The following is a 144,179-nucleotide window of genomic DNA, read 5'->3' as shown; positions in this document are numbered from 1 at the left end:
CATTTATCATTGTTTATGTTCATGTGTTCATGTCTTTAGTCTCTTTGATTGTTACCTGACTCACAAACTTGTCGATTGTTCTGTTTTCTGATTCTGATTCTGTTGTTCACGTGTTGTCATTTTAAAAATGGCATCTTTTGAATCTTGCTCCTGATAAATACTCTGTGATTACAAAAACAAACAAACACTAAAACGAATAAAAACTCGCTGTAAAAACGAATTAAAACAAAGTCATTTTAACTGCAGTTTTGGCTCATTTTGAAATTCAGTATTTAGTGAAAAACAAAGGGATTTTATTGTGTATAAATGTTGTCGTGACTAGAAACGAGATACTAAGTTAGTTAAATGACGCTCGGGGGGAAAATGCTCGTCTTTGATTCTCCTGCTGAGATTTTGAACTCCAACAATGAGACGATGATGTTTCGCCTCGGGAGTTCCTCTGCGTCTGCTGCTGCTGACTGACACACACACCACCCCCCCCCCCCCCCCACACACACACACAGAGTGATGTATATTTCATGCCGAATACAACATTCATACAGCAGCAGCAGCAGCTCACATTTACATCGCTCGGCTAAATTTGTTTCCTCTCAGTCTTTCGTCTCCTTGTTTGACAGAATAATCTGTGGTCTAATCTAAGTCTCTGCATTTTAAAAACACCCGAGCACAAACTCTGTCTGACACTGAGCGGAAATTTTGTGATGGACCACGTTCGGTGGGAGTCTGGCGGATTTAATACACCAGACTCCTCTGTGAAATATTGACATTTTACACAGTTCCTTTGCTAATTGTTGGAGATTAACACTTAATGCTTTCATGGAATTTTTTAACTCTTTTTAACTGATCGACAGATTGTGTCTGACATCGCGTGCTCATGACTCTTCCAGTGACGACTTTAATTTCAGAATTCTGACTAAAAATCTCAGACGCCTGACTTTAAATCATGGAATTCTGACTTTAATCTCAAAAGTCTGACTAAATATCTTGGGATTCTGGCTTTAATCTCAAAATTCCAATTTAAAATCTCAGACACCTCACTTAAAATATTGAAATGCTGTTTTATCTCAAAATCCTGACAAAAATAAATAAATCTCAGAATTCTGATTTCAAAATCTCATTTAAAAAACACGGAATTCTGACTTTAATCTCAAAATTCCAATTTTGAATCTCAGACGCCTCACATAAAATTATAATCTCAAAATCTTGACAAAAAAAATCTCAATTCAAAAACTTTCAAAAAATTCTAAGATTAATCTAAAAAGTCTGATTTAAAATCTCAGATGCCTCACTTAAAATCTCATAAATTAATCTCAAGATTCCACTTTTGAATCTGAAAAGCCCGATGGAAAGGTGGAGTTTTATCTCAAAATTCTTTCATCTCAAAATCCTGACAAAGAAATCTCTGAATTCTGATCTCAAAATCTCAATTTAAAATCTCAGAATTCTGAGTTTAATCTCAAAATTCCAACTTTGAATCACAAAAGCCCAACGAAAAATTGGAATTCTGAGTTTAATCTCAAAATTCTTTCATTTCAAAATACTGACAAAAAAATGAATAAATCTCAGATTTCTGATTTCAAAATCTCGATTTAAAATCTCAAATGCCGGATTCAAAATCTTGAAATTCTGAGTTTAATCTCCGAATTCTGAATCTGAATTCTGACTTAAATGTGAGGATTCATAATTCAATCTTTTTGGTTAAATATTGACATTTTCGACATTAGGAGCTGTCAGTCACGCTAGCGTCTGCTCTTATTTGTTGATTCGATGAAAAGCTGAAAAATCATGTTTGAGACCATTAACTGGTTGTTTTATAGACGTTAACTGATGTTATTAAACAAGTGAATCCTATTTGTATTCTTTTTTTTGTCACCCCTGGTGGCTATCCGGTTTACTCTTACTTCCTTGTTAGCTTCTTTGGCAAGCCGGTCAACTGTCGTCCTCTCCATGTTGGAGATTACGTCTGTCACTGATGGACAAGTAAGGAAAAAACCTACCGATCTGTGTCCTGACCTCAGAGTTTGACCTCAGAGTTTGACCTGATTCTAATGAACGTGTCGTCGTCAGGTTTCCTGATGTTAAGCAGATTATTTGACTCAGGTGCGTCAGAGCAGCAGAAAACACCAGAAACATGCAGCGACTCACTGAGGACCAGGATTATGAGGCCGTACCTGCTTCTTAATCCCACGGGATCTTTTCCCACAGACACAAACGTTAATAACCTATATTTTAATATTCTTTTCGCAGACGTAGACTTGTTAACGACTGCTGACACAGATATGGACTTGGCTCTCGACTGATTTAACAGGCACTTGTTGGCTGCAGGGGGCGCTGTTACACAGCTCTAAATCCAGAGAAAGAGTGTGTTTTACAGGATTCTGGGAGTTTACAGTGAAATAGGGAAAACGTCTCTGCAGTATTATGGAAATCAACAGGAAAAACACTTTTTTTATTTCTGCTTTTTGCATAATTGTGCCTTATTTTTTTTATTTTTATTAATGTTATTTTTTTTTAACGTTAATTTGGATGCCTCTACCTCTGCCTTATGCTTGGATTTTTATATGTGATGATGGTGATGATGCACCACTTCCCACACACACACACACACACACACACACACACACACACACACACACACACACACACACACACACACACACACACACACACACACACACACACACTGAATTCTGCTTAACCTGCAGAGCCCACAGCAAACAAGAAGCTGCCAGGAATAGGAATAAGGTTGTGTGTCAGTCTGTATATATACATATATATATATATATATGTATATATATATACATACATATATATATATATACACATATATATATGTTTATTGTGAGTGGAAACTGAAGTTTGCGTTGTTTTGTAAACCTGCTATCTTTTCCACACCAAACCCCATAGAGTAAAGCAGCAATTTTAACATCACAGCACACAGGAGTTCACAGGAGTTGTTGATCCACTGCTGCCTCCGTCTCCGAGTTCAAATGTCTTATTTTGCGAATTAGGCTTTTAAAAATCTTCGTTCAGATTTACCTCAGTGACACAAAGTGACCACAGGAGGCAGCAGAAGACCAGCAGCTCCTGTGTCCATGCGGGCACATAAAATCGCCGCTTTTCTCTCTGGGGTTTGGTGTGTGTGGGGAAAAAGTCCACTCAGGAAAGTCTTTCTATGAACGAACATATTCTTAAACCTTTTTTCCTCGAGTAAAAAAAAAGAGAAATGTGATGATTAAGACATAAAAAGAAGCGATGTGGAGCCGAGTTAAATTAAAACTCTAAATCTTTACAGTAAAAATGTATTTTTCATGACTCTGTGTGTGTGTGTGTGTGTGTGTGTGTGTGTAGCTGCAGGGTTTCATTCCTCCACATCTGTACCTGAGGAGGAGGAGGATTTGTATTTATTCCTCCCCCGTCAGCCCTCGCTCAGCCTGTATCCCTCATTCATTTCACCATCCATACCTCCGAGGCTGCTGCCATCTGTATTCCCACACACTCGTCCGTACCTCAGAGGCTGACAGCTCCATGTAGTTTTTTTTTTTTTTTTTTTTTTTCTTACCTCTTTACACCTCAAAGGCTTCAGATGGATGGATTTCCCTTTGCTCGGGTGTAAATCTTTCATGTGTGAAATTGTCTGTGCTTAAAGAAGCCATTGGTCGGGGCTGAGGGAGCTGTCAGCGCCACCATCACCACCACAGTCTGGTGTCTGCCGGAGCCGCCGCGTCAGCAGCTTTTATTCACTAAGAGGATTATGGGAGATTTTTGAAGACGGCACGTTCCGCCGTAGAGCGCGGATACCTGGACGTGAACATGTCGGGAGAACATGTATAGATTTATTTCATCAAGTAGTTCTTATACGGTTTATGTGGTATAACGTGCGTAAAAAAACCCATCTCCGGTCTTGAAATATCGCATTAAAGGTTTTTACATTTGAGCGAAGTGGAAAAGTCGTATCAATCAAAGTTAAACGCGATAGAGAGCAGCGACAGAATTGTCGCATCATGCTAAATAACGGGCGAGATGAGGTTTGTGTGGAAAACGCAGCATTTTTTGACTGAAAAAAAGAATAATAACCTAAAAACACTGCTACTTTTGGCCAATTTGCGATTTTATTAGTGCTGGGCGTTAGCGCGTGATGTGTTTCGCAAAAGACGCTCATTGTTTACGTGACTCCCGTTAAAACGAGTAATGCAGTTTTTTGTGCCGTGACAGCAGAGTCCAGGCACCCTTTAGCTCCATTAGCTCCTTTAGCGCCGTTAGCAGTCTGTTTATTAAACGGCGTCATTTTCCGGTCAGTCGTCATGGAAACGCGCCATGCGTTAGCGTCATCGCATTAAAGTTTTTTACACCAATTTGAGATTTTACTAGTGCTGGGCATTAGCGCGTGATGTGTTTCCAAAAGATGTGTGTTAGCGCATGTTTACGTGACTCCCGATGTGTCAAAATGAGTCTCTAAAGTAACACAGTTTTTTGTGCCACGGCAGGTTTAGCTCCGTTAGCTGCGTTAGCTCCTTTAGCGCTGTTAGCGGTCTGTTTATTAAGCGAAAAGAGCAGTACTACAAATAACCACTGCCTCCGTTTTGAAATTTTAGCTTTACTTTAGAGACTCGTTTTGACAATCGTGTAAATATGTTGCCACACGCGGCATAATTTTTCGGTAAGTCGTCATGGAAACGTGCCATGCATTAGCGTTAGCGTTGAAATATCGCATTAAAGGTTTTTACACTTGAGTGGAACTGGAAAAGTCGTATCAATCAAAGTTAAATGCGATAAAGGGCAAGGGAAAACACGTGACAGAAATGTCGCATTATGCTAAATAATGGGCGAACAAAGAAATACTGCTATTTTTGCCTTTTTTTTTTGACATTTACAATTTTACTAGTGCGTGATGCGTTAGCTTGTGATGACTGACTGGAACAAGACAAGCATTAGCGTATGTTTACGTGACTCCCGATTGTTAAAAACAAGTCTCTAAAGTAATGCCGTTTTCTGCATTTAGCTCCATTAGCTCCTTTAGCGCTGTTAGCAGTCTGTTTATTATACAAAAAGAGCAGTACTACAAATAACCAGTGCCTCTGTTTTTAAAGTTTAGCGTTACGGTAATGCATCATGCGTTAGCGCTGGCGCCGTTAACGTGCCCAGCACTAGATTTGATATTTTAATGGAAACCTAGCGGGAGTTGGCGCACGTGTCAAAATGTGGGGAGAAAACAAGCGGTAACCGTGGTATTTCAGTTCAGTTCAATGGGATTTGCGAACTTAGTTGTGGTTTTTGCGACATGGGTCGCGAGAATAGCATTGCTAGGCGATGATAACTCTACGTAGCATAGAGACGACACATAAAAGTGGACGTAGTTGACCGGCTTGCCAAAGAAGCTAACAAGGAAGTAAGAGTAAACCGGATAGCCACCAGGGGTGACAAAAAAAAGAATACAAATAGGATTCACTTGTTTAATAACATCAGTTAACGTCTATAAAACAACCAGTTAATGGTCTCAAACACGATTTTTCAGCTTTTCATCGAATCAACAAATAAGAGCAGACGCTAGAGTGACTGACAGCTCCTATCGTCCAATAGGAGCCTGGTTTGAATCTTAGACGACCTGTTGCCAACTTGGGGGTCGCTGTAACTCCAGTTAAGACAAATGAAAGGATTTCTAACACGAGCTGAGCTTCAGATTAACAATTTTTTCACAAAATCTTGGCACGAATTAATGCAAATAATGTGTTGATGTGGAGTTGAAGCATCAGAGCAAACACTGCAGCTTCTCTTTGTCGTTCAGCAGCAGCGGTGACAAATACAGGAGCCGGCCGAGAAGCTGACGGCACTTTGTCTGCGTCAAAGCGGGCGACTGATCCAGTCAATGATAGGGCAGGTGTGATAAATGAGGGGGAGCCCAGCGCCGAGCTCGTCTCCATCAATCCTGAACCTGCCTCGCATCACCTCCTCTGGCAGTCGGCCATTTAGACGCAGAGGAACCATAATACAAAATACAGAGAATAATATCTCAAAATTCAGCTTTAAAATCTCTAAAACATCACTCAAAATCTTGGAATTCTGAGTTTAATCTAAAAATTCCAATTTTGAATCTCAAAATTCCAATTTTGAATCTCAAAATTCCAATTTTGAATCTCAAAATTCCAATTTTGAATCTCAAAATCCTGACTGAAAATCACGGAATTCTGACTTTAATTTCAAAATTCCAACTTTCAATCTCAAAAACCTTACTAAAAGTCTTAGAATTCTGACTTTAATCTCAAAATTCCAAGTTTGAATCTGAAAATCTGACAGAAAATCACAGAATTCTGAGTTTAATCTCAAAATTCTGACTAAAAATCTCAGATTCCTGCCCTGAATTAAAATCATGGAATTATGAGTTTAATCTCAAAATCAGACAAATATTCTCGTTAGTATTCAAAAAATACGCCATTTTAGTGACTGTATGGCTGTGGATTTGTCAAAAAAATGTTCCATGAGTGACTTCTTCTCACCCTTTTTTTTTTTTTTTTTACAAGATAACTTTCACTTTTAACAGTTAACTTTAACTTTTCCATATCTAGGAGTTATTTATTCAACCTTTTAAGAATTCCGGTGCTGAGAAACCAAGGAAGTCCTGTGGTTCTACCGTAATGACAAGTCCAGCTAAACCTCTCTAAAACAGAATTGCTGGTCCTTCCAGCCAAACCTACAATACATCGTGACATCAACATCAAAATCTCAAGATGCTACCCAACTCCTGGTACAGGCAGTAGTCATCTCTTGACTTGACTACTGTAATGCCCTCCTGACAGGTCTCCCAGCCCGCGCTGTAAAACCCCTTCAAATGATCCAGAATGCAGCAGCACGCCTGGTCTACAACCAGCCCAGAAGGGCGCATGTCACCCCACTGCTCATCCAGCTACACTGGCTACCGCTGGCCGCCCGCATCAAATTCAAGACTCTAACGCTTGCCTACAAAGGACTCTCCGGCTCTGCTCCCACCTATTTGAATGCCCTCATACAGGCATATGCTACCACACGACCGCTGCGCTCCTAAGCTGAGCGACGTCTAGCTCTTCCGCCAGCACGCTCAGGTCAATCCAAACTTTTCACATCTGTCGTCCCTCGTTGGTGGATCTGTTCCTACTAGAGCAAGGACATCCTTAGCCATCTTCAAAAAATGTCTGAAAACCCAGCTCTTCAAAGAACATCTCCTCTCATAGCACTACTACAGACAATTGCACTCATTGATGCACTTATTACACTCATTGATGCACTTATTGTGTTTTTTTAATTGTTGTTAGAAGTGCTCTTAAAAGCTTAAATGTTTTATCATGTTCCAAGTCGCTTTGGTTAAAAAGCATCAGCTAAATGTAATGTAATGTAATGTATATTGGTGCAAGTAAAGCTCTATTTCTTAAAAAAAATAAAAAAAATTGATGATTAAATTTTATATCACATTTTTACTCTGTCCTATAAAGTAGCAATAATTGTGCAGAAGTCACAAAATTAGAGCGTTTTTTTCCCACAAATTCAACCCGATTTTTAACATTTTGAGTACTTTTTTAGCTCAGGTGTGTTTAAAAAAAAGGATAAAAGTCACTCTATGTTCCACAAATACGATGTATTTTCCGACGTACTTCCTCTCCTGGAACCTGGAAGAACGTCTCACCTCAGAAAACCCTGCTCTAACTGGCTGAATGTGAGCGGTGAGAACATCTAACATCATTAACGTTGACTTTTAATCACAATAATAACAGTAATAACATGATGTCACACACAAAAGGAACATTTCAGAGCTCTGGTGACGAAACACCTGTGAATGACTGACTGTGGCTTTGCTCCACAGCTGAGAAGTCCATCACTGCTCAAACTGGCACCTAAATGGCTCGGAACTTATGAGGTAATTACCCAGGTGGACTCTGTGGACTGTGACCATGAGGAAGGCGGTCAGTGTCTCTTTAGCTAACGCTGAGTGAGCGAGTGTGAGGCACAGCGAGTCCTGGACCACTTCTATCAGCGAGGAGAGTTATTAGAAGGAAGGAAGAAGAGAGGAAAAATGTACTACAACAGCACCTGAACCATTGTCTTATCCAGGAAGTGAAACCTCTGTCCTGTCATGAATAGTCAAGTCTGGTTCTAAACAAAAACACTCAATCTCAAAATTCATATTTAAAATCTCAAAAACCTCTATTAAAAGCACGGAATTGTGAGTTTAATCTCAAGTTTCCGACTTTTAATCTCAAAAGCCTGACTAAAAATTTTGGAATTCTGACTTAAAAATCTCAGACACCTGACTTAAAATCACGGAATTGTGAGTTTAATCTCAAATTTTCTGACTTTAATCTCAAAAGCCTGACTAAAAATTGGAATTCTGAAAAAAAAAAAAACTGGATTCACTCAACGTGCAAACAAATGGATCCCAGGCTGGGAGAAATTGGACATATGCATTATATTGACGTTACATCGGCGCTGAACAGTGGACGTGGACGTGGACGTGGATCCATGGCATCAGCTCAGTCCACCATGGAGGACCCTTAATGGCTGGTGGGTGCACTCAGAATCCACACAGGGTAATTTCACTGGACAACAATCATGGGATCCTATCAAGGCAATGACACCGTAAATGCCTCTGCAGAGATTGGGCAATTTTCTGTGCTGCAGATCTTCCTGTAATGGGCCTGAAATAGATTTTTTTTTTGAGGTGAGTGTTAGCAGCGGCCCAAACCTTCCCAGAGAGAGCCGCGTTTGTTTGATTACGATATGAAGTGCTGAAGATCAAGCAAAATAAGTATGAGATGATACGGCTCTGTGGCCACCAGGGGGCTCCCTACAGCATTTTAACTGTTTGTGGGTGATGATAACATTACTATGGAAGCCCATTCTTATAAGATTACAACTTTATTCTCATTATGACTTTGTTCTCATCAAATTACGACTTAATTCTCATAAAAATATAACTTTATTCTCGTGAGATTACGACTTCATTCTCATGAGATTACAACTTTATTCAAACAAGATTACGACTTTATTCTGATAAGACTATGACTTAATTCTCATAAGATTAGGACGTTATTCTCATGAGATGACGACTTTATTCTGATAAAATTACAACTTTATTCTCATAAAAGTACGACTTTATTCTCATAAAAGTACGACTTTATTCTCATAAAACTACAACTATTTGGATTATGACTTTTTCCGCCAGAAAAAATATGGAAAGGGGTCAAATTTAGCCTTGATAATAAAAATATCCTCAAAGTAAGTCAAAATTATGAGATAAAAAGTAAAAATTATGAGATAAAAAGTAAAAATTATGAGATAAAAAGTAAAAATTATGAGATTAAAAGTCATAATTTTGCTTTAACTCAACATTAGAGAGACTTTTCTGACTGTAGAGTGAAGTCAATGTCTCTTCGTAAACCACTCACTCTCCCACACCAAACCCCATTGAGAAAATCAACGTTTTTAGCTCTTGGGGACACAGGAGCTGCTGGTCTACTGCTGCCTCGTGTGGTCACTTTGTGTCACTGGGGTGAATCTGAACAAAGGATTTCAAAGACAGAGTTCACAGAAATAAGACATTTGAACTTAGTGACGGAAGCAGCAGTGGATCAACGACTCCTGTGAACTCCTGTGTGCTGTGATGTTAAAATCACTGGTTTTCTCTATGGGCTTTGGTGTGGGAGAGTGAGTGACTTTGGTGTGGGAGGACGCAAAAGTGTTGCCTGTAATGACAGATATTATTATTTTGCCGACATACTCTTATGTTTGCTGTCGATTCATGCGTTCACCCGTGTGAGAGCAAAGTGAATCTTTCTCATGTTGCTTCTTCATCCGTTTTTAAAAGCAGAATTCCAGCAGCAGCAGCAGCAGCAGCAGCACAGCTCTGACAGCTGTGGCTCCAGAGTGTTGGATTAAGCTGTAATTGCCACATTAGAGCTCTCGTGTCCTATAATTTATGTTGTTTTGTTTTTTAATTGAAAACGTACACGAAGGATGGAAGTTAAAAATGAAGCAGCTCTTTCAGCAACAACAGTCCTGTACGCTGCATTTTACAGAAAGAGAGAGTTTGTTATGATTTACAAAAAGGGTGAACCCGAAAGCAGACGGAGACGGAAGTATGTGTAAAAAAATAACATTTATTTACAAGAAGGTAACATAAAGCGACTTCGCTAAAATAGGAAGCGAAGGGGGGAGAACGAGGGAGTCATGCCGATGCAGCTGTGTCAGGTTTTGGCGTGGATTGGAGATCCAGCGACAGAGGTTGGCCTGGACGGACGGAACGACTATCTCCTCCTCTTGAAACTCGAAGAAGGGGGGGTTGGTAACCGAGGGAGGCCATGAATGCAGAGATGCCAGTAGATGCAGAGGTGAGCGAGTTGTGTGCGTATTCGACCCAAGGCAACATGGAACTCCAGGAGGCGGGATGACGTGCTGCCACACACACCGTAGGGGGCGCTCTCCATGCTCTGGTTGGCACGTTCCGTTTGGCCGTTAGACTGAGGACGGTATCCGGAGGAGAGACTGATGGATGCGCCCAGGGCGCAGCAAAAAGCCTTCCATACTTGGGGGGTGAAGTAGGGACCTCGATGGGAGACAATGTCCACTGGAAAACCATGGAGGCGAAAGACGTGGTTGACCAACAGATCTCCAGTCTCAGTGGCGGATGATGGCAGCTTGGTGAGAGCGATGTAGTGGACAGCTTTGGAGAAACGATTGACCTTCGGTTATCGAGTCGAATTGTTGATTCAATGAGAGAGTCGAGATCTACTGAATCGTTGCGCTCTGTTTTCCTTCAACAGACTTCTGTTGGGTTTTTAGCAACACTGATGTAAAACCTGGTAACATTATTTATACATTAATTTATATATGTATTTATTTTGCCTCAAACAGGGAGAGATTAATGTTGAAGCCTCTTTCTGCCGCATCATATGATGATCTTGTTATTACGACTTAGCATTTCATTATTACCACTTAGTATGTCATAATTACGACTTAGTATCTTGTTATTACGACTTAGTATCTCGTTATTATGACTTAGTATTTTTAATAATTCCGACTTAGTATTTCATAATTCCGACTTAGTAGCTCCTTATAACGACTTAGTATTTCCTAATTACGACTTAGTATTTCCTAATTGAGATTTAGTATCTCATAATTACGACTTAGTATCTTGTTGCTACAGCTTAGTATTTCCTTATTGCGACTTACTATTTCCTAATTACGGCTTAGTATTTCCTAATTAAGACTTAGTATCTCATAATTACGACTTAGTATTTCCTAATTACGACTTAGTATCTCATAATTACCACTTAGTATGTCACAATTACCACTTAGTATCTTGTTATTATGACTTAGTATTGTGTTATTACGACTTAGTATCTTGTTATTACGACTTAGTATCTCGTTATTATGACTTAGTATTTCATAATTACGACCTAGCATTTCCTATCAGTTTGAGTGTTTTTTAAAGAATTAAAACAAGTTTCTCAGAATGTTTTGCTCCTGATTGGAGAAACACTGATCATCAACATATTCTGACATTTTATGGACCAAACAATATCTCGACTAAACGAGGAAATAATCGACAGATTTAGTACAGAGTAAATCCTGCAGCACCATGTAAGACGTACAACTAAGTACAAATCCTCACGCTGCCACATCATTAGCGCCTCAGCGTTCACACATCACTGCAGAGTCGTGTTCACTCTGACCATGAATCTGCACCAGCAGATGGACTTTTCCAGGTGAGCAGCAGCACAAACATCAGTAACATCAGTAACATCAGTAACACCAGTAACAGCAGCAGCAGAATGATGGACTCCAGATGGAGGAATCTGTCCTTGGTGAGGACGGTTCCACACGACCTGTTCTCCATCACTGATTTTCTGCCTCACGCACACAAACACAGACGTTCATCTTAATTCTCTGGATAATTGAATTTCGCGTCACCATCGCAGTACAGCTGTGTGACGGAAACGGCCGAGCGTGAGTTGTTGTTTGTTGGTCTCACCAGCAGATGGCGCTAATTCTTACATAGGTACAGTGGCGGCTCCTGAAGAAAATTTCAGGGGGGGCAATTTTTTCTGATAATGATAAGGTGACCCATTCAATAGGTGCATAAAGCAAGACAGTATCAATTTATTTGTTGTTAGGTGATTAACAGTCCTCCTTGTGTCCACTAGATGGCAACTTGATAAACAAATATTATTTACATGAATCTAATGTATGATGTAAAACAGCTAAACAGGACACAAGATCGGTGGACAATGACAGATAATATGTCTAGAACACTGATAATAACTACCTTTGCTGGCAGAGACGACTGAAAGCAATATTATTACTAAGGATCTTTGGAATTGCTGAGGAAAAAAAATTCTCTTTCTCCTCCTAGTTGGGTTAGGGCGTCTCCCAAATCGTCCATATACACCGGCCGTCCCTGCATAGGTACATGATGTAAGAAATGAATGTGATGCACATCAGGAGCAGGTCTGGAAAGTCTTAAAAAGTCTGGAATTTTGAAAACGCTGTTTTCCTTGAAAATTTCTGGAATTATGTTTGAAAGTCTTGACTTTGGTTGTGGACCAGAACCTGGGACAACCCTGAGGACACGGGTTCAGTTTCTTTACTGTTTTCTTCATTTAGAAACTTCAGATTCTGACGAGGTTAAAGTGATTCCACGACATGTTTGAACGTCTCAGAGCATTCTCAAAAATTCTAAACCCTGGACGAGAAACTTTGGAACACCAAGAAATTCAGAGTGAGATCATCAGGACAAATTGCCCAATCAGAAGAGGACTTCTATCTCTGAGGTTCTGAGTTCAACTCTTACAATCAACTGAAGGTCCTACAACTTTAGAACTTCAGACCAAATTTAGAAAAAGAAAAGAAAACCATTTAGTCAGTTAATTAACAAACATCAGTTATAAACTCACTGATATGTGGCGGCGGTGGCGAGGTGTTCCATCGTCCACAGAGCTGAGATTGGACAGATACTGAGACAAACGTCCTCCTGCTCCTCCTCCAGCTCCACTGATGCAAATAAATGGGTCTTTATCTTCAGCTTCTCCAGTTCTTGCTGACGAGCTGATTTGAATCAGGTGTTGAAACATGCAGGGCAGTGAAGTCCAAAAAGGTTGGGCAAGGGTTTGGAACGTAATCTGCCCCCTTGTGGACTCCACCGCGCCACCAGTGCAGGACTTTTGGTCTCCTCTCAATCTTCACTTTGGACAATGACCTTCAAAAAGAAGGTCCTGGTCACTGGTCCTCTTCAGGTTCTCTTAGAGATTTTTTTTTTCCAACATTGCACTCAAATAGTTCACCATAAGGTTCAAACTCGCAGCCTCAGAGATACAAGTCTTATTGCTGGTATTGATGCTGGTATTTTAAAAGTTCTAAAGTTGTAGGACCTTCGGCTGATTGTAAGATTTGAACTCAGAACCTCAGATATCCAAACTTTCTTCTGACCTTTTGAGCCATTTGTCCAGATGACCTCCCCCAGACTTTCTCTGTGTTCTTAAGGTCAAAACTTTGAGAATTCTCAGAGTTGCTCAGGAGAACCGCTTTGACAACCTCATCAGGATCTGAAGCTGTGTTCTTCAAGGTGTGAAAAAGTTGTCAGACTCCAGTTGGGGTTGTTTGGGTCCATTTCAATCCTCACTTTGGATGTTGACCTTTAAGAAGGTCCTGGTTCCGCAGCTGTTTTAGCCACTGGGCTAAACCTGCTATAGCTACAGCGCGCGAGGTTCTCTGAGAGCTTTTGCCCGTTTATGTCAAACATTCACCTCCAAAATGTCAAGGTTTGAACTAACAAAGTGAGACAAACTCCACTCAAAAGTCTTCTTTCCTTCATTTCCTCACTTTTATTTATTTTAAGAACATTTCCAGTGACACATTTTCATCACTTTGAGCAAACCGAATGCACAAAGTGTGGCATTGTTGTGCTTATTTTCTAACATACATAATGTTGTGGAGGAGGAGAGTCTGATGAAAGCCTGACTCTAACTGTCCTGGTTTCTCTTTGTGCGTGTGATCAAATTTCCTTTATCTACTTTTCATTTGCAGCTCCTCCAGAATCACTGAGCTGTAATTCATCAGCGCTGAGTCGCTGTCAGCCAGGCCACGTTTTCCTGCTCGCTGCTTGTTATTATTGTATTGACTGCTGTGTTTATGTTTGCCATCAGAAATGAAGGGAAGGTCATATTTTGTTATTACTTCTTTGTGAATTATCCATCTCCGCCGCAGCAGAGAGTGTCGATTCTCGGCGATGTGTCGGAACGGAGAGAGTGGAAATTATTTTTATGCCGTGCGGGCGGACCTCAGATTGGCTAATGACAAATATCACAGGATGTATCTGTGGCAGCATCCAGACATGAAATATGACCCCGGTCCTATGAATTAAACCTGTCCGTCTGTCTGCGGCAACAACAAGTGGCGTTTCATAAATAACGGAGACGGAGCGATTCGCAATAAATCCGAGCTTATTAAAAAAACGGACGGACTGCTAAGTTTTCACAAAAGCAGACCTGCCTCAAATCTTCACCGTGTCACACACAGAGGCGGTTCTAGAGTCTGTAGGGGCCCTAAGCAATAATCTCCAGGGGGCCCTTCCTTCCAACCAGTGTTCATCACCATTATGTTATAAATAATCTGAAACCCAACGAAAAATGTATGACTTCAAAATATTTTTTTTCTCGAAATGAATGAACTAACATGGAAAAACCTTGTAATTAAAAAGTATGTGAAAATATAAATGTAAAGAACAATAAAATACTGTGAATAGCTTTTAAAAAACATATATCAACTGAGTAAAAACGATATGCATTACACTGTAAATAATCCTCTGCATTTTCCAACTTGCAGAACGATAACTTCACACAGGTTAAAGTGAGGTGGGGCCCCTTTAGGGGGGGTTTCCTACTGAGATGTCATTGCAAATCGCCCATTGTTGTTTAAGGAGGACGGGGAGGTGACTGCTCACTGCACATTTCAGTAAGAACAGCCCTCAGGCTCAGAGTGTCGGGGGGCCCCCTATCAGCTCGGGGCCCCAAGCAGTTGCCCCGCCTTGCTCGTAAAAGAGCAGACAAAGTGAGGACCAGCATTCCCACTTTATAAATCAACACAATTACAAATATCTACTTATATATAAAATTTGACCCAAAATGTTTGGTCCAAAATTTGAAAAAAAAAATTGACCCAAAATTTGACAAAAACGTCATACTATACTGTCATCCAAAATTTGAAAAAAAATTTGACCCAAAATTTTTGGTCCAAAATTTGAAAAAAAAAATTGATGCAAAATTTTTGGTCCAAAATTTGAAACATAAAAAATTGGACCCAAAATGTTTGGTTGAAATTTGAAAAAAAATTTGACGCAAAATTTTTGGTCGAAAATTTGAAAACAAAAATTGGACCCAAAATGTTTGGTCCAAAATTTGAAAAAAATATGACGCAAAATGTTTGGTCCAAAATTTGACAAAAAAAGTTATACTATATACTATGCCGTCCCAATTTTTTTTTTTTTTTTTTTTTTGACAAACAGTATAGCATGTTATAGCAACCTAAGGAAGTGATTTCAATGAAAACAAAGTGAGGACCGACCAAAATGTCCTCACTCCGTAAAAATGTCCTCACTTTGTTGGTTAAAAACCCTCACTGGTTCTCAGTATGCCGCAAGTACAAGAGCACACACACACACACACACACACACACACACACAAAGTTACTTCTTCTTCTCTGGGGTTTAATGGCAGTTTACAGCCATGACGTTGCACTACCGCCATCTTCTGGAGTTAGAAAACGCATATCCTCATATCCTGTCCAGTCTGTTGTATTTGGTCTTCTCGTGTCTGGTCGTTATCCTCATCTTTGTCCCATCTTTGCTTTCCTAATCCCCGTTAACTTCCTGCCCGTTCATCTTTAACAACGTGTATCTCGTCGAAAGTGAACTTGAAATCTAAGCCTAGCAGACAGATTAAAGGCACAGGTCGGAGTTATCAGCGTCCTCGGACAGACAGTATTTGTCTTGCCGAGGTCAGGGTGAAAAGGGCGAGAGGCCTCGTGGTCCACGACTCGTGATAAAGCGTGTCAGATTCACTCACCCACAGCTGGACACGCCTTGTTTTCTTATCGATTCCCTCGCTCTGCTAGCGCCAACTATTAACCCCGCGAACTGTCTCCCGGTGAAATCTGTGAAATTCCTCGCAGAAGTCGACCGAGGGAAAGAGGGAGGAAGGACGAGGAAAGAAAGATTTCCAGGAAAGAAGAAGAAGAAGAACTCTACCATGTGCAGTGTCTGCCTAGGCAGGTAGCGGTGAAAGGAAAACTGACGTTTGTGTTTAGAAAGAAAGATTTTGTTTGCTAACTTTTATATTAAAGCTAAGCTCATTTCAAACAAATGAATAAAGTGTTTTCCTGAGCAGAGAATCAAACCCTTCACTTCTTCAGCGTCTCATCTTTGAACTCCGTGTGCGACGTCATTATCCTTCCTGCTCCCACACGACGCCACATCGGCCGTAATTGAGACCTTGATCGTCCTACACACAAGAACGAGGCCTTGATGAAAGTCGGCAGAAGACAAAGTCCAATTAGCATCTGAGCAGCAGCAGCAGCGACTCCCTGGAGTCTCAGGTGATCCTCGCACAGGGATCTAATTTGAGGAGGAAGTCAAAAAAGTTACCGCTGTCGGATTATTGCAGAACATCCGCGAGTTTCCACACGTTATTACAGCAGCTGCCAATCATCCATGTGGATATTACAGTGGAAGACGCCACTTAGAGCAGAATGATTCATTTTCCTCATCCTCTACTCTCTGCTTTTTTTTTTTTTTCCAGAGGAAGTGATTTAGTTTATTTAACCCTTTAACCCAGACTGAGAAATAGGGCTCTAGGGCTGAGGATCTACCTGGAAAGGGTTTTTCAAGGGTTCTTGGTAACACTAATGGTTCCGGTAAGAACCATTTTGATCTAGAGAACCCTTTAAAACCCCTGTCCTGAATAAAGAGTTTTGAAAGTGTTCTTGGTGGAACCCTCCAAAAGGGTTCTCCTATGAGGACAAGCCGAATAACATTATATGGTTCTACTTAGCACTTTTATTTCTAAGAGTGCACAACTCCTTATATGGACGTCCTGGGGCTGTGTGTGTGTTTATAGGTCACTCCTTCGTGTGTTTTTTAGACTTTTTACGTGTTGTCGAGTCAAAGTTATGATTCATTTGATATCACTTGTTTAAAAAAGTGGTGAAAATTCACAACATACATGAAAAAGCGAATTGAACTCTTTCCAAATGTTCACGATTTCAATCCGATTCTAAACATTTTGAGCACTTTTTGTTTCTCGGGTGCGTTTGCGTCATTATAAATAAAGTTAAGGAAAAGAAAAAAACAACAGTTTGGACAAAGAAAACAGATCAAGCCCCTCCCTCTTTCCATCCACCATTTTCCCCTTTCATCACAACCTACCTAGGCAGATGCCGTGTTTTTATCTTGTGTCTAAAGCAGGTTAGTTTTATCTTTATCTGAACTATCGAACCTGACTGACGCTGAACTCCTGACTCATCAAATTATGAGTGGAAAGAAAACAAAAAATTAGCTTTTAGCTCAAGGTGAAAGAGAGGTGAGTCATTTCAGGCTTCTCAGGGAAAAAAACTATAAAGTAATTAAAAAGTGAAAGTCAGAGTATGATGAGGTTCTGTTGTCATGGAGAAGGCGTTTGCAGAATAATAAGATCCATGATGAGGAGGAGGATGAAGGTCGTGGCGAGACGTGAAAAGGTCGAGGTGCGACCTCTCGCTTTGATCTGAAGTAAGACGCGAGTCGTTGAGCTGACACACGTCGAAGCTAACGGTGTGAGACCAGACGAGAGGGTGAACCCACCAAGCTTTCTCTACTGAGACCAGCTCCCCATTTCGAAAAAATGCCAAGACGAGGGCTGAGAGCTGAGTAAGATTAAAGATAATAGATCAAAGTGAGAATTCTGTGATTTTAAGTCAGGCTTTTGAGAAGTCAGAATTTGGAGGTTAAAGTCGGAATTGTGAGAGTTTAAATCAGAATTAGGAGATTTGAAGTCAGAATTCTTCTGACACCAACTCTCTATTAAGAAAAAATGCCAAGAAGTGGGCTGAGAGCTGACTAAGCGGGGGCGTGGTCTAGAGATTAAAGTCAGGCTTCTGAGATTCAAAGTTGGAACTTTGAGATCAAAGTCAGAATTCCATAATTTTAAATCAGGCTTCTGAGATTTTAAATCAGAATTCTGATGAGACCAACTCCCGATTTAGAAAAAATGCAGAGAGCTGACTAAGCGAGGGCGTGGTCTAGAGATTAAAGTCAGAATTCTGTGATTTTAAGTCAGGCTTTTGAGATTCAAAGTTTAAATTTTGAGATCAAGGTCAGAATTCTGTGATTTTGATTCAGGCTTTTGAGATTCAAAGTTGGAATTTTGAGATCAAAGTCAGAATTCAGTGATTGTAAATCAGGCTTCTGAGATTTTAAGTCGGAATTTTGAGATCAAAGTCAGAATTCTGTGATTTTAAGTCAGGCTTTTGAGATTCAAAGTTAGACTGGGTTTTAGTTGATGCTAATTCCTTTGTTTCTTTTTCAGCTAGCTTTCAGCAACACCTTGTGAACTTTAAAAAAAACCTTTTTCTAAATACATTAAACTTCTTATTTCCCCTCCTACATTGTTTTAAAAAAACACAACTTCACTCTCAAACTGAGAGGATGTGAATCAGGCGGAGAGCGGCAGCTGCCACGGTGAACCGAGCAGTTTAACATTGTGTAAAAACAACGGTAGCATACGGTGAGTGGGCGCCGTTCTTTGCCATTAACGGCAAAAAACCCTGCCGTAATTGAAACTGATTGGATCTCAAATAGGTTTGGGATTAGAGGGATTCACTCTGGTGTTTGTGTTTATTTGGCGTTTCCAGTTCACATGAGCTCCACGACTGAAACACCAGCTATGGAAATCAATAACGAGGCTGTTGTCGCTGCTGCTGCTGCTGAACGCTGACAACGTCTCTCTCTGTTTAATCTCACTCAGAGTTTGGCGGCTGCTTTGATCAGCATTTTCAAATCTCAACACAGACAAAACAATCTGGCGCTTCCGTTGGTGAAGTACAGTATTTGTGTGATTTGTGATGAATCGCTGCTCGTACAGACAAACACTCGACAACAGGAACAGAGTTCTTTTTTGTGGTTTGCTGATGTTAAAGCGAGCGAAAAAAACGTCGATTTCTAAAGCAGTTTTCACAGATTAAAAACAAAAGTGCTTCAAAGCAAATAACATGCACACATAAAACCAGATTATGAGAGCAGAAGTGAACTGGAATAAGAATAATCGTCATGTTTTTAAAGTCAAAGGAAGTCACCAAGACTGTGAAGACGTGAAGATCTCCAGAGTTCACAGATGTGAGGACGAGTGCTCCAGCTCTAAAAGTCAATACTGAAAAAAACGGAATAAAATGAATTCTAAAATCAATTTGCAGCCAGTGAAGAGCGACGTGATGCTTTTTCTTAGATTCACACAGAGATTGTTAAGGATTATCAAAGAGCGCTGAGTTCACGCCACCTTCATTTGGTTTGGTTCACTTTCACACTTTGGTGAGCGGGTGGTTTTTGAGATTAAAGTCAGAATTCTGAAATCTTAAGCCAGGCTTTTGAGATTCAAAGTCGGAATTGCAAGATTTTTTAATCAGGTTTCCGAGATTTGAAATCAGAATTTTGAAATTATAGTCAGAATTCCGAGATTTTAAGTCAGGCTTTTGAGATTCAGTCGGAATTTTGAGATTAAAGTCAGGATTCCGATATGTTTAATCAGGTTTCAGAGATAATGGGAATTGAGAAATCAAAGTCAGAATGTCAAGATTTTAAATCAGGCTTTTGCGATTCAAATTTGGAATTTTTGAAATTAAAGTCAGGCTTTTGAGATTCAAAGTTGGAGTTTTGAGATTAAAGTCATAATTGTGAGATTTATAATCAGGTTTCTGAGATTTTAAATCAGAATTTTGAAGTTAAAGTCAGAATTCCGAGTTTTTAAATCAGGCTTTTGACTTTCAATGTTGGAATTTTGAGATTAGTCAGGATTCCAAGATTTCTAATCAGGTTTCTGAGATTCTCAATCCAAATTTTGAAATTAAGGTCAGAATTCCGAGATTTTACATCAGGCTTTTGAGATTTTAAGTCAGGGTTTTGAGATTCAAAGTTGGAATTTTGAGATTAAAGTCAGGATTCCGTGATTTTTAATCAGGTTTCTGAGATTCTAAATCCAAATTTTGAAAGGACAGAGCTCTGGGAAGCACCTGTGGTGTCAAAGGCTGCACTCAGAGACATCTTTGTTGAATCGTCGCTCCTGATTTAAGTTTACTGAGCTAGTACAAAGGAAATGAATGATCCTGCTCTGTCGCTCTGCTCTGAATCACTTTATCGTGATGCGGTCGTCGTGGGCGTGAGACGTCGCTCGCGGAGGCTTTTCAGTCTCCACGAGCCTTTTTTGATCTGTGAAATTAATTCAAACTGAATGACGCGTGTGTGTGTGTGTGTGTGGGGTGAGATGAAGGCCGCGGCGTTGTGATTCACATTCACATCAAAAATCATCCTTGATCCCCGGATGAGGCGTCTTTGAATTCAATATTCCTCCACTCAATTATCCGCTCTTTTTGTTTTAGGCGTGTTGACACATTTTGGCTTTTTAAACACGGATAAATGGGTGAAACTTTCACACTGACGGCGAACAAAGAGCGCAGACGAGTGAACAAGCTCAAACATATTTGAATCACAGGCCAGAAATCACAACATTTGCTCAAGAAAGAGTTGAACAAAAGCAAAGTGAAATCTAGCACATAGAGACAGAGAGTTGTCGGTGAAGATTCATGAGCACAAGAATAAAGTCAACAGTCTCCAAGATTAAAGTTAAAAAGAATTCAAAATCCATGAAAACATTCTGCGTTTATCTCCAACATTTAGCAAAGCAAATGTCTAAAATCTCATCATTTAACAGAGGAGAATTTCCAAGATTCAATTCTGAATCCTCAAATTCAAGTCAGGCTTCCGAGACTTAATTCAGACTTCCTGATGTTAAAAGTTGGAATTTTTGTGATTAGAGACAGAATTCAGTGATTTGAAGTGAGGCGTGTGAGATTTTAAGTCAGGATTTTGAGATTAAAATTTGGAATTCCGAGATTTTTAATCAGGTTTATGAAATGTTAAATTGGAATTCTGAAATTAAAGACAGAATTCCAGGATTTTGAATTAGGCGTCTGAGATTTTAAGTTGGAATTTTGAGATTGAAAGTTGGAATTTTGAGTTTCAAATTAAAGTTGCAATTCTGAGATTAGTCAGAAATCTGGGATTTTAAATCAGGCTCCTGAAATTCAAAGTTGGAATTTTAAGAAAAAAGTCAGAATTTTGAGATTTTAAGTCAGGCTTTTGAGATTTAAAGTTGGAATTTAGAGATTAAAGTCAGAATTCTTAGAGTTTAAATCAGAATTAGGAGATTTTAAATCAGAATTAGGAGATTAAAGTCGTCACTAGAAGAAAAAATGAGAAAACAACGAGCAAAGTCATAATATAAAAATAATTAAATCTTGACGCAGGTCACTTGCGTGTTTTGCTTGAATATTAATTACAACGCACTAAACTCGAGCTGGTCTTAGTCGGACTAACGCACCTGGATAATGTGACTCATAGTCTGATTACTCCTGCATGTGTACACTTAGTCTGACTGAAGTCAGACTTCTCGTCGTTCTGCACAAACACCTGAGCACAGAGAGACTAAATCATTCCTGTTGATTGTTCTTTTTCTCTTTTTTTCTGGCACAGTTAAACCACAAATCTCTGATTTTGGTCCAGATGGCTGGATATTTATTTTGTTCTCCGTTCAGCTGCTTCAAACACAGCAGGTGTGAAAACACCTTCACTCTCCTGTGGACGAGGATTAAAACGAGTCGCACAAATAAAAGCTGTGTGTTTCACGGGGAGAAAAAAAGCCCTGCAGATTGTCTGGATTTCATCTCTCACCTGCTTCCTGTGACATTTTCCCGCCTGATTTAGAGGCTCAGGTGTTTTTGTTTGTTGACAAAAAATAAATCACTTTTAATATACGACGTTTGAGGAACAGTGGCGTGCACAGACTTTTCAGGGGCTCAATGGAACAAAAAGGGCACCACCATTGTTCACGGAAACATTAACTTTGACTGTTTTTGTTTTTATATCTAATGTTTACAACGTCGTTTTCTTCTGAGATATTAAATCGAAATTTGGAAATTAAAGTCAGAATTCCGAGATTTTAAGTCAGGCTTTTGAGAGTTAAGTCAGGTTTGAATTGCAATTTTGAGATTTAAAGTTGGAATTTTGAGATTAAATTCAGAAGTCAGGATCTTAAATCATGCTTTTGAGATTGAATTCAGAATTCTGTGATTTGAAGTCGGGCTTCTGAGATTTTAAATCAGAATTTTGAAATTCAAATTCGGAATTTTCAGATTCAAATATGGAATTCTGGGATATTAAATTGGGCTTTTGAGATACTGAGATTTTAAATCAAGCTTTTGAGATTCAAGTCAGAATTCTGTGATTTTAAGTCGGGCTTCTGTGATTATAAATCATAATTTTGAGATTCAAATTTGGAATATTCATATTCAAAGCTGGAACTGTGAGATTCAAATTTGGAATTTGGAAATTTGTCTTCTTGTGCTGTCTTTTTTTGGTGACAGCGCCACTTACAGCGCTGGCATATGTACTGCAGTGTCTTTATCAGGGAAACTTTTAGAAAACAGCAAAGAAAACGAGCCGTTTACCATCGACGGACGTGGCCTCACATACTTTAGTTTCGTTCACAATGTAAATTTAATCTGGATTGTTTTCACTTGTTTTGTGCTTGCGTTTTAACCGTGTGAATGTGTTTTATTATTTATTTTTATGTGAAGCAACTTGCAGATGTTGTACAGTTATATATAACGGCTGATTCTGGTATTTTTGCACCTTTAAACTCCATGTTTTCTCCTCGTTTCACCTTCTTCTTCTTCTTCCTCCCCTCGGGCTCCCACTTATCACTCGCTCGCTCTCGCTCACTCTAATCTCTGAGTCCAGGAGCAGCTTTGTTCTGAGTCCATGTGGCAGAGAGATGATGATGATGATGATGATGATGATGGCGGCGGCAGGAGCTGGAAATTCATCACAGCACAGGAACTGGCCAACACACAAACACAAACACACAGAATTAAAGTAATAAAGATAAAAACACACTCGTGTAAATAAAACAACCATAAAAAAAGGACACAAACAAACAAACGGTAAATTCTGATGAGGGAACGCCGTTGGACAACACACTAAATAAGTAACAGAAACTCAGTTTTTTCAGTTTTTAAACAATAAATACTGAGATTCTTTTGATGAGCAAAGGTTTTTGACATGGAAGTGACTTAATTATATGCAAAATAGGAGAATAAGTATGAAAAATTAGTTAGTTATTAACAGTGCTAACAGTATATTTCTTCAACATCTTTCAATCCTGTTTTCTAAAATAGGCAAAAATAAAATAGTTAGATGTCAAAAATTACACACAAAAACAAATAATCAGGCATCGAGAGACATAAAAATATCAAACGTGAAGTGTCTGCTGCGTTATAAGACTGTAAAATCATAGTATAGATAAAAAATATATCATGATGAAATGACAAAATAAACACTTCAGAGCGGGATAAGGATCACGCAGCTCCCCATGATGGTCAAAAATTGTACGTTTTTCCAATATATATATATTTTCAGCTGCGTCAAAAACAAACATTTCATAAAAATTCTGAGGGAACTTTGTTTTTTTCTTCCTTCGCAAAAACAACAATAAAGACAAGCAAATTCGAGGAGATGGTGAAGTTCTGTTGGTTTTCCTGAACAAAACCGGACAAAAGGAACGTTTTTTAAACATATATAAACATATAGAACATAAATAATTGCTTTACAGTGACTCTGATGTTGTTGACGCTGTAAAAAACCACAAGCAGGAAGTGAACTGGAGAGTTAGCCCCGCCCACACATAAACAAACAAGTTCAGCATCAAATACATCATTTAAATATACATTGTATTTAAAAATTCAATTACATTTTTTTTTAATAAAATGAATTAAATAATTAAAACATTTTAAAATTATTAATATTATTATTGTTCATGAAAAATAGCATCAAAAACATCATATTATTAAGTCTTGAAAAGCCGTGAAAAATTATATGATAAGATGTCAAAAATATTGTCATAAAATCACAATTTTATTATTATTATTCAAAAAACATAATCAAAATATCAAAAGTATGAGTTAAGTATTGCATATAAAGCTTATAGTAAGATACCAAACCATAACCTAAAAACCTAAAAAAGTAGGTTCCAAAATCACCAAAATGACTTTTGATTCTGACTGAAAGTGAAGATTTTCTAAGTGTTCCCACCAGGAGGGGGCGCTGGTTTAAGTTGGGATCAAGCAGGTGACCATGATTCCAAAGCAAAATGTAAAGAAAAGGAAAGAACAAAACATAAAAGTCTCTTGATATGCAGACGATGTGACGCTATAAAGAGAAAACCTCCAATTTTCATCATTATTATTGTTATCGTTATTATTATTATTAGTTAATTGACAGTGACGATGGTGATAGGATTTTTTTTTTATAGCTTTTTTGGTCTCAGTTTCTCTGTTTACGGCTCTGACGTTTGGAGGAAAAAAACATCACGCTATCGTTTCATGACATCTGTTTGTGTTTGTCTTTGATTTACTCTCCCACACACACACACACACAGAGTTAATTACGCCGCTTCCAAAGTTCAATATTTCTGCGGCTGTAACTACAAAGGGAAGAACCAAACGTATAAATTATGAATTTGCCGTTTGTGTGTGTGATTAAAGCTGAATATCAAACCAATCACACCATGGGATTAGAAGATGCTTCTCACCATTTCTTCAGATTATTATATTGAAAATGTGGAAGTAACAGGAATATAATGTGTGTGTATATATATATATATATACACACACATATATGAAATAGGAGAATAAGGATGGCAAACATTAGTTATTAACAGTATTGTTTCTCCTGCAAACGACATTTAATCTGTTTTATTCCCCGTGTTTTAAACTTTCAAACATTAATCCCATGTTCTGCTCAAATAAAAATGACCTTTATTCCACGAGAAAAAGAAGCAAATTTTGTTAATCTGTGTTTAAATGTCAACAGAGCGCTTCTTGTTCCTCGCTGTAGCTTCTCTTAATCCCCGTCACAGGGAAACGGGATTATTCTCCTCTCACGTGTAAACGTCAGGCCGGGTTTTCTCCAGACTTTGACGTGAAAAACCTGGTTGTCATCTCTGGAGCAGATGAGGAGGAGGAGGAGGAGGAGGAGGAGGAGGTGAATCGATGATCTCGCTCGTTCATCAATCAGAAGCAGAAACACAGAATTCTCTGCAGACGCCGACGATTCTGAAAATAAATGTTCTGACCTTTGATTTAATCCATAACTTCAGCTGAATGTTCTCACCTGGGAGCTGCAGCGTCGTCGACACCAGACACACACACACACACACACACACACACACACACACACACACACACACACACACACACACACACACACACACACACACACACACACACACACACACACACACACACACACACACACACACACACACACACACACAGTTGTGATTCAACTTGTAATTGGTCAGAAAATATTAATACAAATTATTAATTATTTTTAATAATAATAAAAAATAATAACTTTTTTTTCTGAGATTAAAGTCAGATTATTGACAATAGTTAGGATTCTGGACTTTTAATTATTTTTTGTTTCCCAAAAATAATGTTCACATTATTATTATTATTAGGCCGTTATCCTCTTTTGTACCTTTTTAAGGTTAAGGTTCTTATAAAGGTTAATTAGGATTAAAGTGGGATTAAATTCAGACTTGTGAGATTAAAGTTAGACTCATCAATCTCAAAATTCAGACTTTAACCCCCCCCCTTAATCCTGAATAATTGTTTATATACTTATTTTATTTTATTTATTTATTTTCATACATATTAAAGTCAGTATTCTGGGAAAATTCTAAGATTAAATTCAGAACTATGCTCTTTTTAATTATGTTTTTGTTATAATACATATATGTATATATATATACATATATGTATAAACACATATATACATTATATTCACATGTGGCCCTCATCGTCTTCCGTACAAAACAAAAAAGGCAGAAAACTAAAAAAAGGGGTTTATACGGATCAGAGTTAGATTAAAGTCCGACTTCTGAGATTAAAGTCAGATTCCAGAGAAACAAAAGTAAAAATCCTGACTTTTTCCCCCATAATCCTGAGTTTTTCACTGAGATTAAAGTCATTATTGTTTCCCCAAACATGTAAAATGTGTCCCTAATTGCGTTCCGGACATTTTTAACACAACAAAAAAGGCCGTAAACAACAACAACAACAACAACACAAACACATTTTCCAAAGTTATGTCGACGTTTCGTCAAAAACAAAAGTTTGAACTGATTTAATCCAAAGGCTTTGAAACGTTTCTCATTCATCGTCACAAACAAACAGATTTTCGTCCAAATATAGAAACCTCTTTATTTTTATTTTACAATTTCCAGAAGAGAAAAAAAACTAAATATGATAATAATCCAGTTCCACGGTTGAGGCTGAGGTTTAATCTCTAAATCCACTTTTACAGCTGCAACTTCAGTAGAAAAAAATATTCTCTTCTTTTCTTTTGAAACTATGATATAAAACATTTACACATTAATCTGTCGTCTCTACACAAACCACGTTTAATCCCTCTCAGAAAAAAAAAAAAGTGTTATTAAAACTGAATTTATCGTTCAAGTAAAGTGGGATTAAAGTCAAAAAATCAAACTTTTCCCTCGTGAAAAAAACAATTTTAACTTTTAACATTTTATTTTATTTCAGGCTGCAACTTTTAAATCAAGTTTATGAATGAACACAAACGAAAGAGTGAATTTATAACAGGTGTTGGGATTATAATCCCAACATTTTTCTATAAAATAAATGTAGTTATAGTGTTTTTATTTGTCGGGAAAATTCAAAAACAGACGTTTCCACACGGTTCAAACGTCTCGTCATGAGATGCATTCAGGGAACAAAAATATATTACCAATGCTGATGTTTGTCAGGTTTGGTGGAGGAGCAGTGCCCTTCTTAACCTCACCACTAGAGGGCAGGCTCTTGAGTTAAACCAAACTTTGGATATTAAAAAAAGATTGTCAGAAAAAAATTGTTTTGTTAAAAAAATGTCAGAATTTTGAGAAGAGAAATTGAAATTTCAGGATTATATATTTTTACATCCTCATAAATCTGAGATTAATCAAAATTCTTGGAAAAAAGTCAGATAAAAGTCAGATTTATGAGAAAAAAAAAAGGTGGAATTCTGATCTTTTTATCGTTGGTTTGCAAAATAAATTCCCATATGACCCTAATCCTCTTCTGTACGTTTTTAACGTTACAGCTAAAAAAGGATCCTGTTTAATCTGACGTCTGTGGGATTATGTAGTGCACAGATTAGAAGTTGTTGAGTTAACTCTTTCTATCAAGGTTTTCAGCTTCATAACAGTATATATTTCCTGGTTTCTTTGCTCTTTTTTTGGAGGAAAAAGTTAATTTAAAGACATTTTCTAAAAACCAACGTAAATCTATGATGGAAACAAACAAACATTCGTCGCAGCCCAAATGACCAAACACTTAAAAATGAATATACGTATGGAAAAAAACCATAATCTGAATCACGAGGTTAAAACCAAACATTAAAGGAGATGATTTTTTTTTAAAATAAAGTAGTTTCTCTAAAGTCTACGACTGCTTTTCCTTTACTTTCCCATAAAAACAACAACAAAACAAAACAAAAGAAAAAGACTGTGGAGAGAAAAAGTGGAGAGATTTTCAAAAAACAACAAAAACGTTTTCAAGGATTTTTCAAGGCAGGAGGAGAACAAACAAACAAACGTCTCTTTAGCTCAAATCACAGCCAGCAGTTACACACACCTGCGTGTGTGTGTGTGTGTGTTCGTGTCCTGCACCAGAGTCCACTTGAGTCCACTTGAGTCCACTTCAGTCCACTTGAGTCCACTTCAGGTCACGATGAGACTCGGTCGAAGGTTTTTAGTCGGAAAAAGATCCCATTTTTTTGTTGTTTTTATTACGAAAAAATCCCCTCTGGAATGGAGTGAATTGTTCCCACGCACACACACACACACACACACACACACACACACACACACACACACACACACACACACACACACACGCGCACACGCACACAGACACACACACACACACACACACACACACACACGCACACACGCACAAACACACACACACACACACACACACACACACACACACACACACACACGCACGCACACACACACACACCACACACACACACACACCTCCTCTTCCGGCAAGGCACTAAGATTTCATTCAAGTTTCTCGTTACACAAGTGCTTTATGCTTCTTCTTCTTTCTTTTAAAGCCTAAGCTCCACAGTTTTGTCGTGTCTCCACCTGTCGGCCAATCACGCGGCTCGGTTGCGAGTCGGCTGACCTCGCGGGGTCAAGAAGGAGTGGGCGTGGGTTTGCGTCGCCTCCTCAGTAACGTACGTGAGAAAACGTCGGTCGCGGCGGCGGAAAAAGAACGAACCAGAGAAGACGAAACATGAGGCAGCAAAAACAGGGTTAGAGCAACATCAGAGGACTCAAGGACTTTCCAGGACCAACTCAAGGACTTGAATGTGTCGACACAGCTTGTCTTTGTCCACGGCGTCCACTTTTTTTTTATTGACGGAATTTTGAGATTGAGTCAGAATTGCGTGATTCTAAATCGGCATATGAGATTAAAGTCGGAATTTTGAGATTAAAGACGGAATTTTGCGATTAAAGACGGAATTTCTGCGATTAAAGTCGGAATTGCGTGATTATATATCAGGCATATGAGATTAAAGTCAGAATATTGAGAATAAAGTTGGAATTTTGAGATTGAAGTTGGAATTTTGAGATCAAAGTCGGAATTTTGAGGTTACAGTCAGAATTGCATGATTATAGCATATGAGATTAAAGTCAGAATTTTGAGATTAAAGCCGGAAATTTTGAGATAAAAGACATAATTTTGCCATAAAAGACAGAATTTTGCGATTAAAGTCGGAATTGCATGATTATATATCAGGCAAATGTGATTAAAGTCGGAATATTGAGATCAAAATCCATGATTTGAAGTTAGGCGTCTGAGATTGTAAATCGGAATTTCGAAATTCAACTCATAATTCCGAGAATTGTAGTCAGGCTTTTGAGATTAAAGTCAGAATTCCATGATTTTTCTCTGACTAATCAAGGACTTGTATGTGCCGACACAGCTCGTCTTCGTCCACTTTTTTTTTTTTACTGATTGTTCTTGGTCAACGTCGGTGTCTTTTTAAAAAAAAAGTCTTTGGTGAGACAGAGGTCGTCATTCACTCTCTTTGCTTAGCTTTACTCGCTCGCTGTTCTGCAACAGAATCTTACGTCGACTGACGACGAGAGAGAAGGAAACTTTCCACACGGCAAGTAGCTATGACGATGACTCTGGTAGGTAAAATATCAACTTTAGGGTGATTCTCAAACACTTTCAAGGGCCTTGAAAACATCCATGGATTCCAAGGAGCTGTGAGAATCGTGCAAATGTAGCTTCAGTTGTGAAAAACAAAGTAATCCATCCAAAAATCCAGCTTTTTCCTGCTTTTAACTGATTGTGATCCTTCTTCAGACGTCAGATGTCAGGATTAGGTCGTTTTTTCCTCACTTGAAGACGTAAAAAAACAGCCACCGTTGCAGGACAAACGGCTCAGTTTTGGGGGTCAGATTCTGAGCGAGAAACAACAATAAATAAAAAAAACCAAAGTAGAACAAAGAGCGAGGACAGGAGAATGGAGACAAAGGGACTTCTCTCTCCGTCGTCTTCCAGCTGCAGCGACACAGGCTGAGGGTGAAGGATGAGGAACAGATGGTCGGATCAAGGCTGAAGAGGAGAAATCAATTCACCTGGTGATTTTCAGAGTGGTTCTGCTTGGCTTCACCCAGGTGTCAGGAAGACTCGGCCTCCTCCTCCTCCTCCTCCTCTGGGGAGGCTGTGGTGGAGCTGCACAGACATGAGGGGATTTGAGAGGCGACAGAGGAGGAGGTGGGCAAAGGTGCAGCCGTGCGGGATGAAGCAGATCAGCAGAGACAGAGGAGAGCGAGCGTTCTCAAAGAGAAGCAGCTGTCACTTTAAAAAGAGAGAGAGAAAATAATCCATCGTTTTTCCCAGCAGCATCAGTTCAGCGTCTCAGACGCCAGGTCGGCCTCAGTTGGCAGCGGCGCGGTTGAATTCCTCCAGCACGGTGCCGTTGGTCTTCTCGAACAACCAGCGCTGACTCGGCGACGAGGCGTCGCACGTGTTCATGAAGACTCGCCGCTCGCCGACGTTCGTGTCCACGCAGCTGTTGCTGACCGGGTGGAAGAGGCTCTTGTCCTGGAGGAGGAAGAGAAAACGGGAAACAAGACTTTATCAGGGATTAAGTCAGGTTTCCGAGACTTAATTCAGACTTCCTGACGTTCAAATTTAGAATTTTTGTGATTTAAGTCAAGCTTTTGAGATTTAAAATTGGAATTTTGAGATTAAAGTCAGAATTCCAGATTTTAAGTCAGGCGTCTCAGATTTAAAGTTGGAATTTTTAAATTAAAGTCGGAATTTTGAGATTAAAGTCAGAATTGCGTGATTTTAAATCAGGCATATTAGATTTTAAGTCAGAATTTTGAGATTAAAGGTGGAATTTTGAGATTAGTTGGAATTCCATGATTTTAAATCAGGCATATGAGATTCACAGTTGGAATTTTGAGATTAGCTGGAAGTTTGGGATTTAAGCCAGAATTCCATGATTTTAAATCAGGCATAATAGATTTTAAGTCAGAATTTTGAGATTTAAGGTGGAATTTTGAGATGAAAGTCAGAATTGCGTGATTTCAAATCAGGCATATTAGATTCACAGTTGGAATTCTGAGATTCAATTCAGAATACTGTGATTTTAAATCATCCATATGAGATATTAAGTCAGAATTTTGAGATTTAAGGTGGAATTTTGAGATTAAATTCAGAAATCTGTGATTTTAAGTCAAACATCTGAGATTTTGAGTGAAAAGCTGTTGAGGTTCCAAATTTGAATTTTGAGATCAATATCAGAATTCAGTGGCCAGCAATCTGTTGACGTCACATTTCTATTATCGGCTGTTTGCAAATTTCACAAATTCAATCCAATTTTAAAAAGTTTTAGTCCTTTTGTTGCTCAGGTATGTTTGTATAGTTGGTGAAAATGATTTTCATCACATTGCCGATATGTTGTGCTGGAAAAAAGGATAAAAGACACTTGGAAGCCGCCACTAATTCAGCGCCCAATAGCGTTTTACACTCCTGCTGAATCTCTGCCACACTCTCGTACTTTTCTGTAGCGCCACAGCTGGTTTCCCTTCATGCCGTGGCAGTCGTAGAGAGTGACCGGACTGTTGTGGGAGATGGCGTCGAAGCAGACCTTCTTGGTGTGCATGGGGTCGCCCACCCGGACGTCCTCTCTCCAGCCGAACGTAAACACCTGCAGGGAAGGAAACATCTCCACTTAAACGTCACAAAGATTCTCTTTCAAAGACAGAAAACATCAGCTCCTGCAGACTCTGACCCGTACGCTCTCTGGATATAAATACATTAAAAGTCCTTTCATATCCGCTTCTTTTCTTGAAGTTGTGAGAGAGAAAAACATTTTTCATTAGCTGCTGTGGCCTTTTCCACCTGTTATTGACTCAGTATTATTTTGGCTCCCGCTGTCGATAAAGAAAATCAAACCATTAACCGGAGATGTTGACGTTTCTCTCTCTGTGAAAGTGCATCCAAACACCACAGGTCAGTGGAGACGTGTGGATAATAAACGCCACTAATTTCTATCAATACCAGTGATTTTTCCACTGCTGAACAATATGAAGATTAATCTATCATTTTTCTTTTGACTTTTTGGATCCCTGACACTAAAAAATGGATTTTAGTAACTATAACAAAATATCTCAAATCTTACAAAATCTACACCAAACCCCATAGAGAAAATCAACGATTTTAACATCACAGCACACAGGAGTTCACAGGAGTTGTTGATCCACTGCTGCCTCCATTACTAAGTTCAAATGTCTTATTTTCTTTAATTCGGCTTTTAAAATCATATGTTTGGGTTTAAATCAGTCACACAAAGTGACCACACGAGGCAGCAGTAGAGCAGCAGCTCCTGTGTCCCCACAAGCTAAAATCACTGAGTTTCCAGCCAAAACACCTGAACTATTCCTTGGTTATGTTGCGGCTCACCTGTCCATGGCTCCAGCTGACCTCCCCTCGCCCCTTCACACAGTTCTCCAGGCGAACGGGCGTCCCGGACACAAAGTGTTTACTCTCCAAACACATGTCGCTGCCAACATTACGGATCTGCAATAATATTATATTGTTTTTTTTTTGGTTTTTGGTTTTTGTTTTAAAGTTCTGTGAAGCTGATGCCATGGTGTCGTTATAATAGCTGCTAATGTAGATGCTAACCATATACCAAACAGTTTATGTCTGAAAAACAGAGGCTGCTAACGTTAAACACCAATAACACCACATTTGGCTAAAATAGCAGCTAATGTCAATGGCGAATGCCACAATGTGTGGCTACAGTAAATGCTAACATCAAACTGCTAACATCAGTATGCATTAGCTGCTAACGTTAAACACCAATAAAAACTTGTTTGGCTAACGTTAGACATGAAAAACACATTATTTGGCTAACAGCTGCTAATGTTAGACACCAGTAACAACTTGTTGGCTAACGTTTAACACTAATAACACATTATTTAGCTAAAGTAGCTGCTAATGTTAGACACCAATAACTTGTTTGGCTAAAGTTAAACACCAAAAACAACTTGTTTGGCTAACGTTAAACACCAAAAACAACAAGTTTGGCTAACGTTAAACACCAATAACAACTTGTTTGGGTGACATTAAACACTAATAACACATTATTTGGCTCAAGTGGCTGCTAATGTTAGACCGGATAACTTGTTTGGCTAAAGTTAAACACCAATAACAACTTGTTTGGCTAACGTTAAACACCAATAACAACTTGTTTGGCTAACGTCAATTACAACTAATTGGCTAAAGTGTCAAGACCGTACCTCCCCCCACGCGGCAGCAGGGGGCTCCACCGGCGGATAGTGCTTGGGCAGGTCCCAGGCCACCTCGCTCATGAACCACTTGAAGTTCTTGCAGTTGAGCCGGCTCCTCAGCTCCTTCTGCGGAGCGACGTCGCCCGCCGACAGGTGGCGATACTCGGGTCGGCGCTGGTAGATGTACTCGGCGTACTCGTCCATCCACACCTCGGCCACGCGCTTCAGGTTCTGAAATCAGAAGAACCGACAACTTCACGGACCAATCCTTGAACTCGGATTTCCAACTTTACGTCATCTATTTTTCAAACCGTGTTCCACTCTCTGCGAGAACGTCTTCTTAGCGACGTTTGTCACATTTCTACAACCGGAAAAGTCAGAGTTTCCAGTTTGCCGACACAGTGAACGGCTGGGGTCGTCACGTCTTTGACAAAAACAGACAAAACTGTCTGTCGTTTCCCACTTCCCCGGCACCGCCGCCCGCGTTTGATCTGATCCGACTTGACAAACTGATCAAAGGCCGCCCGACGCCAACGACGACGACGACGACGACGACGACCGCCGCAGTCGTCGCGCACAAATCTGTCATCATTCCCCGAGAGGCGGCTGATGAAAAAGCCGAGAAAGAGTTTGTCTCAGATCATGAAAGCAGACACGACGCTGAACTCAATTATCTGCTGCTGCTTTACTGGGCGGCCTCTGTAGAGGAGGGAAACGCCTGAAATAACAATAAAATGAGACTCATTTCTTTTAAAATACTTTGATTTAATAGGAGAATTTGAGAGTAAACAGTCAAAGTTTAATTGACGGAAAACCATTTTCCAATGACAATAAAGTCTATTATTCCAGGATGTTTACAATGTATGCACCAAACAACTACATAATAAAAAACTTAATCAACCAATAATCACAAATAAAGTCTTTGAAATTGATTTAAATACCAACACTTTATCGATGTAACTGTATGTGATCGATTTTTTTTTAATTGCGGGGAATAAAATAAATTTTTGTTGCTATAATCAAGGATTAAATTGGTCTAAGCAACAGTTGAACATCTGAAAAAAGTAGAATACAATGATATTTAATGTCCGTCTGATATAAAAGGCAGATTTTTTTTAAAGAAGCACTTCTGTACAGTGCTGAGAAAAGTGTGTCAGTCGAGTCAAAGTCGAGCGTCAGAGACAGATTGTTTCAGCTCTCAGATAAAGGTGAGGTGAGATGAAAAAGCGTGTCCTCTTCACAACGTTCCCCAGGACAGGAATATCCGGACACCAGCCTTCTGTCTTCATACTGTATAATTCACCTGTTAGCGTGGCCTATATACTTCCTGGAAGTGAACTCGGAGAGCGAGTGTGAGAGATTGCAGTGGAACAGGAGACGATTCTGTGCTTCGACAAATATGATTTTCTTTTTTCTGGGTCAGATGTCCCTCCTTTATTTCTTCTTATTAAGTAGCTGCTAACGTTAAATACAAATCACACCGTGCTTGGCCAAAGTAGCTGCTAAACTCAAACGCTGATGTCATAACATTCAAAAACAGTAGCTGCTAATGTCAAACACCCGTAACAACTTGTATGGCTAAAGTAGCTGCTAGCGTTAATCACCACGTTTGGCTAAAGTAGCCGCTAACGTCATAACATTTGAAAACAGTAGCTGCTAATGTCAAACACCCGTAACAACTTATTTGGCTAAATTAGCTGCTAATGTCAAACACCCCTAACACCACGTTTGGCTAAAGTAGCTGCTAACATCAAACGCTGATGTCATTACATTCTAAAACAGTAGCTGCTAATGTCAAACACCCGTAACAACTTATTTGGCTAAATTAGCTGCTAACGTCAAACACCCCTAACACCACGTTTGGCTAAAGTAGCTGCTAACGTCAAACGCTGATGTCATTACATTCTAAAACAGTAGATGCTATTGTCAAACACCCGTAACAACTTGTATGGCTAAAGTAGCTGCTAATGTCAAACACCCATAACACCACGTTTGGCTAAAGTAGCTGCTAACGTCAAACACCCATAACACCACATTTGGCTAAAGTAGCCGCCAACGTCAAACGCTGATGTCATAACATTTGAAAACAGTAGTTGCTAATGTCAAACACCTGTAACAACTTATATGGCTAAAGTTGCTGCTACCGTTAAACACCATGTTTGGCTGAATTACCTGCTAACATCAAACACCCATATCAACATGTTTGGCTAAAGTAGCCACTAACATCAAACGCTGATGTCATAACATTTGAAAACAGTAGCTGCTAATGTCAAACAAACGTGGCTAAAGTTGCTGCTACGGTTAAACACCCATAACACCACATTTAGCTAAAGTAGCTGCTACCATTAAACACCCATAACACCATGTTTGGCTAAATTAGCTGCTGATGTCAGACACCCATAACACCACATTTGGCTAAAGTAGCCGCTAACGTCAAACGCTGATGTCATAACAGTTGAAAACAGGAGCTGCTAATGTCAAACACCCTTAAAACTTGCATGGCTAAAGTAGCTGCTACCGTGAAACACCACTTCTGGCTAAATTAGCTACTAACGTCAAACACCGTAACACCATGCTTGGCTAAATTAGCCGCTGACGTCAAACACTGATGTCATAACATTTGAAAACAGTAGCTGCTAATGTCAAACACCTGTAACAACTTGTGTGTCTAAAGTAGCTGCTAACGTTAAACACTGATGCCTCAGTAGCTGCTGTGAGTTTAGCGCCCCCTATCCCCTGCTCACAAAGATGTACGTTTTTTTTGTTTACGGCAGAATATCCCGTTTTTTTTGCAGACGATAAAAACAAACAAATAAATAAATGGGCTTCCTCTTTATCCCAGTGCTTATATCACATTTGCGGGCGTTTTCATTAGCGCGTAGAATAACTGTCCGCGTGGCGTCTTAACCATCTTGCAGTGCAGCCATAATGCGGCGCGAGATGCTTCCGCGGGAGACTTTAACGAGGGCAGCCTGGAATTAATAACGCAGAAATTATGGACGGGGCCGCGCTGCATTATTTAGCGAGCATTTAGGCCGCTAAATTATGCATTTAGTGGCTTTAATGCGTACAGAAAAGTAGCATCCATATGCTTCCACCACCCCGCATCAATCATTATGGAAGCTTCTAATTTCATCAAGAAATTTGCCTGAGTGGAAATAAGAAAAAATGAGTGAAACGAGCGTCCGTCCACTGCAGGTACTGTTAAGCTCAGACGATAGCTCAACATTAAAGATTTACACCGGAGCAAAGGGAAGTACATCCACCTTAAGTCTCTGACATGTGCACACACACACACACACACTTCCTGTGAGTCTGGAGGTGCAGACACGTGTCTTGAAACACAGATACAGAGCAGTCGTGCGGGAGCGCAGCGTGGAGTGAATGAGAATTCAGGGTTTGGATGAGCCTCGCAGGAGAGTGCAGATACAAATCCTCTCCTCCTGCTGATGCTGATGCTGCCGCTGATGCTGCTACTGATGCTCTCCGAGGGAAATAACCCTCCAGACACACACACACTCCAGTAGCATCGCTCTCTGCCTGCAGCTAAACTCAAACTCCAGGTGAAGCTGAGTTCAGTGGTTCCATCTCCCTCCATGGTGACTGGACTCCGCACGCACGCACGCACTCACGCACTCACGCACACAGACCCAGACTAAGTGCCTCACCTTAACCCTTAAACCAGGTCTCAACCCTGAAAAAAGCACTTTAAAGAAGTGAAGAACGGTCGAGAGACAAAATGTCCCCACAAAGACGGTATTTTCCATTCGTTTGGACCTCAAAAGATACAAATACAAGTACGCAGACACACGCACAAACTTGTTTTTATCTCTTAGTGAGGACATATAATTGATACAATGCACTCCCGAGCCCTTCCCTAGTCCCTTATCTTATCCATAACCCTTATCCTCACCCTAAAACCAGGTCTTAACACTGAACAAGCCCCTTAAAGAAGTGAGGACCAGACAAAATGTCCCCACAAAGACTAAATGTCCCAGCAGAAACATACACACTTGTTTTTATGTCTTAGTGAGGACACATAATTGATAACATGCATTCCCTAGCCCCTTACATTAACTTTAACCTAACCCTAGAACCAGGTCTTAACCCTGAAAAAGCTCCTTAAAGCCCTCTAAAGCAGTGAGGACCAGACAAAATGTCCCCACAAAGACAAAATGTCCCTGCAGAAACATACAAGCTTGTTTTTATGTCTTAGTGAGGACACATTATTGATATAATGCATTCTCTAGCCCCTTACACTAACCTTAACCTAACCCTAAAACCAGGTCTTAACTCTGAAAAAGCCCCTTAAAGCAGTGAGGACCAGACAAAATGTCTCCACAAAGAGAGGTTTGCAGGTTTTTTGGACCTCACAAAGACAGAAAGACGCTGCATTGACGATACAATAGCTGCCAATGCTAACCTGCAGAGCTGTGTTGATATTAGCATGCAGCGCAGCCTCAGTCCGGGGCTAATGGTCAGAGCGCGGGGACAAAAACACAGGCCAAGAGGTTTAATTACAAATTCAGCCCCAGCCCAAAAAAAAAAAAGTGCCAGGTGTCGACGCTGAGTCACGCTTTAATGAAGAGTGTTGAGCTACAGGCGGCAACTGTGTGGACAAATGTTTTAACACAAACACACAGCAAAATAAAGACTCACTAAAAAAGCTGCTTCTTTGTCGCCGTGTTATTGAAATTATTAAAATTTCAGGTTCATTTCACCCGCGATTACAAAGCCATTTGCCCATTTACACAGAGTTCAGTGTTATCTGAATACATGTTTACTATTGTTTCTTAAAAAAACAAACAAAACAACATTAAGGAGCTGGGGCCTCAAACTCAAAATGCCCTGGGGGCAGGTGAACTTCTAGGCTGGACATAAAAATAACTGTGATTACATCTTAATAATAACAATCCATCATGATATTGCAATTAAAAATGTAAAAGTTCATGTATAGACATATATATATATGTAACGGAGTAGATGTGTCCATATTAAATTATGGCAAAACAGTCGCAACACCGCCACCTACTGACATAGCGGGGGGCGTGGGAACAACACAGAGGAGAGAGGATCTTGCTATGGTAAGACGTGCTCTCGCACGGTCCGAGACAATTATTGATTTTCTGGAGTGTTTCATACTTTACACTTTACTGTGTACGACTTTAGTTATGTTTTATGCCAACTGGGTTGAGCATTTCTGTAATTTGTAACCCAAAACACATAGTTTGGAAACTTAGTTAGTGAAGCTAAGCTAGCTTGAATGTTGTTTTCATTTTACGTGTTCAGACTCTGATTGTCCCGACCGAGACTGACTCTAACCCATGCCGATGCTGTGTTGCCTGCTGTGTTGCAGGTAATGTATTATATATATTTTGGTGTTATTTTCAAGAGGGTTTTATTGAAAATTATACCTGTGTGAACTGTTCTTCTTCACATGCCCAGCTAAATGGCACATTCATTTACTAGCCTTGTATTTAGTGTGTATGCCACATCTGATTTGTGTTATTTGTCTCATATTGAATGTTGAATGTGTTCTTCAGTTTAAAGTCATATAATGGATTATGTGGGGGTTTAATGTATGTTTTATAGACCAAAATACACTATACGATCACTGTAATATATATTTATTTATTTTTGTTTCTGTTTTATATAACCAGAATTGGTTATTTTTTTGTTTGCTGAGCTGAGCACAGAGGAGAGAGGATCTTGCTATGACTCTGATTGTCCCGACCGAGACTGACTCTAACCCATGCCGATGCTGTGTTGCCTGCTGTGTTGCAGGAGAATAAACCCCTTATAATCCACCTGACTGTCGTCTGTCATGTATGAAGCCGCGGTAGCGTGGAGCTGCATTAACAGAGAAAAGTGACCCGTCACATATATATACACATATATATATATATATATATATATATAGAGAGAGAGACATATACATGTATATATGTAGTTCACAACCAAAAAGAAAACATATTTTTAAGCTAAATTAATCTATAAATAAGAGAAACAGGCAGAAAAATGACATTAAATCAAAAATAACGTAAAATTGTAGTAAAAGCTTACATATTTTTATTAAATATATTATTAATTATATATTAATGTGATCATTATAACCTAATGTATTACAAAATGTTTAAATATTGTTCACTTTGGGCCAGTTTCGTTATAATTTTAACCTCTTCTTCCCTGACCCTCTTTTTGAAGTCCCTGCTCGAAAAGGACATGCCCAAACTAAATAAAGTAAATCTCTGCAGTTACAAGCTCTATGTGGATTATCTTGCTATTAAAATAAAGATGACACTTGTGAGATTCCACCAGAGGTGTAAGTTTCACTGTAGATGCCACTGTGTCAGAGTAAATGTACATGGAACACAGCATAACTGAATGATTTTTTCTCTCACCTAAAACATTTTTGCATTTTAAAGCAAATATCACCTTTAAAATATGCAGTAGGAGCTTAAAAACACATGGAGGTCATTTAACAACATGTGGACATGAGCTGTGCAAAGTCTGATGCTGCTGAAATGAAGCAGAGTGAAATTACAGAGGTTTTAGTAAAGAGATGTCTAGGCATTTGTCTAGGCCTCTCTTTTGGCACAGCTTGGCACCATCTGTGCCATTTGAGATTTCTTAGGTACAAAATTATTAAAACCCATTTAATAGTATTTATATGTCACTACAGATCTAAAAAGAACTTGTTTTGAAAAAAAAAATAAAAAAAAATATGATAACTCGCTGTAAATGGATGCTCCCTGTGCGGTGCGTAATAACAACTATGTGACTCTGCAGCGTCTTCAGTTACGCAGCGCCATAGCTCTGGCTTACCTTAGTCAATTAGGGTGACCAAAATGCAAGAAAAAGTGGTAAATTGTGCCCCAAAAAACCGTATCAACTCTAAAACAACACTAAAACAAAGAGTCAAAAATTAACCTTTTAAAGTCATTTAAAGGCGCAAAAAATGTGCAGAGCATCACGACTCACCCTGGCCAGACTAACCCCACCGGGAACTTTGTAGGGGACGTACTTCCTGTAGATGTGTCCCACCCTGGAGCAAGGGATGTCCTCCATGCGTCCACCACACATCCACACCTACAGAGACACAGAAACCTTCTTCACATGTTGTAGACTTCAACTTATAGATTCACAAACAACCTGAATTAACCCTTCATATTTACATTTATCTCTCTCTCCAAGAGTCAGAACAACGTTTTAAAACGGTTCCACAGAAAATGCTCAAAAGTTCTGCGAGTTTCTCGACTGCACAGGGAGCAGAGAGGGTGACTGACATCAAAGAGAACACGCCAGTCAATCAGGCTTAGCTAAAATGATAAAGACGTGGAATTGGATTTGTTTTGCTACTCAGGGGGAAGAGGAGTCTGTAACGGAGTGGAAGTCTGAAATGTTGAAGATGTTTTCTTGTTCAGATCAATCGCAAAGACACGAGGTCACGGATCATAATGATAAAAAAAGATCTGTTTCATGCTATGAATTCATGTGATATTCATATTCAGTATTTGTATTGATGTTTTATACAGGCAGTATTTTTTATATACTCCGATTTTCACATTTTGTGTTTCTACTATCCAAGCAACAGGCTCCGCCCAGAGAGACACCACCCTCACCTTCCTCTGAACGTGGTAGTGGCCAAAATATATTTGCGGGAATTATTTTTGAATCTTAAATGCAAACGGTCACGTTTACGTTCTTTCTTGTACCATTTGCTTGTTCTACTTGTATTTTTTTGCATTTTTGTTGATTTTTTGTCACATATCGACCTCTGACCCCTTTGTACCGTTGTCACAAGTGTCTTTACCCAATGTGTGATGAAAAAAAGTATCATCTAATCTAATCTACAGCCGACAATGTTCAATACAAACAAGCTAAACTTGAAGAACCACAATCCACCACCCGTGTGTTTCTACTTTTGCTCCACACAGACTAACTGAGCGGTTAAAAGTGTAGAATTGTAGAGATGCGGTCAGTGTGTGTTTGTCTATTCTGCATCGTTCCTCCCCGTCCTGATTCTCCAGAGTGGACATCAGCTGGCGGCTGTTTTCTATTCAATTACTCCCTGTCAGGTCTGCTGCACCGCAGCGGCACGGACAGACCGAATCTGGGGAAATAACAGATTAAATCCACCCTTTTTTCCACATCTCAGTGTTGAGGATGAACGACCTGCTGCTCCTCCTCCCTCCTCTTCATCCCTGCACTGAAACACTTGAGTTTAATAATAACAGGAGCGCGTGGCTGCAGGGGGATCAAGAGCTGGAGTCAGCGGCAGTCACATTAAATTGAAAGTCTTATCACTCACCTCGAAAACACACACACACATACAACTTCTTTAATCTGCTCACCTCCAAACATGAACACATGAAACAGAGCGGCATCACCGTCTGACCTCGATATCGCTCAGTCAGAGACCTACAAACGATCATTCGGTGAGTATTCTAAACTGCAGTGCATGGGAGAGCGAGTGAAAGTAATGCAGGGCTTCGTTCTAACGAGATGCATTCAAAGATCCCGGTAAATTTAAAGCTAAAGCTTCGAAGGAGCAAGTGAAAGTAATGCAGGGCTTCGTTCTAACGAGACGCATTCAAAGATCCCGGTAAATTTAAAGCTAATGTTTCGAAGGAGCAAGTGAAAGTAATGCAGGGCTTCGTTCTAACGAGACGCATTCAAAGATCCCGGTAAATTTAAAGCTAATGTTTCGAAGGAGCATGTGAAAGTAATGCAGGGCTTCGTTCTAACGAGACGCATTCAAAGATCCCGGTAAATTTCAAGCTAATGTTTCGAAGGAGCAAGTGAAAGTAATGCAGTGCTTTGTTCTGACGAGACTCATTCAAAGATCCCGGTAAATTTAAAGCTAAAGCCTCGAAGGAACGGCTTTGAGATGCATTCAAGGCACTCCGTAAATGGCCTTACGTCTGCAAACACACAGGCATTCAAAGATCCCGGAAAATGTAAAGCTAAAGCTTCGCGGAGCAGCTTCGAGATGCATTCAAGGCACCTCTTAAATGTCCTCAAGGTTTGCTTTTAACGACTGCAATCACATTTGTTTTGTACCTTCGTTGTGAATTTTAATAATCAAGCGAATAATCAAATGCTCCTCCCTTCAAAAAAAACATAATCTTGGTAACATTTGGCAAGTATTCTAAACTAGTGCATGGGAGTGAGTGAAAGTAAAACAGGGCTTCGTTGTAACAAGATGCATTCAAAGATGCCGGTAAATTGAAAGTTAAAGCTTCGAGGAGCAGCTTTGAGATGCATTCAAGGCACCTCATAAATGTTACTGCATTAACTAGGTGCTTACTAACATAAATAAGTAGCATAGTAGCTCTTTATTCATAATCATTAAGCATGTATTTACACCTTATTCTACCTTTATTAGGACATGAATTAAGATTAGTCCAACATAAGTGTGCGGTGTAAGTGTGTTCACTTACATGCTTAATAAGTGTGTTCACTTACATGCTTAATATTTACTAATTAAGGGCTAGCATGCTACTTATATGCATGCTAGCACATGTTCCCTAATCTAAAGTGTTACAATAGCTCAGTATTTTCTCTGGTGAAAAGTTTGAGAACCACTCGTGTTAAGTCGTGTTTAGAAGCCGGAGAGAATCCTGTTATTATGGTCTGTAGATGTGTACGACACGGACAAAGAATAAAATATCGCAGGCTGCGAATTCTCAAAAAGTTCCCTGTGGAGCTTTTGAGGTCTACTGTGTGTGTGTGTGTGTGTGTGCGCGCGACTATATATACATTTGCTTTTCTTTCTCCGGTGCAGCAACAAAAACACCCCGCAGATGTTTTCAGGCTGTGTTCCAGTGATAAAGAGCTGCTGGTCATAACAAGGTAAAGAACACAGTGTGAGCTACGGCGGACTTTAACCAAAAATAAAGCACCTCTGAATAGAACTTACAAATACTTCTTGAAGATCTGCGAAGCGTTTGCGCTTAAAGGACAAAGAGTCAGGACAGAGAAAGAAGTGCAGACGCAAAAAAACGATGATTTTCCACCTGCCTTTTTATACACATCCTATTTAAAGGTAAAAGACAAGTGGAAAATGGAAACGTGGAGTCTTTTTGCACATTTGCAAGTACAATTTCTGTTAAAGAGGCGACCACAGCTTCATTTTCCTCTCCTCGGAAAACTTTTGTCACCTTCACGGTGACTTATTTGACTTTTGTGACCCAAATCACAAAGTAAATCTCGACGTATTCTGACATATAAGTGTTTAATTGCTGTAAACACAAACACATTAAACGCCGTCATCCCCCGTATCGAAGCCAACTCACCCCCTACGAAGGCTCAAAACGATTCTGACAGCAGAATTAGATTTTTGAATTCTTCAATCTCAACAGACAACAAAAAAAAAGCTACTACTGCTGTCAACTTGGAGTCAAAAATCGGGCGGCCGCCTTTGTCCGTTCACATCTAACGACCTTTGTGCTTAATTGAGTCGGACGTTAAAAGTCCTTACTAGTTCAAGGCAGAATTCAATTATTGTGACGGCGTTCTGCTGCATCTGTCCAGCGCTCATTGACGGAGGCAGCGAGGAGGAGCAGGAGCAGGTTCTTAACATGCCGGCCATGTCACGCGCACTTACGGCCACACTACAGAATAATTCATGCCGAACCATCAGACAAAAGCATAATCTAATATGGATTTCTGAGTATGATTAATGTGGAGAGTCGTCCGGGACGCGGCAGAGCGAGTTAGGCTCAGGATCGCCGAGACAAGAGCTTTCACGGCAACAGGAATCTCTCGTCTCATTTCCTCAAACAATCTCTTATCTGGTTAGCTAAAGAGCGGCGGGTAAACACCGTGAGTTATCGCAGAGGGCGAGGGAAACCAACGATATTCAGTCAAACTGTCATTATTTGATTTGTTCAGGGCAAATTGAGGGATTTTTAAATAAAATAATGTTATGTTATGTTCGTCGTTATTTAGAAGTAGTTACTATTAGGAAATTAAATGCAAGTTTTTTGTGCTATCTTTGGTTTAGCTAAGTGTAAACGAGTGTTTACGGTCACCTTTCATACCTTACATAACCACCACTTCCTTTTCAACCTGGCTTTCAAAATAAGAGCCACTGACATATATATATATTATATAAAATATAATACACATTTCCATTGTGTTGAGTTTACTTCTGCAAACGCACATTGAGTCCACTTTACTTTCTATTAATTCAGTTTTTCCAGTTTAGGCATAATGTAACACTGCCACCTGCTGGATTACCAGAAAAAGTGCATCTATGCTAAAAGGAGAATGATGTTGAACAGTAAAATAAACAAAAACTTGAGGCTAGAATCTCAGAAAGAAGCAATTTTTTTTGCGTCCATTGTTTTCAATGGGGACATTTTTGTCCTTAAGGGTCTAAGTGTTAGCATTCTTTTGACACAGTGTCTTTGTCAACATATGGGTCAAATGTTTTCACTATCAGGGTAATGTGTAATGCTGCTGCCACCTTGTGGTAAGAGATGTACGACAAATAAGGTATTCTAGCACATAAATCCTTTATAAAAAGTTGTTTACTTTTTATCTAAGATTTTCCAGAGAGCTTTTGTTGATGAATAACTCTATTTTTGTTGTTGTGCATTTTTTACCTTGAACGAGATCTCGTACTGCTCTCCTCCCCAGATCTCCAGGCCCGTGTCGTAGCCGCCCAGCTCCCAGAACCACTGCCTGTCCACGGCAAACAGTCCGCCCGCCATCACCGGAGACCTGCGAGACACAGTCAGACACATTTTAACAGGACAATTATCTGCTCGCTCACATCAGGTGATAACGAGTGACACGAGGACCAGAACCCTGACACCAAGACCCTGTTACCCTAACTGAACAGCTTCAGAGTCCATTGGGATGGTTGGGGGGGGGGGGGTTGGGGGGCCATCTACTGTTTGTTAGCAGAAATCAAGCCTTGTCAGGAGGTCTTCGGGTACTGGGTTCAACATTATATCGTTATTAGCGATGAAGCGAAACGACCGTCTGACTGAGCAAGGGTCAAGCCACACGCGAGCAAACATCTGAAAAAAAACAGACTTGGAAAGTCTGGATATGAGTTCCAGAAGAAAACTTTGGTTGGTTTCTCGACTATAGAAACATCTCTCCCACGGAACTTAATGGAATAGTGGACAACACAAATTTAACCTTGCAAACAGTTCTAAACACTGTTGCTCCTCTTAAGAGAAAGGTTATCACCCGGGATATGTCTGCCCCGTGGTACACTGCCCAAACTCGAGCGTTAAAGCTCAATACGCGGAGGTTAGAAAGAACTTGGCGTTCCACACATAATGACAGTCACTATGTTTAAGTGGAGCTCTAAACTGAGGCAGTAACACTTCAGTCCCCTGCACTACAGTAAGGAACCTAGGAGTTCTGTTTGACCAGGATTTATCCCTGGATGAACACATTAAGCAAATATGTAGAACAGCCTTCTTTCACCTTCGCAACATCAAGACAATTAGAAATATGATATCGCGACAGTACTCTGGGTTACAAGGGTTTTTTCCTAGTTTTTCCTTACCCTGGTCGAAGGTCTAAGGACATAGGATGTTGCCAACCCTGTGAAGTCCCGTGAGACAAACCATGTTTTTTAAACTGTGGGCGATACAGATTGATTGATTGATTGACTGATTCTCTGCAAATGAAGGAGAAGAAGTGCAGAACTTAAGGCGGTAAGACAAACCAAAACAGTTTTTCAGGTATTTCATCAAGTCATTGTTCTGCAGCCAAGTCGGATTTTATATCACTGCATCTGATCGTGAAAAAGCAGAGGCTCAGAGGCAGAGTGAAGAGTTCAGATATGTAGAGGGAGCTTGGCGAGCTGCTGCTGCTTATGCTGCTGCTGCTTATGCTGCTGCTGCATCCAAAGGAGCCAGTTGAGTCGATGGTTGCCGCATCTGATTAGGAGGCCCTCCTGGGTGCTTCTCCACTGGCAGTTTTCCCAGACACCGCCCCCAACTGGGGAAAAGACCCCAGGGCAAAGAGCTAGAACTCAGCGGAGGAATTATATTTCCCATCTGGTCTGGGAATGAATCGGGATCCCTCCGGAGGAGCTGTAAAAGCTTTGCCAGGGAGAGAGAGAGAGAGAGATACACCAGTCTCCCCAACAAGACCATCAGACAGCTACAGCTTCATTAGCTGCTGTTGCTGCAGTACTTTCAGAGCACTAACGCTGGGCATTACCTGTACACTTTTAAATGAGTTTTGACCAGATTTGGAGTCAGCGGAGTTGATTTTCTGCAGATTTCAGCTCTCAAACAACTGTCTGGGTGAATTTCTTGATGAGGATGTTTGCGCACAGATGAATCACAGCCATGACTCCGTTCCCCCAAGATTGAAATAATAAAACAAAACAGGAGAGCGTCTGAAAAAAAAAAACCATGGCAACATGATGCTGAGTGTAACGTGTGTTGTTCGAGCAACTTCTGCAAGCAAGCGTCGTTTAATCACGCGAGTCACGTCTGCTCGCGGGATTGCACGTCGTATTTCTGTGGCAGGAAACGAGGAAGAAATTCGGAAAAACCTAGAGAATCCGGTGAACCTAGAGAACCCAGAGAAGATGGAGAACCCAGAGACCATGGAGAACCTGGAGAACCTGGAGAACTTAGAGAACTAGGTGAACCTGGAGAACCCAGAGAATCTGGATAACCTGGAGAACCCAGAGAATCTGGATAACCTGGAGAACCTAGAGAAACAGGTGAACCTGGAGAACCCAGAGTATCTGGATAACCTGGAGAACCTAGTGAACACGGAAACCCTGGAGAACCCAAAGAACCTAGCTAACCCAGTGAACCTGGAGAACCCAGATAATCTGGATATCCCCAGAGAACCTGGAGAACCCAGATCACCTGGAGAACCAAAAGAATCCAGAGAACCTAGTGAACCTAGAAAACCCAGAGAACCTAGAGAACTTGGAGAACAAAGTCACGCTGCTGCTGCTGCTGCTGCTGCTGCTGCTGCTGCTGCTGCTCTGTTGCTTAGCAACTGCTTTGTTTTGCTGCTAAGGAACGACTCTCTGGTCTGGCGGATGATTTTAATTTGTGAAACAAAAAAACTAAAAGAGGCAAGAATTGTATTTTTTTCAGCAGAGGAAACGTCTGAAGAACTTAAAAACACACTGTTGGAGTTAAAAAAAGAGAAGAAAAAAATGGACTTAAGTCAATGGTCCATGAATATTCTGACTCACTGTTTAGATTAAATTTGAAACCCTCAGGTTGAAATCGTCCCCCTCTCTTTTTTTTAAGTCCACTGACCTTGGAGAAGACAGACGGGAGTTCAGGCCTGAGCTCACGGCTAAATGAAACATCCAGAGCCAAAGGGAGGACGACAGAAAGAGAGAGGGAGGAGAGGAGGAGAGGAGGAGAGGAGGAGAGGAGGAGAGGAGGAGGTGATGAAGCTGACAAAGACACAGTGACAGCACCATGAGATAAAATCACACACACACACCTCACATGAGATGGATTTTGCCACTCCGCCGCGCCTCGTCCCCGCACTGCAGCAATGTCAATCAGGATGAAAATGAAAATCTTTGCCACTCAAATTAGATTTGCACTGATGAAGGTCATTTCATTGGCCAAGAAGAGCCGACTAATTCACTCAAATGAGGATTGATTGGGACTCGTTTCTTCTTCAGCCGCCGCTCTCTCCATGATCCCTCACTGCATCTCCACCTCCTCTCACCTCAAACGGCCCTTTGGCATCGAAACGCAGAGACATGTTGTCAAACCAAATCCCCCCGACGCCCGCAAATGGAGCGCCTGGCATCACACGCAAGTGATTTGGCCTTAATAGCGGACGCTGTCTCGGTGAATAGTTGATTTATTCTGCCCTCCCATTACTTAAAGGTTACGTCTCGGTGTGCTGCGGCGTGCGCGGGAAGGTCACGGCGGTCAAAAGCTATCAGTCCTGTTTGCGCTGGAGTATCGCTACCAGGGGAGCTAATATTATACAGTAATGTTCTTCTGCCTTTATGATTGGTCTTTGTATAACTCGCATGTCCTCAGACGGGAGTGAAATAGAACATGTGGAGTGTAGAACGTAGGATAATTCACTTCAATTCCACTTGGACAAAGAAGAAGATGAAATAAATCAATTTTTTGAGAATAATGCAGGGTCTACAGCAGCTACGAGATGCATTCAATGACCAATGGGCGATGTCTTAATCTCTTAAGAGAAACAAGGTAAACAGGAAGTTGATTCTCTCCTCGCGTCAGAGCTTCAGGTTCTGCCTCTTCAAAATAAAACGCAGCCTTGGGAGTTTTCAAACAAAAGGAACGCCCCATTACCTTGGAGGAGCAGAACATGTTCCTACGTTGTTTGGGTTAGCTAAATACCGTGTAGAGGTTGTTATGGACTGCTATTAATAACAACCTCTCGCCTCGAATCCATGTTTTCTTTCTGACTTCTTTCTGCAACGTGGTGAATCCTGGAAAATATCCCCAGAAATCGAACACACCGGGCGTCGTACTCACTCAAAGGGTTCACTGGGGTCGTCGTTCTGCAACCGGGCGGGGATGGGGATGCGCTTGTAGTACATCTCCCAGTCGAAGGCGCCGCGCATGGCGTTGCCCGCCTGCGTCTCGTAGCCGAAGTTGTCGTGGTCGATGACGTCGATCATCGGGCACACGATGGTCTTCCTGTTCTGGGCGATTCGGTCTAAGAGACAGAGAGAGAGAGATGAGTTTGTGGAACAGTTCGTGAAGAAAAGTTGTTTCTGGAGAATTTTGGCTAAAAAGAAATATACTTAAAATTCCAAAATCAACGTATAGTTCCAAAATGTACTTATAATTCCAAAATGTACTGATAATTCCAAAATGTTATTATTGTTTCAAAATCTACTTATAATTCCAAAATCTACTAAAATGCCAAAATCTATTTATTGTTTCAAAATCTACTCATAATTACAAAATGTACTTACAATTCCAAAATGTACTTAAAGTTCCAAAATGCACTTAAAGTTCCAAAATGTACTGATAGTTCCAAAATGGTATTATTGTTTCAAAATCTACTTATAGTTCTAAAATCTACAAACATTTCCAAATCTACTTATAGTTCTAAATTGTACTTATAATTCTAAAATCAACTTATTGTTCCAAAATGTACTTAAAATTCCAAAATCTACTTCGAGTTCCAAACAGAAACTGTCTCACTTTCTCTTCTTTGTCCTGTGATACGTCAGAGTTTCTTCACATCAGGATTTTGTGGTTCAGACGTTTGTAAAAACGTCTAAAAACAAAACAAACTACTCGACAGATTTCCACAGAACTTTGTGGAAGTGTTGGGTTCAGGCCAAAGCGAGAACCCATTACATTTTGGCCCGGATCCTGGATTAGGGGGCAGACCCAGGAGTTGGCTTAAGCTGCGAGGCTTGATTGAATTTAGGTGAGTGTTGGGGGATTCTGACGGAGGCCTGATCTTCCTCTGTGAGACGCTCACATTATTTTATTTACTTTATTTTATCTGCTGAAACCTTCACTTAGACGCCATTAACCCAAATTACAAAACTGCACATCCATCGCTTTTGTGAATATTTGGTGGTTTTATTTCAGCTCCATTGACTGACTTTTTCATTTCTTTTAATGTAACTCCTCAAAAAAACCTCCCATATTTTAATTAAACTGCTTGCAGGAACAGTTAAAGGTAGGAGTGATGTGATTCATGGAGAAGATACTGCTTTAATGTGAGCTGTGGGTGTTTTATCGCACAAAGGAAGCCTGAGCAACTCACACTGAATTTATTTCATGGTGCTTATGTTTACTTAGGTTCATATGAAATACAAATATATATATATATATATATACATATATATGTAGATGATTTGGTTTCTACATTTATTTCTGGACCAAACAGAACTGCGTCATGATGGAAACACAGCAGAACTGAAAGTAGATGATGTGTTACAGGCGACTTATTGTGACTACTTATTGTTTCAAAATCTACGTATAGTTCCAAAATGTACTTATGGTTCCAAAATCTACTTAGAGATCTAAAATCTACATAAAATTTTAAAATCTACTTAGTGTTCCAAAATGTACTTATAATTCCAAAATTTACTTAAAGTTACAAAATCTATTTAGAGTTCCAAAATCTACCTAAAATTCCAAAATCTACCTAAAACTACTTAGAGTTCCCTTCAGGCGACAGAAACACAGTGTTTCCTGAGGTCTTTTTGAGACAAACGGCCAAAAAACATGGTGTGGAAACTCAACCCTGAACCAGGATTCTGGACCAAACAGAACTGCATCATGATGGAAACACAGCAGAACTGAAAGTAGATGATGTGTTACAGGCGATTTCCAGGCGACTTATTGTTTCAAAATCTACTTATAGCTCCAAAATTTACTTATAATTCCAAAATCTACTTATAGCTCCAAAATTTACTTATAATTCCAAAATCTACTTATAGTTCTAAAATCGACTTAAAGTTACAAAATCTACTTAATGTTTCAAAATCTACTTAAAACTCCAAAATCTACTTAATGTTTCAAAATCTACTTAAAATTCAAAAATCTACTTAAAATTCCAAAATCTACTTAATGTTTCAAAATCTACTTAATGTTTCAAAATCTACTTAATGTTTCAAAATCTACTTAAAATTCCAAAATCTACTTAATGTTTCAAAATCTACTTAAAATTCCAAAATCTACTTAATGTTTCAAAATCTACTTAAAATTCCAAAATCTACTTAATGTTTCAAAATCTACTTAAAATTCCAAAATCTACTTAATGTTTCAAAATCTACTTAAAATTCCAAAATCTATTTAAAATTCCAAAATCTACTTAATGTTTCAAAATCTACTTAAAATTCCAAAATCTACTTAAAATTCCAAAATCTACTTAATGTTTCAAAATCTACTTAAAATTCCAAAATCTACTTAGAGTTCCAAAATTTACTTATAATTCCAAAATCTACTTATAGTTCTAAAATCTACTTAAAGTTACAAAATCTACTTAATGTTTCAAAATCTACTTAAAACTCCAAAATCTACTTAATGTTTCAAAATCTACTTAAAATTCAAAAATCTACTTAAAATTCCAAAATCTACTTAATGTTTCAAAATCTACTTAATGTTTCAAAATCTACTTAATGTTTCAAAATCTACTTAAAATTCCAAAATCTACTTAAAATTCAAAAATCTACTTAAAATTCAAAAATCTACTTAATGTTTCAAAATCTACTTAATGTTTCAAAATCTACTTAATGTTTCAAAATCTACTTAAAATTCCAAAATCTACTTAATGTTTCAAAATCTACTTAAAATTCCAAAATCTACTTAATGTTTCAAAATCTACTTAATGTTTCAAAATCTACTTAATGTTTCAAAATCTACTTAAAATTCCAAAATCTACTTAATGTTTCAAAATCTACTTAAAATTCCAAAATCTATTTAAAATTCCAAAATCTACTTAATGTTTCAAAATCTACTTAAAATTCCAAAATCTACTTAAAATTCCAAAATCTACTTAATGTTTCAAAATCTACTTAAAATTCCAAAATCTACTTAATGTTTCAAAATCTACTTAAAATTCCAAAATCTATTTAAAATTCCAAAATCTACTTAATGTTTCAAAATCTACTTAAAATTCCAAAATCTACTTAAAATTCCAAAATCTACTTAATGTTTCAAAATCTACTTAAAATTCCAAAATCTACTTAGAGTTCCAAAATTTACTTATAATTCCAAAATCTACTTATAGTTCTAAAATCTACTTAAAGTTACAAAATCTACTTAATGTTTCAAAATCTACTTAAAACTCCAAAATCTACTTAATGTTTCAAAATCTACTTAAAATTCAAAAATCTACTTAAAATTCAAAAATCTACTTAATGTTTCAAAATCTACTTAATGTTTCAAAATCTACTTAATGTTTCAAAATCTACTTAAAATTCCAAAATCTACTTAAAATTCAAAAATCTACTTAAAATTCCAAAATCTACTTAATGTTTCAAAATCTACTTAATGTTTCAAAATCTACTTAATGTTTCAAAATCTACTTAAAATTCCAAAATCTACTTAATGTTTCAAAATCTACTTAAAATTCCAAAATCTACTTAATGTTTCAAAATCTACTTAATGTTTCAAAATCTACTTAATGTTTCAAAATCTACTTAAAATTCCAAAATCTACTTAATGTTTCAAAATCTACTTAAAATTCCAAAATCTATTTAAAATTCCAAAATCTACTTAATGTTTCAAAATCTACTTAAAATTCCAAAATCTACTTAAAATTCCAAAATCTACTTAATGTTTCAAAATCTACTTAAAATTCCAAAATCTACTTAGAGTTCCCATTGGGCGACAGACAGACAGTGTTTCCTGAGCTCACTTTGAGACAAACGGCCAAAAAACATGCTGTGGAAACTCAACCCTGACCCAGAACAGAACCAAACAGAACCAAACAGAACCGCATGATGATGGAAACACAGCAGAACTTAAAGTAGATGATGTGTAACAGGCCATTTCCTCACCCAGCAGCGGAGGCAGCCAGTTGACGTTGGCCTCGCAGTGAGAGTCCAGGAACGTGATGACCTCTCCCTTGGCTGCAGCCGCGCCCAGCAGGCGAGTCCTGATCAGCCCCTCCCGCTTCGTCGTCCGCAGGATACGGACCTTCAGCAGCCGCACCATGTACTCCTCCAGCGCCACCTTCAGGTGCTCTGAGGGGAAGAGCAGGCAGAAGTCAGAATTCAATCTACACATCAACAGAAAGAGGACGCAGAATTTAGAATTGAATGTAATTGAATTTAAACACGTAGATCAGTGTTAGTGCAGTTCACTAAAATCTACTTAAAATTCCAAAATCTACATATTACTCACGTATTGCAAACGCTGCAATAAAACAGAAAAAAACCAGAGGTTTCTCAATACGCTGATGACATAACCGTGTTTACACAAATACTGTTTTTGTTTTCCTTATGTATTTGAGAGCACAACAGTCCTCGGCCTTGACAGCAGACAGCTTTGTTGGAAATGAAAGTGTTTGTTTTCCACAGCTGAGTCATGTTTGTCTGGCAGAGACGAGCGTCGCATCACACTTTAGCTGCCTTATGCGTTTTTACCCCTTCATTTATTTATTTATGTATTTGTTTGTACAGGCATCTGCTGTTGTTCAGTCAAGGTGGAAAAACATCATATCTGGAAGCGTTCTGGGCCATATGGTCATTTATCAAGATGGCAGCACATATATGCAAATGAGCCTCAACGAGAGGCCGAGGATTGACAGAGGAGGTTTGAGGAGCGATGAGATCATACGTCTTTATTCAGGGGAGAAGAGATAGATAGATAGATAGATAGATAGATAGATAGATAGATAGATAGATAGATAGATAGATAGATAGATAGATAGATAGATAGATAGATAGATAGATAGATAGATAGATAGATAGATATTGTTGATAGTTACATATATATTTCGTAGACAGATAGATAGATAAATAAATAGATATTGTAGATAGTATAGTAGAAATCGTAGATAGATATTATAGTTATAGATAGATATTGCAAATATTGTAGTTATAGAAATCGTAGATAGATAGATATTATAGTTATAGATAGATGTTGTAGATAGTTACAGATATATATCTTAGACAGAGAGCTAGATATTGTAGATAGTTACAGATATATATCGTAGATAGTTATAGATATCGTAGATAGATAGATAGATAGATAGATAGATAGATAGATAGATATTATAGTTATAGATAGATATTGTAGATAGATAGATATTGTAGATAGTTACAGATATATATTGTCGATAGATAGATAGATAGATAGATAGATAGATAGATAGATAGATAGATAGATAGATAGATAGATAGATATCGCAGATAGATAGATATATCATAGATAGATAGATAACGTAGAGTAGTTAATATTGTTCTTATATTAATCACAGTGTTATTACAGTGATTATTATTCAAACTGTTGAAGGAAACACTCGCATTTAAAGGAAACCTGTCCTTGAGTCCAGCTCCTGTGATTTATACATCTATAAATATACATTATATTTATATTTATTTGACTGCACTGTCACCGCTGAGTCGCCGCGTGAGCAGGAAAAACAATATTTACGGTCTATATTTAGGGCAGGATTGATTCCTGTGAGGCAGCTATGGGGACAGATTGGTGAAAGCGTGTATGTGCGGCCGCCTCTTTTCCTGATTGATTGATGATTTTATTGTGGTTCCGTGGTTTTCGCCCTTGCTCCCTGCAGCTCCACATTGTTTCACCTTCCAGTAAATTTGCCATGGTCGTGGTCTGAACATCCCTCTGGAGATTTATGGATGCTGCTGCTGTGGCGACTCCCGACTTCTCTGAGAAGACTTTTAAATTGTTTATTTAAAACTCAGTGGTGGTGTAATTTAGTAGCTGACAGTAAACTGGACAGATTATTGGATGCAGCAGTTTTTCTTAAATTCCCTTGTTAGGCATTATGAATTTCTTTTCGGGTGAAATGTGGAGCATAATTACATTTATTTTTATTTTTTGGCCAATGGGCTTTTATGAGCACACTGATTTAATTTCCTTTTTTCACTCCTCACGGTTGAAGTCTTTCTCTTCTGGGTAACATTGTGTCTAATGACTGCAGCAGGGATGTGGACAGAAATAAGAAATGCAGATAAGTGAGTGAAAATAGTGTGAGCGAGGCTGTGTGTGGTGTTCTAGTGTGATCATGTGTTTGATTCTCGTTTTTGATGTTTTTGAGTGGAGGGAACATTTGTGTCTGTTCTTCTTTACGTTCTGTAAAGCTCATACTGGAAATTATGATTCCAAAATCTACTTAAAATTCCTAAATGTACTTATTGTTCCAAATTCTACTTATAATTCCATGATCTACTTATTGTTTTAAAATCTACTTATAATTCCAAAATTTACTTAAAATCCCAAACTCTACTTATAATTCCAAAATCTACTGATAATTCCAAATAAATTATAGTTCCAAATTCTACTTATAATTCCAAAATCTACTTATTGTTTTAAAATCTACTTATAATTCCAAAATCTACTTAAAATTCCAAAATCTACTTATTGTTTTAAAATCTACTTATAGTTCCAAATTCTACTTATAATTCCTAAATTGACTTCAAATTCCAAAATCTACTCATAATTCCAAAATCGACTTAAAATTCAAAAATCGACTTAAAATTCAAAAATTTACTTATTGTTCCAAATTCTACTTATAATTCCAAAATCTATTTATAGTTCCAAAATATACTTAAAATTCCAAAATATACTTATTGTGCCAAATTCTACTTATAATTCCAAGATCTACTTATTGTTTTAAAATCTACTTATAATTCCAAAATTTACTTAAAATCCCAAACTCTACTTATAATTCCAAAATCTACTGATAATTCCAAATAAATTATAGTTCCAAATTCTACTTATAATTCCAAAATCTACTTATTGTTTTAAAATCTACTTATAATTCCAAAATCTACTTAAAATTCCAAAATCTACTTATTGTTTTAAAATCTACTTATAGTTCCAAAATCTACTTAAAATTCCAAAATCTACTTATAGTTCCAAATTCTACTTATAATTCCTAAATTGACTTCAAATTCCAAAATCTACTCATAATTCCAAAATCGACTTAAAATTCAAAAATCGACTTAAAATTCAAAAATTTACTTATTGTTCCAAATTCTACTTATAATTCCAAAATCTATTTATAGTTCCAAAATATACTTAAAATTCCAAAATATACTTATTGTGCCAAATTCTACTTATAATTCCAAGATCTACTTATTGTTTTAAAATCAACTTATAGTTACAAATCTACTTAAAATTCCAAAATATACTTATAATTCCAAAATCTACTTATAGTTCCAAAATCAATCAATCAATTCAAATCCCACTGATTAGTCTCTAAAGAAGGTCACAAAACATGGAAATGTTATCATACGGACGTTCAAGGTCGACCGTTTTGAAGCTTTTTTTTTCCACACTCTTCTTTTTTTTGCCGAGTCGTGCTGCGGTATATGTTTTTGATATTCTTCTTGACCAACACGCGTGATTGCACACATATATTCCCGCTGACAGCGACCATACTGAGGAACGCCGCGGAAACTCTGCGACGCCGTCAATCAGAATTACGACGCGGCGTTCTTTACGACGGGTCGTACGTCGTCTTGTGACGTCTTGTCCAGAAAAGTGGATTTTTCTTTTCCTCACCTTTTATTTTGTGCCTGTCGCTAAACTTCAACACAAGACAAGAAGAAAGAAGAGAAGAGGCATTATTTAGGGAATGGGTTATTATTTAGGGAATGGCGGCAGTCAGGCCTGACATTAGTGAAATATGACTTGTGTCTGTTCTCCTCATTGATAAGACTTCTTACAAATGGGGCTCTGTCACTGAGGAACCTGCTCTAACACAGACACTAATTGGATTCTGAACATCACAGGAGAAGGTGGAGGAAAAAGGAAGCACTTCTTTGGTTTTTATCTCTGCACTCTCTTCACTCTTTAGTCTTTCCTGTTTCATTCAGCGTGTTTTTTCCCTGGTTTGATTCTGTTTGGCAGCAGATGGACGTAGAGACCGGACAGGACCGGCCAAAGCCACGCTCTCCGTCCGTCCATACTTCTTAGCCTTTTCACAGAGCTTCAATAAATGACCACACATCCCGGAGTGACGGCATCACATGACGTTCCGGGGAAAACCGTCGTGTCGAGGCACGAGAAGATCTGACTTGACGACGTTAACCCATAAGAGTTGTTTGGATGTTTTATTGACTGAAGATGATCAGGTCCACTTTAAAAAGTTAGAATTCTGAGAATGTCAGAATTCCCAGGGGAAATTTGAGGGAAATAGGTTTGAATTCTGAAGATAAAAAAAATCAGTATTCCGAGAACAAAGTCAGAATTCCCATGAAAAAAAGGCAGAATTCTTAGGGGAAAAATAAGAGAAAATTCCAAGAGCAAAGTCAGAATTGTGAGAACAGTCGGAATTTTGAGGGGAAAAAAGAGAGAATTCCGAGAAAAAAGTCTGAATTTGATGAAAACCGTTAGAATTTTGAGGAAAAAATAGTAAAAATTCCCCAGGGGAAAGTCAGAATTTGAGGGAAACAGGTTTGAATTCTGGGAACAAAGTGAGAATTCTCAGGGGGAAAACATTAAGAATTCCCAGGGGGAAAAACAGTTTTCTGAGAACAAAGTCAGAAGTTGAGGGGAAAGGATTTGAATTTTGCGAAAAATAAGTCAGAATTCCGAGAAAGTCAGAATTCCCAGGAAAAAAATCATTTTATATCAATGTTTTAAATTTTCTGCACAGTTTAATGTGGAGTTAACTTCAGACAACTTGACCACGTCTTCAGGACACATCTTGAATAAATGGACGTAGAGTCAAGAGCGTTGAGTTTTCTGCTGCCACAACAACAACGATGTTAATCATGAAGCTGTGTGTGATGAACAGAGGTGAAAAATGAAGTCATTCTCTTATTAATGATTATATTGCAGTGAGTTTTTATGCAGCTAAGATAACAAACGCTGCAGGGCTTAGACCCTCCACACAGACACAGTCTCCATAGGTTCGGTTCCAAACCTGAGAGGAAAACATGGAGCCGTCACCTTCACATCGCGGTAATAAATCAGCCCATTAGCTATTAACGGTTAGGAGATTGATTCAGGCTGAACTGTTGACCCCCCAGCCTTGATTCTTACATAACCTCCCTAATGACCCAGATTAAACAACCCAGCATTAGCATCACACGTACGGAGCCCGGAAAAGGTTGCGGCGCCAAATTATGAAAGGTTAATTTGACCTGAATAAATTGGAACGCGGCTCCGTTCTTGGTTTTTGCCGGGAAAAATATGAAGGGGGGGGACGATAAATCAGACTAATGAGAGCGGGTTAACGTTGGCAAACACATTAGTCATGATTAGAATGTGACGTCCAGGACACGACGAGGGCTCAGGCTTCTGCACACGACAAGAAATCAACACTTTAAAGACAAATCCTTCATGGAAGGTTCATATTTCTATTGTCTACATGATCGAACATGGAAGGAAAAACCTGGGTCCTGAATTGTGACCTGGTCGGCTTTCCGTACATAGTTCCAGTACGCTAATGAAAAATATTTAAATCCAGGTTTTCCACTGCTGAATAAGGTCACATGACTGATGCTGCAAACGTAAGCCTTGTTAGCTCTAGATATTGCTAAAGAGACAGTTTGAAAAGATCGTGAGGACATTTCCATCAGGTAATATTTTCAGAAAGAGGACATTACCATAAGGTAAGGACAGAGAGTGAGGACATATCCGGAAAGTGAGGACATTTCCGGAAAGCGAGGACATTTCCAGAAAGTGAGACATTTCCATAAGGTGAGGACATTTCCAGAAAGTGAGGACATTTCCATAAGGTAATATTTCCAGAAAGAGGACATTTCCAGAAAGTGAGGACATTTCCATAAGGTGAGGACATTTCCAGAAAGTGAGGACATTTCTATAAGGTGAGGACATTTCCATAAGGTAAGGACATTTCCAGAAAGTGAGGACATTTCCATCAGGTAATATTTTCAGAAAGAGGACATTACCATAAGGTAAGGACAGAGAGTGAGGACATTTCCGGAAAGTGAGGACATTTCCGGAAAGCGAGGACATTTCCAGAAAGTGAGACATTTCCATAAGGTGAGGACATTTCCAGAAAGTGAGGACATTTCCATAAGGTAATATTTCCAGAAAGAGGACATTTCCATAAGGTGAGGACATTTCAATAAGGTGAGGACATTTCCATAAGGTGAGGACATTTCCAGAAAGTGAGGACATTTCCGGAAAGCGAGGACATTTCCATAAGGTGAGGACATTTCCAGAAAGTGAGGACATTTCTATAAGGTGAGGACATTTCCAGGAAGTGAGGACATTTCTATAAGGTGAGGACATTTCCATAAGGTGAGGATATTTCCACAAGGTGAGGACATTTACAGAAAGTGAGGACATTTCCATAAAGTGAGGACATTTCTATAAGGTGAAGATATTTCCAGAAAGTGAGGACATTTCCATAAGGTGAGGACATTTCCATAAGGTGAGGACATTTCCATAAAGTGAGGACATTTCCATAAGGTGAGGACATTTCCATAAAGTGAGGACATTTCCATAAGGTGAGGACATTTCAATAAGGTGAGGACATTTCCATAAGGTGAGGACATTTACAGAAAGTGAGGACATTTCTATAAGGTGAAGATATTTCCAGAAAGTGAGGGAATTTCCATCAGGTGAGGACATTTCCAGAAAGTGAGGACATTTCCATAAGGTGAGGACATTTCCATAAAGTGAGGACATTTCCATAAGCGGAGGTCATTTCTAGAAGATGTGGACATTTCCATAAGGTGAGGGCATATCCAGAAAGTGAGGACAGATCCTGAAAGTGAGGACATTTCCATAAGGTGAGGACATTTCCAGAAAGTGAGACATTTCCATAAGGTGAGGACATTTCCAGAAATTGGGGACATTTCCAGAAGGTTAGGACATTTTAAGAACGCGAGAACATTTTTAACAAATTGAGGACATTTTAAGAAGGTGAGGACATTTCAATGAAGTGGGAGGGATTTCGATTTCCTTCGATCGCCCATGTCAGCTGCAGCAGTCGCCGTGGTTACTATGAGTGAGCAGCAGCTTCAGGTTAGTGGGAGGAGCTAACGTGTCGTCATAGCTACTAAGACAACTCCTCTGGCTCGTGTGCAGCGCGTCACACCTGGTGGAGGGGGCGTGGTCAAATCCTTGAGATCGTGTTGTGGTAACTTATAATATATTATAAGTATATTTGATTGACAGTGGAGATTGAGCACGCCCTCTAATTAAAGGGACGTCAGTCGCTCACACAAACACTTTAAACACTTTGCACAGAAACCAGCGACAACATTTTCCTTCTCCTTCATATTTGCGTCCACAGCAGAGGAGGAGTGAGGAGGGGGAGGAGGGAATGTTCAATTCAATTAACCTCAAATTACAGCAGATCCGATTATGACTCTTCCCCATCTCCGTCTTTTCCAAGGTGCTGGATGACTTCCCAGAAGTCTTGGCGCGTCACCAAAGAGCCAAGCTGCTAATTTATTCCTCCGAAACGTTTCGTCGTCTGTGAACTCCGACATCGAACATCCTCCGTTTTCTCACCGAGAGCCAGACGGGAAAAAACATGTGAAGCTGCTTTTTCTGCTGCCGTCCAAAAAAAAGAAGAAGAGGAAGAGGAAGCTGTGATGATATAAGACGGTCTTAGGGGGATTTTAAAAACAGCACACACACACACACACACACACACACACACACACACACACACACACACACACACACACACACACACACACACACACACACACACACACACACACACACACACAGATGCAGCTGCTCAGCAAAACCCCCACGACGCTAACGTCTCCTTCAAAGCTGCTCCATTTTATTATTTATTTTAGTTCTTTTAATGTGCATGAATTTTGGATCAAAATGTTTAAATGATATTAAAAACACAACAACACGTATTTACGTCCATGAGCCATCACATTTGATCAAACCTCAATCATCAGGCCGTCTGGATTTATTTAGATTTATGTTCAATGAGTGAGTTTTTCTGCCCCATTTTTCCCGAAGATAACTTTTAACTTATCATATCTGGCTATGGTTTTTGAACTGTTTAGGAATTCTAGGATTATTAGGATATTATATAGGATATTATATATGTTTTCTGAGAACGGTCAGAATTCCAAAAAAAGACAAAATTCCACAAAAAGTCAAAGTTCCAAAGAAGAAAGCCAGAATTCCAAAAATGCCAGAATTCCAAAAAAGGTCAAAATTCCAAAGTAAAAAGCAAGAATTCAAAATGAAAAGCCAGAATTCCAAAATAGTCAAAATTTCAATGAAAAAAGGACAGAATTCCAAAAAAAGTCACAATTCCAAAGTAAATAGCAAGAATTCCAAAAAGTCAAAACTCCAAAGAGAAGAGCCAGAATTTCAAAAAAAGGTCGATTCCAAAGGGGAAAAAGCCAGAATTCCAAAGAAAAAAGTCAAATTGCACAGAAAAGCAAGAATTTTAAGGAAAATAACTCATAATTCTGAGGAAAAAAGTCAGAATTCTGAGAAATAAAGTCAGTAATCACGACAGCCTGGGTTCGTACTGTATCATTGTATCGTACCAAATCATTCCACCCGGGGAAACTGTCAAAAGTAAAGACTCCAGGGACACTTGTGTTTCCGTTCGGATGAAGACACTAAATGTCGTTAATTTGAGTTTTTGTGACAAGAAGACAGTGATTGGTTCATGTACGTATTTATATACATATATACATATATATATATATATATATGTATATATGTATATAAACAACATATGGCCGAGCTAAAGCAGAGCGACACCGCAGAACTTAGTTGTGGCAGAAACGTCATGTACAGTATCGTCTGATGCAGCTGTCGGGAACGCTGACACACAGCTGTACGAGGAGGAGGAGGAGGAGGAAGAGGAGGAAGAGGAGGAAGAGGAGGAGGAGGAGGAGGAAGCCATGACAACAACAGAGTCGCTGTTAGTCAGTGTTAACGACGACACGGTGTCCACTCTGTCTCTGCACATGAATCTGGTACGACTGCTGCTGCTCTAAAGGTTTGTTCAGAAAACAGATTCTGTTTCAAATCCCTAATTCCATTTAACTGCGGCTCCTCTCGAGTGCTTCATTCTGAGCAGGAAGTGCAAGTAATCCAGGATTATTACGGAAGAATCCGACCAAAGTAGAGTCGTTAATGGAGTGAAAAGACAAGAAAACTTCCCATGAATGATACGGGGATCAAAAGTAAAATATCCATCACAAAAAAAGGTGAAACATAGACGATAAATGACAAGGTTCAAGATATGGAGCGGTTTGCAGTAGTTCTTGACAGCAAAAAACCCTTTAAACGTGGTTGGTTAATTCACAGGAGGTGGCACTTTATAAAGTCTGAAGAAAAAAAGAGAACATTTCAAAGAAAAGTCAAAATTCCAGAATTCCAAAGAAAAAAGTGAGAATTACAGAGAAAAAGTCAGAATTACAAAGAAAAGTAAAAATTCCAAAGAAAAAAGTCGGAATATAAAGATAAAAGTCAAAATTCCAAAGAAAAGTCAAAATTTAAAAAAGTCAAAATTCCAGAATTCCAAAGAAAAGTCAAAATTCCAAAGTAAAGTCAAAATTCCAGAATTCCAAAGAAAAAAAAGTTAAAATTCCAAAGAAAAAAGCCAAAATTCCAAAATTGAGTCAGAATCCCCAAAAAGTCAGAATTCCAAAGAAAAAAGTCCAGGAAAAAGGTTTGATAAAGTCGGAATTCTAACCCAGAATTGCACAGCAATGTTTTTATTGACAGTATCACATTTACTTCAGACAACTTTGGACACGTCTTGAATAAATGGACGTACATAAAGTGCATAAAGACTAAAGAGCGACTTCTTCTGCTCCTTTTTCCCCGGATACAACTTTGACTTTTCCATATCTGGCTGGTATTTATTCAACCGTTTAGGAATCACAGCACTGAGGAGCTGACGTCACAGACGTGTGACCTCAACAGTGTGAACGTCTCCGTCTCTTGTTATTAAAACATAATAAAACGTCTGCTCACCCCCCATTCCCCTTTGTTTTTTTTTACTGGTGGTTAATGGTTAAATTGTGTTTATTATTTACTTATTTAATTAATTATAATTCTTTTTCTTTCTGTATGAAGATTGCCCTCATTTAGTTGGAAGGACGCCAGCTACTCCTGCTATTAAAGACGCTAATGACGCTCCTTGGGGAGCGCGGCGCCGGCTCTCAATTTAAATTTCAATTAAACTCATATAACGACGACAATAATAACATTAATAAGCCATTTGTGGGAACGAGGTGATGAACGTCGACGAGCGGCGGCGTCGTGTTCATCGTGTTTGTCTCACACTGATGAAAGATTACGTAAAAAAATGATGTGGGGAAATTTATGTCAAGGTTCATTTAGATGAAATTATTTATAAGTCATTATACTTCATTATTTTAAGACTGTGAAATCACCTGTTGTTGTTTTTTATGAACATATATTAACGTTAGGGCTACGGCGGCCGCCATTTTGGACCCCAATGTTTGTACAGTAGCCCACAACGGACAAACTCCACTTTTCCACCACATTGTCCTGGCACGACGACAGGATTCAAAATGGCCGACTTCCTGTTGAGTTGAGGCCATGGTTACGTTTGACTTTTTTGTTTGTCTTGGTCTATAACGTCTTCGCACCAAGTTTCGGAAAAATTCAGTGGAACTAAATGTATGCCGAAGTCATTGGGCACTTCCTGTTTCGTGGCGAATTGTTGAAATTCACCAAAACGCAGACGGTTTACGTGGAAACGCGGTTTTTGAATCCACAAATCATTTTTGGACAACTTTTCACCTTTGATATGTCGAGTACAAATTGGCGCGTACGACAAACACGCTCGGACGAGTTAGCTCGTTTTACGTAAGGCTGCGAATCGGCAAAACTGGACGACGGGATTCAAAATGGCCAACTTCCTGTTGAGTTGGCGCCATGGTTATGGTCGACTTTTTTGTTCGTCTTGGTCTATAACGTCTTTCCACCAAGCTTCGGGATATTTGGTGGAACTCAATTTTGCCTTTGTTGGGCGCTATAGATGCCAATATCACATTTTCGTTAGACCTGACCTCCATGCCAAGTTTCAAGAGTTTTTACGTACGTTAACACCCTCAAATATGACCGTAAACCACAATAATCTGGATTAACAACAGGCTCCTGACGTGAAAACACAAACCCACCTTTCCCTCTCGCTGTCTAACACGCACCAACACTTACAGGTGCTAATGAAGTCGACGTCCTCTGGGAAAACACTCTCATCTCCAAAGTACACTCTAATTAAATAGGAGTGTGTGGGAGAGGTAAACATTTGCCACCGCATGATAACATGCTCCGGTGTTTCTGTGTGAAAACACGTCACCTTTCTGCCCTCGGGCCGCTGGAAAAAAATCCGATTTTATTACAGGAAACTAAATGATCTGGCAGGAAATAAAAGAAAACACACACACAATGATGAGGCTAAAGAGAGAGAAAGCAAATCATCCTAATGCAGTTTAGCCGTGATGAAACGAGGATTACTGCTTCATTCTCACAAAACTCCAATTTCAGCAGCCGCTTTGCATGAGAATGGATATTTTATGGACAATGAAAGAAAAGCACAGCACTGTGGCTGCAGGACACAATCTGTATGTAAATTTATATATATATCGTTAGGGCTACAGAGGCCGACATTTTACTGCTAAGACAACTCCTAAAAATACTACAAAAACTACCAGTAAACAACTACTACAAATACTACTAAAACTAGTAAACTACCAGTAAAACTACTACTACACGCACTACTAAAACTAATGAAATACCACTAAAACTAATGAAATACCACTAAAACTAATGAAATACCACTAAAACTACTAAACTACCAGTAAAGATACTACTACAACCACCAAACTACCAGGAAAAACGAAATTCTAAAACAACTAAACTATAAGTAAAACTACTACTAAAACTACTAAACAACCAATAAAACTACTACTACAACTACTAAACTCCCAGTACAACTACTACTAAAATGACTAAACAACCAGTAAAACGAATGCTAAAACTATTACTAAAACAATGAACTACCAGTAAAACCAATGCTAAAACAACTAAACTACCAGTAAAACCATTTGCTAAAGCTACTACGAAAACAACTAAACTACCAGTAAAATGAATGCTAAAACGAAAGTTACGTATGTAACTACGGTTCTATGAATCCTGGATGACAGAGGCGGTAATACTAAACTACCAGTAAAACTACTAAACAACCAGTAAAATGAATACTAAAAGTACTAAACTACCAGTAGAACTACTACTAAAACAACCAAACTACCAGTAAAATGAATGTAAAAACAACTAAACTACCAGTAAAACTACTAAACAACCAGTAAAATGAATGCTAAAACTACTAAACTACCAGTAAAACTACTACTAAAACAACTAAACTACCAGTAAAATGAATGCAAAAACAACTAAACTACCAGTAAAAATACTACTAAAACTACTAAACTACCAGTAAAATGAATGCAAAAACAACCAAACTACCAGTAAAATTACTACTAAAATAACTAAATTACCAATTAAAAACACTACTAAAACTACTTAACTATCAGTAAAAGTACTACTAAAGCAACCAAAACTAGCATTAAATCTACTCTAAAATTACTACTAAAACCACTACAAAAAATACTAAACTACAAGTTAAATTACGTAGTTGATCGCAGTAAACCCCAGCGTCAGTGCTGAGTCACAGTTGAGCATCAGTGTAGAACTGCTGAGTCACTGGGTGAATAATGTCCTGCAGGTCTGTCAGGTCTTGTCGAGTCACCGTCACGTGTCGCCTGTTATCTCTGTGTCTCTGACTCAGCGTCAGACGACGTCAGCGTGAACCTACAGATGACAGACATCGGCTCGTTCATTAGCCCGAGCTAACCTCGACCACGCTCTCCTGCAGGGACAGCGAGGAATGAACATCCTCCCTGTGTGAGGCGAGGAAATTCAATTACTGCCTAATGAAGAGCGAGCTGACCTCACCATCATCATCATCATCATCATCATCATCGCTGCCTCACAGCTGGAGCTGGAGCTGGTCAGCTCACAGTCTGTGCTACTTTGCTGAGGCTAATGAATCTGTGAATTTGTCCTTTTGTGAGTTTATGAACGTAAGAATAAAAGATCAACTGTAAGATGAGTGTAAGTTGTGACCTGTTTGGCTTTCCGTACATGGTTTTTCCACCTCTGAATCAGGTCACATGACTGTTGGCTTTGACGTGCAACTTCTCAGCTATGTGCTGTACTGTGATATTTTATTGTGAAAATTACACACCCCCCCCCCCCACACACACACACACACACACACACACATACATTGTGTTTGCTGACCACCAATAACACCGTCACACATTTACAAGTCACAAATTGGCAACCAAACACTACTAATAACCAATTTCTTATTAATTCCATCCATTTAGCATCTCATTGGACACTTGAGGAAATGCGTAATTGATCAGGAAGTGAATAACCGGACGATCAATCACGGGAGCGGCCGACGCGGCGGCGCGGAGCTCGCCGGTCACCGTGACAGAGCGCACTTAACCGTGATGGATACATGTGGACTCGCACTCGTCCCCCGATTTAATGAAACTCTGCTATGAAGACGTCGGAGCACAATAACGTGCCAGAGATGAGATACGAGGAAGCGAAACGGGAGGCCGTCCTTGAGCTGATGAAAGTCTTTTTTTATCAACCGAGTGCTTCCTGGGATTTTTAGGGATTTTTTTTTTTTTACTAACAAAGCAGAAATGAAAACTCGGAGCAGAAACTCATTTCCTGCAGGTTACAAGTCCACGAGGAAACTGGAGAACCCAACGAAAACCAACGCACCCATGAGTCGAACATGCAAATTCTGTATAGAAGGAGAACCAATGTCAACTAAACAACCAGTAAAATGAATGCTAAAACTACTCAACTACAAGTTAAACTACTACTAAAACTACTAACCAACAAGTAAAATGAATGCTAAAACTACTAAACTACAAGTAAAACTACTACTAAAATAACGAAATTACCAGTAAAAATACTACTAAAACTACTAAACTACCAGTAAAAGCACTACTAAAACAACCAAACTACCAGTAAACGAAAACCAACGCACCCATGAGTTGAACATACACATTCTGCATAGGAGAACCGGGGTCATGAACCCAGGTCTTTTTTAGCCACATTTGAACCCCAATGGACGTATTTTTTACAACCTGTAAAATGAATGCTAAAACTACTAAACTACCAGTAAAACTACCAAACAACCAGTAGAATGAATGCTAAAACTACTAAACTACAAGTAATACTACTACTACAACTACTAAACAAACAGTAAAATTAATGCTAAAACTACTAAACTACAAGTAAAACTACAACTAAAACTGCTAAAAAAAACAGTAAAATGAATGCTACAACTACTAAACTACCAGCAAAACTACTACTAAAACTACTAAACAACTAGTAAAACTACTACTAAAACTACTAAACAACCAGTAAAATTAATGCTAAAACAACTAAACTACAAGTAAAACTACTAAACAACCAGTAAAATGAATGCTAAAACTACTAAACTACAAGTTAAACTATTACCAAAACTACTAAACAACAAGTAAAATGAATGCTAAAACTACTAAACTACAAGTAAAACTACTACTAAAATGAAAAAACTACCAGTAAACGAAAACCAACGCACCCATGAGTCGAACATGCACATTCTGCATAGAAGGAGAACCGGGGTCATGAACCCAGGTCTTTTTTAGCCACATTTGAACCTCAATTGACGTATTTTTTTGGGTGTTACCTTAGCAACAGAATCACAAGCACCAGCATCAACCATTACATTTTTTGTCACCCTTCCCCTATGGGTACCAGAGTACCACGGTACGATCAGGGTCAGCGCTAGACATCCCAAAGATTGCCACAAACCCAGCAATTTTGTTGTCGTCGTAGCCGTACGACATCACGCTATGGGAAATTGCTGACGTAGCGCACAACGTGCCGACCCATTAAAGGGTCTGTTCTCAGCTGAAACGGACGCCTGACTCAAGGAATTGCCGTTCCAAACCGTGTCATACCGTACCAAACCAAAACCGTACCATGATGCAACGATAGCCACTGCTCCACCACACGAAGACCGCAAACTTCCATTTTTCAGCCTAAATGTATTTTCATAGTGAATGATACATCGTTACACTTTTATTTTGAAATTCTGTGAAATATTGTTGCCTTCACAACTACAAAACTGTTGTTTCCCCCCAAAAACGTACTTTTTCTCGCTTTCCCTCACCGGTTCCCTCCTGACCAGACTAGACGTTCATCAGCCCACAGGGGGATTTGAGTTTGAGACATTTAGGTGTTTTGAATCAGCTCAAGAATGATAAAATAAATGTTAAATAATGAGGAAATAAACGCGTTTGTTCATCATCAGGTTGCGATTGTTGTTTGTCTCGATTCAACAGCATGTTTTTCTCTTTCATGCGGTAAAAATAAGGCTTTTATTTTGACTCGGCAGCATCAATAGGAATCATAAAGACAGCGGGGGACGCTCTACTTTCCTTTTTCAATCTTTCCAAAGCCTTATTCAAACCCCAGCAGGTGCATGATATTATTTCCTCTTGGAGCTACAGTAGGAGGAAGAGTCGCTGCCTCTCTGTCGCGTCTGTGATAAGAGTTCCTGCCGCATGATTGTTGAATGTCAGTGAGGAATGGAGGCTTTTTTTTTTTTGATTGAGCGAGCGACGTTGAAAGCTGACATTTACCATCGTCGTCGTCAACAATAACAACATCAGGGATTAACGGAGAGAGAGAGAGAGAGAGTGAGAGAGCATGGGAGAAACTGGCAGATCCACCAGAGTCAGATTAAGGAGATTTGTTGACCCCCTCAATCTCTAAAAGAGACGGATTATGAGCCTAAGACTCACTTGATAATAATAATCTGTACAGTGGAGCTGTCCACAGCAGCGAGTCCTGAAGTGATCATCGTATATGTTATTTAAAAACAAAATCTGCAACGTAACGTTAGAAATGACAGCTTCTAATTACGTACGAGTCGACTCAGTGTCGGTTTGATACGGAAAAATACAAATACGACATCTTCAGGGTGTGTTTGACGGCCTTTGTAAACCACTCACTCTCCCACACCAAAGCTCATAGAGAAAATCAGTGATATTGGCTCACGGGGACACGAAAGCTGCTGGTCTACTGCTGCCTCGTGTGGTCACTTTGTGTCACTGAGGTTAATCTGAGTGAAGGTTTTCAAAAGCCGAATTAACAAAATAAAACATTTGAAATGAGTGAAGGAGGAAGCAGTGGATCAACAACTCCTGTGTGCTGTGATGTAACAATCGCTGATTTTCTCTGTGGGCTTTGGTGTGAGAGAGTCGGTGACACAAATGTAGAATGCTGGAAAAAGGGCTTGTAATAGATCAAACTGTCACAGGCCCAATGTTTTCTAAAAGCACGTCCCTTTTGTCTATGAAGTGCAAAGAATATGAAAAAGTGAGCGCACAGTGGGGAATAAATAAATATTAATCCTCCCAGAGAAAGCCATCTGACCCCCGCCTTGAATCTGATGATCTGTAGCACACAGCAGTCCACGGCTGACACCGTCGCACTTCCTGTCGTCCGCACTTTGTTCCCCCTGAGCACAGATTCTGAATAAAAAGCACAGCAAGACGTTTCCTTTTTTTTTCGACTTCACACACACACACGATGATATCAGAAGAAGGAGAGAACCTGACGTCCACACAAAAACAGAACGCCACAGACAGATATAAATCACCAGGTTTCCTCCCAGTCGAACGCGACTCGTCGTTGTGATTTTTTAATAAAAAGGGGAAAAAAACGATGCGATCGCTGCTGCTGCTGCTGCTGCTGAAGCTATAATTACACCACACAAAGAGCCGCGCGCTCATTAGCGACTGCCGCCCGACGAACAGCTCATCATTTGTCGATGCTCAGTGTGTCGACGGCGACAAAATGGCATCAATTGCTGTAGTGAGACACCAACAAAGCACGTTTACCCCCCGTTATAGGCGTCTTTAGCATTTTAGCAAGGCTGATTCTTCACGATTTCCGTTGTAAATCGAATATTTTGTTTCGAAACAACGTCACAATCTTGAGGATTCGTGCGATAAGAGAAAGATGTATAGTTTCTGTTGTTGTAGCTATTGTAGCATGAGCACACGTTAGCTAACCCCTAACCCGAAGGGTTACCCGGCTAACTAATCGTAACCATGGCGACTGCTAATTTTGGGCAAATTATCGACCGAATTAGAACGCCGCTTCGCTGAAATCGCCTGTGCGTGAATATTCCCGCGGGCATAAGGACGTAGAGACGTAACCACGGCAACAATTCAACGTTTAACACGGACAACAATAACGCTATAGCGATAACAAGGGGTGCAAAGAGGTGGGAAATTCCCGGTAAGTTCATAAAGTAAAGTAAATATCCAGAAACTTTCCATGGACACTTTGATTATTTTGGAAATATTCTAAATTGGATACTTTACACCGGAATTATGGGAATTTATGGGAATTAATGAGAATTAAATGTAAATTTTGGATAATTTAAAGAAAGTGAGTGATATACTATTATATAATAATATAAACATTTAGTTAGAAATTGTTCAGAGATGGAATAGGAATGTTTTACGTAAAATTTTCGGAACGCTTTATGCTTTCACTGAACAACAAAAACATGAATGTTGACGGGAATATTTCTTACAGCTCCACATCCAAAACTCCCCAAAAAAGTCTGATTAAAAATTTAAAATTGAAGCAAATGTGTGGCTTTATTAGTCTTTTATTTGTTTTGTGGGCTCATAAAAAAGTAAAGATTTCCAGTTTATTCCCATAATTCCCAAAAATTCCCACGGAAAGTTTCCAGCTTTGTAAAAAAACAAAAGTCTTGGAATTTTGCAACCCTAGCGCTACCTAGAGCTAACCACGTGTTTGTTAGCATCAGTCATGTGACCTCATTCAGTGGTGGTAAAAACCATTTCATTAACGTACTGGAACCATGTACGGAAAAGTCAACCCGGGTCACAACTCTCCATGAAAACGTAATATTCTCGTCTGAAACGTCCAATAAAAAATAAAATCCTCCTCTTTGTGTCCCTCTCTGCTCCCTGCACACGGGTTCTCGTGCACTATTTAACATCTCAGGAAATGGGGGGAAAGTGAACAGGAAATTATGCTCAGCGGCAGCAGCAGCGTCGTCGTCGTCGTCGTCGTCGTCTCTGAACCGATAATGAATATCTTGTTCTCTCAGCGCCCGGCGATGACACCGCACTTGTGCTCTGATTTATTATGTAAGGGATCAGCTCTGTGCATTAACTCCCGGGTTCAGACTGATTAGGCAGCGAGCGTAGAGGGGGGGGAAGCAATCCGCACAAGAACACCGGGGCGAGGGGGTCGCGCAGCGCCGCCCTCATCATCATCACCATCATCATCATCGGGAAACGGCACATTCTCAGCCCCCAAGATGATGATCGTGATCTCCATGACGACTGTGAGGACGACTGCATTTAGAACTCCAGTCCATTCTCATGTTTTTATCATTACACATCTGTTCTCTCTGATAAAAGCTGAAAAATAACAAATAAATAAACGTATTTGAGAGCAACTCATAGTCCAGGGGCCTCAAACTCAACATGACCCAGGGGCCTGGAGCCTGGGGCAAGTGGAAAAAAGTCTGATGAACTTCTAGTCTGATGAACTTCTAGTCTGGTCAAGAGCCCCAGGGGGCTAAATTAAAAATATTTAGAGTGACGTTGCACACCATTTCAAAGTAAAGGTGTTAGTAAAGTACAGTAAGTAAAGTAAAAAATATTATTTAAAGGGACAATGTGTAGTATTAATGGGTTTATATAACCCAAAATCCACTTTTTTATACATATTATGTGCTCCTGCATTGTCTAGTCACTGTATAATAATCTTTGTTTCATTTTCGTAGGGTTTCAAAAAGTCATGTAAAATAACATGGTCGCGGGCCGCGGTTGCATAGCCACTGTTAGCAGCGAGACGCCATGTTTCTACCGGAGCCTGTAAGGACAAACGCGAGAGAACAAATCAAGCATCTCTTTACTTGTAGCAGAAGTCCCGCCTCATCTCTCTCCGCTTCGTCTGCTACGGCCGCGGTAGCTCCGCCCTCTCCCTCGCCTCACGAACCTCATCTGCTGACACGGAGAAAGACGACGAGGACGACATTTGACCAGCTGAGGATACCGTAGCGCTCACGGAAGGGAGGGGGTGAGCAGAGGAGCAGGTCTTTGTTGTAAATTTCAGCCTCTCCTCTAGATGGCACTATAAACTACTTACTTCACCTTTAATATTAATACATTAATACTATTAATAGCTCGCATGTATTAACTCAAAGCTTGAATAAAAAAGGTAAAGACAAATGATCATTTCCAGCTCTTTCGCAGACGGAGTCTCGAAAAAGGCAGCGACATCAACACAAATCTGCAGGACATAGAAAAAACTCCTCCGGGCTCAAACGTCCCCACGACTAACAGCAAAAGTTCCACCACAAAACTCGTTTTAACAGACTTTGAAACGCAGGAGAAATCGTTAAAGCGAGGACTTCAAACAAACAGCTGAACAACAGCCCCGTGTCCTCTGTACCTTTGTCGCTGAAGTCGTCCACCAGGATGATCTCGGCGATGAGCGGCGGCGGCGAGCGGTTGAGGACGCTGTGGACGGTCCTGAGCAGCGAGGACCAGCCCTCGTTGTGGAACGGGATGATGACGCTGGTGGTGGGAAGCTGGTCTGAGTACAGCTTCTGTTTACAGCTGAGCCACAAACACACACAAACACACACAATCAAGACATTTGACATCACGAGAGAGGAAAACACCAGCAGCCATTTTTATTTACCACCTGTAGGAAGATAATGTGACACAAAGATGAAGTATTTCTTTATTTTTAATTACAGCTAAAACCAAAATGTTACTTCACCGAATGCTCTGCGTTCTTGATGCAGATTACAGTTGGTAATCTGAAATTCATTTTAATCATTTCAAATTTAAATTTTCAAATGGTTTAGCTGATTTTTTTTTACGACTATTCTCATAAGATTAAGACTTTATTCTCATAAGAGTACGACTTGATGTTTGGACTTTATTCTCATAAAATTGCGACTTTATTCACACAAGATTACAACTTTATTCGCATAAGATTATGACTTTATTCTGATCAGATTACGACTTAATATTACAACTTCATTCCCACAAAATGATTACTCTATTCTCATAAAATTATGACTTGATGTTATGACTTTATTCTCACAAGATTACCACTTTATTCTCATAAAATTACGATTTCATTCTCATAAGATTATGACTTTATTCTCATAATTATTATGACTTTATTCTCATAATAATTACGATTTTATTCTCTTAATAATTACGACTGTATTATCATAATTGTACAACTTTATTCTCATTAGATTAAGACTTTATTCTTGTATTACGACTTTATTCTCATAAAATTCCGACTTTATTCTCATAAGATTCCGACTTTATTCTCATAAGATTCCGACTTTATTCTCTTAAAATTAGGGCATTATTCTCATAATTGTACGACTTTATTCTCATGAGATTATGACTTTAATCTCATAAGATTGCAACTTTATTCTCATAATTGTATGACTTTATTCTCATAAAATTACGACTTAATCTCTTAATACGACTTTATTGTAATCATTTTACGACGTTATTCTCTTAACAGTTACGACTTTATTCACGGAGCTAAAGCAGGAAAGCCACACTTCAAACCCCCCCGTGGTGTGAAGATCATACATAAACAAAGCAAACGCTCTGTGTCTAAAAGCCACGCGTTAACGCGAGATCGATGCAAACGATCCAGAAAACACCTTCAAAGAGGAAAAGCCCTCTTTAAAAACAAACACTCGTGCCAACGCTGTCAAAATAAAAGCTGCTCCAGTGCCCAGAATCCATCGATCAACAGTTCTTCACACCCTGTGCACAGATGGAACATGGTGTGTGTGTGTGTGTGTGTGTGTGGGGGGGGGGCATCAATGACACTGATAATTGCTGTCAGAAACATGGTTTATAAGCTCATAGGTGCCGTGTGGAGCGTAATCAGCAGAGCTACACCTCCCCTGTGACTCCACTGTGGAGCCTGATAACTGGAACAATTGTTCCAAACACTGCTTGTCGTAATGAGTTGGTGCTGATCCAGCTGGAGGAAAATAAAGGTGTAAATAAGGCTCAAAATAGTCTGTCGTGTGTGTGTGTGTGTGTGTGTGTGTGTGTGTGTGTGTGTGTGTGTGTGTGTGCGTGTGTGTGTGTTTGCGTTCACGTTCTTCTTAAATCTGTTCCACATTGGAGGGTTTTCGACCACAAACGCCGATAACCCTGATTTCAAAAACGTGATCCAAATCTGGATCTTTCAAATCCAGATTGGAAAGATCCAGCCACACACACAAACTCGGCGTTTAATCCAACAATTCCGGGGAAGGAGATTCAAGGGATGTTGAGATCTCGCGGAAACAGGCGCAATTTAACGTGACTTCAGAATATCGGCGGCGCCAGTTAGTAGCTGGTGTTTGCGCGATGTTGAAAACTGTCAATGAAGTCATCAACTTAGTCTTAGTCGTAGTTCCAAACAAAAGTTCGCAACATCTGTTTCTAGGTCAACTCGCTCACATTAGTTATCGCCGGTTTCTGTTCATGCCCCCAAGTCGTAAATAACGAACATGTGTCACACTTACGACAATATCTTCACACTTCAGGCTAATTTGGCCAGATAATCTCTTCATATCAGCCTAAAATCGTAAAAACACCCACGATTGTCTGAAGGGTACAGTCGGGGTGGAGCTAGACCGCTTCCAAACCACGTCACCCGTGTTCTTGTCATCGTCAAACGTGGCCATGAGAACGTGGCTAACTCAGGACTGTACCATTCCAAAACTGTACTGCACCAAAATAAACCTTGAAATCAATGAAAGGTGTATCCTGACTGCTCCTTAGAGATGTTCGGAATCTAGAATCATCTCATTTCTGTGGAAACATCAACGTCAGAACCTCCTGTTTCCCCTGTTTCCTGAGCTAAAACCAGACTCACTTTGGGTGACGGATGTCGGGGACGGAGCGGTTGAGGGAGATCCGGTCGCTGACGTAGATGTTGAATCCGTTCTCTCTGTACGCCTGGTCAACGCGGTCGGCGTCGGTCAGTGGGAACGGCTTCCCCTGTTCCCCGTTACCTACAAATATGCAGAGAGAGCAAATGATGAGGTGATTTTCCGAAGATCCGACCGATCTTCTCAAATATCCCAAAAATGTGCGAGAAAGAGAAGCTAATTTTCCTGTGGAAAAGTGGAGTCACCCCCTGGTGGCTAAATGCTATGTTGCAGGCTTTTCACACCAGAAGACGAGGTCCATTTTCTGCTCAAATAATCATGCTACAAATCTGATTATTGCTTTAAGGATTTTAAGCTTATTTCTGCTAAAACATATATTTAATAAAAAAGCTAATCGCTAATACATGTTTTTTTTGCTAACATATCCTGCTACAAATCTGATATCATTTTTAAAGATTTTAAGCTAATTTCTGCTAAAACAGGTATTTAATAAAAAAGCTAATCGCTAATACATGTTTTTTTTGCTAACATATCCTGCTACAAATCTGATATTATTTTTTAAAGATTTTAAGCTCATTACTACAAAAACAGATATTAAATAAAAAAGCTAATCGCTAATAAATGTTTTTTTGCTAACATATCCTGCTACAAATCTGATATTATTTTTAAAGATTTTAAGCTAATTTCTGCTAAAACAGATATCTAATAAATAGCAAATCACTAATACATGTTTTTTTGGTAACACATCTTGCTACAAATCTGATATTATTTTTCAAGATTTTAAGCTAATTTCTGCTAAAACTGATATTTAATAAAAAAGCTAATCGCTAATACATGTTTTTTTGCTAACATATCCTGCTATAAATCTGATATTATTTTTTAAAGATTTTAAGCTAATTACTGCAAAAACAGATATTAAATAAAAAAGCTAATGGCTAATCCATGTTTTTTTTACTCACAAATCCTAGGCTAATCGCTAATACATATTTTTGCGTACACATCCTGCTCAAATTTGACTGTTTAAACCCGCGCCTCGCAGACGTATCAGCCCGCATCCTCGCAGCAATAAAACCATTATGCATTATTTACAGTGTCTGTACAGAGGCTGATTTCCCTGAGCAGAGAATAAAAGAGAATTTGTGATGATTGTAGTAAATATAAAGAACATTCGCAGGAAGTGGATTTACGACGCCTGCTGCAGAGGAGAATGTGGAGCCAGAGGAGACGGTGATTTGTGAGATTTGCGAGACTCTTTTCTTCAGAGACTGTAAACACCGTGTGCATGCACCATGAAAATGTCACCGGGCTTCCTCATCTGCATTTCACAGGTTATTTATGAGCGGCGTGAGCAGTGCACGGCGCAGCAGGCACACACTCACCGGCGCGAGACGCGTCTCTTTTGATTGCCTCGTGGTCGTGCCAGTCTTTCCTTCGCAAGCCGTCGCGTCCCACCTGAGCGTCCTTCACCGGCCGGTTTACGTTCTGCGAGACACAGAGAGAGAATAAAACATGAAGCGGAGCCTGAATCCTGTCCTTCAAAGAGACACTTGTGCGACATGGAGTAACATAAATATCAAAGTGACAACATTCAGCAACAAGAGTCCTTGTTTTTTCGTCCAGAAAATGTTGATCAGATGTTCTCAAAATGTCTTGTTTTGTCCAGAAAACCCCAAATGTATTCAGTTTTAATGATTTCTTTGTTACACGGAGCAAAGAAACAAGAAGATATTCACTTTAAAAGGGTCAGGAATCAGAAAAAAACGTTTTAATTGCTTAAAAACACTCAAACCGATTAATTGATAATCAAAAATAGTTCATAGATTAATTTAGTAATTGATTAATAATCGATTAAATCGAGGAATTGTATCATATAGTATTGTATCATATAATTTAGTAGAGTGTCGTATAGTATTGTATCTTATCATATAGTATTGTCGCACCGTATCGTATCATATAGTATCGTTTAGTATCATATAGCATCATATAGTATCGTATTGTATCCTTTAGTATTGTATCAGTATCGTATCAATATTGTATTGTGTCATATCGTATTGTATCAGTATTGTATCATAACATATAGAATTGTGTCATACCACATCGTATCATATAGTATCGTATCGTATCACAAAGTATCGTATTGTATCATACAGTTTTGTATCAGTATTGTATCAGTATCGTATGGTATCGTATAGGATCATATAGTATTGTATCAGTATCGTATAATATCATAGAGTATTGTATTGTATCAATATCGTATCATGTCATATGGTATTGTATCGTATCATATAGTACTGTCTCAGTATCGTTTCATATCAGTATCGTATCAGTATTGTATCGTATCATATAGTACTGTCTCAGTATCGTATCATATCAGTATCGTATCAGTATTGTATCATATCATATAGCATTGTATCAGTATCGTGTCAGTATTGTATAGTATGGTATCGTATGGTATCATATAGTATCATATCATATAGTATTGTATCAGTATTGTATAATATCATACAGTATCGTATTGTATCAATATTGTATCATATCATATAGTATCGTATCATATCATATGGTATTGTATCGTATTATATAGTCCTGTCTTCAGTATTGTATCATTTTGTATCAGTATCAGTATCAGTATCTTATCGTATCACTATTGTATTGTATCATATTGTATCATATCAGTATCAGTATCGTATCATATAGTATTATATGAGTATCGTAGAAATATTCACAATTTAAGATGCTGAAAAATCGAGAGAAACTTTGTTTTAAACATTCATAAAACAACACAACTTGAAGTGATCGATCAATTCAATGTACTTTTACTCAAGTATCACCTTTAACAAGGTACTTTTCACACGACTGGACTGGACAGCAACAGCGTGAACAAGCACAGGCATCACCACCACAAACAAATCCTCAAATTACAACGTTTCACACCTGTGGTACCTGGGCTTGCATAATCACACACACACGTGTGTGTCACACTGTTACACAACAACAGAGGTGTGTACACACACAAACACACACACACACAGCCTCCCTCGCACCTCTGTCAGTGTCAGCTCGCAGATTTCTCCCGAGCATCAGCCTCTCACTCTCCAGCAGAGTCAATCCACACAAACGCTGCTCTTCTATTTCATGCCTGACGACCCCGTGAGGAGAATATCAATGCTGTGACGCACAGCCCCACAGAGACCTTATATATGAACACACACACACAGACACAGATACACACAGACAGACACAGACACACACACAGACACAGATACACACACACACACAGACACACACACACACACACACACACACACACACACACACACACACACACACACACACACACACACACACACACACACACACACACACACACACACACACACACACACACACACACACACACACACAGACAGTCCTGGCCGCCGTTGTTTAGTCATTCCGTTGCCGACTCGACTCGCGGTGACTCCGCGCCGTGAATTACAGGATCACAGCACAATGGAGTAATAATTAGCTTGATGGAAGGAAGCAATTAGGGAAACACTTTAAACACAAAGGCACCAGTGGCTGCATGAAATACAGTGGAATTATTAATCAGGGGAGCAGCGACACTGAATAACAAAACCGGAGCGAGGACTCGCGGCTAAAACGGGTCGCCGTCGCCTCCTCCAGTGGCAGATTAAGGTCGCAGAGTGACCGTTTGCGTATTGCGCATGCGGAGTAGTATAAAGCAATAACAAGAATATTATTAAATAATAATAATACTAAAAATGGCTGTTCAACCCAAGATGCCGGCCTTCCTGTACGACTTACACCAAAGTCATTGTTTACTTTTTGGACCGTCCCGACGTGATTAACACGTATACCGATGTATGTGAAACTATGATACTATACGATATCATACTATATGACACGATATGATACAATACGATACGATACAATATCATACTATATGACACGATATGATACAATACGACATCATACTATATGACACGATATGATACAATATGACATCATACTATATGATACAGTACTATATAGTATCGTACTATGATGCAATACGATACTATAAGATACGATACGATATCATACTATATGATACGATACTATATATACTATCGTTCTATATGATACGATATTTTATGATACAATATGATACTATAAGATACAATATTATATGATACAATATGATACTATAAGATACAATACGATACGATACAATATCATACTATATGATACTATATGATATAATACAATATCATACTATATGACACGATATGATACAATACGATACGATACAATATCATACTATATGACACGATATGATACAATACGACATCATACTATATGACACGATATGATACAATATGACATCATACTATATGATACAGTACTATATAGTATCGTACTATGATGCAATACGATACTATAAGATACGATACGATATCATACTATATGATACGATACTACATATACTATCGTTCTATATGATACGATATTTTATGATACAATATGATACTATAAGATACAATATTATATGATACAATATGATACTATAAGATACAATACGATACGATACAATATCATACTATATGATACTATATGATATAATACAATATCATACTATATGATACGATACTATATGATACAATACGGTACTATAAGATATGATATGATACGACATCATACAATACAATACTATATGACGCGATACTATATGATACGATACTATATCATACGATACGATACGATACAATATCATACTATATGATACAATACTATATGATACGATACCATAGGATTCATTACTATATGATACGATATGATACTATACTCTATAATACTATACTTTATAATACAATATACTTTAAGATACTATACAATACTCTATGACATGATACGATATCTACAATTCAACCTCTGGTCTGAAGTATTCTACGTGGACGATATAAAACAAAAGACTGAATCTGCTCTGATTCAAACTCTCATTATTTTTTTTCCTTCACATTTGCCGTTTGAACGTCACGTATTAAACGATGGATTCTCTTCCAACGAGAGCTTTTAAAGGCAGGTTCACTTATACCAACAGTCGAGGTCAACGCAATAAAACGGAAAAAAACCTGGGAAACCTTGAGTCCAGTGAGCAGGTTTCAGGGTTAGTGTGATGAATGCATCACCTATTATTGCCTCCTCTGACTGTCCTCTGCTTATAGTGCAGTGATATAAAAATGTATCCAGGTCCTTTTCTACCTCCTCGTCTTCCTCGTTTCCCTCCGTCACAGGCAGACGCTCTCCACGTGTCACACGAGTCCATCTGTGCACATTTATACTCAAAAAGAAAGAAAGCGAGATTGTGCCGCCCCATTTCCTCCTGATTAAAATTTCAGCGTGAGTCGCAGTCATATTCCTCTGGGGCTTCCCCCCCCCCCCTTTTTTTTTTTGTCGCTCAACGAGACCTTGAAAAACAAGACAAGGAGAGAGAGGAAAACTTTTTCCAGCTAATACGTGCACACGTTTGGTCCTGACACGCGGTAATTGAGCTCGACAGTGAAAAGAAGACGAGTGTGCAGTAATCTGGAGGAACAGATGGGCGACGCGATCACATTCTGCCTCATTAACACTTGACTCGTACCGTTTTTGGGGGGGGGGGGTGGAGGACGAAAAATCAACGGGACTAGGTGGCGCTCATCATAGCGTGGGAATCCACACGTTCACGGCAGCATTTGGTGAAAACCAACAGCAGTCACACCAAGCCACTCCTAAGAAGCTACGATATGGTAGATATCGTAATGAATCAGCGCGGTGCGGATACATTTAATAAAATGTAATCGTTTGGTCCATAAAATGTCAGAAAACGAGAAATTACGTCTTGTTTTCATCCACAAACCGAAATGATTCACATTAAATGAGTTCTTATTCACATTTAAGAAGCTAAAACAATTGGTACGCTAATAATCAGTTGGTATTTTTATGTATATTTAGGTATGTATTTCATTAAGAATCGTACCATTCACATATAATGATTTCTTATTCACATTTATGAAGCTAAAACAATCAGAAATCTAAAATCTTGAAAAAAAGCTTCAAACTAATTAATCCATTATCAAAATAGTTGACGATTAATTTAGGAACCGATTAATAATCAGTACATATTTTTATGTATATTTAGGCAAAAAAGCTTCAAACTGATCAATCCATTATCAAAATAGTGGACGATTAATTTAGTAACAATTAATAATCAGTACGTATTTTTATGTATATTTAGGTACGTATTTCATTAGGAATCGAACCAAAATATCCTGCCCTCAATCGTTCCATTCTTTGGTACGAGAGTAAAATGGTACAACAGTACGGTCAGCTGATGATTGTGCGACAGAAAAACGCAAATTTTAGTTTAGTATTTTCGTATTCTCGTACAAAACAGACACACAAGCTGTGTGCCATGATGGAAATACGACATAATGGTACAACAACAACACACACATGGATCATGGTAAGGATAACGTCAAACGTGCGATCATCTATATTACGAGAAAAAACGATGCGGCGCGAGACGGCGACAGTGAAAACAACTCAATCTTTCTTTTTGTTATTGGACTTAATAGGAGGTTTGATAGGTGTTGTCTTGTTTGTTAGAGTCTCATTTATAACACACACACACACACACACACACACACAGATTGTTTTGACAAGATAAACTGACTGTAAAAAAACCCGACAACATAATTAGTCTATAACAAACCCCACAGGTTGTCTTTGAATTTATCTATTATAATTTTTTCTTTTACCAGGGTTTTTATAAGATGACAAGATGACACCAGCTCCGTCAGCTCATAAGAAAGCCCATTTACAGTCACCTCACACACACACACACACACACACACACACACACACACACACTGAGAGGAAAATAAGGCAGCAGCAAACACAGTCATCCGTTTCTCTGCTGTACGACACAGCGGCGCGGCGCGGCTAATCACCATCGTCGGAAAAAGCAGGAGACTCCACGCCACCACAAACTCATTCCACTCTGGGCACTTTTCCACTCTGTTAATATTCAAGAGGCGGCAACAAACACGAGAGCGACAGGACAGTGTCAGAAAAACAACGCAACAGCCTCACACACGGGCGCCGTATCGTCGTAAGACGCTTTCAGACGATCTGACAGACCCACACGGCTCAAAAACATGAAAGACTTTTACAAAAACATGAAAGACTTTCACAAAAACATGAAAGACTTTCACAAAAACATGAAAGACTTTTACAAAAACATGAAAGACTTTCACAAAAACATGAAAGACTTTTACAAAAACATGAAAGACTTTCACAAAACCATGAAAGACTTTCACAAAACCATGAAAGACTTTCACAAAAACATGAAAGACTTTCACAAAAACATGAAAGACTTTTACAAAAACATGAAAGACTTTCACAAAAACATGAAAGACTTTCACAAAAACATGAAAGACTTTCACAAAACCATGAAAGACTTTCACAAAAACATGAAAGACTTTCACAAAACATGACAGAGTTTTACAAAAATATGAAAGACTTACAAAACATAAAACAAAAACATGAAACACAAAAACATGAATCACAAAAACATGAAAGACTTTAACACAAATATGAATGACTTTTTACAAAAACATCAAAGAGTTTAAATAAAAATATGAAAGACTTACAAAAACATGAAACACAAAAACATGACTTTTACACAAACATGAGACTTTTACTCAACGTGAAATAAAAACATGACAGACTTTAACAAACATGAAACACAAAAACATCAAAGACTTTTTACAAAACATCAAAGACTTTTACAAAAACATGAAAGACTTACACACACAAACACTTTTAAAAAACACGAAAGACTTACAAAAAATCAAAGAGTTTTACAAAACATGAAAGACTTTTAACAACATGAAAGACATTTACAAAAACATCAGATACTTTTAGAAAACATGAAACACAAAAACATGAAAGCCTTTAACAAAAACATGAAACACGTGTCTAATACACGTGTTTAAGGGTTTAGTGATCCTAACCCCCAACATGAGTCGCCGTTTGACACATTCAGACGATCCGACAGCCCTCACACGGGGCGCCGTTTCGCCATAAGGATGATATAATCCAGAAACCAGACACAGATTTGGCTAAAGACAGAGAGAGGCAGATGTGAGGACAGCCAAGATGGCGGGGGATGTAACTCATGTCACCCGGCAGTGTGATCCCTCATTAAATTTAATGTAGCCATTTAGTGGTCTATTTAACTGATGAGAAAAGGCCACGTGTCAGTCAGTGTTTGCACACAGAACCACGAAAGACAGACCGCCCGTGTCACTAAATAATGTGTGTTTGCACAAGGCGTTTGAGTTTGAGCCGGTGTTTGTAAGAGCTCAGACGTCTGTGAGTTTCACAGGGAACCTCCCGTCCCGATATTATCCCGAGGTCGAGCGTGTGAGAACACGCAAAGGTTAGCGAATCCTTGCCTGGATGAAGACCTGAAGAAGCAAACGTCTGAAGATGCAATATTCTTCACAATTTCTAGAGTTGATGTATGGACGCAGGCTTACATCAAAGACGAATGTCCACATGCTCATCTGCCTAAAATCGGAAGCTGTCTCTTTCATCCAATCATCAAAATAGTCCATATGATCACATTTTATTTTATATTTATGTTAATGGAACCTTTATTTAAGCAGGTAGAACCAGATTTTGGGGAAAGAAATCAACATTTTCATGAAAGACTTGCGTAAAATATTCATTTGCAATTTTTCTGATTTTTACTTAGTGAGTCAACTATCAGTTCAATATTTTAAAATTGCTTTTCTGTAAATGCAAGGATTTAATCCAATAGCCAACGAAAGCATTTGAACAATTAAACTGCAGCCTTTAATTTTTTGGTAATTGCATATTTTGACGTGAAAACGATAAATTGTTCTGCCGTTAGCATCGCTGTAGACATATGCTGCTCCAAGCTAATTAAGCAGACCTTTCTAAAATGGTTGAATAAATAAATGCGAGATATGGAAAGTGAAAGATGTCTTGGGGGGAAAAGGGGGCAGAAGAACTCAAGAACCGGGATTCAGTTGGTTGCAATGGACAATGTCACCCCTAGATGTCACTGAATGCCACAAACTGAGCCTTAAATATGGCGATTGTTAGTTCCTGAGGTCTGATTCTGTCGTCCTCGGTCTCGACGCGTGGACTAGTCCTGAACCAGGACGTGACGGACGGCAGAGAAATCGCAGACCGACACCGCGCCGCCGCCGCCTTGACCTCGATGGAGGGATTTTCTTTCTGGATTATGACGAGCAAGCCTCTCTGAAACGCTGGCTGACCCAAACTCATTTCCATGCAGCTGTGGTCCTCTGCTAATCTGCCCAACAGCAGATTATGTTTGCTGTTGGGTCAGATAGGGTGGGATTGGTGCTGCCGCTGTGGATTTAGTGCTCAGAGCGGCCGCCGTGGGCCTTTCACAGCGAGAGAGAGATGCCATTCCTTTACCCGTCGGATTCTCCGTCTTTGTCTCTTTGACAGGTTTTTGGGTTTTCAGAGGTACAGGTGCTTCCATCTCCTCTGGCGTTGGTGCTCTGTGAAAGAACTGTCATCATTGTTGTCATGATTTGTCCTGCAAGGCGACAAACACGAACAAATCACCGTCCTTGGCTTTTTCTCTCTCTCTGTCCTGAGCTCACACAAAAGCCTGAGGCAGACACAAACAGGCTGCGGCGGTAATTTCAACAGAGTTGTCGTTCAATGGTTGAGGCGCAGGTAACATCTTCACACACGAATGAGCACGAGGGGTTGAAAAAAAGAAGGAACTCTAGGGAATTACACATTTTCTTTCTGCCAAAAACTGACACTATTTATTTTTCTTCAGCACGACGGCCCGAACGAACCATGACACACTCACAGCAGCGGTTATTACGCATTCATTCTGTGTGTCCGCCATCTGGCCAAGTCATCATCACGATTAGTTTATGGAAAGCATATTTTTATTTGCACTTCACATGAACAATAACTTCAGTTCTCCTCAATCAGGAAATGTAGATATAAAATAGCCCATAACAACTTTTCTTTTAATAAACAGAGAGCTGCCTTTTCTGCCACGGTGTGCTACGTTCCAGCTAATGTGCAAATCTTTACGCCAAAATTAATCTTAAATCAGGTTCTTATTCACCTGACGAAGCAAAATATACATAAAACAAAGACCTAAAATTACATAAAATGCAGCAAATGCGTAGCTACATTTTCTCTAGACTGAAATGTTTTTATTGTAAACATGTTTTATACTGTTCAAACTTCGAATTTAACACACAAAACTGTGCAGTGGTTTTTCTCAATAAAACCTTTTGTTTTTGTACATCTTAAATTGTTAATAACATGCACCACATTGTGATTACGTTATTCTGGGAAAAAATGGGCAAACATCACTTATTTCATCCTTTAATGATTAAAATAAGCAACATTTTTTAGACTTAAAGGATTAGACATTAGCTCGTCCTTTAAATGTCACAAAAAGGCACAGTGAAGCCAATGCAGAAGTGTCTGTAACCTCTTGAAATGGCCATAAGGGGGCGACTCCACTGCTGTGCGAGTAATGAAAAGGTTTATAACATCAGCAAATGTTATCTTGAAGAGTTCATGACATCCATTTAGTAAATTATGGTCCTGTTTAGGGTAGAAAAAAAAAACTAACAAAATAAATAATAGGTGCTTTGACGTGATAAACCAAAATCAATCAGTGGTTGGTTTACGTGAGGATTTAGCAGATGAACTGGGTAACGACAGACAGTGTTTCTTCATGGAGATCATGTGAGATCACAAACACAGCAGTCATTCTGGACTAAACTAAGATAATCAAGTGCGGGAGACGCTCACAGGATCGGACTCATGTGAGTTTAATAGATGTGTGTCAATGTAGAACAGAGAAGGACAGAAGATTTGAGACTCGAGGGTTAATAACCATGGCAGAGAGAAACCTGTTGAAACGCACACATCCATGTGTCTGTCGTGTTGACCTGTTGTTGTAGAGGAAGCGAAGAGGCTGCTATTACAAAGTTTGACAAAGAGCAGCAGAGCTCTCCCAGGGAACACAAATTGGACTCGCCTTGGGTCAACGCGAGTAAGAAGCAGAGGAAGCCAACTCTCTTCCCTCTGTTGTGTCAGAGCACACAGCTCTTCTTCTTCTACCTCGACCTCCAAAGGCATCACCTTCTTGTCAGCAGCCACTCCACAGACGAGTCAGTTTGAGCAGGCTGTCCCAGCTCTTCACACACAAACCAGGAGCTACCAGACCACAATTTTTCACTACTGTTTTTTCCAATATTTTGTATGATATTTAGCTCTTTATAGATACTTAGCTTTTTTTTTTTAGATCGTATCGGACTTGAAACATGAGACACAGAGTATCGTATCTTGCAAAAATGTTTCCCAGCCAACAGTTATTGTTACGGCCTCCCGAATTTAGCCTTGAGTGAGCGATTGGTGCGACCCCAGAATGTTCAGGAAAGGGGCATGGATATGAGTGCAGAAATAGTGTGTGTGTGTGTGTGTGTGTGTGTTATTGTACTTGCGGCATACTGAGGACCAGTGAGGGGGTTTTTAACCAACAAAGTGAGGTCATTTTTACGGAGTGAGGACATTTTGGCCGGTCCTCACTTCAAATCACTTCCTTAGGTTGCTATAACATGCTATACTCAATTTTTCAAAAAAAACAAAAACCATTTGGACAATATAGTATAGTATGACGTTTTTTGTCAAATTTTGGACCAAAAAAAAAAAAAATCTAAAAAGTTTTCCAGCCCTTTTTGCTCTGGGGCTCCACCTGCAGACATGTTATGGTACTGCAACCAGTAGTTCTTTGTAGATGTCATTCTTGAAGTAGATATTTGTAATTGTGTTGATTTATAAAGTGGAAATGCTGGTCCTCAGTATGCAGCAAGTACAAGAATGTGTGTGTGTGTGTGTGTGTGTGAAACAAAAGGGGGGGGGTGTGTCACTTTGGCAGCTGGTAACAGCGTGGGAAACAGGAAGTAAACAAACAAAGCCAAAAGGTAAACAAGAAGGAGGGGTCTCTGAATATGCCGTTTTACCAGTCAAATTAAGACTTCTATTACAATCGCCGCTGCCACTGCGCGAAGCGAAAGGCACACAGAGAATAGTAAACAATTAATCAGCTGTGCCGGCGGCGCCACGATTCAGCTATACAGTCCGCTAGCTTTAGATTACAAATACTATTCTAAAGGTTACAGCCAACAATAAAAACACAATGAAACTACCAGGTGTGCACTACCCGTGTTCAATAATAAGCTCTTAATAAGCTATTTTGCCCAGACACAATCGCTTACTGTGAGTCGTCTTCTGACGAGTAAGGGGGGGTCCTGGTGTCGCTTCACGCGATTCAAATTCGTCCTTCGGTCAGTAATGGTGTCGGAGAAGAGAGCGGGCGTCTCGTTGCACGGCTCTGAAGCTGTGTAATACGTGGTCCACCGACTCACGACAGGGACAGCTGGTCGACGGTGATTTAGAAGCGTGCAAATCACGATCTCCTCTTCTGCAGGTATAGCAAGGAATAACTCGCAGGGAGTTATTCACTGAGTCTGATCAAAAATAAAAAGGAAATAAAAAGGGGAAAAACCAAAAATGGGGTAGCAATGGATAAAGAAGAATCTTCACAGCTTGGCCAGCAAGAGTGTAGATCTCCGGGGTGTTGATCCTCTCCAACAAAACACAGACTCACGCTAACAGCCGGTTCGAAGAGGCTGAACTCTGGGGGTTCTTTCAGTTTTGATACCTTTGCCTCGGGGGCGGGGCATCCCGTGATTTCCACCAATGGGTCGGCAGTTGTCTGTTGGTGACGTCATTTGCCGCACTGGTTTGTGGGGAATGAGTCCATCACAGCTGGACGCCTTGGGGGGATGGCCTCTCTTTCTTTGTTCTCAACCATGAGGCCTTTTATGACCCCAAACTTTTCACTCGGCTTTATGACTTTCCAGTAGGCCTCAACAGATGACAATGGCTATGCCCAACACATATTAGCATTTGCTATCCATGAGTTGTGACTGACTTCCTGCCGTCTTTCCAAAAGTCCCCGGGACTGTCCACCAAAAATGAGTCTCGGTGAATCTGGTAAAGTTGTTCCAGAGTGGGAAAAACCTCAAAAACCACACCTTTGCGTTTCCCTGATGACAACCAATCATCGTCGTCCTCCTCCTCTTGTGTTTTGAGATTGTTTCTCGGTCTTTTTCAATTTATGATAACTTGTATTCATAACGACAGAGTTTTGAGGACACCACGCAAAAAAAGTTATGCATTTGTTTAAAAAGTACAATGAGCAGCGGTCGCGTGGCCTCGCGGAGAAGAGATGGAGTGGGAGTAGACGAGAAAGAAGAAAATGTAAATGTCCTTTTAACACTGTTGAGAAAATTGCTGGGGGCAGAGTCTGCTTTGTTGAACTCATCTGTTGTTAGTTTTTTGTCCCAATCCTCAGAGAAATATTGAGTTATTGAAAAAGAGTTTGAGGAGTTTTGACCGTGAATCTGTTCCAAATCTCGGCTCCGGAGCTCCACTGCTCTTTGCTGCTGAAGTTGAGAATCAGGGGGTTGGAGATTGAGGCGTGGAGACCTCCCCGGCGAGGTTTTCCGCTCACTCTCTCGTCTCCCAATAGGCGTAATTATCATCCTCAGCTCTCGGCAGTGACCGGAGAACACCAGGCAGACAACTGGACAAAGGCCATGACAGATGGCAGCTCGCGAGCCTTCTTCAGGCACAAAACTGGGCTTGATTGCAAACAGGAAAAAAAACTGGCAGTTTTCAGACTTTCAAGTTGTCTGAACAATTCTGCCCTTTTGCAAGATGTTTATTCTGTACAAAAAAAAACAGTGAGTCAGTGTTTATAACAACTGCCGTCAATGCCAACAAGCCGCCTGCCAAATCTGCAACGATCTGCCGCCAAACAAAAGGCAAGCGTTCTATTTAAATGTTCTGTGCAGGATTTATGACACAACATTTATCTCAATCTGATTCCACATCGCGGAACTTTTTCGAGTATTGAACAAACAACTCGGATGAAGGTATCGCGGCCATTAATGGAGCGCGAACGCTGCCAGTGTTCTATAATTTAGAGATCGAGTGTCAGGTAGGTTCTGGGACAACAGGAGGAAAACTGCGGCGTTGGACGTTAATCGTCTCGATTTGATCGACACCAAACGCTGATTTGGTGCCGAGGATTACCTGAACATAGAGCTGTGACGTTATAGGCGGTGAGCAGCAGTATGAAAAGTGCACAGTATTAGCTGTGACTATTTTACGTTAAAAATAAACGCGTAATGCATAATTTTTTACATTTTTTACGCATCTTAAAGTGCATTTATTTCAATTGACACATTTGCGCAAGCAATTTTTGTGAGGTAAGGCGGAACAAGGGAAATTTTATCTGCGGGATGATCAAGATGTTGTGATCCGACCTGTGTAATTCCTGTGACAAGCACCAGGGGGCAGTACAAACATCAGATATATTCAGTTATGTCCGGTTCTGTGGTTTTAAAGTGACCATGAACTTTCTTCTTGGCTGGGCCACTAAGATGTTGGCTATGGGCCGCCATTTGAATCGACTGTCCATCCTACATTTTAACAAAATAAGATCACTCTCTGCTATTATTTTTCTAATGGGATAAAGGGGCTTTTCTAAGTGGATGCTTTCGCACTTCCATATGTTTGATAGTTGAATTCCAGTAGTGGAGAGCTGTGAAAGAGGAGGACAAGTGTCCTCCATATCCCGCCACCAGAGGGCAGGCTCACCTGTCGAATCCTGTGTCGGACTGATATTCTTCAGTACACAACGCAGCTCAACATACGTACAAACCTAAAGGTCTGACACAGACTGCTTGGTCATTAGGGGACTGTTGTGAGATGGAGGATGCTGGCAAAAGTCCGATCCAAGGTCCCGTTTGTCGGAATTGGTGACATCTAACGGTGAGACTCACCCGTGTCTTTCCCAAAGTGTGTCAGGGAACAGGAAGGATGAGCTTCTTCTGTGTTAACGCAGTAACCCTAACCCTAACACACACAAACACCAACACCGGCTGGTTTGTCCTTCCAGGGCTGCCGTACAAACGCATTAAAAAGGCTCATCCTATTTACGATATGAAGCGCTTATACAAGCATATTTCCAAGTAGTATATTCCATCTCTGCCTCCAGAATGTAATCTAAACATGAGCAGCAGGACCATTAGTCAAGTCACTTATCAATATTTCCTGTAGCACTAAGAGGGGCAGATGTTTGTGTCATAATTTCCTCACCTCCTGGAGGCGTCTGGGCCAAACCTTCGCGCCAAAAGAGATTGTTTCCGTGCAAATTCTGAGTGAAATCTCCGCTTTAATAGGAGACATATTGTGATGGATGTGGAAGGGACTGCTGTGGTAATTTACAGCTGTGTTGCCACTTTCCTCCACTGGCGCCCGTCCAAACCCCATCTGATTAAAGTGCTGTTCAAATAAGCTCCTTATCATGTCCGTGGGAGAGGAAGCAGGGAAAACGCTGTACAGTCCAACAGTCATTCCTTCTCTGTGATGTTTCCGCCTCCTGTTTCAGTCCAAACAAGGCCGTCCTAGCATCGCCGCGGTGCTCGGATTGTCCTTCACGTGTCCACCGGGTCAAGGTCAAGAGACCCGAGACACTCTTGTTTGTTTGTTTACCACATCAAATTTGACAAATAACCTTTTTAATGGCAAACAAATTACAATTTAAAAGTCTCCTCGCAAAGACAATTAGACCTAAAATGCCTATTTAGGTGATTAAACCACAATTATTGCAATTTTCTCGTGGTTCGCCGGGGTGGAAGGAGTAGGCGAGATTTAATTATGTTTGATTAAAAAAAAGATGAAGCCGCGAGACCATTTTCACACAACACCACTTCAGACAAGCCAAGAATTAAAATGACAGCGATAAAAAAAAAAAAAACTTCAGAGATGATTCAGACGAGCAAAAGCAATAAAACAACTAAGTGCCATGAAACCGCTGCTGCGGCAATTCATCATTTCATCAGTCAGCGGACCGTCGCCGTATCTCGGCAATCCATTACTTTTACGATTTTCCAGTTATATTAAAAAACGGGATTACGTCGGGGTTTGCGAGATGACACCGGTCGCCTGAACACGAGAATCTGACACTCTGATGTGTGTTCATGACTCATTCCTGACTGTTGACCCAACAATAACATTAATAATAATAAAAAAAGAAATCAAACGATCAATGCTGGGGAAAATAGCAGAGCTTTAAATCCACGGAAACCATCATCGTCGGAGCTGAAACTGAAAATCTTTCTCCCAGAACTTCAAATAACGTGCAGGCGGATATTCCCAGCAGGAGGGACTACGGAGAACAGCGAGCGAGTGGGCGTCTTGTGTGTGGAGCTGCGACTCACACTTATTCTCGTCATTGATTAATCTGGCAAATTATTCGTTATCAATTAAATGACGAAGAAAACCATCCAAATCTCATCCTCAATATCTTGTTATGTCCAAATGTGAAACTTAAGAAGGTGAAATCTTCATTTATTAACAAAATAACGACTCCAACTATGGAATTAGCTTTGAGTCAAATATTATAAAACAACACTTTATGAATTGAGCAAATGAAAATGAACCACAAAATCAAACCTCTTGCTCCGACTCTTTTGTGTTTGCGCTCCAAACTCGTTCTACGCGGTTCTGACCATGGACCATGAAGGAGCTGCCTGCTGATTGGCTACTACTATTCGCTTTGGGGCTTGGAGTCGCTGTACAGTTGCAGTTATTATAAGAACCTTGTCGGATGTTTACAGGGGGATTTGGGTGAACGAGTTCCAAGGCGGACAGCGACTCCAAGCCCATATCTACTCTAAAACTCAGGAGCCAATCATCAGGCCGCTTCCTAAGCCCCGCCCATGGTCAAAATTGCAAAAAAACAAGAAGCCAGGAAGTACCAACGAAAAAGTTTGGCACAACGATATTAGAGCAGAAACAATGAATCGATTACTTAATTAATCGTCAACTATTTTGATAATCGATGAATCGGTTTGAAGCTTTTTTTCAAGATTAAAACAAGATTTCTGATTGTTTTAGATTCTTACATTTTCTTTGTTTCTTTGCTCCATAACAAAGAAATCACTGGAACGGAATAATTTTGGTTTGTGGACAAAACAAGACGTTAGAGAACATCATCATTTCCAGGTTTGACAAAACACTGATTAGCATTTTTTTTTGGATCAAACCATTAATCGTGAAAATAATCGACAGATGAATCGATTGTGAAAATAATCTAAAGCTCTAAACAACAATGGACACAAATGAGATTCATCAAACATCTCTGAATTTGATTGATGTTCCTGCCCATACTGAGGTTCCACCAAGACGATCCCTCCATCTTGCTAACGTGTGAAGGATAAACTCTGGCCAAACCCAAACTCTGGACATTTTCCTGCCTGTAAAAAACGGCTTATACGAGATCGCCGTGTATGCATTTGTGCAACAACTGAAAGAAAGATGTCACCATGACAGTGGTGACTCTGTGGCTCACCCGTGTTTTGCCTCCCCCTCACCTCACCCACTCACCCCCTCACCCTTTCCCCCTGGCTTCCTCTCTCATCTTGCGGTGTTGCGGCTGCTGCTGCTGCCGGGTTTGGCCACTCTCAGCGTGGGAGGCCGCGAGCCACCGGGAGGACGCGCGACAGATGTGGCTTACATAACGATCAGCAAATCGCTTCTCTTGGGTAGCGCTAATCCTGCAAGCTCCCCCCCCAACATACATCTCCCTGTGGCGGACTCGTCCTGCTATGCCAAGCTTGCCGTTGCCGTTCGCTGCCAGGGAGCCAGAGGCTCACAACGTGGAGCTTTTTTTTTTTTTTCTACAGCTCCACTGGAAGGCAATTATCAACATTTGTCAGAGCGGGGACAATCAGACTATAGAACGATAGCTCGGGGTCTAACAGACAACAGGCCAATAAAAGAGCATAATGAAACAAAGTGCTTTCCGAACACGGCTGAAAGACCCACACTCGGTGTCTGCCTCATAATAGAATAACGCAACTGTTAATTCAGCGACCACATTTCTGCCGTCTGCGGGGACAAAAGCAGAAAGTGAGTCATCGGATGCAGCGGCGAGATACAACACGTCGCTTCTTAATTGACGTCAAAACCGTGCAGTTACACTTTTCCACCGACTCAGGCTTTAAGATTACAAGAAAATATTTACAAGTGATAAAAAGTTCTTTGATCATAGTTCAGACTTTTCAACTCAAATATAAAAAGTTATCTTTAGTTTTCAGCATCTTTTTCGACCAGGAAATGTCCAGATTATCGGGTAAAGACACTCTCCTTAAAGGAATTTCATTGTCCACATGTGATGAACGCAGAGGAGAATGTCCGGAAAACTCCAGGGTTAGGACTGTGCCATTACATACAGTCATACTCGAGTTTGTTCAAAATGTACAGCCTAGAAGTGCAAAAAAAAGTCTGACGCAATGTGTATGTTGTACTTTTTTGTACATACTTTTTTTTTTTTTTAAGGTCCTGAATTCCAGATTGTTGTAGGAAAAGTGTTACGAAGTCTGAAAGCAGCTATTTTAATTCTCAGCAGTCTTTTGGTGCTTTTTTTTTTACCACCATCCAATCAATTATCGATCAATTACTGAATTAATTCTCCTTTGAGGATTACTTTGATCATCGATTAATTGGTGTGTTAGTGTTTTTTTCAGCATTTAAAAATAAACTTCATGACATTCCAGCTTCTTAAATGTGAATATTTTCTGGTTTCTTTGCTCCACCTAGAAAATAAATTGGAGATTTTATAGACACTAAAAAATCCTACTATCATAGAAATTGCTGCATATTAGGGATGTAACGATACACTCAACTCACGACTCGATACGGTTCACGATTTTTTTGTTCACGATACGATTTTCTCACGTTTTTTTTAATCAAAATGAGCTACAGACAAATTATGACCAAATAAAATGATCTTTTATTCGTAGGAAAAAAAATCTTAGAGGTGCTTTCTTAACAGAAACAGTCACGATGCATCGTTACATCCCTTCTGCATATTAATGAATTACTTGGCTCCCGATTGTAAATCTTGGTTGGTTAGATAGTTTTAGTGTTTGTTTTTTTTTTTTTTTAAATCTGTGAAATGCCCAAATTTAAGGATGGCTGATTTTTGGATTGACTGCTGCTTTTACAAACATGAAAACACATCAAAATGAGCAGCCTTTCAACCGCAAATATTTGAGAAAAACCTAAACTTTCAACAACATTAGCCCTAAACGGCGCAAAAGGGAGGCTGTGCTTTTATCGAACAGAGTGATGCAACAGCACGACAGCTCATAAAAGAAGCAATTTATAAAAGAGCATGTGAAAGAAAAAATCACTAAGAGCTCTTCTTCTTCTTCTTCTAAAAACATCCAGCAGACAGCCGGCAACACAAAGGTCTGAAAACACACAATGACCCTCTTTGACCTTCTTTCCACGGGAGAAAAAAATAAATAAGTGGCAGAATGAAAGCGCTCCATTGTAATGAAATCTCTGGTTGAATTTTTTCCCCTCTTGGACAGAAGTTCCAAGTGTCTCCAGCATCAGAAACTCGACGACATGAGTCTCTTCAGCGCGAGGAGGTGAATCTCTTTATTTTACTCGTGTCTGTCTTCATTTCCACAAGAAGCGTCTGAAGTGAGTCATCTAAAGAAAGGAGGACTTAGCTTTCTTTGAAGGTTGATATTTATGAGATGCAGTGGACAACTCGCACTTATAATAGCTACCATGTTAGCTCTGCTACCATCGCCACCCGCGCGCGCACCCCCCCATTTCATTTTATGTAATCCACTTCAAAAGCACTTCAAATTAATTGTGCTCTGCAGAGAAAGTGTGTAAAGTGGCAACCTGCTGATGCAAAACGCATCCACCGGAGTGAGAAAACACATCCTGACCCTGCGTTGCCAATGAAAAGCTAACATTAAGAGTTGATAAAAGCAAAGCGTGCTAACAATTAGCCGCGTTAACAGCTAAACATTAGGACGGTGCCGCGGCGGGGCTGCATCTGGCTTCGCCACTTAGCTGTTCCGTTTTAAAACGGCTCCAACAATTGTCACCAGAAATTACACAGAGATCTAATGGGTGGTTCCCAAACTATGAATAATTGTGCAGGAGAAAGGAGATAATAACAATAATAATAATAATAACACACAGGTTTCCACATGAAAGTTCTCAAATCTGGGGTCCAGGGACATTCGGAGTTCCATGACAGGTTCCCCCGATTCATTCTTCTCACAGTGGTCGTACCGACAGATGACAGACAACTCTGTTCTTCTGTCTCTCTAAACTTCAGTCAGGAACATTATTTATTTAGCCAACAACAACATAAAGAGAACGGCGCCCTGCACAGCTCTGTTATCCGAGGCCAATGCAAGAACTGGATCAGGACTTAGTGCTGGGAGATACTCAAAAGTTTGGGATCACTTTCAAAGACCGGGACATCGCTGCTTATTGGGTTTATGGTACCCGACGTCGTGCGATACCATCAGGCAACTCTTCATGGAGGATACCTGCTGTGTACAAGCTAGCAAATCAGCTGGGGACAAGCTAACAGGAGAACAAACCCTAACCCTGTCCAGAGACAGCGGTTAGGGTTGGGTTAGGGTTTCCAGATACATCAACGGTTGGATCGCTGCTATGAAACATGCTGAAAGCGAACGTAGAAGACGGACCGATGGAATCCACTTCATATCAGGTTGTGCTAATTGAATCAACCTTGTTTATTTTGCATGCTTTTTATTGCGATGCGTTTATCAGTAGAGTAAAGATGTCCGTTTCACAGCAGGTGTGCAAATAAAGTCCAGTTTCCACACTCATAAAAAAACATTGTGTAAGGATGGGATGTATTCAGTCTGAAAGGTTCTGTGGTACACTGCTCGATCTGCAGCGATTTAAATCGCGCGGTGAACTTTGACGCCTCGAAAAGAGTAAACAAACTGAGCTACTAAAGCTCTAGAAATGTATTTTTTTTGTTATAATGTACGTCTTAGGCGCAGTTATTGATCTGTTACTCGGTCACAAAGACACAGCATCTAATTTTCAGCTCAAGTCTTTCATGTCTCGTCTCCACTCGAAACGTCTCGTCCTCTAAAGGAAGACATTGAGACACAACTACCAATTTGTTCTCCTCTGACAGACGACTGCTACGACATTTAGATTAATGTAGAAAAGATTATGGGGATTATTGTTAAGATGAGGACGTGAGGAGAGGAAACAACATATCTTCAAAATATGTGGTTTTACAGCAGTTTAAAGCACCAATATCTGTTGAATTATCAAAATAAAACCAACAATATTAGGCTTTTCATTCAGCTGAGAAGCACTTTTGAGCGACAGCAGTGTTAATCGCGACATTTACCTACAGTTGTGTTATACAGCACTGCGTTTTCGGCCAACACCCAAAATCACTTCCTGCAGCCCGGACAAAAATAACCTCAGATGATTTCACAAGAGGACGAGGGTGAAAGGACATTTCCCTCCACTCAGATCTAAGACGAAGACAGGTATTAGGGGGATATACAGTATATGTGTGTGTGCTGATCAAAGCATCAGAAACGCCAACAGTGACATCAATTGCTGTCCCTGCAGGTAGCTCGCCGAGGATTGCCACGGTCTAGCAGAGCAAAAAAAAGGCTGTCTCAAAGTCTTCAAACGGCTCCTCTGAGGCAGCTGCAGCCTGATTGCTGGAAAGCGATTTAAGATGTAGAAAAACGCGAGCGCGGGGCCGCCTCGGCGCGAAACCTGCTTCCTCTGAAGCTCTCTCCGAGCGGCGGGGGGTTAGCGTCGACGGCGCCCGTGATCTTTCAGGAATGAAACAAAGTCGTGACACTTTCGCAGCGTCAGTGGCCCCGATGCTGCTGAGACGGGAAGTGCTGCTTGCTTTGAGGAACCAGAAGTGTGAGGCTGTGGGAGAATGTGATGCCACAGAGGAGGCGCCGCCTTCTTAGCAAAAGAGGACATCCTCTAATAAGACTGTTAATAGCTCATTCATTCATTCATTTGCTAGCACTTTATCGTCCTCATGAGGGTTGGAGCCAATCCCAGCTGATGTCAGGTGAAAGGCGGGGTCACACCCTGGACGGGTCGCCAGTCCGTCAAAGGTACACCTACGATTAGGGTGTGCAATTAACCTCTTTGGAAAGTAACCTTCTTGCTGCGACTCCTTTAGCTAAGCTGTTCGCTTAGCTGCTCTCGAGGAGCTAACGGGAAAGCTAGCTAACAGATGAGTTGGCGGATGTGTTCCTTACCTTGTAATCTATGGTTGTCGAACCCTGTTTAGCGCGTTCAAGTTCTCCACAGTCACGGTGCAGTGCTGTCTGTTGTGTTTCTAGGCTGTACAGTTTGAACTTTAACATGTTATTTAAGAGATCTAGTCTGAGTCGATTAAAGGTTTCAATAATCAGTAGTTAGTTAGCGATCAAAATAGTTGTCAATTACAGCATTGACTTCGACTAAACTAGCAATTTGGCACACATACCTTTCATTACCATAACTCCTCCGTTTGCGATGTCTGGAACATTCAAAAATGACTAGAAAACGAAAAAATAACGCTTTTCTAGCACTAATACATACTTGTTTAATCCATAAAATGTCCATAAGGCACGATTTAAAAGCAGTGGGTCCGAGGGATACCACCGGGCTTAGCCGGTTTTCTGGGGGAAACCTGGATTCAAAAATGACCGGAAAGCAGAAAAATAGCACTTTATTCCATAAAATGTCCATGAAAATATTGAAAGACGTCAAAATGACAGACAAAACCAAAGTAGTTGTAGTAGTAGTAACTTGGACTAAACTACATTTTAAAACCCATACCCATCCCACCAGAAATGATGCCGTCTCTCCGTGTCAGTACCTAATTCAAATTCAAGGGTTTCCTGGGTGAATCCAGGCGAGTTTGCCGATGATTGGATTTCACACTATTCCTAAAAAGGGAACCAATCGCAGGTTTTCCAAAGAAGTGAAGTGTTGCCGCCATCCAACGTCGCTCCACCTCCCCAAAGTCGCCATAGATCTGAGAAAACTACAAGCACAACTGTTGCTAAGTTTACCTGGATCATTAGCGTTAGATGGACGTCTATCCGTCTGGAGGCATTTTGAGCTACGTCTGTTGGGTAACTACGCCCTCTTCCAGACTTGCACTCAAACTCAAATGAGATTGAGACGCAGTCAGGCGTTAGCCGAGGCCTAATAGGTCCCAGTTCCCAGTGAAAAACTGATTAGCATTTCTCTTTCAAATGGCCATCTGTACCATTTTTACACTGACATTTATGACGAAGAGTTTGTGAAGCCGACAAAAGCAGGTAAACATCACCCGGACTGATTTAACCGTTGTGTCTATAAAACAACCGTGGTCTGCTTCATCAGCTGATCTTTATCGCTGTGAAGCCCGGGCAGGCGGCGTGTTGAAAAAGCGACTGTGCCTTTTGAACACACACAGAAACACACACACACATACACAAAGCTTTTATCTCATATGCACAAAAGCCTACAGCGAGCCTGCCTTTAAATGCCGCGCACTACGACAGAAAATAACACAAATCACACGCATCAAAGTGTTTTTGCTGGAAGGGAACAAACCTGTTTTGTACAACAACAACAACAAGCTACACGGGTAAATCTGCTTTTGTAACAAGACAACAAGACTCATCATAGGTCAGGCGCTGCAGTCAAGTATACTGCGAGGGTTATTTTTATGTATTTTATATAAGAGAACAGAAGAGAGGGAAGTTTAGCTGCGACAGTAATCAAACAATAATCTGAGTTACAATCACGATTAGCGGCAGTGGATAACGAGGTGTGCAAAGGTGAGAGGCGGTGTCGGCTCATAAACACAGTTTATCTACAATGTGACTCAGCTGGTAGCTTAGCCGTTAGCGCCTGTGGACATAAGAGGCCTGACCACTAACCCTAACCCTTTGGCAGGAGGATACAGGAAATGGCATAATATTAACCCTTCTGTTACCAATTTGGCACACATACCTTTAATAGCCATAACTCCTCGGCCGTTTTGCGATGTCTAGAACATTCCAAAATGACTGGAAAGCAGAAAATAGCGCTTTGCTAGCACCCATTCATACTTGTTTAATCCATAAAATGTCCATAAAAATATTGAAAAACGGCACATGACTTGTCTCTTCTTTTGTCTGCAAACAAGACTGGTAGCACTGCTAACGCTAGGAGGCACGATTCAAAAGCAGACTCAGCTGGTAGCTTAGCCGTTACCGCCTGAGGACATAAGGGACTCGAGGGCGACAGTGGAGCGAGATTGTGTTCGAAGGATGCAGGAAATGGCATAATATTAACCCTTCTGTTATCAATTTGGCTCACTAGTCCATTTGTGATGTCTAGAACATTCAAAAACGACCGGAAAGCAGAAAAATAGCGCTTTGCTAGCACCCAAACTAACTTGTTTAATCCATAAAAATATTGAAAGACGTCAAAAATCGACTTCTTCCGAAACCACCAAACAATGGTGTTCTCAAGAATCTCCCACAAACAAGACTGCTAACGGTAAGAGGGACGGTTCAAAAGCAGGTAGCTTAGCCGTTAGCGCCTAAGGACATAAGGGACTCGACCGCGAAAGTGAAGCGAATTTTCGGCCGCAGGATATGGGAAATGGCATAACTTTAACCCACTTCTGTTACCAATTTGGCACGCTAGTCCGTTTGTGATGTCTAGAACATTCAAAAATTACCAGAAAGCAGAAAGATAGCACTTTGCTAGTACCCATGCCAACTTGTTAAATCCGTAAAATGTCCATAAAAATATTGAAAAGCGTCAAACATTGACTTCTCCCGAAACCTCCAAACAATGACGTTCTCAAGAATCTTACACAAACAAGACTGCTAACACTAAGAGGGGCGGTTCAAAAGCAGACTCAGCTGGTAGCTTAGCCATTAGCGCCTGAGGACATAAGGGACTCGACCGCGACAGTGGAGTGAGATTTTTCTGCTACCAATTTGGCACGCTAGTCTGTTCAAAGATGAACGGAAAGCAGAAAAACATCGCTTTGCTAGTCACGCTTTGCTGTCAAAGCAAGTTTCAGATTTAAACTGAAGCCATGGAAATGTCATACCTGACCACAGGTCAGCGTGTGATTCCGTGTGTTAATGTTGGACATACACGCAACACCTGGATGCATCCTACTCTGTGTGGGGCTCGGCACCGCGCAGCTAGCCTCAAATTAGCCTCCTGGGATTAGATGAATCATCTGAACATTAAAGTGCAGCTCCATAAGCCACAAGGCTGTAATTAAAAACATTCGCTCCTCGCTCTGTATCCACAGGCCGTCTCTGCTGCACCTGTCCCTGGTTTGGCTCCTCCAGTCGATCTGGGCCAGATAATCCCTGACAGGAATACAGAGCAGCTCCTGCACGCGCTCAGTCCTGCGCCTCCCGCCCAGCCGGCAGCGAGTCAACGTCTGCCTTGTGCAGGAGGAACCCGGGGAGGAAACGCTCTCCAAAAAAAAAGTTGAACAAACACCTCTTTTTTTTTTTCCAGCTTGGTTAATCCTTTTCCTCTGGAGGTGTTTCATCCTCCTCCTCCTTCTCGTCCTCGCTCTCCTTCTCAGCGCCGAGTGATAAAGTGCAAATGACTTTAATTCTTGCAGCAAAGTAACTCCTCTTGTCTTTGCAAATGACTTTCACCCCTCAGTCCCCCCCCCTCACGGTTTCCAGAAGCTTAACATGTTCAAGATAAAATCAAATTCCCTAGTCTGGCAGCAGCTGCTCAGGTCGAGGCCCCGCCGCTGCGTTCAGGTAACGTTAACAAGGTTATCGTGGTTTATAAACGCGACGTCCGACAACGGAAACAAGGACAGAAACAGATGCTGTTTTTATATCATTCAATATCAACACATGTCATTGAAATGCTGATAAGGCTTATGAAGAATATCTGGATATTCACTTTAAATAAAAATCTACCGTATATAATCTGTATTACATAATCTTAAAACATGCTTATTATGACCTTCCCTTTCAGATAACACCTCCTTTATTTCTTTGCAACGAAGGATTATTTTTATAATCGATGAATCGAATACTTTTTTGGTCCAGAAAACGTGGAAATGTTTGACAAGGGCAGAGCATGAAAAGACAAGGAAAGACCAAGACAGACCTGGACAGACCTGAACAGACCTGGACAGACCAGGAAACGACCAGGAAAAGACCATAAATATTAACTTTAAGAAGCTGAAAACCTAATAATAATAATCGGGAAAAAAACAACCTCAAACCGATTGTCAAAATAATTGACATTAATTATCGATTCATAAATCGATTGCGAAATCTCAACCTCTGTTCTGTTCTGTTTGTTTTTGAATATTCAAACGCGTATAATTTCTTTGTAAAAAAAAAAAGTACGAGGGCAAACGTGACGACAAAATAAAAGCCTTGGCCTCAGTTAGGGACTGTCAAGAGGTGAAGTCAAGAATCAAGCCGAACAATGCCGAACGGTATCTCAGTTAAAAAGACCCAACAATCCTAAAGAAAATGTGCATTAATCTCCAATAATTACCAGCGAAATGTCTAAAAACTCAATATTTAACAGAGGAATCTGGTGGATTTCAGTCCCGAGTATGTGTTCTGGTAACGGGGGAAGTACTGAACATCCATCCATCCATTATCTACCAAATGGGGGGTCGCAGGGAGTCAATTTCGAGTGACCAATTTACTTAATCCCCAAATCTGCATGTTTTTGGACCGTGGGAGGAAGCCGGAGAACCCGGAGAAAACCCACACACAAACGGGGGGAACATGGAAACTCCTTGCAGAAAGGCCCTTTTTCCAACTGGGGCTCGAACCCAGGGAACCCGGGTCTTCTTGCTGCAAAGGCGAGACGGTGGGCCCAAGTACTGAACAAATAGTTTAAATTAAACTGATTTTTGTAGTGGAAAACCAACCTAAACCGAGCATGCGGCGTAATAAACCCCTAATACTCTCACAAACGCACCACGAACCACGTCTTAAACTGTCTTAATCCTTTCCTTCACAGTCTCTTTAATTGCTCTTAACCTCACCCGATTCAGCGGCATTGATGCGATTACCTTAATTGCGAGTGGGCCTCCGTCTCCCACAGTCATCCACACTCATACGAAGGAAAATAACGTGCCTTCAGGAAGATCGAGTGCAAACTGCTTACATAGCATTCAATTTCTATTTGGCTCCTGCGCTCCTGGATTGCACACTTCCCCCCGTAGGACGCAGTCCGAAGGCTTCAGTCGCTCTGAAATCACCAAACACCCACACAAGAACCACAGAGCAGGAGGAAGAGAGATGTTTACACAGAAACCACAGGAGAAAGGTCAACAGTAAGTTTTATCAGAACAGAAGTAGAGGGAAAGACTGCAGACCAGGAAAAGACCAGGACAGACCAGGAAAAGACCAGGAAAAGACAAGGAAAGACCAGGAAAAGACTAGGAAAAGACCAGGACAGCGCAGGAAAAGACCAGGACAGCGCAGGAAAAGACCAGGACAGACCAAGACAGAGCAGGACAGACCAGGAAAAGACCAGGAAAGGACCGGGACAGACCAGGACAAACCAAGACAGACCAGGACATACCAGGAAAATACCAGGAAAAAGCGCAGGAAAAGACCAGGACAGACCAAGACAGCAAGACAGAGCAGGACAGACCAGGAAAAGACCAAGACAGACGAATGAAAGACCAGGAAAAGACCGGGACAGACCAAGAAAGACCAGGAAAAGACCAGGAAAAGACCGGGACGGACCAGGACAAACCAAGACAGACCAGGACATACCAGGAAAATACCAGGAAAAAGCAAAAGAAAAGACCAGGACAGACCAAGACAGCAAGACAGAGCAGGACAGACCAGGAAAAGACCAAGACAGACAAATAAAAGACCAGGAAAAGACCAGGACAGACCAAGACAGAGCAAGACAGACCAGGAAAAGACCAGGAAAAGACCGGGACAGACCAGGATAAACCAAGACAGACCAGGAAAGAGCAGGACAGACCAAGACAGACCAGGACATACCAGGAAAATACCGAGAAAATACCAGGACAGCACAGGAAAAGACCAGGACAGAGCAAGACACAGCAAGACAGAGCAGGACAGACCAGGAAAAGACCAAGACAGACAAGTAAAAACCAGGAAAAGACCGGGACAGACCAAGACATAGCAAGACAGAGCAGGAAAAGACCAAGAAATGATCAGGGCAGACCAGGACACACCAAGGCAGACCAGGACAGGTGAGGACAGACGAGGACAGACCAAGACAGACCAGGACAAACCAGGACAGAGCAGGACAGACAAGGAAAAGACCAGGGAAAGACCAAGACAGACCAGGTCTCGCAGTAGTTTGTACCGAGGCTTCAGAAACTGGGATGTTCTTCTCTCTCCCTCTTTCAACAAACTTCCAATTTTGCCGACCTATACTGATATCGAGTCTCGTATCTGCTCCTCCCTTGTCAATAACACATAAGTATCGAAGTGCGACACCATAAAACAAACAAATGTTACTCTTGATTTCTTTGTAAACCTGTCACCCCTCTCTGCTTCATGTTGTACAAGGCTGTAATCACACGTCTGCACACAGGACGCTTGAATGAACGACTATTTCACGGCGCAGTAGAAGGCGTGAGTAGCCTCACAGCTCCCCCCGCTGAGACACTGACACAGAGGTTATTTTCACATTTCCCCTCGGCTCTTGTTGAAGCCGAGGTGACTCAGCTTCTCCCTGTCTGCTCCAGCAGGTTCAGGGTAAGTGGAGGTGAGAGGGAGATGAGAGTAGAATTTAAAAAAAAGAAGAAGAAGAGAGTGTTTGACCTGCTGATTCACTGAAGGACTGATGGACAGCTGCGACTGAGACGAATGCGTGTCCAGACGAGAAAACCCTGGCACACTTGTGCAAATGTATTAACTTTAACTCGCCAAAGCATTCAATTTCACACTCTGTTTTAGTCCAACGGGCAAAGCTGACGTTACTAAGAACATCAGTCGAGTTTTTGCCAGAGGGAACGCGAGAAAAAACAGGGTTTAGCTGCGTAACAAAAGGCTAATCTAATAAAATCTAGACCCTTGCTGCTTTATCTCACTGTTAGATAAGAGTTTTCCCACGGGGAACAGAAGTGTGTACACCACTAACTCTCCCACACCAAACTCCATCAGTGATTTTAGCTCGCAGGGACACAGGAGGTAAAGTATTGGAGTAGACGATTGGACACAAGAATACAGTACAGGTCTGTTTTTCCTCTGACTCGTGTATGCTCTAATGTGGCTGTCGCTTCACTGTCGCTTCCTTGCATTTCATTTGGTTCTATTATGCTTATAACTGTGAGGCATTAGCATAGCCGTGCTTATAAAGTGCTCAATCCCAGACCATAATCCATATGCGACCACCAGTGCAATAACCTACAACAACAACCTATAACAACAGTTAGTTTTATCATGGAAAATGATGGACATCACTTGTTATTGTTCCCCTGGAGCAAGTTCTACCAAAAATACAACGTTAAGTGGTTATCCAATAATCCTGACCTAGCTGCCGTCAGTACTCGGCGTATACCTGTGTTTCAGGTCGACTAAACTGCTGCTATAAGGCTAGTACTTGGGCTTGAGTCAAAAACTTAAGAAAAGAAAGACTTCCTGTCGTAAGTAAGACAGCAGGGAACTGGTGGGAGAAGATCCAGAAGATCCAGCAATCTTGTACTCCTAACTTGGGGTACATGAGGTTGCTCCGATAATCTGAATTGGAAATCCAAGTTCCAGAGGGAGTTCTGGCTACCAATGTCCGGATTTTGGTGCAGGTTTAAAGGCCGCCTCTGATTCCCAGGAAGGGTTCCAGTTCCAGGTGGATTTGGCTCCTGCTACCTGGCAGGAATAAACTCTGGTTAAAGTCCAGGAGGGAAGGGAGTGTGGTCTCCTGCAATTAACCTCTGATGTAAATTTAATGATAAGACCGCCATCTTGTGCTCCTAACTTGGCGTACGTGAGGTAGCTCCAATAATCTGGATTGGAAATCCAATTTCAGTGGGAGTTCCGGCAAACAATGTCCAGATTTTAGGTCTGAAGGCGGCCTCGGATTCCCAGGAAGGGTTGCAGTTCCAGCTGGATTTGGCTCCTGCTACCTGGCAGGAATAAACTCTGGTTAAAGTCCAGGAGGGAAAGGACTGTGGTCTCTCATTCCTTAGGAAAAAGTGAAGTTGGCATGGCGCCGTCCCCAGAGGAGCGAGCCTCGCAGGCCTCGAGGCTACATTTATGAGCCATACACACCGTAGGCCGGGTTACTGCTCATTCATCACCGCGAGAACCTTGTGCATTTCACCTCTGATGTAATTTTGATGGTAAGGCAGCCATCTTGTGCTCCTAACTTGGGGTACGTGAGCTAGTGCCAATAATCTGGATTGGAAATCCAATTTCAGAGGGAGTTCCGGCAACCAATGTCCAGATTTTAGGTCTGAAGGCCGCCTCTGATTCCCAGGAAGGGTTGCAGTTCCAGCTGGATTGGCTCCTGCTACCTGGCAGGAATAAACTCTGGTCAAAGTCCAGGAGGGAAGGGAGTGTGGTCTCCCGTTCCTGAGGAGAAAGTTGGCGGAGATTCCCGGCACCGTCCCCAGAGGAGCGAGCCTCGCACAGGCCTCAAGGCTACCTTTACGAGCCACACACACCGTAGGCCAGATTACTGCTCGTTCATCACTGCAAGTACATCTCACCTCCCTGCCTCACACACAAATATATATGGTGTTTTTAGAGGGAGTGAAAGGTCAGTCAGTGACCATCCAGTCTTATTAATGAGCAGAGCTCAGAGCAAACAAGGGCGTCTATGTAGAACATCTCAGTACAAGGAGAGCCAGCTGGAAAACAATAACGTGGTCTAATCTCTGCAGATTTTCAAACTGCAGGCTTTTCCGGCCTGAATCAAACCTGTTTCTCTCCAAAAAATAAATAAAATACCTCGAGCGAGCGAGCAGCACTCGGGTCTGATTGTGAATTCCCTCGCTGTCTGCCCACCGCTGATGTATTCCTTCCTTCCCCACAGTCACGATGCAAATCAGATATTTGTTTAACCCCCTGTGTCCTCCAGGACCTAACAAAAAAACACTCAGAGTCTTTGTCCTTTAAGGGAAAAGAAAAAAATCCAACAAATGATGATTTATTCATTTGTTTCTCACCGAGTGAAAAACACACGTTGGATTTCATTAGGGCTGCAAATGTACGAGGAGTAAATGAGGAAGATTCTGCTCTTCAGACGACAGGAGGTTTTCTGACGCTGATGCCGGTTTATAGAAATCGCAAGTTACCCGAGCTGAAGAAGGCGGAGTTAGTATCGCGGGATAACGGTGGAGAAAAGCTACGCTAAGAGACGCTCAGTTCACGTTCAACACATGGACTTTGTTGTGAATAAACAGAGAAATCCCGCACTTTTCACGTTAGCGCTTTGTTATCGCGGCGTTTCGCGATCCGATCATCTTGAGATATATATATATATATATATATATCGATTATCAGCAACAGAATCCCTGTATCGTGATATTATTGGTATCGTGGACCATGTGATTTTACGATATTTTAGGATATGACTTGTGATATGACAGGGAATGCTAATTTTTCTAAAATGGTAATTTTTTACACATTTTGCCCTTAGAATTTAACGATTACTCGAATAATCGAATATTAATATTAAAACAAGATTTCTGATAGTTTTAGCTTCTTAAACGTGAATATTTTCTGGCTTCTTTGCTCCATATAACAAGGAAATCCTTGTTTATGTTTCAGTTTTATTATGTATTCATTTACACATGGTCTGTGTTATTTTTATTTATTTTGTTTATAAATGAACCTCTTATCATTTTGGCTGTTTCTATTTCCTGGTTTTTAATGTTTTCCTCCTTTTGTAATTTTCAGGAATGAAATGATTTTGGTCCACACGTGAGAAAATGTTGATCAAATGTCAAAATGATGACATTTTCAAATGTCTTTGTGTCCACAAATTATTATTATGATTATCATTATTGATAAACAAATCAGAGAATTATACTGATATTTTAGACCTTATTCTCTGTAGTAACTGTTGTCTTTGTTATATTTCTTATATTCATATTATAGTCATATTATATTGTATTGTATTATATTGTAAAGAGGGAAAATTACGCTCCCGATACCTTAAAAACATCGAAAATCCAAACTGGAGCAAAGAAACGTGGGGGGAAATTCCTCTTCGTCGGTGCCTTTAATTCGGCCTGAAGTTCAGATTTGAAAAACAACGTCTCCCGAATGCGCAAATCAATGTTTCCGGGGTTAGATAATTGATGTTATTGCCCGTTTTAATTGCGCGTGAAGATAGTGCAAATGTAACAGACTCCAGATAAAACTCTGGCTCCTCGGGCCTCGACCTACAATCCACTCTGCTCACACACACACACACAGACACACAGACACACAGATACACACACACACACACAGATACACACACACACACACAGATACACACACACGCACCCCCTGAAAGCCTCCATTCAGCACTTTGCCTCATTTGAATAAGAGGAGCTTCTATTGTCTGCCAAATAAGGTCCTTTTTCTGAATTTCTTTTTCAGCTCCTGCACTCGATTTTTTTTTTCTTATTTTCCTGAGCTAAATTCTGTGCTGATGAAGCCATTTGTGCCACATAAAAAGATGTAGGACATTGAAAAACAAACTTTTTTTTTGAGTTACTTACCATATCAGAATTTATACTTTCTCCCCCCGGTGATACTGCATAGTGTATTAAAGTATGTATTTGTAGGTTTGTTGAAGTGGTACGCAATCTTACCACTATGTTCAGTGTCGTAGCTCACCAATAAACAGCATTTACTGACAGGAAACGGAAGTTTGCAAACCGCTCACTCTCCCACACCAAACCCCATAGAGAAAACCAGCGATTTTAACATCACAGCACACAGGAGTTCACAGGAATTGTTGATCCACTGCTGCCTCCATCAGTAAATTCAAACATCTCATTTAGTCAAATTCGGCATTAAAAATCCTTGGTTCAGATATACGTCAGTGACACAAATTGACCACATGAGGCAGCAGTAGACCAGCTGTGTCCCTGCAGGCGCTAAAAATGATGATTTTCTCTATGGGGTTTGGTGTGGGAGAGTGAGTGGTTTGGAAACTTCCGTTTTTTTTCCGCACAAAAAAAGTGGTATTAGTTTTTAAAAAATGCCATTCTTTAACATGTTCTTGTATCCTCACTAAGGTGCTGCTAAATGCTGAGTTCCGTTTAAATAGGAACTTGGAGTCAGAAATAAACGTTCTACAAGGAAGTAAAAGAAAAACTAGCATAAAATAGTATAAAAAGCACTTCATGCATCAGAAAAAAGTTGATCAAAATCCCCCAGTAATGCTAATCTACCATATTAACTGACGTTTCAAATTAGCAGTGTCGCGATCTCGATTGTAAATCAAATATCGAGCGGAAAGACTTCGGAAGTTAGTGGTGAAACTCGCTGCCACGCTACATTACTTCGGTTAATAAGTACGGCAACTTCACTGTGTTGCAAAATGTGCAAAAAAGATCGCGATTGAAGACACGACAAATCGCGCAGCATTAGCTCAGATTTGTCAAACCAGACACTGAGCTAGCGTCCCAATTTTTAAACGTGTTATTGTGACATAAAACCAACCAAACCTAGCATCCGTGCTAATGGAGAAGATCGAGAAACGAATTGAGACTTTAAAATAAAAAAAAAAGTGTTGCGATCTCGCTTGTAAATCGAATATAGATCGGAAAGATTTCCAAAGTTGCCGGTCAAACTCGTTGCCACGTTGCGCCCCAGCTCCGTATGGCGATTTCATGAAAACCGCCACAAGACGACGGTGAAAAGAACAATACTTAACTTTGGTTTAAAAGTACGGCAACTTCACTGCGTCGCAAAATGTGCAAAAAAAGATCGCGATTGACGACGGAACAAATCGTGCAGCATTAGCTCAGATTTGTCAAACCAGACACTGAGCTCGTGTCCCATTTTTAAACATGTTATTATGACATAAATCCAACGAACCTAGCGTACGTGCTAACAGAGAAGATCGAGAAACGAATTGTGACTTTAAAAAAAAAAAGTGTCACGATCTCGCTTGTAAATCGTATATCGGTCGGATTTCCGAAGTTGCCGGTGAAACTCGCTGCCACGCTAAATTGCTTTGGTTTAAAAGTACGGCAACTTCACTGCGTCGCAAAATATGCAAAAAAGACAAATCGCGCAGCATTAGCTCAGATTTGTCAAACCACATACTGAGCTAGCGTCCTATTTTTAAACGTCTTAAATCCAACGAACCTAGCATACATGCTAACAGAGAAGATCAAGAAACGAATCTCAACGTAAAAAAAAAAAATCGAACCGAACACAAAGATTGTTTTGATTCTGAAGTGAGGGACCGTGAACGCAGCACCGTTTGTTTATTTATTTATTTGTTGTACTTGTTGTTTTTAACGTTTCACAACTTCCTGGAGTCCCCCCCCCCCCCCCCCCCGTGGCCGCGTCACGGTGCCAAACACACGCACACACACACACATACACTGAGGCTGGTGCGTTTACAGACACTGGGGAAAAAACGCAGCCAAAAAAAAAAGAATCTCAGCCTTCACCCAAACTCAGATTCGAAGTGTTTTAGTGGCGGACGAAGGGCGCCGATCTCCCCGCGTCTCTCTTACCTGAATCACGGGAACGCCGCCCGGACCCTCCGCGCTGTTGTCGGCCGAGTTGTCAAAGACCCGGTCCCGGTACAGCGACCACAGCCCGACGTTGGGGAAGAAGAGCAGCGCGGCTATGAGCAGCCCGGCGACCTGCAGCAGCCTCTTCTCCTTCCGCCTCATCGCTCTCTCGTTCTCCCCGTCTCTCGTCCTCTCTCTCCGCCACCGATGAGTCTGAAGCGGCGGCGAGAACCCGACAACCGGCCGCTGCTCTGACGGTGGGAGGGGCGGAATCAACTTTCACCACTGGCCGGGGGGCAGAGCTCCTGACATGGCGGGGGAAAAGTGCTGTTGCTGCCGCTGCTGCTGCCGCTGCTGAGAGTGACGCTGCTCACGCCGAGCCGAGTGCTGCGACGCCAGGGGGCGCCAAGAACCTCTGTACGGGGGTGACAAAGTTCAGTGGAGCGGGGCTCCGGGTGTCGACTTTAACTTTCACTTTATTCCTTTATTTCTTTGACTCGTGTGTCTTTTCCTTCGTGTTCCTGTGAAATTCAAATACCAGCTCGGCGTAGCTGCAGTTTACAGAGTGTCAGTGAACGCATCCGCACGTTCCACAGTTTCTATCAACGGTGGTGCCTTCAGGTGCAGCTCGGAAATGAGACATTCGCCACCTGTTTGTTTTTTAAACAAGTAAACATCACTTTGTGAATTGAAAACAAACAAAGAACGTATAAATAATAACTGTACACGTAATGAATATAATTATACACATATAGATAAATAAGTATCCAACATTTGTCGGATTATCTTGCAATAAGAGAGCAGGAAGTAGTAATAAGTAAGAAAGTAGTTTTTTTTAACTATGACAAAAAATATCAACTAAAAAATGTCCAATTCAAACAAGCACAAAGGTGGTATATCGCCACCTAGTGTAGTGGAGTAAGTAGTTATCTGATTAAACGACACAATGGAGCTTTAGTGTGTGTGTGTGCGCGTCGTGCAGCCGGTGATTAAAATGTAAATATACTGTAGTTAACAGTGTATTAAAACGCTGCAGAGGGTGATTCTGTCTGTCTGTTTCTGCAAATGACAAAACGCTGCCAGCACATTCACTCTGCAACAGCTAATTATTATTGATTCTGGCCCCAAAACCAACGGGAAAAAGAAAGACAGTGTGTTCACACACACACACACACGCACACACACACGAGTCTGTGAGTCAAAAAAGATATTAAAGGGATTAAAAATGCCAAAATAAAGGGATATAAATAATACAAAAATGTAAGATTTGGGTATAATAAAGTTGTCTCAGTGTGTTATTCCCATTGTGGTGCATTTTACTGGTTCAAAGTATTTAATAAAGGAAGATTAGAGAGTGAAACCTGCACTGAACTACAGTCTCACATCATAATATATCATATTTATAATAAACCACTCACTCTCCCACACCAAACCCCATAGAGAAAATCAGTGATTTTAGCTCACGGGGACACAGGAGCTGCTAGTCTTCTGCTGCCTCGTGTGGTCACTTTGTGTCACTGAGGTAAATCTAAATGAAGGATTTTAAAAGCCGAATTCCTTAAAATAACACATTTGAACTTAGTGATGGAGGCAGCAGTGGATCAACAACTCCTGTGAACTCCTGTGTCTCTGTGATCTTAAAATTGTTGAATTTTCCAATGGGGTTTGGTTTGGAAGAGTGAGTGGTTTTCAAACTTCAGTTTCCTGTTGGAAAAGTCTGTCTCACAGTGAGATAAAGACGTGAACACGTTCTTAAGACGCCGTAGACTTAAATTGGCAGTGATTTTATTCAATATACATACTCATATGACGGGAAAGTGAGGTTTGTAAACCACTCACTCGCATACACCGAACCCCATAGAGAAAACCAGTGATTTTTAACATCACAGCACACAGGAGTTCACAGGAGTTGTTGATCCACTGCTGCCTCTATCAGTAAATTCAAATGACTTATTTTGTCAAATTCGGCATTGAAAGTCCTTCATTTAGAGTGACTTCAGTGACACAAAGTGACCACACGAGGCAGCAGTACACCAGCAGCTCCTGTGTCCCTGTGAGCTAAAATCACTGATTTTCTCTCTGGGGTTTGGTGTGGGAGAGTGAGTGGTTTACAAACTTCAGTTTCCCGTTGGAAAAGACATTGTAAGACTTAAACCGACGTAGATTTTATTCGGCGACAGTTTTGTTTAGCGGCTAAAATCAGTTTTTCCGGCCAACGGCTGCTGACTTTGTTGTTCTTCGGCGTGTGTTGCGTCAGTGTTCTACCTGCTGCCTGACAGCGCCGCACCGTTCTCTGCTCCTGTGTCTTTGTGTGCAGCGTGCAGAGTTATGGATTTAAAAAGTGCTCTGCAAAAAAAAAAAATCAATACAAGACTGTGTGTGTGTGTGTGTGTTTGTGTGTGTGTGTGTCTGACAGAACAAAAGGCATCAAATGCATGAGCAGAGATGAAAATGTGGAAAGTAACCTGAGAGCATTTTTCAGAAACATCACACAGACGGAAACATGCTGGCAGCACAAACCTCCACGTCTCTACGTCTGAAGCACGGAGTCCTGTTGTGGACGCGGGATTTTATATATATTTATTTTTAAATCTCTACCGCACTTCGATCAAGTAATTTTTTTATGTGGAGCCAGAGACGATTTACACTGAACAATGAGACAAAACTAACAGATAATCTGTAAATCATCCAGATTAATAAACGCCCCCTCACTCTCTCTCTCTCTCTCACACTGAGCCTGTGACTGGAGAAGGAAGTTACAAATCTCTCCATCAACGTTAATCCCCGTCACTTTCACAGGTTACACAGTTCATCCATAATTCAAGCTGAGAGACGGAGGACAGATTAAACTGTCACAACCATCCTCTGTGTGTGTGTGTGTGTGTGTGTGTGTGTGTGTCTCCTGAACAGGATTATCATCAAAAGCACTTGTGAGACGGACTTTTCCAACAGGAAACTGAAGTTTCACTCTCCCACACCAAAGCCCATAGAGAAAACCAGCGATTTTGACATCACAGCACACAGGAGTTCACAGGAGTTGTTGATCCACTGCTGCCTCCATCAGTAAATTCAAACATCTCATTTAGTCAAATTCGGCTTTAAAAATCCTTGGTTCAGATACGTCAGTGACACAAAGTGACCACACGAGGCAGCAGTAGACCAGCAGCTCCTGTGTCCCTGCAGCCTAAAAACGATGATTTTCTCTATGGGGTTTGGTGTGGGAGAGTGAGTGGTTTGGAAACTTCCGTTTTTTTCCACACAAAAAAAGTGGTATTAGTTTTAAAAAAATGCCACTCTTTAACATGTTCTTGTAGCTTTAGAGATCGAGGCGACAAATAAAAGTGTTTTAATACCGTTTTCTTGAGCATGAACAACATACAAATCCAAATATTTGCTTCATTCATTTCAACGTGGGCTCATTTTAATTTCTTTACTTACTGCCACAAACAATGAAACAATGGAAGAACCAGGTCTGGTCTACGTGGTCTAGAGGTTGGGTATAAAGTGAACATGTTGTAGTTCTTAAATGTCATAAATGAAAGAGACTATTTACTGTTGTATATAGTTTGTCTTTATAAAAACCTTTATACAGAGTTGTGAGTGTAGTGTTTTTTTTGCGGCTCCAAATGACTTTTATTTTGGCGGAGAGACGACAAAAATGGCTCTTTTCATCCTAAAGGCTGCAGACCCCTGGTTTAGATTAACCTCAGTGACACAAAGTGACCACACGAGGCAGCAGTAGACCAGCAGTTCCTGTGTCCCCGTGAGCTAAAAACAATGATTTTCTCTATAGGGTTTGGTGTGGGAGAGTGAGTGGTTTACAAATTTTCCAGTTTCCTGTCTATATCTATATCTATATAGGTTGATTTTCGCACTGTTGAGTGTGAGACATGGATTTCTGGTATCAAGGTCGCAGAGTGAACCTCAGAGCGCGGCAGCTCCTTATCTTATCTGCTCTCTGTGACGTTGTCATGGCGATCGACTGAAATCCCGCCAGGGTCGCGACCTCCGAGAGTCAATTAGAGCGGCGCTCTTCACCTCCTCTCTCCATCAGTCGTGGTTTCTTTTCTTTTCCGCTCTAAAAGAGAGTGACATAGCGTTATTATGTCATACAGACGTTAAAGTATGTTACAATACATGTTTTTATTATGAAATAGGTTGAGGATTATTGGATTATGAATGAATTATTATTATTATTATTTCATGAGCGATGAGAAGTTCTGTCCACACCAGATTAGACTCCTGTTTCCTTCTCTTCCGTCAAACCTTGAAAATAAAAATGTTCATTTAAGTTTTTACTGTATTTACTTTAATCTGGTCCCATGTCACTCAAACGTCCTGTAAATGTTAATCCCATCATGTCCCTGTGGCTTTCACGGGTGTGTTCATGACCCATTCCTCAAGTCTTTTTTCAATCATTATTATTAAAGCACCAATTTACGTTGGGATAATCCACATTTAACATGAGCGACGTTTATGGAAACAGATGAAGCAGAGTAGAGAGCAGCAGTGGATTTCATCAAATATAAACTATTTGAGGTTGGCAAATATGTTCACATTTCAAAATTAAAATGTAAAATCTCTTTCATTCATGTTTAAAAAAATAAATAAATAAAACTCAAATTCCTTTTTTTTTTTCTTCTTCATAATTCACTAATTTAACCTGTAAATAACTACCAAGTGTTAAAAGTACTGAAAAACCTTTTTCGTGGGGACATTTTTCCTTGTGGGGACATTATGTCCCCACTGTGGTCCTCATCATTTATGAAAAGGTGAGGACAGGTGAATGACGAGGACAGGTGAACGATGAGGACAGGTCAACGATGATGTGGACAGGTGAACGATGAGGACAGGCGAACAACAGGTGAATTATGAGGACAGGTAAATAACAGGTTAATGATGAGGACAATTGAACGACGATGTGGACAGATGGGATGAGGACAGGTAAACAACAGGTGAATTATGAGGACAGGTCAACGATGATGTGGACAGGTGAACGATGAGGACAGGTGAACTACAGGTGAATGATGAGGACAGGTTAACAACAGGTGAATGATGAGGACAGGTGAACGATGATGTGCACAGGTGAACGATGCGGACAGGTGATGAAATAAGGACAGGTGAATGATGAGGACAGGTGAACGATGATGTGGACAGGTGAACAATGAGGACAGGTGAACGATGATGTGGACAGGTGAACGATGAGGACAGTTAAACGATAAGGACAGGTGAACAATGAGGACAGGTGAATGAGGATGAGGACAGGTGAACGATAAGGACAGGTGAATGATAAGGACAGGTGAATGATGACGAGGACAGGTGAATGATAAGGACAGGTGAATGATAAGGACAGGTGAACGATAAGGACAGGTGAACGATGAGCACAGGTGAACATTGAGAACAGGTGAATGGTGATGAGGACAGGTGAATGATGAGGACAGGTGAAGGATGATGAGGACAGGTGAATGATGAGGACAGGTGAATGATGACAAGGACAGGTGAATGATGACAAGGACAGGTGAATGATGATGACAGGTGAAGGATGATGACAGGTGAAGGATGATGAGGACAGGTGAATGATAAGGACAGGTGAGCAATGAGGACAGGTGAACGATAAGGACAGGTGAACGATTAAGGACAGGGGAACGATAATGACAGGTGAAGGACAAGGAGCGGTGAATCATGACAAGGACAGGTGAATGCCGACGAGGACAGGTGAATGATGACAAGGACAGGTGAATGACGACGAGGACAGGTGAATGACGACGAGGACAGGTGAATGATGACAAGACAAGGACAGGTGAATGACGACGAGGACAGGTGAATGATGACAAGGACAGGTGAATAATGATGAGGACAGGTAAGTTCAGCGATGCAGAGGCGGAGCTAAAAAAAAGTTTTTTAAAAACTCTGCACTGGCCTCTAAACACACACACACACACACACACACACACACAGAAAACGGGAGCATTTTGGAAGACATTTGAACACATTAGCACATAAAGAGGTGAAGAGCCTGGTGAGCTGACTCGTGGGATTTACATAATTAGTTTTTGCAGTGCATTTCATCATAAATTCTTTTCTTTTTTTAAGTTATGCAGTGATGTTTTTTGGGGTTTTTCTAATTTAATTTAATCTTTTATCTTTTATGCTTTAATCTGGAGAAGAAGAAACCATCGGCTTCAAAAATGTGATAACTGTAGCCTAGCTTAAGGATAGCTTAACGATAAGGACAGGTGAACGATAAGGACAGGTCAATGATGACAGGTGAAAGATGAGGACAGGTGAATGATGAAGACAAGTGAATGATGAAGACAGGTGAATGACGAGGACAGGTGAATGATAATAAGGACAGGTGAATGATAATGAGGACAGGTGAATGATGAGGACAGGTGAATAATGATGAGGACGGATGAACAATAAGGACAGGTGAACGATATGGACAGATGAATGATGAGGACAGGTGAATGATAAGGACAGGTGAATGATGAGGACAGGTCAATCATGAAGACAGGTCAATGATGATGAGGACAAGTGAGTGATGAGGACAGGTGAATGATGAGGACAGGTGAATGATGAGGATAGGTGAATAATGATGAGGACGGGTGAACAATAAGGACAGGTGAATAATGATGAGGACGGGTGAACAATAAGGACAGGTGAAAGATAAGGACAGTTGAATGATGAGGACAGGTGAATGATAAGGACAGGTGAATGATGAGGACAGGTGAATGATGAAGACAGGTCAATAATGATGAGGACAAGTGAGTGATGAGGACAGGTGAATGATGAGGACAGGTGAATGATGAGGACAGGTGAATTGTGAAGACAGGTTAATGATGAGGACAGGTCAATGATGATGATGACTGGTGAACGATAAGGACAGATGAATGATGAGGACAGATGAACGATGAAGACAGGTGAATGATGAGGACAGATGAACGATGAAGACAGGTGAATGATGAGAACAAGTGAATGATGAAGACAGGTGAATGATAATAAGGACAGGTGAATGATAATGAGGACATGTGAATGATGAGGACAGTTGAATAATGATGAGGACGGGTTAACAATAAGGACAGGTGAAACTTAACCAGTTCTTGTTAAAACAACACTTTGTTTATAACCCATATGTTGAACTCAAAAGCACAAAGTTGTTGTAAAAAGTCTTGGAGGAAAAACACAAAGTTCGCCGAGTTGTTACCACTTTGTTCGACGGCGCTCTTTTAAACTCTCGTCCCGATATTCCATCAAGCCAACAACAGTAATCATGTTTTTCCATCCCACATTGTTCCCCTCACACGCCGATCAATATCTAATTCTGTCCTGTGCCTCGTGAAGAGATAGTTCACTGAGTTGATTCTTTAGTTATTTTCTTCATACTCCTGCACTGATACGTTTCTCTAAACCCAGACCAAAGATGTTCACTGTGTAGTAAAATGTATGGGTGAGTAACACAGCTGCAAAAAGAGGAACCTCTTAAAGAACGTTTGACTGTTTATAATCAGGCTGTTTTTACAGTGTTCGTGTTAATATTCTACATGGTCTTCAGTCCATAAAGAAAACCCTACAGGTAAAAAGTCCTTGCACGTTCGTTGTCTCCTCTCCGGAGTTTCCACCGTGTCATTTTGAAGCAGTGCAGTAGCAGCAGCTGCAGCTGCTGGGAGTTTTTTTGTTATTTATGCTTCCAGCTGAAGGCACGGGGAGCAAGAAGATATTCAGTGATACCATTAGTTGTCCACTGGCCTTTGTTACCGTGGCAGGAAAAGTGCAGTCGGGGACTCCGGGGACGTGGAGTTTAAGTTTAAGAAATTCTGCACATTTATCCTAGGAGAAGGCGGCAGAAACCTTGGCTTCTGCTCGCTTTCCTTCACCCTGCTGTTGCTCCGGCATAACCGAGGAGAACTTTGAATTATTAATTTTAGAGAGTCAACGGTGGAGCTGGGGTTGAAAGTTTTTACCCTAATTGAACAGCTTCAGATTCATTCACCACCGTCTGTTAGTGGAAAACAAACCTGGAACAAACAAATCCTGAGAGACCTCAAAATCAGGAGGTCTTACAACCACAGTTTCTCTCTGGAACATGGCGACCTCTTCGTGTAAGATGCTGCAGACGTTTTACAGATCTTTTGTCAGGCTCCCCCACATAATACTGTATTTGAGTAAGCAGCAGAATGATCACTTAATAACAAGTGCGTCATATTTACGAGGTACCTTGAATGCATTTTGCAAAATAAAAATAACATAACAAGTGCATCATATTTACGAGGTTCTTTGAATGCATTTTGCAAAATAAAAATAACAAGTCCGTCATATTTACAAGGTTCCTTGAATGCATTTTGCAAAATAAAAATAACAATTGCGTCATATTTACGAGGTTCCTTGAATGCATTTTGCAAAACAAAAATAACAAGTGCGTCATATTTACGAGGTTTCTTGAATGCATTTTGCAAAATAAAAATAACAAATGCGTCATATATACAAGGTTCCTTGAATGCATTTTGCAAAATAAAAATAACAAGTGCATCATATTTACGAGGTTTATTGAATGCATTTTGAAAAATAAAATTAACAAGTGTGTCATATTTACGAGGTTCCTTGAATGCATTTTGCAAAATAAAAATAACAAGTGCGTCATATTTACAAGGTTTCTTGAATGCATTTTGAAAAATAAAAATAAACAAGTGCGTTATATTTACGAGGTTCCTTGAATGTATTTTGCAAAATAAAAATAACAAGTGTGTCATATTTACAAGGTTCTTTGAATGCATTTTGCAAAATAAAAATAAAAATAACAAGTGCATCATATTTACGAGCTCCCTTGAATGCATTTTGCAAAATAAAATTAACAAGTGCGTCATATTTACGAGGTTCCTTGAATGCATTTTGAAAAATAAAAATAATGTGCATCATATTTACGAGGTTCCTTGAATGGATTTTTCAAAATTAAAATAACAAGTGCATCATATTAACGAAGATCCTTGAATGCCTTTTGCAAAATAAAAATAACAAGTTTGTCATATTTACGAGGTCCTTTAAATGTATTTTTCAAAATGAAAATAACAAGTGCGTCACATTTACGAGGTTCCTTAAATGCATTTTGCAGCTGCGTTACTCACCCGTACAGTGAATATGTATATATATATATGTATATATATATATATATATATAATATATATTTATATGCAGCAGCAGCAGCTTCCAGCTCATCATGACGGCAGCTTTTCTGAGATGATTCCAGCGCTCGCAGGGAAAAGCAAAAGTGGACATAAGGCTTTACATGATCTTATCATTTGGCTTTTGTGGTGAGGAGTGTTTATCTACCACACACTCACACACACACCTACACACACACCTACACACACACCTACACACACACGCACAGAGATCTCCATGAACATATAGAGTCTACACCGCGGCAGCGTTTGGCCCTGCAGGCATCCAGAGCGATGGATGTGCAGCTACATCCCTCAGCTTTGATGAATAAAAGATGAAAAACCTCCAGTTTATGCCGCATTCTATTTGACTTGAAATATTTATACCCTTTTTTTTTCTTCCAAACTGTAAAGACGAGCAGGTTCCATGTGTAGACTCGGGTCAAGGAGGACTTTGGAGTCTAATCTATATCATCTCACTTTCTTTCCTCTCCTCTTTGTGTTTGTCTTCCTCCTCCTTCTTCTTCTGCCCTCTCCCTCCATCTCTCTCCCTGCCCGGCATAATTAATCACCTCACTTGGATGTTTACACAGGATGATAGCTGCAGGGAAACGTCTCAGAGGAGGGAGAAAAAACTCACGCATTCCCTGCCTCAGCACAAACGGAAGGGGTTGAGATGAGAAGACGGAGTTGAAAACGAAGGAGGAGCAGTTTATCCACTCTCAGAACCATTCACAAATCTGACAGCGTGGCCGCGGAGAAACTCCACATAAAACCTCCATCTGATCTGAAATAAAACACGCGATTAAATCAACACAAAAGGCAAAAAAAAAAAAAAAAAAATCATCTTCAGTTGAGCAGCTGTGTCAGAACTCAGAAGCCCCGTATATAAGGTTCACCGCAGTCAGTGGAAACATATTATATTGAAATTAACTCACATATTTTCTGTGATAATTGATGGAAATTACATCTGTTTCAATAAAAAATACTTTAAATGATGTTGATTCATGTGTGGTCGAGCTTTGAGGAGCAGCTATGAGACGCATTCATCGAGCCTGGTAAATGTGGTAAAGGCTTTGTAGCCTCTAAAATTGCAATTTAGCTCCTACTGGACGACACCAGCTGTCGATCACACTGGTGTCCACTCATATGTTCCTTACGTTCTCCTCTTTTTTCCCCTAAATTGGAAACATCATTTACAAAAGTGATATCGTGTTCAAAACGACTGATTTAGACCATTAACTCCGTCAGTTATGAAACTAATGAGGACAAATAAGTTAATTCAAATTCCATTGGTGCGAAACCGCCAAAATGGCTCCCGAGTTGACGGTCAATCCAAAATGGCTGCCGTCCTGTAGGATTCGCGGGAGTCGTCATCAACTTTTTGTACCAAGTTTCGTTCATGTACTGTAAACCCAACATCAGATTACCTATTTTTGCATCACTTTTTAGCCCCGCCCAAATTTTTGACGCACATTCACCGAACTACTTTTAAACATAAGTTTTATATATGTACATATACATTATATATATATGTACATATATAATGTGGGCGAGTAACGCAGCTGCAAAATGCATTCAAGGAAGCTCATAAATATAATGCACTTCTTATTAAAAGGTCATTCCTGGTGCTTTTTCCATGCAGTTTTCTGACACATGCTTACTTATTAAATATGATGTGGACATTTTCACTGGGGGGAAAAAACCAGACAGAAGATCTGTAAAACATCTGCAGTATCTTATGCTAGGAGGTCACCGCGCTCCGGAGAGAAACCGTGGAAAAATCCGAGTTCAGGATCACATCGTGACCTGGGAAATCTCAAGTTGTGGCTACAAAGGGACTGTCCCATCAAAAATGGAGAAATGCCTGCGGTGGAACAAATAATCTTTCCTTCCTGTAAAAATCCTTCCTCTTCATATATATATATATATATATATATATATAAAAAACAAAAACAGTGAGCAGTGTTTTTTTTCTTACTGAGGAATAAAAGTTGACTTCCTGTCAAAGCACCTGCAGCTTCCTCCCACGCAGCCTTCTGCTCTCACTCAGCACAACACACTCCTGCTTCACTCACTTCCAGTTTAAACGACGCTTCCATGTGAGCGCACTTTACATTAAAATCCTACTTAAACTCAGACTTCTCTGCAGTGAGAGCAGGAACGAGCAGCTGGCGACACGACCGCGTTTAATCCCTGAGATGAAAAATCTGCAGGTGTGAACCGTGTCTCAGCTGCAGCTGTGGAATAAATATGTCAGAAGTTTGTTTTTGCACTTTTCCCCCTTCCCACTCCCACTCTGTCAAATTTTCACTCTTGAGCAAAAGAGAATTATTAATCACATGCAAATCTACGTTTTCATTTTTTTTTTTTTCATGTTTGCCGCAAATGAAGCGGTTTGTTTTTCCTCCTCTAACGAAGACTCCCCATCTGTGTTTACACTCAAACTAATTTAGTTTCCACAACAATTTTTTTATATTTATAAAAGAAACTAAAGAAGGAGGCAGGAATTAAAAACAGGAAGTCTCTGATCGCTAGCTTAGACGCTAGGTCACGGGGCGCTCAAGACAAACCTGTAAATGACGCACTGGACGGACACTGGTACTGGAGTGAAGTCTGAGCTGGCTTATATAGGGAGGTGAGGAGTAGATGGGAGTCAGGTGTGTGGATTGAAACCATGTGAGCAATCGTTGCACTCACTCCAGAGAAAGTAGGTCAGCCTCCTCTGCCACACCCTCTCCAGACCCCAGAGACAAAAAAACAACCAAACACCAGATTATTTGCTGAATTTGTATTCTGTAAGACATGGTGAGAAATTTGAAATGGGAGGTCATCGTCAATGGTTCCCTTTGAGGTCTTCTCAGGAGTTTGTGCGCTTGAGTTTCTCAAAAACTTTGTTCTTGTCTAACCCTCTAGGACCAGAAGAAATGTCTCCCTCAGTTCATGTGGAGCATATACAGGCCTTAAGAGGATGAGGAGGGCGAGGAGCTCGGAGTGGAATCGCTGCTCCTCCATGTGGAGAGGAGCCAACCGAGGTGGTTCAGGCATCTGGTTAGGAGGCCTCCTGGATGTCTTCTTAGATGCCTCCTGGATGCCTTCCTGGTTGCCGCCTCCTGGATGCCGCCTCCTGGATGCCTTCCTAGATGCCTCCAGGATGCCTCCTTGAAGCCTCCTGTATGCCTTCCTGGATGTCTCTCAGGATACTTCCTGGATGCCTTCCTAGATGCCTCCTGGATGCCTTCCTAGACTCCTCCTGGAGGCCTCCCTGGATGCCTCCTAGATGCCTCCTGGATGCCTCCTGGATGCCTTCCTAGATGCCTCCTAGATGCCTCCTGGATGCCTTCCTAGATGCCTCCTAGATGCCTCCTGGATGCCTTCCTAGATGACTCCTGGATGCCTTCCTAGATGACTCCTGGATGCCTTCCTAGATGCCTCCTAGATGCCCCCTGGATGCCTTGCTGGATGTCTCCATGGATGCCTTCCTGGGGAGGTGTTTTTGAGGCGTGTCCTTCCAGGATAAGACCTCAGGGACTCACTGGAGGGATAATAACTCTCAGCTGGCCTGGGAAAACCTTGGAGATGCTCCTGCAGGGGCTGGTGTAAGTGGCCTGAGGGCGTCCTGGGCTTCTTTGCTAAGGCTGCGGAAGACGACGGAAACAGTACGGAATTTTGTCAAAATCTTAGTAAAGAGCTCACTCTGTTCTCTCATACTCGTTTGTGTTGTTTTTAGAGATTAGATATATGATGTTTATAGATGTTAGATGATAGATATTTGGACGCTCCTGGTAGCTTCACCTTTTCAATAAACATGTGTACGTTTTTCCTTTTTTTTTTTGGTCGTGGCTCGTCTCAATCCCCGATGTCGGGAGTTGGTGTTACTGTTTTAATGAGAGCTGGTCACAGACACCCACAGAGAGGAGGTCACAGCCTGGTGAGAGGCAGAAAAGAGGCAGCGCAGCAGGGGGAAGCTCTTTTCTGGCTGAAATCACTCCGTCTCTCTGATTGCCGCCGCTGCTGCAGCCGGCTCGCAGCGTGAGGCCGACTCACTCTCGGCTGTCAGTGATGAACAGAAGGTGCCACTTACCTGCTTGTGTCTGACCGGGCCTGCTGTCAGACTCAAGAGCACTTTGTCTTCTGGAACTGTCAACGTGAAGAAAAGGCAGAAAAAAACGCTGTGCACCTGCAGCTACAGTGGAGCGACTGGAGCAGATAAGGCTGGTGGATGATGGACGGATGTTTGCTCGAGTGGACAGAGATTAAACTGGGAGGTGTGTGTGTGTGTGGGGGGGGGGGGGTGTGGGTGGATGGATGTTTACCATGGTGTTGGCGGCCGCTGAGGTGATGGGAAAATAGACGAGGCGGCGGATGAAGCAGCACAAAAACACTTTTCAGAAAGTTTGAAGGCGCGTGATGAGAAAATATCAAACATTTTTTTACGATCGTCGAGGAGGTGAAACGGGGATATTTAGCCTTCATGGTCTTAAATACAAGCTAGAGAAAAGTGATGTTTGTCAATCTCCCAGTAGACAGCCCAATTCACACATGTAAGACTTTTTCTTTTTCTGACCCACAGAGAGAAAATCAGTGATTTTGTCTCACGTGGACACAGGAGCTGCTGGTCTACTGCTGCCTCGTGTGGTCACTTTGTGTCACTAAATTAAATCTAGATAAAGGATTTCGAATGCCGAATTTTACAAAATAAGACATTTTAACTTAGTGATGGAGGCAGCAGTGGATCAACAACTCCTGTGAACTCCTGTGTGCTGTGATGTTAAAATCACTGGTCTTCTCTATGGGCTTTGGTGTGGGAGAGTGAGTGGTTTACAAACTTCAGTTTCCTGATGGAAAAGTCTGTCTATCAGTGAAGATAAAGACGTGAACGTGTTCTTAAGACATCATAGACTTAAACCGATGTAGAGTTTATTCAGTGTAAATACTCAAATAACGGGAAACAGAAGTTTGTAAACCACTCACTCTCCCTGCACCAAACCCCATAGAGAAAATCAGTGATTTTAACATCACAGCACACAGGAGTTGTTGAGCCACTGTTGCCTCCATCACTCAGTTCAAATGTGTTGTTCGTAAAATTCGGCTTTCAAAATCCTTCGTTCAGATTTATTTCAGTGACACAAAGTGACCACACGAGGCAGCAGCCGCTCCTGTGTCCCTGTGAGCTTTAAAAGTGGTCGGTAATGGTGTTGTGCACTCTCGCTCTCCGGTACAAATGTTTCCGTGGTTTAAATTGGTTTAAAACAGCCTGAGTGAACCCAACTGTGATCTGACGGAGAGGAAAGAGAAGAAAAGTATTTCCGCATGAGCTTCTGCGTTCACGGTTCTGGTTGAAGTGCGCGGCGAGTGCTGTGTGAAGCACTTCCTCTTTCCTCGGCGCGAGGCTTAAGCCTTTTCCACTGAACTCTGCTCGTCATAATCTAATAAGTGTAATTTCTGAAAAACCCTTCCCCGGCTTTACTTTGCTCCACTGCAAGTGTGTAATTGGAAGGAAAACTCCGGGCTTTGCATTCAAATGAGCTGATTTAGGAGCAGGAACGTGTGTGTGTGTGTGTGTGTGTGTGTGTGTGTGTGTGTGTGTGTGTGTGTGTGTGTGTGTGTGCACGTGCACGTGTGTGTGCACGAATATATTAATCAAGACATATTAAAGCAAAAGAGGTGATAAGCTCGTCTGCTAATAAGAAGCGATGGGCTCACAGCTCATATTTGATCCAACGGAGCTTTTTCAAATACATGTGATGATATTAATTAAATGGGATTTTTAAAGAGGTTTGCCTTCCACACACACACACACACACACACACACACACACACACACACACACACACACACACACACACACACACACACACACACACACACACACACACACACACACACACTGCACATGATCCAAATCTGTGATAGAACAAATAAATATTGAGCAGCTGTAAAAACTAGACTCTGTTTTATTACCTTTTTTATTCTCTGATTCTCTCACCGGCACTGAGAGTTCCTGACTGATCCATGGTGTATGACAACGTTAAATTCAAATTTAGTAAGTAACAGTATAATGTGTTAAATACCCTCCAAAATCCTTTTAAAAATAACAATTTTAGTATTTAAGTATCAGTAGGAGTAAATATCACTCAAGAATAGTTGAAAAATAACTATTTCAGTGCTAAATTAACACTAAAAGAGTTAAATATGCTCCAAAATAGTTTTTAAAAATTACTACTGTAGTGTTTGATTAACAGTAAAATAATTTAATACATGACAAAATAATTTTAAAATAACATTTTTAGTGTTAAAATAGCATTAAAATGGTAAAAAACACAACAAAATAATTTTTAAATACAAATTTTAGTGTTAAAATAGCATTAAAAGAGTTAAATACACAACAAAATAATTTTAAAATAAATATTTTAGTGTTAAAATAGCAGTAAAATAGTTAAATATGCTCCAAAATAGTTTCCTTTAGTGTTTAATTAACAGTAAAATAGTTAACTAATAATTTTAAATAACTGTTTTGGTGTTAAATTAACATTAAAATAGTTAAATGTACTACAAAATAATTTAAAATAACTGTTTTGGTGTTAAATCAACAGTGAAAGAGTTAAATACACAACAAAATAATGTGCTAAATTAATACTACAAGAGTTAAATATGCTCCAAAATAGTTTCCTTTAGTGTTTAATTAACAGTAAAATTGTTAAATAATAACAAAATAATTTTAAAATAACTATTTTAGTGTTAAAGGTGAAGTAAGTAGTTTATAGTGACATCTAGAGGAAAGATTTACAACAGTTTTGAAAATAACTCTTTTTGTGTTAAATTAACTATTTCATGCACTAACAGCGTTTAAAGTCATTTCTGGGGGATTTTTCTTTTCATGAAAACATTTCGTTAAAAGTAAAACAGGAAACTTTTCAACAGAAAAATAATGTAAATAAATAAGTTTTGTGTCCTTCTTATTTCCCTGTTTGCCTTCCATAGGTTTAAGGACTGAGTGAGCTGCACTAATGAGACACGAGATTCAACTTTGATTTTTATTCTAAACTTTAAAGTTAAGACGGAGAAGAAGAAGAAGAAGAGGAAGAAGAAAAAAGAGAAGAAGAATGACACACCTGCAGCATTTATAGCCTGAAAGCCACGATTCATCCCAGTGAGTCGCTGCAATTACTTCCATGTCACTTTAATGGCCTCTCAAAGGGCTGAGCAGCCAATTTCACCCTGTCTGCTTCCTGTTGTCGCCTTTTCCCAACGTCTCACACATTTACACACATTTACACACATTTACACACATTTACGCCATCACTTCTGCACTTCTGTGCACATCTGCACAGTCACACATCTGCACAGTCACAACAAGCCACTGAGGCATTAAAGGGACACTTCAGTTTTTTTGTTTCGTGGGATTACATGGCCTGACATTTGTTTTCACATCAATGGGAATGTGTATACGTAGCATTCACTCCCCACTCACTCTCCCACACCAAAGCCCATAGAGAAAATCAGCGATTTCATTATTATTATTGGATTAACCTCAGTGACACAAAGTGACCACACGAGGCAGCAGTAGACCAGCAGCTCCTGTGTCCCTGTGAGCTAAAATCACTGATTTTCTCTATGGGCTTTGGTGTGGGAGAGTGAGACAAAATACTTGCGTAACAAAAAAACATCTCAAGATATTTATCTCATTGTGAGACAGAAAAAACTGACGTTTGTAAACCACTCACTCTCCCACACCAAACCCCATGGAGAAAATCCGCGATTTTAGCAAGTGGGAGACACAAGGGCTGCTGGTCTACTGCTGCCTCGTGTGGTCACTTTGTGACATTTGTGGGCGGCCTGATTGTGTTGTGTTGTGTTGTATTGTGTTGTGTTGTGTTGTGTTGCTTGTTAGCTTGTTTTTGAAGAGACGGGCGTTAATGGCCTCCTATCCGCTCGGCTGCCGCCGTCTCACGCTGTGCCTTTGACGTCCTCCGATGACCAGACACGGAGATACAAGACAGGGTTTCAAAATAAAAGCTGAAGCATGCTGCAAATATTGATTTTTTTTTGTAGAGGAAGTAAAACAAGCCTCATTTATGGAGAATGTGTTTTTTTTTTGGGATTAGAAAAACATATACAATTATGGCTGAATAAGATGTTACAGCTTAATTTAAGCTTTAATTACTCCTGTTTATTATTTAGTTTGTGTTAAATACAAATATAATAAATTCCACGGTATAAATACTTAAAATCAGCATTAAAAAGCTACTTTTTAAGTTCTTTAAGTTTCTTTCTATCACCTTTCCTGTTTTATTGTGAAACTGACCTCTCCTCTCGTCACTTCCTGTCCCGGTGTGTCTTTGATTGTCGGCCCCGCCCCCTCGTTAGATGCACCTGTGTCTCGTTGTCTCCCTCCACCTCATATTTACTTCCTCTTCATGATCAGTTCTCTTGTTTGTTTTGTGGATTATCATCTGGATTACGTTTGCTGACTTCCTTTGTGACAAAATCAGGTGAGTTTTTAATCTGAAAGTGTGTTTTTGGAGTCATGCTTACGTACGGTCGTAGCTGCTAAATTGAATGAAAATGCTCCAATGCTACACAATCGGTATTTACCCCCCTTTTTAACATCGTGTGTCATATTTTAACCAGCTTTTAATCTCGTATTTAGTCGTATAAACATGGATTTGTGACAAAACTATAAGTAATTAACACTTAAAGGACTTGAAATTTCCAAAAGCAACTGTAATTTAATTACATATTTTCTCCCAGTAATGTAACGGATTACAATTACGTAAATTTTGTAATTAAACTACGTAACGTCGTTACATGTAATTCGTTACTCCCCAACACTGATGTCTACGAACGCAAATTTGACTGGAACGTGATGGCGGCAGCCATCTTGGATTTGTTCTTCTCCATGCCCCTGAACATGTCTACGAACGCGAATGTGACCCAAATGCGATGGCGGCCATCTTGGATTTGTTCTTGTTAGAAAAAAAAAGCTGTTTTGGGGCCATCACTGCCAGACATTGAAATTTCATGGGTGACACGAGACCTGCTCCTGAACATGTCTACGAACGAGATTTTGACCCAAATGTGATGGCGGCCATCTTGGATTTGCTCTTCTCCCACCCAAAACTTTGCCACGAGACTCCTCCCACTGTTCTGAGAAAACCCCCACGCATCCTATATCAAAACGTGCGGTTTGATCGCATCAATGGTATGCTATGACTTTTCTAAGCGGTTTGCATAACCATGGCGATAAAAACTGCAAAAAATGCAAATCATGTCGGCCATTTTGATTTTGCCATTTCGCCGCTAAACAGGAAGTGCCCTGTAACTGTGACATATATCAACTGATTGGCTTGAAACCTTATACGTGAGGCCAAGGACCTGCCCTGAACAAATCTGATGAAAAATTACCTGCACACAGGAAGTAGATTGTCCGGAAGTGCCATTTAACTCGCCCATACATTGACTGATCGGCTCCAAACTTCATATGTGAGACCAAGGGCTCGTCCTGAACCTGTCTGAAAACTATGACCTGCACACAGGAAGTAGGTCACCCTAAACCGGAAGTGCGATGTAACATTGTCGTACATTGACCGACCGGCTCCGCGGTGGTGCCGGCGGGTGCGAGGTCCCAAACAACGCTGCATGTCGCTTTAATTAGTATTGTTATAAGCCTAGAAAAGTCAAAACCTTTCCAATTTTAGTTTAATGTCGTCTGCATATGCAGGAACCTGAAGCCCAGCCCCCTCAGTCGAAGATTTTCAAATCAGCCAGTGTCTGTTTGCTATGTCTGAGAATCAACTTGTACAAGAAGACAATTCCAAACAGATCTGGTTATCGCATAAAACTTTTATACCTTTTTTATTTCCACGTCATTTCAATTCTTTAACGGCTCAAATTGTAATGGGAGTCGAGTTATCCTCGGGGGATTGTGATTCGGTGATTCGGTCATAACTGTGTGATCGCATGTGTGTGTGTGTGTGTGTGTAGCCTTTTTAATCAACCGGCAACACAAACACGATTAGTAAAAAGCAAAAGCGTTAAAATCCCTTTTATTTATCTAACCCAACACTTAACCATTGTGACATTTCAAGCTCGAGGCAGCGGAACGACTCTTTTATGAGCAATAACCTCGTCAATAATCGATTAGGAGTCCGAAGAAATAGTAACAATAATAATAAGACGGGAGGAAAAAGCACCGCGAGGCTTTTCGAACATGGGAATTATGCAAAAAGGAGCTCCCGTACGTCTTCTATGGAGTCAGCGCACGACTCTGGACGCTCGCATAATAAATCAGGGGACAAGTGCAATATTATCACTGAGATTTAAAGGAGGGAGGGGAGGGGAGGGGAGGGAGGGGAGGGGGGAGCAGATTTATCATAAAGTCAGGTTCTGAGCCCTCGTGCGATGCATAATTTCCTCTTCATATTCTCATCTCCTGAGGTGTTAAATAATGCAGTAAAAGTATATGGAGAGAGGAGGAAGAAGAAGAAATTAAACCTTAGACTGTGTTTATATATATATATATATATATATATATAATATATATATAAACTATATATATGTGTGTGTGTGCGCTCGCGCTTTCACGCCCCGCGGCTTCAGCGGTTCCTCTCGGCTCCAAAGGACTTTATTACTCAGCTGCTTCAGATCACTTACTATAAAAACACTGGTCATCCTTTTCTTTTCTTTTATGAATATTTAGGGATTGAGGAATGGCTTCACGCCGACACTGGAAAAGCTGAATTATTTGTTTCTTTCACGCGTAAGAAGTAAGTGTCAGATATCAGAGTTAACGTCATGTGATTTTAGCCGTGACCTTGAGTGAAGTCATGTGACCAAACGCCCTCAAACCGTCTTGTGTTGGACACTTTCTGGAGAGAAAAAGTTGTCTCCGCAAACAGTTGAAATTGGCTCGAAAATAAAGGAAAATAGGAAGAAAAAAAAAGGTTTTTGGGAATGTTGACTCAGAATTCCCAACTATTGTTTACCTGTTGCTCTTGTCTTTATCCCTCATGCGTGAACTGTTGAAATCCAAGAGAGCGACGATTAAGAAAGAATAATTCGGAAAATTGTACTTGTCTGGGAATAACCACTTCCAAATTCCCAAGCATTTTTTCAGTTTTCCTGTTGTCTTTATTACTTACGCATGTTCACAAATTGACAAGTTAATTATTCTTTATTATTTAGGAAGCGAGCGAAAAATGGATAAAAAACATTGGAAAACAGTTGTTGAAAATGCGATGTCAGAATTCCCAAAAGTTTTCCCCTTGTCTTTATCACTTATGCATGACTTGTTGGAATCCACTTAAATTATGGGCTAAAAAGCGACAATGGATGGAGAAAATTGGGGAAACTGCACTTGGTAATGCCCACTCTGGATTGCCAACTATTGTTTACTTGTTGCTGTTGTCTTTATCCCTCATGCGTGAACTGTTGAAATCCACTTGAAAATTATGGGAAGAGAGCGACAATTGAGAAAGAATAATCGTAAAACTGTACTTGGTTGGGAATAACGACTTTCAAATTCCCAAGCATTTTTTCAGTTTTCCTGTTGTCTTTATCTCTCATGCATGTTCATGAACAGTTACCAAGTTAGTTCTTCCTTATATCGGAAGAGCGAAAATGGATAAAGAAAATTGGAAAACAGTTGTTAGGAATGTGATGTCGGCATTCCCAATATCACTTCACTATCACTTATGCATGGATTGTTAAAATCCACTTAAATTATGGGTAAAAAGTGACAATGGATGAAGAAAATTGGGAGGAGAGCAACAATAAATAAAACAAATCTGGAAAACAGGAAAAAAATATTTTTCCCACCTGTTTCCTTTATCATTCATGAATGAACTGTTGAAAACTGGAAAACTGTATTTGGGAATTCTTACTTCACATTCCCAACTATTTTCTTTATCATTGATAAATCTGTTTGAAAATTTGAAGGAGAGCAACAGCAGAATAAGAGAACAGTAGTTACCAAATGTCCAGTGATGCTAACGACTACAGATTTAAATGATGTGATTTATCACTGTTTTTAATAACTGAACACAGAGGAAAATACACAGACTGACGTTTTAGTCCTGGAAGAAAAAAAAAGAAAACACACACCCACACTCTCACGTTCCATAATCTGACATTTACAGCGGGAATGAGATGGAGGTAATGACTGAAAACTCTGCTGAACGAGACAAAGTCACAACATCGTGTGCTGTGAAATTATGAACTCACCGAAACACAACCAGGGCCTATAATAAAACATGAAAAAGACGGCGTGAAGCGCTCACATTGAGATTTTCTTTGTTTTTACGGTCATTAAAAACAGCCGAAACGGTCTCGTCCTCCTTCTATTTCCTTTTGTTTTTTCCCATTTAGCTCGCGCTGCACGCGCTGATAAAATTTAAGTGCTGCTCACTGGAGCTCAGTCCTGCTCAGATAATCAAATCCCTGTTGTTTGCTTCCTGAAATTTAACTTCCTGCTAACAGGGGGGAAAAAAATCTGTGAATTATGCATGAGCTTAAAAAGTGAGATAAGGCTGAGAAGGAAGAAGAGGAAGAGGAAAGTATATATATATATATATATATTACCCTGCAGAATTATTGGCACCCTCGGTGAAGACGAGCCCAAAGGCTGTAAAAGTAACGAGCTAATCTTTAACCGAGGCCACCGATGACTCTGGAGGGCACCGTAAAAAACCATGGTAACACGCGGAATTGATTCTTCGCTGTCATGGATATTATTCATTTCTTCAAGAGTGGTGGGCGTTGTGTCAGAAACACTGAAAAGACGAAAAGAAGCATTTTTCCTTTTTATATAATGAAACAGTGGACGTTTTTTCGAGCTGTTGGAGACGCCGCAGCAGAGCCTCGGGCCGGTGCGATCGGGCTGATGATTGAGAGTCAAATTGGTACAAAGCGGTTTTCTGCTGCTTCACAGGAAGGGTGACCTTTGAACTCCGGTGTAATGAAAAGAGGGAGATGTTTGTACATCACAGGATGCAGCCGTTTATCCTCCACATGAGGGTTCGCCAGGCCGCTGGAGCCAATCCCAGCAGACGTAGGGTCTTCTGAAGAGCATTGATGAGGTCAAGACGAGAAGGTCCTCTGTTCACAGAGCTCATCCCAAAGGTGCTCGATGGGGGGTCAAACACTTTTACATCAGAGCTCATCATTGGTCTTCTTTAAACAGACCAGAGTTCACGTCCTCGGATCGTCCAGGTGCGACAGCTCGTCCGAACTCTTGTCCGCAAGTTCTTGTGGAAAAACCATTTAGGTTTGACGTAAAAACAGAAACCCCAAGACTGCATCAGGATTTCCGTTTTTTGGGGGTCCTGGTCAATCGATGAGCCGGGTTTTCTTTCTTTCTTCCAGGTCAGTGCTCGTTGGGTATCCTTGAGCCTGTCCCAAAGGTGCTTGATGGGGGTTTCACACCAAAGTTGTTGTTGACTTCATGTCCTTGGATTGTCCACGTCGTTTAGGACAGGTGCGAAAGCTCGTCCGAACACTGGACTGCCTGAGCAAGTGCAACACCAAAGTAAAAACAGAAACCCCAAGACTGCATAAGGATTTAGGTTTTTTGGGGTCCCAGACAATCGAAGTGCTCGTTGGGTATCCAAAGGTGCTCGATGGGGGCTTTAGGTCAAACCATTGACACTTTCACACCAAAGTTGTTTGGTCCGCTTTAAACAGACCAGAGTTTGTTTCCTTGGATTGTCCATGTCGTTTTTGGACAGGTGCAAAAAGCTTGTTCGAACTCTGGACCGCCTGAACAAGGCTGAGCAAGTGCAACACCAAAGTAACAACAGAAACACCAAGACTGCATCAGGACTTCTGTTTTTTTGGGGTCCTGGTCAATCGATGAGCCGGGTTTTCTTTCTTCCTTCCAGGTCAGTGCTCGTTGGGTTTCCTTTAGCCCAACCTAACTGGTCCAAAGAAAAGGCCTCCCAAACCCTTTAAATACCGTAACTCAGGGACTCCCAGGCGGGACTGACAGAAGAGGACTCCCAACCGTTGGCATCGTCTCAGTTCTCCTCAGATCCTCTGAGCTGCTTCCAATAAAGCCTTTCAACTTAACTCATCACTGACACGCTTCCTCAAACTGTTGTCCAAAATGCTGAAGCGTTAAGATTGTCCTTCATTGGAGAGGAAGAAGCCGAACGACTGTAGAACAACGGAATTGTGTCCTTCAGCTCCAAGTGGTGAGGTCTGAGCACCAGAGGACACAGGAGTTTGTTCCCTGGCAAAAACACGAAGAAGAAGAAGACACTAGAGAGAGGAATTCCAATCCCTATCTTAACCCTCAAGCTCAACCCTTAATCCTTACTGGCCCTCAAAATCAAGTGTTGAGGGTTATTTTGTCATTTAGAAATGGGACACCCCTTAAATGCAGATACGTCTTCAGACTGTGGGGGGCAGAATAACGCTGCGTCCAGTCTGTCAATTCCAAAAAAGAAGAAGAAGAAGAACACATTTACATCAGGATTATTTATTATTATCCGATTGTCAGTCAAGTTATTAGGTTGTCAGTTAGTTATAAGATGATACTCATACAAATACCACAACCACAGACATATTCAGCTGACAGTTACCACACACCACGGCTGATTGAAAAGTAAACAATAGCAAACGATCGCTTGTCTGCACCGGCCGACTATTGACAAAAGATCGTAAAATAAAAATAAACGTTACACAACAATGACGTCAGTAATCCATAATATGGGCCTAAACTAAGATAATACAATGGTTTTCATCATTTTTATATCTCTATTAACAAAGAAAAAGCTTAATTTGTATCACACTCGGTTCGCTGCTTTCGGCGCCATCTTTGTTATGTAAAAGCACGCAATGCATTCTGGGTAGCCCTTGCTCCCAAGGGTGGTCTCAGAAAATCTCAATATTGAGGGCGATACAGCCCTTAAACTTGGCCTCAACTTAATGTTTCTGAGAATCGGGACAGCACTTGCACTAGAGGGAGCGCATTTTTGAGATTGAGGGTTAAGCAAGGAATTGGAATTCACCCTAAAACTCAGGAGGATCCGGAAGACGTGGAGGTTGCCGGTGAGGCGATTGCAGGTGGAGACCAAAGCCTGATCGAAACACCTGGAATCCTTACTCATAAGACCGTTCTACCTTCTAATCTGCATTTGTCTTCATCTTCCTCTCCACTTTATGTCGTTTTCCTTCTCCTCTCGTTTTTGAGAGCGGTACTGAGGCTTTTTACGACCCCAGTATTTCAGTATTTATTATCACGTTTCCTTCATCTGTGGTGACATTTTGTTGTCATTTCTGACACATCATGTGTCTGTCGTGTTCAGCAAAAGGCTGTTATTTTGTCAGTTTGGATCCCGCGGGTTCCGTCTCTGCTCCGGTTCTTCTGATCCTCAGTTTTTACATGTTTTGCCGGCTGTGTAGGAAGTAATTAACCCCTCCTCCCTCTCTCTCTCACACACACAAACAGACTTTGAAGTTTCCATGAGCAGCGACGGGTTACTGGCTGAAGAAGGTTTTGAGACAAATAAAGGCTTTGAATCCTGATGAAAAAATAATCCATACATTTATGATCTCTTAACATGAAAGGAATCTGCCTCCAGTGCCAGGGTCTGTACGCTAATATTTTTAGCTTCAGCGTCAATGTTTATATGCAGCAGCGTGATCTAGCGATATCACAATATTTCCAATTTTGCCAGAGACAACTGAGAGTAAAAGCCGGGGTTTTTTGGGGAGCACAAAAATACAAAGTTCTGTATTCCTAATTGCCATCTGTGTGGGCGACAGAGAATGTGTGTTCTCTCTCTCTCGGCTAAAACATACATTCAGGGCAATTCTTTGCGAAAACCCAACCATAACATGGCTGTTAAAATAACAAAGTAGTAAAAAGTAACTAACTGCATGTTTACGTGACTCCGGATTGTCAGTTCCACTGTAGGCGTGCTAACCAGCGCTAAAGGAGTTAATGCAGCTAATGGAACTAACTGCATGTTTACGTGACTCCGAATTGTCAGTTCCACTGTAGGCGCGCTAACCAGCACTAAAGGAGCTAATAGAGCTAACTGCATGTTTACGTGACTTCGGATTGTTAACATGAGTCTCTAAAGTAACGCTAAACTTTAAAAACAGAAGCACACATACGCAGAACACAGGTACGCTAGTTATTTGTAGCGCTGCAGTTTTCCTTTAATAAACAGACCGCTCCAGTTCCACTGTAGGTGCGCTAACCGGTGCTAAAGGAGCTAATGGAGCTAACTGCTAAACGGTGCCTGGACTCCGGTGTCACGGCGCGTAAACTTGACATCACATGCGTCTTTTCCGGTCAGTCGTCGGTTTTGGGTTTATTTGGGTTTTGTTGTGGTGCCTTTGTGTCTTTTCTAAGCATTTTGACGGCAACAAAAGAAATTTGTCCGAGAAAATCAAGTCGCCATCCTTTAACAGCGCCATGGTTTAAACTTTAAACGGATCGTGGGACTTACATTTTGTCCATGTTTCCAGTCCAGCTAAGAATGCTCAAATGCTAACAAGCCATTGAGTCCTTTGTCCTCTGTTGTCCACGTCGCCCCTCGTCATCATCATCGTCATCATGGTCGTCCACAGTCTCTTCATGCTCACCGTCTCCGTCTCTCCGCTCTTTCACAGGTGATAAACAGTTAATTAGTATATGTACAATGACCTTATTAGCGCAAAGCTGTCGACGTCCACTTACAACCGTTACATATGCTAATGAGGGCTCGTTCCTCGGGAGGTGGACGGATCGTCTCTCGTCTCCCGAAATTATATCCAATTAACCAGAAATGATAATAATCATCACTTTGTGCTGGAGAGACAAAAACCAAAGGGGGAAAAAAAGGACTTTTTTCCATTTTCTGTATGGCTGAAGTTTTTTAATGACGGAGCTTTGTGTCTGAAGGAGCAATTATAACGTAGTGTGAATTACGCGTCGAGGTCGCAATGGCTCCCTCGCCGCTCGGCGCCGCAGCGGCTACAGATGGCGGGGCCCGCGTCTGTAAACCCCGAGGCCCCGTAAACACATAAACGCCACGGCTCCGCAAAGACACACAAAGAGGTAATGGCTTTACTCCACCTTCGTTTGAATCAAGGTGGAGGTAATGACGCCGAACACTCGGCCACGCTCAACCTCCCCTCGCTCGCTCCTCGACGCCCGCCCTCTCAGCCGTAATTAATCAAGTCATGTAAATGTGAGCGTGAACATGCCATCGCTTCACACACACACACACACACACACACACACACGTACAGTTGACGGCGATTTGCCGCAGAAATGAAAACACTGTGGAGCGTGACCGCCGAGCTGCGCGCAAAGCGTGTGACGGCTGCGTGTTTTTTTTCTCAACAGTCACAGTCGCTTGACTCTGAAAATGAAAATGACTGTAGAATAATATAAATAATAGAATTTTCAACACCAACGAGTCTCGAGGGGGGGCAGGTCTGACATTTGGAGGTTAGCAGTCAGTTTAATCGAGCTAAGGCCGTGGTATACTCACACTTCAGGGTCCTGTAGTATCTCTCTATAAGCTAGCGTGTGCTGTATCTCTCTATAAGCTAGCGTGTGCTGTATCTCTCTATAAGTTAGTCAGTGCTTAGCATGTGCTATATCCCCTCTATAAGCTAGTCCGTGCTTTGCGTGTGCTCTATAACCTAGCACATGCTGTATCTCTCGATAAGCTAGCACATGCTGTTTCGCTCTATGAGCTAGCAAGTGCCGTATCTCTCTATAAGCTAGTCAGTGCTTAGCATGTGCTGTATCTGTATATAAGGTAGCATGTGCCGTATATCTCTATAAGATAGTCAGTGCTTAGCATGTGCTATGTGTCTATCTATAAGCTAGCGTGTGCCATATCTCTCTATAAGCTAGTCCGTGCTTAGCGTGTGCTGTATCTCTCTATAAGCTAGCATGTGCCGTATATTGCTATAAGCTAGTCAGTGCTTAGCATGTGCTGTGTGTCTCTCTATAAGCTAGCGTGTGCCATATCTCCCTATAAGCTAGTCCGTGCTTAGCGTGTGCCATATCTCTCTATAAGCTAGTCCGTGCTTACCGTGTGCTGTATCTCTCTATAATCTAGCATGTGCTGTATCTCTCAGGTATTGCGTTGTTTGTTTGTCTCCTTCTACTTCCGGGTCAAAGGTCGGGGAGGAAAAGTGCATACAGGGGTAATAACTCGACAGGCTAGCTTACTGACGAACCAGGAAGTGACATTAAAGGAAATTGATTGCATTAATTTGCATGTTGTATTTGGAGTTGGAACTTGGAAACAACAGAAACACTTGCTTCTTTTACCGTTAATCTCACTTGTGTTGTATTTCCTTCGCAGTGAATCAGTCGTACACGTAGTTCTGTTAGCTGCGCGCTAACAATGACGTCACCGCTGACACTGTAATGTATAACGAGATTATTTATAGAATATGAGAAGGTCAAAATGTCAAAAATAACGTGGAAATATCTTGTTACGGCGTGAAATACAAGGTTCATTTTTATTTTTATACACTTCCCCCTATAAAATAAAAGGAGCCTATAGTAAAGTAAATATACGACCACACGAGTGGAAAAGTCTCTCTTTCAATCACACGTCTCATTACCTTCCCCCACCTGATTTCTCTCTCTCTGTCCTTCCATCCTTCCCTTGCCTCCTTCTTCTCTTTCCTTCACCTAACTAACCATTAGCTGTGAAGTCGCCTCACCCCCTCGTCTTCCTCCCTCACCTAACGAAGCCTCATCATTAGCCGCAGTCTGCCATGACTTCACACACAAGCCGCTTCGTTAGCGCTGGAGATTGGCGTTTTGCTGTCCGCGGGGCATCCACATCTCCTTTCCTCTCTTTCCCTCTTTCCATGTTTCACTTTTTGAAGTGCGGGGCATCTGATGCTCGGCCTCGCGGCGACCGCTGATGAAGAGATTGGAGCCAAAACATGGCGGCGGACAGATGTCGCCGTTATGATCAGCGGTTTTAATGGCTCTGCTTTTGGCTTAGGATTGGTGTCGCGTCGAGGATCAGACGAGGTTTTTGTTTTTGTGTTTATTTAGATCGATTCAAAGGCAATAAAACATAATAAACTGAAAACATGCTCGATATAAAGATGGAGATTGAAGTGGATTTACCATGGAACGCTTATTTTTAAAGCATGTCGATGTATGCAAAAACTGTAAAACCTGTAAAACTTTAAAAGAATACACCCCCTTAAGAACAGAACATACCCCTCTCGGCCAAAATATACCCTCTTAAGGTCAGACTACACCCCCTTTAGGTCAGACTATACCCCCTTTAGGTCAGACTATACCCCCTTTAGGTCAGACTATACTCCCTTTAGGTCAGACTATACCCCCTTTAGGTCAGACTATACTCCCTTTAGGTCAGACTATACCCCCTTTAGGTCAGACTATACTCCCTTTAGGTCAGACTATACTCCCTTTAGGTCAGACTATACCCCCTTTAGGCAAGAATATACCCCCTTTAGGTCAGACTATACTCCCTTTAGGTCAGGCTATACTCCCTTTAGGTCAGACTATACCCCCTTTAGGCAAGAATATACCCCCTTTAGGTCAGACTATACTCCCTTTAAGTCAGACTATACTCCCTTTAGGTCAGACTATACTCCCTTTAGGTCAGACTATACTCCCTTTAGATCAGACTATACTCCCTTTAGGTCAGACTATACTCCTTTTAGCTATACTCCTTTTAGGTCAGACTATACTCCCTTTAGGTCAGACTATGCCCCCTTTAGGTCAGACTATACCCCCTTTAGGTCAGACTATACTCCCTTTAGATCAGACTATACTCCTTTTAGCTATACTCCCTTTAGGTCAGACTATACCCCTTTAGGTCAGACTATACCCCCTGTAGGTGAGACTATACCCCTTTAGGTCAGACTATGCCCCCTTTAGGTCAGACTATACCCCTTTAGGCCAGACTATACCCCTTTTGGCCAGACTATACTCCTCTCTGCCAGAATATACCCCTTCTCTGCCAACATATACCCCTCTATCCCAGACTATACCCGTCTAGGCCAGACTATACCCCTTTAGGCCTCTAGATCGATTCAAAGGCAATTAAACATTGATAACATGCTTGATAAAAAGATGGAGAAGTGGCTTTATCATGGAATGCTTCCATCTTTATTTTTAGAACATGTCGACAATGATTCTGTAGCCATGTATGCAAAAACTGTAAAACCTGGACCAAATTTTTGACAACTTTAAAATGTGACTCTCAGGAGGTGCTAGCAGCGGCGTTATCTCCTGAGGAAGCTCCACAGACAGACAGACAGAGTGGGTTTTTGTTTACACAGTTAAACCCTGACAGGAAGCAGGAGCATGTGAAGGGGAGGCCGCGGCTGATTTAGCATAAAGTGTGGTAATTTTGCTGCAGGGTGAAAATAAGCAGCTTAAGAGCACACGCGGAGCTGCGTCTGTGTGTTATTTCGTCGGCAGGTCGTAATTACTCTGTCTGTACTTTATCGCACATGAACGGGGGGGTGACGTTAAAGGGAGGCGGCGGCAGAGAGCAGACGGAGTGAATGGACGTGAAGTGGAGAGAAATTATGTACCAACCACAAAAGGGACGACAGCGATTCACCTGTGTGTGGTGAATCCTAAGAGGTGTTTATCTAAACCAGGGGTTTAGCGGCCTATGGTAGATTATATGTATATATATATATATATATATATATTATATATTATGGCCTAGGCTGCTTTAGCCCCGGAGTATCAATTAGCCTAGGCCGGAATCCACCCCTCTAGGCCAGAATATACCCCCTTTAGACCAGAGTATACCACCTTTAGGTCAGACTATACCCCTCTCGAGGCCAGAATATACCCCTTCTCGGCCAACATATACCCCTCTAGGCCAGACTACACCCCTCCAGGCCAGACTATAGCTCTCTCGGCCAGACCACACTCCTTTAAGCCAGAGTTTACCCCTTTAGGCCAGACTATACTCCTTTACACCAGAATATACCCCTCTAGGTTAGAATATAATCCCTTTCGTGCAAAATATAGGCCAGAATATACCCCCATCTAGGCCAGACTATACTACTCTAGGCCACAATATACCCTGTTTTGGCCAAAATATACCCATCTAATATACCCCCTTTAGGCCAGAACATACCCCTCTAGGCCAAAGTATACACTCTCAAGGCAGACTACACCCTTGTAGGCCAGAACATACCCCTCCAGACCAGACTATAGCCCTCTTGGCCAGACCGTACCCCTCCAGACCAGACTATGGCCCTCTTGGCCAGACTATACCCCTCTAGACCAGACTGTTCCCCTCTAGGCCAGAATATACTCCAGTAGGCCAGACTACACCCCTTCTAGGCCAGACCACCCCTTCTACATTAGACTATACCCCTCTAGGCCAAAATATACCCCCTTAAGGCCAGAACATACCTCTGGGCCAAAGTATAACCTCTTAAGGCCAGACTATACCCTTGTAGACCAGACTGTTCCCCTCTAGTCCAGACTACACCCCTCAAGGCCAGACCATAGCCCTCGAGGCCAGACTATATCCGTCTAGGCTAGACTACACCACTCTAAGTGTTTTGGCCAAAATATTCCCTCTTTAGGCCAGAATATACCCCTCTAGGCCAGCTTGTTCCCCTCTAGTCCAGACCACACCCCTCTAGTCCAGACTATAGCCCTCTCGGCCAGACCACACTCCTTTAAGCCAGAGTTTACCCCTTTAGGCCAGACTATACTCCTTTACACCAGAATATACCCCTCTAGGTTAGAATATAATCCCTTTCGTGCAAAATATAGGCCAGAATATACCCCCTCTAGACCAAAATGTACCCATCTAGGCCATTGGACATTTTGGCTTGGTGACAAACTCGCCGGATCATGTGACCACTCAGATTTAGCGTCCCGTTAATAACCGTGTCTGTGGAGACGCACTCCGACGTCTCGGCAATTACAGTGGGCAGCGTGGTGTAATTATAACATAATAAAAGCAATAAAAGCGGCGAGTGGAACTATGGAAATAAAAGTTAACGGCGTAATGAAGCGCAGTTTCTCTTTAAAGGTTTTTTTTTCCTGAAGCCGTAAAAACGCAACAACGCTGACTTCATTTGACCTTGAAGCAAGGTTGTTCGTCAATTCACAGCGAAACTAAGTCGTTGTTAAACCGTTGGTGAGTGTGTGTGATAATCAGTCACCATGACAGGGTGAGTAAATCTCTGCGTTAATTATTCGTTCACTTCATCGTGCCTGAAGCTAAACTTTAAGTTTTAACACTTTTAACAGCAATATTATTACAATAACTATTATAACTGTTATACACAAGCTTTTATCTCCTGCAATGTTTGTTGTTATACATGTAATATTCATTCTAGAATTGTATATTTAAGTTACAGCAAGAAACAAGAAAATTCTTCTTTTCTTTAACTGCAATTTCTTTTTCCTGCACTTAATTCAAGTTTAAGTTGATTCTAGATTATTTAAGCTAAATTGCTCTGGTTGTTTTTGCACTTAATAAGATTTTTTTGTTTCATTTCCACTGAAACCTTTGACTTTTAACATACGCTAGTCGGACTAAATCTGGACTTTAAACATACGTTAGTCGGACTGAATCTGGACTTTTAACATACGTTAGTTGGACTGAATCTGGACTTTTAAGTGAGTCGGACTGAATCTGGACTTTTATGTTAGTCGGACTAAATCTGGACTTTTAAAATAAGTTAGTTGGACTGAATCTGGACTTTTACGTTAGTCGGACTGAATCTGGACTTTTACGTTAGTCGGACTAAATCTGGAATTTTAACATACGTTTGTCGGACTGAATCTGGACTTTTACGTTAGTCGGACTAAATCTGGAATTTTAACATACATTTGTCGGACTGAATCTGGACTTTTAACATGTTAAACGGACTGAATCTGGACTTTTTACATATGTTAGTCGGACTGAATCTGGACTTTTAACATACGTTTGTCGGACTGAATCTGGACTTTTAACATACGTTAGTCGGACTGAATCTGGACTTTTAACATACGTTAGTCGGACTGAATCTGGACTTTTACGTTAGTCGGACTGAATCTGGACTTTTAACATACGTAAGTCGGACTGAATCTGGACTTCTACGTTAGTCGGACTAAATCTGGACTTTTAACATACGTTAGTCGGACTGAATCTGGACTTTTAACATACGTTAGTCGGACTGAAGCTGGACTTTTACGTTAGTCGGACTGAATCTGGACTTTTAACATACGTTAGTTGGATTGAATCTGGACTTTTAAGTGAGTCGGACTGAATCTGGACTTTTAACATACGTTAGTCGGACTAAATCTGGACTTTTACGTTGGTCGGACTGAATCTGGACTTTTAACATACGTTAGTTGGACTGAATCTGGACTTTTACGTTAGTCGGACTGAATCTGGACTTTTAACATACGTTAGTCGGACTGAATCTGGACTTTTAACATACGTTAGTCGGACTGAATCTGTACTTCTACGTTAGTCGGACTGAATATGGACTTTTAACATACGTTAGTTGGACTGAATCTGGACTTTTAACATACAAAGGTCAAACATCTGTACATTCTTCTGGGTTTGTATGATGTGCTAAGTTTGAAATGAGACATGAACCTGGTACAGAGTTGAGGGGAAACGTTCCCTCCGGTCGTAATAGAGCGACATTATTATTCCTGGCACTCGGGCCATTTATCTGTCTGCCTGACATCTTTTCTTGCACCTTTATAAATCATCACTTCTTCTCCTCACTTTCATCATGGCCTCTTGTTCCGTCAGAACCTCCTTGTAATTTTCCCCCCTCAACCTTTTCTTTCCCACTCACTAATCACTCCGCTTCAGCTGCTATTCCCGCCCGTGTTTTATTCATCCATCCATTCATCCATTCATTTGCTGACAGCTAATGAAAGTGCTGTTACGCCTCTCTGACTTTTGACAAAAATGTGAGATTTACATTAGATTTACACTGCGCGGTTAGCGCTAGCAAAGCAAAGCCAAATGTCATTTATTCTGGGATTTCTCGTTCCTCGGATGAAGAAACAAACACGCGGGATAGATTAACTTATACTTAACCAAGCCAATGCTCTGAAATATGAAGGTTTTAGACCTAGCGTGAACCACTTTAGCCTCCTGTATACAGAAGATCGTTGAATGAAAGGGTTCCATTAGCACTGTGAGCTAACAATTAGCCTCCTCTCAGCTTAGGGCCTGCATTCTACTGATTGGACGTGATTTTTTAGCTTCTTAAATGTGAATATTTGCTGGTTTCTTTGCTCCTGCGTAACAAAGACATCATTAAAATTTAACAGTAACTTTAGTTACTTTAATTAGTAATAATTGTATTGTTACCCTGAGCAAAAACTCTCTGCCCTCCTTAAAATATGTCTAAGCTCTTCTTTGTAACATGAAATTAGACTTAAATCGTTCATATCTTTGCAACAAATCAATAAATGTACTGATGCGTTTTCTGTTTTTAGCTTGTTTTTTTGGCGTTTCCTGTAGCGTTGCCACGGCGACCCCAGGGTAATGACACAAACACGTTTTGTCTGCTGTGTTTTCAGTCTGTGTTCTTCTTTGCCGAGCCTCCTCCTTGCACTTAAAGGTCTTTCCGTCTCCGGGCTTCCTTTTCTTTGAAGTCATTTTCTTCGTCTTCTTCTTCTTTCATATTTATTAAAAGAAAGAGGATGTGAGAGAGGATGTGTCTGTTCTGAGCTCCTAATGTTTTGCAGGGCTTAACGTGTTTACCCAGGCGCCCGGCGCTGCATATTTGTTCACCTTTAACAGAGTGCCACCCTTCAAACGGATTACAAACTCGTAGGCGCAGGAACAGCGGTGAACCTCTTCACTGCGTTTCACGGCTAAAGCAACAGGTTTGCAGGAAAAAAAAAAGCCCTGAACACACAGAAGCCACATTCAGCTAAATGGGTTTTGAAGTGTTTTCAGAGAGAAGTCCTGTAAGAAAACACTATTGTGTTGTGTTGTGTGATGACTTTTCACTCTTTATGGAAAAAGAACCGCGGAACCACAAAATAAAACTAATAACAAGGAAATCAGAAAAACCCAAGGTTGAGGAAAACAGAACTTTTAAATTGACTTTAAAATGAAAAGTTGATGATTATATATGTTTTTAACATTGCACTTTGTAGGTTTTTAGTGCATTTTTATCTATGTGTTATCGTTTTTATGTTGCATTCAGTACAATTGGATATATAGATCGAAACAAGATACTTTATTAATCCCAAAATTGGTTGTATCTGTGCGCAAACCTGTGTGTCCTGGTCCCTTTTCAAAAGATGTGCGACCACATGCCTAGACAGGTTGTGGTGAAAGGAAATACAACTGTTGTGACACGTTTATAGAAGCACAATGTAATTTATATTCAAGCAGAAGCAGTAGCAGGGACTGTTGATTGACCATTTACACTGATAATGACAATAAT

The 144,179-nt window shown here is 40.5% G+C and overlaps 1 protein-coding gene across 1 annotated transcript; it reads right to left on the bottom strand.

The window, feature by feature from the left end:
• Positions 1-30,345: 30,345 nt before the first annotated feature.
• On the bottom strand, positions 30,346-109,901 carry LOC310927385 (polypeptide N-acetylgalactosaminyltransferase 10-like; the record flags this gene model as incomplete). The annotated part of the gene is made up of 12 exons (XM_083889680.1): positions 109,624-109,901; positions 76,289-76,391; positions 74,894-75,032; positions 72,431-72,597; positions 52,696-52,881; positions 48,698-48,881; positions 44,828-44,945; positions 40,197-40,304; positions 33,225-33,446; positions 32,383-32,499; positions 31,478-31,627; positions 30,346-30,513 (listed from the first exon to the last, which is right to left on the bottom strand). Exons 1-12 carry the CDS (start codon positions 109,783-109,785, stop codon positions 30,346-30,348), a joined length of 1,824 nt encoding a protein of 607 aa, XP_083745806.1. The 5' UTR covers positions 109,786-109,901.
• Between the last annotated feature and the right edge of the window lie 34,278 nt (positions 109,902-144,179).

The sequence above is a fragment of the Microchirus variegatus genome (genome assembly GCF_963457635.1).
Source record: "Microchirus variegatus genome assembly, chromosome: 5".
Classification (NCBI taxonomy): domain Eukaryota; kingdom Metazoa; phylum Chordata; class Actinopteri; order Pleuronectiformes; family Soleidae; genus Microchirus; species Microchirus variegatus.
Note: the sequence above shows the minus strand (reverse complement) of the source record. Positions and strands in the feature narration are given on the sequence as shown.